The sequence below is a fragment of the Lithobates pipiens genome, unplaced genomic scaffold, assembly GCF_037356315.1.
Source record: "Lithobates pipiens isolate NorthernLeopardFrog02 unplaced genomic scaffold, aLitPip1_a1.2 Scaffold_22, whole genome shotgun sequence".
Taxonomy (NCBI): domain Eukaryota; kingdom Metazoa; phylum Chordata; class Amphibia; order Anura; family Ranidae; genus Lithobates; species Lithobates pipiens.
In genome coordinates this window covers 18,252,388-18,396,566 of record NW_027507784.1, presented here as the reverse complement: position 1 = coordinate 18,396,566, position 144,179 = coordinate 18,252,388, and the positions used below count along the sequence as shown (strand labels likewise).

Here is a 144,179-nt window from a genome sequence, read left to right as displayed (position 1 = left end):
ACTGCCACCCACTGGTTAACCCCTTCACTGCCAGTGTAATTTACACAGGAATCACTGCATTTGTATAGCAGTGATTGCTGTATAAATGACAATGGTCCCAAAAATGTGTCAAAAATGTCCGACGTGTCCGCCATAATGTCGCAGTCACAATAAAAAACGCTGATTGCCGCCATTACTAGTAAAAAAAAAATGATTAATAAAAATGCCATAAAACTAACCCCTTTTTTGTAAACGCTATAACTTTTGTGCAAACCAATCAATAATCGCTTATTGTGATTTTTTTTTACCAAAAATATGTAGAAGAATACGTATCGGCCTAAACTGAGGTAAAAAACTGTTTTTTTATATATTTTTGGGGGATATTTATTATAACAAAAAGTAAAAAAATAATGCGTTTTTTTCAAAATTGACGCTCTATTTTTGTTTATAGCGCAAAAAATAAAAACCGCAGAGGTGATCAAATACCACCAAAAGAAAGCTCTATTTGTGGGGAAAAAAGGACGTAAATTTTGTTTGGGAGCCACGTCACATGACCGCGCAATTGTCAGTTAAAGCAACGCAAAAAGTGGTCTGGTTTTCGGCCAGCAAAATGATGCGGGGCTGAAGTGGTTAATAAACCAACTGTTTTTGACCTGCACCATTGGAACATTCCCTTTTATTTCCCCATGCAGTATGGCTGGAGGAGAGTTGGTGTTATTATCGGTCAAGCAGCTCCCTTAAGTTCATTGGATATGGTGGAGCTCTTCCCAGCTGAGAAGAGACGCCATTGGATTTCTGGATCCTCATCTCCATTCGGGAGAATTATTCATCCGGATATTCACGCTTGTTTGATTCGGTGTTGTTGACATCCAGATCCACCTGTTCCGGTAAGAGTGTAAACCTCTTTTCACTTTAAGGATTCACCGGTTTTGGATTTATTTCCTATCGGGAGATCATCACTTCACTGTTGGACTTTTATGTATATAAGGAATTTTTTCATAGGACTGGTGCTATAGGATCACATTTCATCTGGTTCCGCCCTACATATACATTCATTGCACTTATTTGGACTTTAATATTTTGCTTTTAAACATTGTATGCACTAATACTTTTCAGGTATTTTCACTGCACTATTTGTCTTAGCGCTACATTTTTTTTTCACTACACTTTATCATATTGGCTCTTTGGTGATATGGTAAAAAAAAAAAATGTTGAGTTGTCTGTCATCTTTTTAGCAAGTTGTCTACAAAAAAAACAGACTTACCTCTCACTGTACAGCCGCGATAAGTTACTGCTGAAGTAGAAAGAGGCTCCATTGTAAGAGCAGATGAGGTAATAGCATCAGTGGAAGGAGTTTCCATTGTAAGAGGTGTGGGGTCATCAGATGCTGTAAGTGTAGAGCCAGTTATAATACTTGGGGTATCTGCAGTGGGATACAAAGTTGTGGAAGCAGTATCAGCAGGAATTGTTGTACCTAAATCTGATGCAGAAAGAGGTTCCATTGTAAGAGCTGAGGACGTAACAGCATTAGTGGAAGGAGTTTCCATGGTATGGGATGTGAGGATATCAGATGATGTAGGTGTAGAGTCAGTTATAAAATTTGGGATGTCCGTAATGGTATACAAAGTTGTAGAAGCAGTATCAGCAGGAATTGTACTTAAATCTGTTGTAGAAAGAGGCTCCATTTTAAAAGCTGAGGATGTAATAGCATTAGTGGAAGGAGTTTCCATGGTACGGGATGTGATGTTATCAGATGCCATAGGTGTAGAGTCAGTTATAAAATTTGGGATGTCCGTAGTGGTATACAAAGTTGTAGAAGCAGTATCAGCAGGAACTGTTGTACTTAAATCTGTTGTAGAAAGAGACTCCATTGTAAGAGCTGATGAGGTAACAGCATCAGTGGAAGGAGTTTCCATGGTAAGAGGTGTGGGGTTATCAGATGCTGTAGGTGCAGAGTCAGTTATAATACTTTGGATGTCCGTAGTGGGATACAAAGTTGTAGAAGCAGTATCAACAGGAACTTTTGTACTTAAATCTGTTGTAGAAAGGGGCTCCATTGTAAGAGCTGATGAGGTAGCAGCATTAGTGAAAGGAGTTTCCACTGTAAGAGGTGTGGGGTTATCAGATGCTGTAGGTGCAGAGTCAGTTATAATACTTTGGATGTCTGTAGTGGGATACAAAGTTGTAGAGACAGTGTCAGTGGAATATGTTGCACTTAAAGCTGTTGTAGAAAGAGGTTCCATTGTAAAAGCTGATGAGATAACAGCATCCGTAAAAGGAGTTTCCATGGTAAGAGATGTGGGGTTATCAGATGCCGTAGGTGCAGAGTCAGTTATAAAATTTGGGATGTCCGTAGTGGTATATAAAGTTGTAGAAGCAGTATCAACAGGAACTTTTGTACTTAAATCTGTTGTAGAAAGAGGCTCCATTGTAAGAGCTGATGAGGTAACAGCATTAGTGGAAGGAGTTTCCACTGTAAGAGGTGTGGGGTTATCAGATGCTGTAGGTGCAGAGTAAGTTATAATACTTTGCATGTCTGTAGTGGGATACAAAGTTGTAGAGGCACTGTCAGCGGAATCTGTTGCACTTAAAGCTGTTGTAGAAAGAGGTTTCATTGTAAAAGCTGATGAGGTAACAGCATTAGTGGAAAGATCTTTCATGGAAAGAGGTGTGGGGTTATCAGATGCCGTAGGTGTAAAGTCAATTATAAAAAGTGGGATGTCCGTAGTGGGATACAAAGTTGTAGAGGCAGTGTCAGCAGGAATTGTTGTACCTAAATCTGATGTAGAAAGAGGCTCCATTGTAAAAGCTGACAAAGTAACAGCATTAGTGGAAGAAGTTTCCATGGTAGGCGGTGTGGGGTTATCAGATGACGTAGGTGTAAAGTCAGTTATAATACTTGGGATGTCAGTAGTGGAATACAAAGTTGTAGAGGCAGTGTCAGCAGGAACTGTTGCACGTAAAGCTTTTGTAGAAAGAGACTCTGTTGTAGGAGCTGATAAGGTAACCGCATCGGTGGAAGGAACTTTCATGGTTAGAGCTGTGGGGTTATCAGATGTCGTAGGTTCAGAGTCAGTTAAATAACTTTGGATGTCTGTAGTGTTAAAAACAATGTCAGCAGGAACTCTCGTACTAAAAGTTGTTGTAGAAAGAGACACTGTTGTAAGAGCTGATGTAGTAACAGCATTAGTGGAAGGAGTTTCCATGGTAAGAGCTGTGGGGTTATCAGATGCTGTAGGCGTAAATTCAGTTGTGACATTCTGGTCACCCGTAGTGGGATACAAAGTCAAAGAATCAGTATCAGCAGGGATTGTTGTACTTAATGCTGTTGTAGAAAGGGACCCCACAGTAAGATTTGATGGTGTAGGGGTATTAGTAGAAGGAGTTTCCATGGTAAGAGCTGTAAGGTCTGTATTGGGATATGAAGACTCAGTGGTGGTATTAGCAGGAATTGTTGAAGGGGAGTTTGTCTGATTCTCTGAAATGACATTGTAAATCCAGTTAGTGTCACAATATATTAACTTTATTCAATAACAATTCAATATATTTATAGAAAAAATTATTTGCTTTGTAATTCAAAACAAAAGTTTTTTATTTTTTAAAGTTTACATTTCATGTAATTTTTTAAAAGCTTCTTTGTTCTCTTTTGTATTATTTTTTATTGTATAGTTATTGAGGCGAATGTACTCTTTTGTATTATTTTATATTGTATAGTTCTAGAGGAGAAGGTACTCTTTTGTTTTGTAGCTCTTACTATCTTCATTCATGTTGTGGAGATTTATGGTAACATCAAAGGGAAATCTCTTCAAACAAGACAGAGCTGACTATAAACACTTTATATCAGTGCTATGCTGAAAGGTTACATTGTCTCTCGGTTTTTTTATTACAGCCTGAGACCTCTTGCCCCTATGACAAGATTTCCTATATTTTATTTTTGGTGTCTCCAGGCACAGGAAGTGAGGTGAAATTATCCCAGAAGAGTCACCAACAGCAAACCTGAAAGACGTTTGAACGTTCTTCTAATTTGTCTTTTAACTTTCATTCAATAGAGCTAAAGCTAAAAAAATTTGCCCAAAGTTGGACTTTTGAAATGAGCTAGCTTATAAAATAATCCCCGTCCTTTGGAATCTTTAGTACTTACATTAATATGGCCAATAAAACGTATATAGAGTTTTTCCCCGTACACACGATCGGATTTCCCGACAACAAATGTTGGATGTGAGCTTGTTGGCTCAAAAGTCCGACCGTGTGTACGCTCCATCGGACATTTGTTGTCAGAATTTCTGCCAACAAATGTTGGCTAGCAGGTTCTCAAATTTTCCACCAACAAAACTTTGTTGTGGGAATTTCTGATCGTGTGTACACAAGTCCGTCGCACAAAAGTTCACGCATTCTCAGAAACAAGCAGAAGGAGCCGCACTGGCTATTGAACTTCCTTTTTCTCGGCTCGCCGTACGTCTTGCACGTAACCGCGTTCCCACATTTGTAATTGTTGGCCAACATTTGTGTGACCGCGTGTATGCAAGACAAGTTGCAGCCAACAACCCTCGAACAAAATTCCCATGGTTTTGTTATCGGAAAGTCCGATCGTGTGTACGGGGCATTACAAATTAATTATAAGTGAGCATATGAAGGATCTAATCAGAATTGTATTATTTGTCCTTATAATATTATTATTTGCACTGGTTTTGCATCATATTTTGGACATAAAAAGTCATTATGCTGCAACAGGTCGGCATGTTCCCGCGAATCGCCGTAGTTGTACATCGGCCCTTTAAACAGTTCTAGCAGTCACACGTTCACGCTGCACGGTGAGGGACACAATGCACTTGGCCGGCGGGCCGTAATGTCCACCAGCCATACGCGATCGCGGACATGAGAGCCAGAGCGGCTCTCGTGCCATTCTGTCAGGAGAGGAGGGACAGATCATCTGTTCCTACTAAGTAGGAACAGCGATATGTCTCCTCCTCCAGTCAGTCCCATCCCCATACAGTTAGGAGGGAACACATTCAACCCCTTGATCGCCCCCTGGTGTTAACCCCTTCCCTGCCAGTGACATTCATACAGTAATCAGTGGCTATTTTTAGCTCTGATCGCTGTATAAATGTCACTGGTCCCAAAAGTGCCCGATCTGTCCGACGCAATGTTGCAGTCCCACTAAAAATTGCAGATCCCCGCCATTACTAGTAAAACATTAATAAATAATAAAAATGCCATAAATCTATCCCCTATTTTGTAGACGCTATAACTTTTGCGCAAACCAATCAATATTAGACATGTGCATTTTGTTTAGTTGCGAATTTGAAATTCGGACAATTTTCATTATTCGGACATTCACATGCATCCGAAATACTGAATTACAATGCTAATGAATTCGGACGAAATTCGAATCGAATTCGAAAAAAAATTCAAATTATGAAAACAATTCGAATCGAATTTGAATAAAAATTTAAAAAATATAAATCGATTTCTAAAAAAGAATACAGTAAAATAGAATATAAAATAATAACAAAATAGAATGAAAATAAAAGAATAGTAAAGAACAGAATAGAATTTAATAGAATGTAATAAAATACAATAGAAGAATATAACCTTCTTCTGAAATTATAATTTCGAATAGCATAAATTTGAATTCAAGAATAGATTTGAAAATAACTCAAAACAATGGAAACTAAAATAATATATATTATATTTTATTATAGTCTATTCTTAGTCTATTATTTTCTATTATTTTCTATTCTAATATTTTCTATTCACATTTGATTCAAATTTTTATACTAAATTAGAATTTCAGAAGATGATTTTATATATGTATAATATGTAAATATATCTATAACCATCTTCAGAAATTCGAATTTCCTATAGAATGAATTAGAATAGAAAAGATTTGAATAGAAAAGAATAGACTAGAAAAACAATTGAACAGAATAGTATAAAATATTATTTTATTCTATTCCAATCACTGAGTCCAAGCCTTATTCTTCAAGGGGAAACTCTAACCCCAACCCTTAGCCTAACCCAAACCCCAACTTGTAGATTGTCCACTTGCCACGTCACCTGCCACAAGTTGTGTATTGTCTACTTGCCACGACACCTGCCACGAGTGCCACGTGACCTGCCACGAGTGCCACGTGACCGGCCACAAGTGCCACGTGACCTGCCATGAGTTGTGGATTGTCCACTTACCACGTCACCTGCCACAAGTTGTGGGGTTCCGAGCACAAAGTGACCCAGAGATATGGGCAATATGCCAAGTACTTTTCTGCAGCAGAGAATGACATTTTGGGGCCACGTATCTTGGGGCCACTTATAGCTAGAAACACCAAATTTGGTATACAAACAAAGTAGAACTAGCACTACAACACATTTGGGGTTTCTAGCACCAAGTAACCCCGAGGTACAGGGCCCCAAAATGAGAAGTTGATGTGACAGATGTATATAAGTAACTAACCATCTTCCAAAATTTCTAATTCGAATAGAAGAGATTAGAACAGAATAGAAAAAAATATAATTCAATAGAATGAAATAGAAAGAATATACAACCATCTTCTGAAATTCGAATTTCGAATAGATTAAATTTGAATTTCGAATAGAATGAATTCACATTTTTTAATTAATTCATTTTAAATTTGGATAGAAAAGATTATAATAAAATAGAGAATAGACTAGAAAAAACGTTAGAACAGAACAGAATAGAATATATTATATTTTATTCTGTTCTGTTCTATTGTTTTTCTAGTCTATTCTTTTATATTCTATTAAAATTGTTTCTATTAAAGTTTAAATCATTATATACTAAATGTGAATTTCGGATGATGGTTTTATATATATATATATATATATATATATATATTCAATTTTTTGCAGATCTACTGAAGACTATTAGTATCTATTTCAATTTCTCACCAGATCTCCTGCAGACAATTAGCATCTATTTCATTTTTTTTGCAGATCTCCTGCAGACTTTTAGCATCTATTTCATTTGTTTTTTGCAGATCTCCTGCAGACTATTATTATTTATTTCGTTTTCTCACCAGATCTCCTGCAGACTATTAGCATCTATTTATTTTTTAGCAGATCTCCTGTAGACTATAAACAGCCATTCACTTATTTTTTTTGCAGATCTCCTGCAGACTGTTAGAATCAATTTCATTTTTTTTTTGCAGATTACTATTTATTTCCATCAGATCTCCTGCAGTATATTAACATCTATTTCATTTTTTGCAGATCTCTTGCAGACTATTAGCATCTATTTTATTTTTATTTATTTTTTTGCATTAGAGCAGCCATTTCCTTTATTTCAGCAGATCTACTGCAGACTATTAGCATCTATTTCAGAAAATGTACTCTAGTTTGTAGACGCTATAACTTTTGCGCAAACCAAAAAATATACGCTTATTGACATTTTTTTTACTAAAGACATGTGGCTGAATAAATTTTGCCCTCAATGTATGACTAAAATTTAGTTTATTCGATTTTTCTTATAACAAAAAGAAGAAAATATCTTTTTTTTTTCAAAATTTTCGCTCTTTTTCCATTTATATCGCAAAAAATAAAAATCGCAGAGGCAATCAAATACCATCAAAAGATAGCTCTATTTGTGGGAAGAAAAGGACGCAAATTTCGTTTGGGTGCAATATTGCATGACCGCGCAATTACCAGTTAAAGCAGCGCAGTGCGAAATTGGAAAAAGACCTCTGGTCCTTAAGGTGTTTATTGGTCCGGGGCTGAAGTGGCTAAGTCTAGCTGCTATTTATTGCATGTCTCAGATCAGGGAGAGAGTGAAATTGCATGGGGGGGGGGGGAGACATTTTTTGCCCAGGGTCCCATCAATATTAAAGACGGCCCTGGACGGAGCAGTGCTGTTTGCAGCATGGCAGGTCAGCAGATCTTACTACTTACTAATCTGCATTTACACAGACTGTAAGCGCACGATCCCATTAGCAACCACAAACCTGCAGTCATTTTCTTAGGTATGGGTGAGATTAGCAGTTGTCAGGTTGCCAATCACATTCAATTAGGGTCGCCGCCTTTTCTTCAAGTCAAACCCCAACACTTTAGCGGCGCACAGCAATTTTTTTATAGTACAAACGATACATATATTTTGCGATCAAATAATATTTCTAAGCATATGAAGTTAATCACAAGAGTCCCCCTTTACATCAGAGTCCACAGTGTTCCCCCTTTACATATGAGATTTCCCATTCACTGTAAGGGGGGACTCTACAGACTCTGATGTAAGGGACTCTAACATAAGGGATGCTCTGGGAACCCTGATCTAAGGGGGAACACTGAATAACTCTGATGTACGGAGAGGACTCTGATGTAGTGGAGAACACTGTGGCCTCTGGTGTAAAGGGGAAATCTGATGTAAGGGGTGCTCTGAGAATCCTGATTTACTTTAGTCTACTCACTCAAAGGCAGGAGAGAGAAGGGGGGGGAGACAGTCACAGACAGGGATGGATGGTGAGCTCACTAACCCCTTGGCAGTCAGCGCCTCTCATCCAGATGTATCTGACGCATCTAGACTTCAAATTTCAGGCCCCAACTTTCCTTTACTGAGGCACAGCAAAGGGGATTGGAGTGTTTGTAGACAGGTGGGGGGGGGGGGGGGGGAGGAGGAGGAGTGTGTTTGTGCGGGGATTGTTAGTGCCGGCTTTGGGCAGTGTGAAAGAGAGTGTAATGCCCCATACACACGGTCAGATTTTACATTGGAAAATGTTCGATGGGAGCTTTTTGTTGGAAATTCCGACCATGTGTAGGCTCCATCAGACATTTTCCATCTGGATTTTTGACACACAAAATTTGAGATGAGGATCTTAAATTTTCTGACAATAAAAATCCGTTGTCGGAAATTCCGATGGTGTGTGCAGAATTCTGAAGCACAAAGTTCCACGCATTGCTTGGAATCAAGCAGAAGAGCCGCACTGGCTATTGAACTTAAATTTTCTCAGCTCATCGTACGTGTTGTACGTCACCGCGTTCTTGACGTTCGGAAATTCGGACAACATTGTGTGACCAAGTGTATGCAAGACAAGTTTGAGCTAACATCCGTCTGAAAAAATCCATGGATTTTGTTGTCGGAATGCCTAATCGTGTGTATGCTGCATAACAGATACTCTTAACTTACACAACTGCAGCCAGCAACTCTGCTGGAAAGCCATAGTCCAGTCTGAATAATGGGTCCGGGTTTCAGGTGGTCAGAAACCCAGATGCATGATTTGAAACCTGAACTGTCTGGGTGAATCCAGGACAAAGTGACAACCCTACATTCACTGGTGGAGCCCCCAATGGCTCCTCCTTCTGCCGGCAAAGCACTGCTGCTGCCATTTTGTTTACAACTGACTATGATACTGGAGTTCACTCTTTTTTGTCAATCTGATTGCTTCCTTTTTATGTCAGGATGGAGAGTGACAGGATTGGTGAACATATGTTGTCCGTTCCCTATATCTGGTGGCCTTGTCCTAAAAATTCAAAGCTACCGGAAAAACGATTATAAAATGGATAACAGAATCAAAAATGGACCTAGACCCAGCTTGTTCACCATGTTAACAATCTCTCGTATGGGAAATACAAGAAATCTCTGGTGAGACACCTACTAAACTCTGCAAAAAGTGCTCCTGCCACTAAAATGGAAAACTAGGCACACAACCTATGAAATGGAAGAAACCATCGCTATTAGCTGCTTCCCACCTGTCGGCCATCGTATGATGTCCTTGACTTTGTGCGGGTATATCTGAATGATGCCTGCAGGCAGCTACAGGCATCATTCAGATATCGTCTTTTTCAGTCGGTGTTCTGACAAAAAGTGTCCGCCTATCGAACAGTGTCCGGCCCGTACTGCTCAGGTGCAGCGCTTGCGCAGTACAGATGAGAAGGAGATTCCAAAAGTACCCGAAGAAGAATGACGCCTGCGCACTGAGTCCAGTTTGAAGCTGCACCATCCAAGTGGACATACGGTTGCTCATAGTAACAGGGCCCCCTCGAGGGCTCGCTTCGCTCACCATGCTTTGGGCACGGCCTCGCTTCGCTTGGCTCTTTTTTGTTCTAACTCGACTGTCCACTTGGATGGTGGGGGCTTGAACCTGGGCTCACTGCACAGGCGCTGTTTATCTTCGTAGATGTTCGGCTTCTCCTTGTCCCCCATTCTGCGCAAGCGCAGTAGAGGGTGGACACTATGTGATGGGGGACACTATCTGATACATCACCGGCGATTCCCTACACCATAAGAATGATCATAGCGGCTGGTCAGCCTCTTGATCTATCTTATGAGGGCAAGAGGGGATGTCCCCCCCCCCCCACCACCACCCTCCGGTGCTTCTACCGACTCGCCTCTGCCATCGTTGAGTCGGAGACAGGATCTGCTGGCTCCAGATGTTTACCATAGAGTTTTCCGGTGGACCAGTTGGTCGTCGGAGTCTCTATGATCTGTACGACCAGTTGGTCGCTGGAGTCTCTATGATCTCTATGACCAGTTGGTCGCTCTGAGTCTCTATGATCTCTATGACCAGTTGGTAGCCGGGGTCTCTATGATCTCTATGACCAGTTGGTCACCGGAGTCTCTATGATCTCTATGACCAGTTGGTCACCGGAGTCTCTATGATCTCTATGACCAGTTGGTCGCCGGAGTCTCTATGATCTCTATGACCAGTTGGTCGTCGGAGTCTCTATTATCTCTATGAACAGTTGGTCGCCGGAGTCGCTATGATCTCTATGACCAGTTGGTCGCAGGAGTCTCTATGATCTCTATGACCAGATGGTCGCCAGAGTCTCTATGATCTCTATGACCAGTTGGTCGCCGGAGACTCTATGATCCCTATGACCAGTTGGTCGCTGGAGTCTCTATGATCTCTATGACCAGATGGTCGCCGGAGTCTCTATGATCTCTATGACCAGTTGGTCGCCGGAGACTCTATGATCCCTATGACCAGTTGGTCGCTGGAGTCTCTATAATCCCTATGACCAGTTGGTCGCTGGAGTCTCTATGATCTCTATGACCAGTTGGTCGCCGGAGTCTCTATGATCACCATTGTGAAAAAAGTATGTGGCGCTACCTAAAAGAATAAATGCATAGAGATGCTATAATGAATAAACAATAATACACCTCTAAGAAATGTAATATTAAATTATAAATAAATAAATAGACCTCATAAATAAATCTATGCAAAGTATGTAAATCACAGTGAGCAAACAATACAATAAATGTGCAAAATAGCTACTGTGCAAAAAAAAGCATATAAAGTGCAACAATCCTCCGAATAAGTAATAAATGTGCAAATATCTGCTTGTGTAAATAAGCAAATAAAGTGCAAAACGAATCTTGAAATATGTCCGCATATCACAGCAATAAAGTGATCTTAATAAAAAAATACAATTCTGAATGTAAAATCCCAAAACGTGATAGTATTATTTTCAAAAGTTCAAATACATCCATACAGTGAAAGCTGAATGTGCAAAACTTCAAACAGTGACACTCCACCGATGATCCACACTGCAGTGCTCAAACTGGGCACCCCTATAAAAGGCCACTAAAGGCCATATGGCGCTGTATAGACAATGCCTGCAATCACAATCCTCCTTCACTCCTCGTATAGCCAGCCCGTCAGAAATACGTGTATCATCAGTATTATAAAGCTCATAAAGAAGAAGAAGAGGGGGGCTCCAATATGTAGTAATGATAAAATAAACTTTAATAAAATAAATCCACACTTACATTGAAACTACGAAACAAGCACGAGTAAACAAACGATTTTTCCGGTCTCGGCCGCGACCAGAAATGTGACGACAGTAACACCTCGCTCCTCCCTGACGCGTCGCGTCACGTTCACGTGACTTTTTCAAGTCAAGTTTGAAAAAGTCTTACATTAAATTTGCCGCCGTGTCATCGCATGCATGCCGGTCGGGACCTCCATGAGTCCGATCACGGGTCCCGTGGACTTGATCGCCGCAGGGATACCCGCGATTGTCTCACAGAGACGAAAGCACGGGGAGAAAGTAAAAAAGTAAACAAGCATCTCCCCCTTCTGCCTAGTGACAGTGTCACTGATCTCTGCTCCCTATGATCGGAGCAGAGATCAGTGATGTGTCACACACAGCCCCTCCCCCCCCACAGTTAAAAACACTCCCCAGGGCTCACTTAACCCCTACACTGCCACCTAGTGGTTAACCCCTTCACTGCCAGTGTCATTTACACAGGAATCAGTGCATTTGTATTTGCATTGCTGTATAAATGACAATGGTCCCAAAAATTGTGTCAAAAATGGCAGATCTGTCAGCCATAATGTCACAGTCATGATAAAAATCGCTGATCGCCGCCATTACTTGTAAAAAAAAAAATTAATAAAAATGCCATAAAACGATCCCCTATTTTGTAAACGCTATAACTTTTGCGCAAACCAATCAATAATTGCTTATTGTGATTTTTTTTTTACCAAAAATATGTAGAAGAATACGTATCGGCCTAAACTGAGTGAAAAAAAGTTGTTTTTATATTTTTTGGGGATATTTTTTATAGCAAAGAGGAAGAAATAATGCGTTTTTTTTTCAAAATTGTCACAGCTTTATTTGTTTGTAACGCAAAAAATAAAAACCGCAGAGGTGATCAAATACAACCAAAAGAAAGCTCTATTTGTGGGGAAAAAAAGGACGTAAATTTTGTTTGGTAGCCACGTCGCATGACAGCGCAATTGTCAATTAAAGCGACGCAGTGCCGAATCACAAAAAGTGCTCTGGTCTTTGGTCTGCAAAATGGTCCGGGGGTTAAGTGGTTAATTGATAAAGCTGAAGATTCTAAGTGCGCCAGTTTTAATAAATCCCCCCCCCCCCCACCACCACCAATGGTTTCCATGTGAACAGCATAGATAAAAAAAAAAAATCTTCAGTAGTACAATATTGTCCCACAACTACAGAGCAATAAGTAGTCACATAAAAAATTCATAGAAAATGGGACAATTATTGAATATATATTTTTTGTAATTCCCAGCTGACCATCCTTTCACCATCACCAGCACTCTGTTTTATTTGGCGGGGGGATCTCTGGGAATAAAGCAGAAAGAGATAGACATGTGCACTGCCCAAAAATGTGTTTGTTTTCATTTTATACAGTTTTTTTTTTCATTTTTCGGGACATTCGTTATGATCAAAAACCTGAAAATGAGAAAGAAAATTCAAGAATTTGAAAGAACGAATATTTGAAATAATAATTAACTAATAATAACTAACTATTCAATTATAGGTATTGGAATTTCCTTTCCAATTCGGCTGTTAGTGAACGTAACGAATACTAATTTATCTGAAGTAACAAATTATCCGAAGTAATGAATGCCGCATCTCAACAAATAGAATGGAATGAATTATTAATAATAATAATAATAATAATAATAATAATATTAATAATACTAATAATACTAATAATACTATTAATGCGTTTTCATTATAACCAGCCTCGTTTTGAGATTTTGGTGTTTACATTTTTTTTGCTAGAAAATTGCTGAGAACCCTCAAACATTATGTATTGCTTTTTTTTTTTTCTAACACCCTAGAGAATAAAATGGCGGTCATTGCAATACCTTTTTTAAACACCGTATTTGCGCATCTGTCTTACAAGCACACTCTTTTTGAGAAAAATTAACTTTTTTGAATAAAAAAAGAAAACAGCAGTAAAATTAGCCTGATTTTTTTTATATTGTAAAAGATAATGTTACGCCGAGTAAATTGATACCCAACATGTCACACTTCAAAATTGCGCCCGCTCGTGGAATGGCGACAAACATTTACCCTTAAAAATCTCCATAGGCGACGTTTAAAAAATTCTACAGGTAGCATGTTTTGCATTACAGAGGCGATACCTCACATGTGTGGTTTGAACACCGTTTTCATATGCAGGCGCTACTCACATATGTGTTCACTTCTGCGCGCGAGATTGGCGGGAGGGGGCACATTTATATTTTTTTATTTTTTTTTTTTTTTTTTACCTTTTATTTTTTATTTTTACACTGTTTAAATAAAAAAAATGTCACTTTTATTCCTATTATAAGGAATGTAAACATCCCTTGTAATAGAAAAAAAAAATGGCTGGTCCTCTTAAATATGAGATCTGGGGGGTCAAAAAGTCCTCACATCTCATATTTAGACTAAAATGCAATAAAAAAAATTGTAATTTAAAAAAAAACATTAAAAAAAATTGTCCCTTTAAGAGCGATGTCGCTTGACGTCGCTTCCGCCCAGCAATTGTATGGAGAGGGGTGGCCATCTTCCCCTCACTTGTCTCCGTACTGAGCCATCAAGAGGATGCAAATGCCTCCGCTGATGCTGACAGCTCCGGTAAGCAGCAGAAGGCACCAGATCGCGGCAGGGGGGCCCTCTCCCGGTACCAATAAAAGTGATCTCGCGGCGAATCTGCTACAGAGATTTTGAGGGGGACCCCCATGCCATTTTTTTTAATTTTTTTGGCGCGGGGTTCCCCTTAATATCCATACCAGACCTAAAGGGCCTGATATGGAATTTCGGGGGACCTCCACGTATTCTTTTTTCTTAATTTGTTTTCCTTAATGCTGACATGTAGGGCGGTACAGTGGTGTAGTGGTTAGCACTCTCACCTAGCAGTAAAAAAGGTCACTGGTTCAAATCCCAACCATCCCAACCATGACAACTACCTGCCTGGAGTTCTCATGTTCTCCCTGTGCCTGTGTGGGCTTCCTCCATGTACTCCGGTTTCCTCCCACACTCCAAAGACGTGCAGGTAGGTTAATTGGCTTCAGACCAAAAATGGCCCCAGTATGTGAATGGGGACCTTGGATTGTGGGCTTCTTGAGGGTAGGGACCAACGTGAGTGTGCAATGTACAGGGATAGGGACAATTGTAGACACTCACTCAGGTTGAACTGAATGGACTGGTGTGTTTATTCAACCTTACTATGTAACATGACCTGTGTGCAAATGCCTTAAAAAAAACCCATAGAGGTGTACCAGTGCAAAAAAAGTCAGATGGACTTAGAAATAAAACATGTTTCAAATCTGTCCGATGGACTCGGCTTTCTAGTGTGCAAACTGTTTGTCTGTATGCTGGTCTGACAGACCAAATACAATGCAAGGGCGGCTATTGAACTTCCTTTTTTATTCCCGTTTATGTCATCACGTTCAAAACTAAAGGACTTTCGAATGGACTTAGTACGGTCGTGTCTGCTCGTTCAGAAATTCCGTCGGACCTCCGCCGGGAAGACCGTTGGACCTAGTCCGTCGAAAAGTGCGGCCCTGTGTACGCAGCATTGAGGTGATCACACACTAGTAGAACTTTCTTTAATGTCTTTGTTATAAGAAAATTTGTTTGATTTTCTAATCATTATTGGGGGTCAATCCAACATTTTATTTTTTATGACTAGAAAATTCAAGAGCAGGATTGGGGATTTCTTTTTTATTTTTAATTAGCGAATGAACAAACACATTTCTAACAATGTATGTGGTTTTCATTCAGGAAAGTCCGATCCAAAATCACTTTTTAAAAGCAAATTAAGTATTTACAAATGACGTTCATCATGTCATCAAATATACTGGGAACTTTCATATAAAAAAAAACGTTCAAAAGTCTACTCGTGTATGGCCGGCTTTAATTGGGAGATTGTGGAATCCACTCACCTGTTGCTCCATGGGAAGCACACAGAAGGACCAGGAGGAAGAGGAGATACGATCGTTTTTCCATCCTGGAAATCTTTGTTGCCTATCACTCCTCCATGAGCAGAATTTGCTCCCGAAGCCGTCGGTTCACAGATAAGATTCGATCTTCACCACCTCCGTATTGTTCTGCCAAAGGGAAAATCTTCAAATTGCCTTGTTCACCGATTGCTGCTCTTTTTACTTTGCCTTCCCCCGTTCTTTGTTTTCAGGTTTCCTCATTCTTTATGGTTATCGCTCTACCAAAAGAATGTTGTCAATCCTGTTTGGAGGACGGTTGCTTAGATATCTTTGAATGCTCCATTAGACGTGAAGCAAGGTTTATTTACACATGATCTCAAATCTTTCCCCATCATTTATTCCAAGTAAACCAAATTATAGAACAAATTCTGTTATTTTTTCTACATAATGGTGTCATTGAAATGCCAACAGACCACAAGACAAAGAGTATTATCCATGTATTGTATCAATGTCTTTAGAAAGGCAGAGAAGAGCAACAATACTGATAAGAGGCACAGAGGAGCTCCGCTATGAGGAGAGATTAGAGGAACTGAATGTATTCTCTACTGAGAAGAGGAGATTAAGGGGGGATATAATCACCATGTATAAATACATAAGGGGGGGATGTGATCTCCATGTATAAATACATAAGGGGGATATGATTTCCATGTATAAATACATAAGGGGGATATGATTTCCATGTATAAATACATAAGGGGGGATATGATCTCCATGTATAAATACATAAGGGGGATATGATCTCCATGTAAATACATAAAGGGGGATATGATCACCATGTATAAATACATAAGGGGGGGTATGATCACCATGTATAAATACATAAAGGGGGATATGATCTTCATGATGATGATGATGATGCACAAGAAAGCCCGCAAACAGTTTGCTGAAGACAAGCAGACTAAGGACATGGATTACTGGAACCATGTCCTGTGGTCTGATGAGACCAAGATAAACGTATTTGGTTCAGATGGTGTCAAGCGTGTGTGGTGACAACCGGGTGAGGAGTACAAAGACAAGTGTGTCTTGTCTACAGTCAAGCATGGTGGTGGGAGTGTCATGGTCTGGGGCTGCATGAGTGCTTCCAGCACTGGGGAGCTACAGATCATTGAGGGAGCCATGAATGCCAACATGTACTGTGACATACTGAAGCAGAGCATGATCTCCTCCCTTCAGAGACTGGGCCGCAGGGCAGTATTCCAACATGATAACAACCCCAAACACACCTCCAAGACGACCACTGCCTTGCTAAAGAAGCTGAGGGTAAAGGTGATGGACTGGCCAAGCATGTCTCCACACCTAAACCCTATTGATCATCTGTGGGACATCCTCAATTGGAAGGTGGAGGAGCGCAAGATCTCCAATATCCACCAGCTCAGTGATGTCATCATGGAGGAGTGGAAGAGGACTCCAGTGGCAACATGTGAAGCTCTGGTGAACTCCACGCCGAAGAGGGTTAAGGCAGTGCTGGAAAATAATGGTGACCACACAAAATATTGACCCTTTGGGCCCAATTTGGACATTTTCACCGAGGGGTGTACTCACTTTTGTTGCCAGCGGTTTAGACATTAATGACTGTGTGTTGAGTTATTTTGAGGGGGCCGGAAATTTACACTGTTATACAAGCTGTACACTCACTACTTTTTATTTTTTTTCATGTCGTTCCTTTTTTTTAGCTTTCTTATTCTTTATTCCGTTTTCCTTCATACATACAAATCTTCATAATACACATCAACAACATAGTTAAAAGTAAAAGAAAAACATATGTCAATGTTACAAACATGTTATCTTACAATATTTCTTATCTTCTATATTCCGTGTTTCCTTACATATCAACCACTTTTAACCCTATACCCTCCCTCCTCCCCCTCCCTGCCCTAGAACCCTCCTTCCTCATTAACTTGTTATTCTACTGCAACTTTAATTACCTATTTTTCCAGTATGGTTCTAAATAGTTTACTCATGGCATAGTTTGGAGTCTACCTAGCCTTCCTTATTGTTTAATCCTGTCTCTCTCCTTCTCCTTCCTAATCAATAGGGTACCCCATTTCATTCACCCATGGGCTCCAAATTTTTTCAAACTCTCTGAGGTTCCCCCTTTTTACATATACTGTCTTCTCCTTCCATACTAATTCACTAATGACTTGAATCCATTCACTCACAAATGGGGCCCTCCCCGCCTGCTATCTCTGTGCTATAATTCTACGTGCTTGAAATAGGCAGCGTATAACTGCCACTGTAGTGCACTTTTGTTCTCCCGCCACCTTCCTATAACCCAACACACAAGGTATAAGGTCCATTTCCAATTTTGTCTCAAAGATTTTATTTATAGTTTCCACAACTCCCCTCCAATAGCGAAACAGCTTTGGGCATCGCCATACCATGTGTATGAGGTCTCCATATCCTTGACATCTAGGGCAACTAGCATCATCTCTCCTTCCAAATAGATATAGTCTCTTAGGTGTATAATCAAGAGGAAGGGTATGGCAGGGCTACGTGAATTTGTTGTGCCACATCCAAAAACACTAAATACTCAAAGAGAAATCCCCTGGGGGTGGATTTTTAATGCACGTACAAAATAGAACGGTACAAAAATTATTTTATTACTTAAAACAAACAAAAAAGGTATAGTATACAGTATACATCTAAAATATACATCTAATGCCGCGTACACACGATCAAACAATCCGGTGGAAAAGTCCGGCAAACTCAAGTCCGCCAAACAATCCCCCCGTGTGTAGCCTCCGGCATACTTTTTTGACCCGACATTCCGGCGGACTTAGAATTTCGGTTTGCACAACAATCTGCCCGCCGTACTCGCATTTCGGCGGACAATCCGGCCGTGTGTGTGCCAGTCCGCCGTACTTTTGAAATGAGCGGACTTTTCCCGCCTGGAGAAAAGTCCGCTCATTTCGAGCGGGTCTCCAGGTAGGCGGGGCCCGCGAAGGAGACGTCGCTGGCCCCGCCGCCTGGTATGGACTTAAAGGGGAACCCCAACGCCAAAAAAAAATCGGCGTGGGGGTCCCCCCCCAAGTCCACAACAGACACTTGTCCGAGCACGCTACCCGGCCGGCCAGGAAAGGGGGGCGAGCGAGCGCCCCCCCCCCTCCTGAGCCGTACCAGGCCGCGTGCCCTCAACATGGGGGGTGCCTTGGGGAAGGGGGGGCCGCGCGCCCCCCCCACCCCAAAGCACATTGTCCCCATGTTGATGAGGACAAGGGCCTCTTTCCGACAACCCTGGCCGTTGGTTGTCGGGGTCTGCGGGCGGGGGGCTTATCGAATCCGGGAGCCCCCTTTAATAAGGGGGCCCCCGGATACCGGCCCCCCACCCTATGTGAATGAGTATGGGCTACAATGTACCCCTACCCATTCACCTGTAAAATAAAAGTACAAAAAAAAACACAACACACGAGATAAAATACTTTATTGCACAGCTCCGGGGGTCTTCCGTCTTCGGGGGTCTTCTCGCCGGACTCCTCCGCTATCTTCTTGTAGCTCTTTTACTAGCGGAGGAGCCTGGCATTCTTCTTTGTCGCCGCGGCCTCTTCTTCCGACTTCGGGGGTCTTGTCCCCCTCTTCGGTTCTTCTGCCGGGCCACCGCGCCTTCTTCTAGCTCTTTTACAGGCGGTGGCCCGGTCTTCTGTCGCCGCTGCCTTCCGTTCTTCTTCTTCTTCTTCTCCAGGGGATGTTGACTCGACGATCTCTCCGGCCGCAATGCCAGGGACGCCCTGCGCTGCCACTTATATAGGGACAAGGGGCAGTGTCACATGGCTTTATGTCACATGGGTTGGTCACATGGGTTGATGTCACATGGGGACTGTGACATCGTAAGGGGGCGGGGTCACCATGTGACACCAACCCATGTGACATAAAGCCATGTGACACCGCCCCTTGTCCCTATATAAATGGCCGCGCAGCGCGTCCCTGGCATTGTGGTCGGAGAGAGCGTCGAGTCAACATCTCCAGGAGAAGAAGGAGAAGAAGAAGAAGAAGAAGAAGAAGAATGGAAGGCGGCAGCGGCGACAGAAGACCGGGCCACCGCCTGTAAAAGAGCTAGAAGAAGGCGCGGTGGCCCAGCAGAAGAACCGAAGAGGGGACAAGACCCCCGAAGTCGGAAGAAGAGGCCACATCGCTAGTAAAAGAGCTACAAGAAGATAGCGGAGGAGTCCGGCGAGAAGACCCCCGAAGACGGAAGACCCCCGGAGTTGTGCAATAAAGTATTTTATCTCGTGTGTTGTGTTTTTTTTTGTACTTTTATTTTTTACAGGTGAATGGGTAGGGGTACATTGTAGCCCATACTCATTCACATAGGGTGGGGGGCCGGTATCCGGGGGCCCCCTTATTAAGGGGGCTCCCGGATTACGATAAGCCCCCCGCCCGCAGACCCCGACAACCAACGGCCAGGGTTGTCAGGAAGAGGCCCTTGTCCTGATCAACATGGGGACAAGGTGCTTTGGGGTGGGGGGGCTGCGCGGCCCCCCCCTTCCCCAAGGCACCCCCCATGTTGAGGGCACGCGGCCTGGAACGGCTCAGGAGGGGGGGCGCTCGCTCGCCCCCCTTTCCTGGCCGGCCGGGTAGCGTGCTCGGACAAGGGTCTGTTGTGGACTTGGGGGGACCCCCACGCTGATTTTTTTCAGCGTTGGGGGTTCCCCTTTAAGTCCATACCAGGCGGCGGGGCCAGCGACGTCTCCTTCGCGGGCCCCGCCTACCTGGAGACGCGCTCAAAATGAGCAGACTTTCCTCCGCGTGTGTGGGCGAGTCCGTTCATTTCTAAAGTACAGCGGACTTAGTACGCCGTATTAGTCCGCTGAAAAAGTGCCGTGTGTGGGCAAGTAGCCCGTTCGAAAATTCCGACTGACAGTTTGGCGGACGTCCGCCAGACTAAGTACGTCGGACAGACGGCTACGTGTGTACGTGGCTTAAGGGTGTACATACACAACCAGTATTAATGATGTTATACAACACTTGATTATGCCATATAACCCATATGGAAAAAAATCACCCTACGCGTTTCGGAGCTTAACAAAGCATGTCCTTCTTCAGGGCTGTGAATACAGCATTTACATGGAATAATACTGGTAATAAAGGTGATAATATCCCAAAGGTATTGTTTGATAAAAATGAGTAATTACAGATGACCATGCATATATGAATGGCTCCGCCAGTGTTCAAGGCATATCCCAAAACTTGTCTGCATGGAGGCAAATAGTAGAAATGAAGAAAAATTATGCAGACCAAAGAAAAAGTCCAAGTGGACTGAAGCTTTAATAGTGCTTCACCCAGAAATGCTCTTTAACCACTTCCCGACCAGCGCACGACGATGTGCGTCGACAGAATGGCACGGGCAGGCATATTGGCGTACAGGTACGTCCAATATTCAATGCCGCCCTGCCATCGGAAGCGCGCCGGCGGCGGCGTGCTCACGCACTGGTCAGGACCCCCGTGAGTCTGGTCGCGGGACCCACGAACTCGATCCCCGCGGGCATCCCCGCGATCGTCTCACGGAGCGACCGAATGGAGGAAATGCCGTGTAAACAGCATTTCTCCATTCTGCCTAGCAGCTAGTGACGCTGATCTCTGCTCCATGTGATTGGAGCAGAGATCAGTGTTCACTAAATGAAAGCCCAACCCCCCCACAGTTAGTAACACACCCCTAGGAACACTTAACCCCTACACTGCCACCCACTGGTTAACCCCTTCACTGCCAGTGTCATTTACACAGGAATCACTGCATTTATATAGCAGTGATTACTGTATAAATGACAATGGTCCCAAAAATGTGTGAAAAATGTCCGATGGGTCCCCCACAATGTCGCAGTCACAATAAAAATCGCTGATCGCCGCCATTACTAGTAAAAAAAAAAAGAATAAAAAATTATTAATAAAAATGCTATAAAACTATCCCTATTTTGTAAACGCTATAACTTTTGCGCAAACCAATCAATAATCGCTTATTGTGATTTTTTTTTACCAAAAATATGTAGAAGAATACGTATCGGCCTAAACTGAGGGAAAAAAAATGTTTTTTTATATATTTTTGGGGGATATTTATTATAACAAAAAGTAAAAAATAATGTGTTTTTTTCAAAATTGTCGCTCTATTTTTGTTTATAGCGCAAAAAATAAAAACCGCAGGGGTGATCAAATACCACCAAAAGAAAGCTCTATTTGTGGGAAAAAAAAGGACGTCAATTTTGTTTGGGAGCCACGTCGCACGACCGCGCAATTGTCAGTTAAAGCGACACAGTGCCGAATCGCAAAAAGTGGTCTGGTCTTTGACCAGCAAAATGGTCCGGTCTGCAAGTGGTTAAAAAGCACAGTAGATAAGAGTGAAAAGCAGCCCGTCTGACTGGCGTCATGTGCTTTTTAAAGAGCATTTGTGGGTGAAGCACTATTGAAGCTTCAGCCCACTTGGACTTTTTCTTTGGTCTGCATAATTTTTCTTGTCTTTACCATACCCGTACGACATTTATACTATTTGCCTCCATGCAGACAAGTTTTGGGATATGCCTTGAACACTGGCGGAGCCATTCATATATGCATGGTCATCTGTAATTACTCGTATTTATCAAACAATACCTTTGGGATATTTTCACCTTTATTACCAGTATTATTCCATGTAAACGCTGTATTCACACCCTTGAAGAAGGACATGCTTTGTTAAGCTCCGAAACGCGTAGGGTGATTTTTTCCACACGGATTATATGGTATAATCAAGTGTTGTATAACATCATTAATACTGGTTGTGTATGTACACCCTTAGGCCGCGTACACACGCGGGGACTGTTCGCTCAACTTTGTCCGCTGAACAGGGTTTCGGCGGACAGTCCGCTCGTGTGTGGGCTTTCAGCGGACAGTTTCAGCGGACAGTCTGCTGAACAAAGTTTTTCGGAAATTCCGAAAAACTGTCCGCTGAAACTCTGTTTCAGCGAACAGTCCCCTTGTGTGTAGGCTTGTTCGTCAAACTAAGTTCCGCGCATGCTCAGAAAGGATTTACACGCCGAAGTTTGCATTGCAGTGTATAGGACATCGTATTTTTCGTCCTGTCGTACGTGCCGTTCACGTCATCGCGCACGGTTTCAGCGGACTGTTCGTTCGTCGTGTGTGGGCAAGTCCGTCCATGCTAATTTTGAGCGGACTGTCCGCTGAAACTGTTTGGCGGACAAAGTTGGGCGAACAGTCCCCGCGTGTGTACGCGGCCTTAGACGTATATTTTTAGATGTATACTGTATACTATACCTTTTTTGTTTGTTTTATGTAATAAAATAATTTTTGTACCGTTCTATTTTGTACGTGCCTTAAAAATCCACCCCCAGGGGATTTCTCTTTGAGTACTTAGGTGTATAATAAGCCCTATATACTAACATCAGATGCAATATTTTTTGTGAGGGAGAAACTGATATCATTGGCCCTAATTCCATTATTCTCCTCCACTGCTCATCTGATATTTCCCCTATATCAGTGATGGCAAACCTTGGCATTCCAGATGTTTTGGAACTACATTTCCCATGATGCTCAACTACACTGCAGAGTACATGAGCATCATGGGAAATGTAGTTCTAAAACATCTGGGGTGCCAAGGTTCGCCATCACTGCCCTATATCCTCTTCCCACCTCCTCTTTTGATTAGGGGGGTCAAAGGCCTTATTAGAACTATTGCATAACTGACTATATATTTCTGATATAGACCCTCTGGCCTTATCCATTGTAAATAGCTTCTGAAACAGAGGTGTTTTATCCCCCGCTGGCATATGTGCACCAAACTGGGCTGCCAGAGTGTGTCTCAACTGTAAATATCTATAAAATGATTGTTGTGGTATATCAAATTCCTTTTTTAGGTCCAAGAATGTTTTTAAAACTTTACCATCGTATAATTGGATCAGCCTAGTTATACCCTGCCTTTCCCAGGTTTTAACGTTCCCTATTGGTAGTAGTTCCTGTAAATTTTTATTATCCCACAAAGGTATGTATTCTGACAACCCTGTATATCCCATCAGTGTTTTTACCATTTTCCACACTTTACCCACCATACTAGTTATGGGGTTTTTGTACTGAAAGGAGTCTGCTTCTAATACCTAGGCCACCGTTTCATGCAGAACTCCTATCATCATTATCCCACCACTTGAGTTTCCTCCAGCTCCCGAGTCACAACCCACCAGATGCTGCAGCTGCACCGCCAGGCAATAACTCCTGGCGTGGGGCACCGCCAAGCCCCCTTTCTCTGTTGGTAATTGTAACGTCTGCAGCCGGATCCTAGCCCGACCCTTTTTACAGATCAGCTCCCGGAAAAGAGTTTCAAATTTTTTAAACAATTTTTTACATATCCATACCGGAGCATTATGTAAAACATTTAGCTGTTGAGGCATCCATATCATCTTAATCAAGCAACACCGGCCCATCACCGATAGGGGGAGCCGGCTCCAGACATCACACTTTCGCTTAAATTTATTCAATAGTGGTATTATATTTTTATTAATATACTGGTCGGGATCTGTAGTTAAGTATATACCAAGATATTATATTGTATCCACCACCTCCATTTGGGGAACCCCTAGCGCAACCGCAGCATCTAGGGGGTCGACCCGGAGCAGCTCTGACTTCCCCCAATTTATTACTAACCCCGTAAAACTTCCAAAATTTTCTACTAATTTGATTGCCCAAAAAGAGGAGAACATCGTCCACATATAAATCGATTTTTTCATGTCCTCCCCCCTTCCTTTGGAACCCTTTTATCCCCGGATTTGACCTAACTGCTGTTGCCAGTGGCTCCATAGCAAGTGCAAAGAGCAGAGGGGACGATGGGCATCCTTGCCTTGTCCCTCTGCTCATTTCTATCTTTTCAGAGTACTCATTGTTGACCCTTACCCTTGCACTAGGGGCATTATACATCATTTTAATCCATCCAATAAAAGAAGGCCCAAATCCGGATTTCTCCAGTACACACCATAAATGCTCCCACTCTAGGCTATCGAAAGCCTTAGTTACATACAGGGAAAGTATGGCTCTTGACCCGTGTTTTCTGATGGTGTCTAGATATTCAGAAATGCCCTTCTGATATTCATACTGGTGGATCTTCCCATGATAAAACCCATTTGGTCTGGGTGTACCAGTTTTGTAATAAATTTATTCAACCTATTTGATAATACGTTAGCTAAAATTTTGACATCCGAGCATAATAAAGATATCGGCCTATATGAGGCTACATCTAGTGGATCCTTTTCTTCCTTAGGAATCACGATGATGGTTGCTTCCATCATCAAGACGGGCATTTTCCCCTTCTCCACTGCACCCCTTAATGTCTTGTGCAGCTCTGAGAGCAAGATCTCTTCGTAATATTTATACGTCTCCACCAGGAGCCCATCTGGTCCCGGGGATTTTTGGTTAGCCATCCCAAGCACTGCCTGCTGTAATTCACCTAGGGTTATTGGGCATCCAATTGTTCTCTCTCCTCTTAGTCACCATCTCCGCTCTCTCCAGGAAACTGCCCATTTCTCCTTCCCCCCCCCCCCCCCTCCCGTGACCGATATAGTTCCCTATAAAAGGCTCCAAAGGTTTCCGCTATCTCCTCCCCACTTATGGACAATGCCCCATTCATGGTCCTAATCTTAGGGATGGCAGATGGGGGAGAGTTTGTTTTCACCAGCTGGGCCAACATTCTGCCCAGCCCATCCCCAAAGTAGCGCTGCTTATGAAATATTAATTTACTCTCTTCCCTTTTTATAATTGCTATCTTATACCCCTGCTGTTTATTTAACCATATGTTTTGTTTCTCTGGAGTTGGGACTTTTACATAATTATTTTCCGCCTCTATCAGTTCCTTCATAATACTTTCCTCCCAGATCCTAGATGTTCACTTAATTCTTGCTACCTGCTGGATCAAGATGCCCCTAAGAAAAGCCTTAAGGGCATCCCATGTTACACTGGTTGAGGCGGTGCCTGTATTAAACCCTATAAACTCTCGTAGTTTTGACAAGACCTCTTTGGCATCCTTTAATAGTTCGAACCAAAATGGGCTTATTTTCCATCCCCCTTGTGTTTTCTTCCTCCCCAGGCTTAGTGTCACCATCAACAGTGAATGGTCCGAGACCCCTCTAGGCATATACTGTATGCTATGTTCTTTACACTTTGTAACATTTCCGCGTTACCCAAGGCCAGATCTATTCTGGAGAGAGTGGAGAAAGATCCTGAAAAACAGGAATATTGCTTAACTCTCAAATTCCTCTCTCTCCACAAATCCATTAACCCTATCTCCTTCAAGAAGCAACTCAACCTGGTTGCTTCCATATTCCTAGATCACATTCTGGGGGGAAGCCTATCGATCTCTTCATCAAGGACTTCATTGAAGTCTCCCATTATTATAACCGGGACATCTTCCTTATCCCCCAAAAATTCCATAAATCTATACACAACCTCCATCTTAAACGGTGGCGGTATATATATATAGTTGCCAGAACACAGCATCTACCCTCCAAACCACAATACAGAAAAACATAGCGACCTAGTTCATCAATACTGACCTGCCTGCAGGAGAAACTCACCCCAGTTCTTATTATCACACTCACCCCCCTTGAATAGGAGGTATGAGTTGAATGATACTGATATTGATATTTCCTGTTTTTTAATTGCGATATAGATATTTTGGTTAAATGTGTCTCCTGCAGGCAGGCCAGTACAACATCAAGCCGCTCCAACATGGAAAAAACTGCCACTTTTGTAATTGGGCTGCCCAAACCCCTCACATTCCAAGAGCCAATATTAAGTATTTTAGCCTGCATCATCTATCTTAAGAAAAAAAAAAAAAAAAAAAAAGCAATAGGGGAGAAGAAGACATATACATATAGTATAAAGGCCCTACAAAAACAACTGTATTCAGAATACACCCATATGCTATTTACCTCCTTTTGATTTATTAAAATTCTATTTACTTGTAATTTAACCTTAACTTTAACCACTTCCTAACCAGCGCACGACGATGTACGTCGACAGAATGGCACGGGCAGGCATATTGGCGTACAGGTATGTCCAATATTCAATGCCGCCCTGCCATTGGGAGCGCGCCGCCGGCAGCGCGCTCCCGCGCTGGTCGGGACCCCCGTGAGTCTGGTCGCAGGACCCGCGGACTTGATCGCCGCGGGCATCCCCGCGATCGTCTCACGGAGCGGCCGAATGGAGGAAATGCCGAGTAAACAGCATTTCTCCATTCTGCCTAGCAACTAGTGAGGCTGATCTCTGCTCCATGTGATTGGAGCAGAGATCAGTGTTCACTAAATGAAAGCCCAACCCCCCACAGTTAGTAACACACCCCTAGGAACACTTAACCCCTACACTGCCACCCACTGGTTAACCCCTTCACTGCCAGTGTCATTTACACAGGAATCACTGCATTTATATAGCAGTGATTACTGTATAAATGACAATGGTCCCAAAAATGTGTGAAAAATGTCCGATGGGTCCCCCACAATGTCGCAGTCACAATAAAAATCGCTGATCGCCGCCATTACTAGTAAAAAAATAATAATAAAAAATTATTAATAAAAATGCTATAAAACTATCCCTATTTTGTAAACGCTATAACTTTTGCGCAAACCAATCAATAATCGCTTATTGTGATTTTTTTTACCAAAAATATGTAGAAGAATACGTATCGGTCTAAACTGAGGGAAAAAAATGTTTTTTTATATATTTTTGGGGGATATTTATTATAACAAAAAGTAAAAAATAATGCGTTTTTTTCAAAATTGTCGCTCTATTTTTGTTTATAGCGCAAAAAATAAAAACCGCAGGGGTGATCAAATACCACCAAAAGAAAGCTCTATTTGTGGGAAAAAAAGGACGTCAATTTTGTTTGGGAGCCACGTTGCACGACCGCGCAATTGTCAGTTAAAGCGACGCAGTGCCGAATCGCAAAAAGTGGTCTGGTCTTTGACCAGCAATTTGGTCCGGTCTGAAAGTTGTTAACCACTGTGTATATTTCCTTATCAAAGTGCTTACTGATATTTAAACTATTCTCTTGTGCATCAATCATGCATTGTTCAACTTTTACCTTCTTATGAGATTTTGCATGCAATTTCCCCTTCCACCTCTCCATGTACCCCCTTTTACCCCCCTCCCTCTTGTCCCACACCTCCCTCCACCTATCAAGGTGCTCCCTAGGGAGATTTAAGGTAACCGTATCATCCATACTCCTTCTCTCCACACTTCCAATCTTCTTTGTGCCTCCCCTGCTATCTCCCTGTGAGAAAAAAAATACTATTTATTTCTTCCCTTTCCCTTTTCTTCTTTTTTTGCCTCTTTTTTCCTTCCTTCCCCCTTCTACACACCCCTTTTCTCACTATTTTTATCCTTCTACTTTCTCCCCTTACCTCTCTTTCTCCCTTTCCCCCTCCTCCCCTTCCCCCTTCAACCCTCCCCCTCACTTCCTAGATTCCGTCTCCCTCCCCCTGGTTTCTCTTCAGGGTCTCCTTATTAGCTTCCATCCATAATGTTGCTCCGACTGGGGAGTCAAAAATCTGAGTCCTACCTGGTGCCGTCACACGTAGCCTTGCTGGATATAAAAGTGCATATGTTACTCTATATAACTGTAAAGTATGTTTAATTCCAAAAAATTCAGCCCTGCATCTCTGAAAATCAAGAGAATAGTCTGGGTAAAGTGAAATCTTCATGCCTTTGTAGGAAATGTTTCCTATCTCCCTCGCCTTACACATCAGTGTCACTTTATCATTGTAGTTTAAAAACTTGAACAGCATGGGTCTAGGATGGCCTTCAGGGGGCGGAGCTCTGAAAGGGACTCGATGAGCCCATTCTATCAAAAAAAAGGTGAAAAACTGTCTTTTCCAAAGAGTTCTACAAACCAAGCTTCCAAAAATTTTATAGGATATTATCTCTTCGGGATCTATTTTCTATTTCGTCCATTTTGGAGCCATAACTGTCCAATTGCTTTCTCATACTTTTAACCTCGTGTTGTAATGGGTATACATCATCTTCCAGCTGACTTATCCTTGTTTCCAACACTGTTGTTATTTCTACTGCTTTTTGGATATCCTGTCGGACCAATAATAGTTCCTCCTTCATCCCTTTTAATTGATCACATAGTTCTCCCAATGAGAATTTACATGCGTTTACAGCTTGTAAGACATCATTCAGTGTTGGGTCCTCCTCAACTGGGGGGGCTAATACTCAAGGCAGGTTCTAGATCACATTGAGTTACCCCATGACTTTTATTACTTGTATTCTTATGTCTAGTTGCTGTCATAACCATTGTGGGCAGTTGACCTTGACTTTTTCTATCTGCTGAGACACCCTGGTGTGCTTTTACTTGTGCCTGTGTCTGTTGCACCGGTTGACGTCCCTTTGTTGGAGTCTGACCAGGGGTATGAACATAGCGCTCTAATTTTGCCGCGGCTGCTGCTGCCGTCTGATTATTTTTTTCTTTAGATGAGCAGGGCTGTTGTGACCCCACATTGTCCTGTTGCACCTGTTCCTCTTCTCGCCGCCTCGACATATTGGCTCAAGGTTTTATAGAGAGGAATAGAAAAAGTTTTAATGGTTCCCTCCCAAACTCCAGGAGGGAGAGAGGAGGAAGTGGGGAAGGAGGAAACACAGAATATTACGTGCTAAAATTTACCAGGGAAAAAAGAAAAATAAATAACTAAATAAGAAAAAAAAAAAAGATATATAAAAACGTTCTATGTGATGAGGTTATCGGGGTTAGTAATAATTCAGTGCTGATAATTCCCGAAATGTTTAAATGAAGGTGCTGAGTGCTGGGTATTAAGAAAAGTATACAGCTGTATATAATTGTACAACAATTTGTAGCGATATTATTTATCTACACAAGTCTTTACAGGTCACTTGCTTCAAAAAACAGGAATAAGGCGCTGTATAATTCCAGTGCCAGCTGCCCCCCCCTTTTTTTTTTTATTCAAAATCTCTGCGGCATTCAGCTTAATGTGATATACAGTTTGGTATATGCAGTATACTGTATCTTTATTTCTCAATGTCCTTGAGACCAGCTTGTAACAAACAGTGGTAAATAGAGAAAAAAAAAAAGAGCTGACCTGTATGTCATTTATTCTGGGAGAATAGCCTGCCAAGCACAGCTGTCCCTCCTATGTGCGCGGTCCGAGCCGACTTCACCTTGCTGCCAGGTATAGGGAGGTATAGGGAGCAAAAATGCCAAGTGCACTCACCCTCCTGTCAGGTCCCCCACAAGCCCCAGGGAGATGTCCTTCTCGGCAGCACTCGTGTCCCCCAGACCTCAACGCTGGGTACCTGGTGCGCTCGCCACCTCGCGCTCACCACCTCACAATGTTCGGCGTTCAGCTCTTGCGCCGCCTTTGCAAACCTCAGAAAGCCTCTGTGATTCCCCGAAGGCTCTTCGGCAGCTCCCGATACCTCTCGGCCAGCCTCTACACCCACAGCACTCTCTCTGCTTCCTCCGCATCTTCGCTCAGCACATATCAGCGTGTCAGACACAGGGGGATAGCATGAAGACAGCCCGCTCACATCTCCTCACACACTCACATGCCACTCCTGCTCACATATGGCCACTCCCCCTCCACCCAAACGTGTTGTTTTAGTGAAGGGAGAGAACTTCTCACTACTTTACATTGTAGCAAAGTATAATTTCTTCAGTGTTTTCACATGAAAAGTAGGGATGAGCCGAACACCCCCCCCCCCCCCCCCGGTTCGGTTCGCACCAGAACTTTCGAACGGGCTGAAAATTTGTGCAAACTTTAGAACCCCATTGAAGTCTATGGGATTCGAACATTCGAAATAAAAAGTGCTAATTTAATGGCTAATATGCAAGATATTGTCCTAAAAAGGGTTTGGGGACCTGGCTCCTGCCCCAGGGGACATGGGTTAATGTTTTTAAAAACTGCCATTTTTTTCTGGAGCACTGATTTTAATGATGATTAAAGTGAAAAAAAGAGTGAAATATTCCTTTAAATATCGTGCCTGGGGGGTGTCTGTAGTATGCCTGTGAAGTGCCACGTGTTTCCCGTGTTTAGAACAGTCCCTGCACAAAATGACATTTAACGGAAAAAAGGTAATTTAAAACTGCTTGCGGTTTTAATGTAATATCTGGTTCCGGCAATATGGATGAAAATCATTGAGAAAAATGGCATTGGTAGCCCCCCCTGCCCATTACCAGCCCCTTTGGGTCTTGTACGGATATTAAGGGGAACCCCGTACCCATATTAAAAAAAGGAAAGGCGTGGGGCCCCCAGGCCCTATATACTCAGAACAGCAGTATACAGGCGGTGCAAACAAGACAGGGACAGTGTAGGTAACATGTTTGTAATTTTGAACTGGTACATTTTTAAAGTGTAGCTCCAGTCAAAAAATAAATTTTTAAGCTTTTTGGAAAACATAGGGAAGGGTTATCACCCCTGTATAATTTGTTTTGCTGTCCATCTTTTTTCATCTCTCTTCCTGTTGTCTCTTTCCGTTTGCAAGTAGGAGACGTTTGTAAGTTGGATGTTTGAAAGTAGGGGCCTGCCCTATATGCTCTGCAAAAATTTGCGCCTAAGGTGTCTTGGTAGGCGCTGGAGAGCCCTGCTGTGAACAATTATATCAAGAATTGTAATTACATGCCATTGTTGAACAGTGGTAGAAAAACAGGGCCTTTGGTGGTTGTGGTGGTGGTAGTGGTGCTGGTGCCACAACAATGAAAGTCCTCACACTAACTCTCGGTGGGTGCAGGAACGGGCCCTGCTGTGAAATATTATATCAAGAATTGTAAATACATGCCCCTGTTAAACAGGGGCTGAAAAATTGGGCCTTAGGCACTGCTTGCTGGTGCCACAACACTGCAACCTCTCCCAGATACTGTAGTTGGAGTGCAGGAATGAGCCCTGCTGCAAAGCATTACATCAAAATTGTATTATATGCCCCTGTTAAACAGGGGCTGAAAATTTGGGCCTATACACTGCAGCCTCTCCCATATACTCTAGCTGGAGTGCAGGAATGAGCCCTGCTGCAAAGCATTGCAAAAAAAAATTTTATTACACGCCCCTGTTAAACAGGGGCTGAAAAATTGGACCTTAGGCACTGGTGCTGGTGCCACGACACTGCAACCTCTCCCATATACTCTATTCGTAGTGCAGGAATGAGCCCTGCTGCAAAGCATTGCATCAAAAATTGTAATACACGCCCCTGTTAAACAGGGGCTGAAACATTGGGCCTTAGGCACTGGTGCTGGTGCCACGACACTGCAACCTCTCCCATATACTCTATTTGTAGTGCAGGAATGAGCCCTGCTGTAAAGCATTGCATCAAAAATTGTAATTACATGCCCCTGTTAAACAGGGGCAGAAAAATTGGGCCTTAGGCACTGGTGCTGGTGCCACGACACTGCAACCTCTCCCATATACTCTATTTGTAGTGCAGGAATGAGCCCTGCTGCAAAGCATTGCATCAAAAATTGTAATTACACGCCCCTGTTAAACAGGGGCTGAAAAATTGGGCTGGTGGCATCACCCAGAACCAAAAATGTTCTTCCAAGATATCAGCGGAGTAGGAAGAGGATAGACAGTCAACATAACAGGACAGTCACTCAGCATCAGCATAGGCAGTCTTGAAGCGATGTGATATTTCAAAGAAAATTATTCGGTTACATCAGCTTCAGGTGCTTGGTAGCTGGTGGTGATCCAAGACTGATTCATCTTTATGAAGGTCAGTCGATCAACCGAGTCGGTGGACAGGCGCACCCTGTGATCGGTTACAAAGCCATCAGCAGCACTGAAGGTGCGTTCCGAAAGAACACTGGATGCAGGACAGGCTAGTAGCTCAATTGCATACTGTGCAAGCTCTGGCCAGTAAGCCAGAGGATTTTCAGTGGGAAAGGTGTCCAAGTCTGACCTTACCCCTAGGTATTCCTGCACCATGTAAATCATACGCTGCCGATGGTTGCTGGAACCGATCATACCTTGGGGCTGCGGACTAAAAAATTGTCTGAACGCATCGGTCTGACGGCCACCTTCTCCACTGCTCCTTCTGACCGATGCCTCAGCAACACGTTGTCCAGGACCAGGAGTTTGTAACCTCCCAGTCTCTGGGAACGCGTTGCACATACCTTTCTGCAAGGCCTCCAGGAGATGTCTCATCCTCTGCTCCCTCTGTGATGGCAAGATAAGGTCCGCAACCTTACCCTTGTACCGTGGATCAAGGAGAGTGGCCAGCCAGTAATGGTCCCTCTCCTTGATCCGAAGAATACGAGGGTCCTTCCGCAGGCTTTGCAGGATCAGGGAGGCCATGCACCGTAAGTTATCTGATGCATTCGGTCCAGAGTCCCCTGGGTCACTAAGGACAACATGATCCGCAGCTACCTCCTCCCAGCCATGTACAAGTCCACGGGTTTCTTGGGACTGTAAATCATCCCTACAAGACTGCTGCTGTTGATGCTGAGTGCCAGGCTCCACCTCCATGCTGACACAATCATCCTCCTCCTTCTCCTCCTCCTCCTCTTCCTATGTGATGGGTGGGACAGCAGGAACACTGTCTGGATAAAGTGGGCCTTGAGGGGCAAGGAAGTGCTCCTCTTCCTGCCTCTGTTCTGCCTCAAGTGCCCTGTCCATTATTCCACGCAGCGTATGTTCCAACAGGTGGACAAGAGGTACAGTGTCACTAATGCATGCACTGCCACTGCTCACCATCCTAGTGGCCTCCTCAAATGAAGACAGGACAGTGCATGCATCCCTGATCATGCCCCACTGGCGTGGTGAGAAAAATCCGAGCTCTCCTGACCCTGTCCTGGTGCTGTAGTTGCACAGGTACTCATTGATGGCCCTCTGCTGCATGAGCAGCCGCTGCAGCATGGCCAATGTTGAGTTCCACCTGGTGGGCATGTCACATATAAGGCGGTTCTTGGGCAGGCTCAACTCCTTTTGGAGCTCAGCCAGCCGAGCACAGGCATTAAATGATCAGCGGAAATGCACACAGACTTTCCTGGCCTGCTTCAGGACATCCTGTAAGCCCGGGTACCTGCCCAAGAACCACTGCATGAGCCACACAGGGCACATGGGTCAGTTGTCCCTGTCGGAGGGCGGAGAGGAGCTTGGTGCCATTGTCGCAAACCACCAATCCTGGCTTAAGCTGGCGTGGCGTCAACCACCTCTCGGCCTGCCCCTGCAGAGCTGACAAAAATCTGCCCCAGTGTGGCTCCTGTCCCCCAAACAAACCAGCGCAAGCACGGAATGGCATTGTTTTGCCTGCGTACTTGCGTAGCCCCTGGAACGCCTACGGAGCACCGCTGGTTCCGAGGAAAGAGCACTGGAAGAGGCCATGGAGGAAGAAGAAGAGGAGGGGGTGGAGGAGAGAGGTGTGTCACAACCAGTAGTAGCACTTTGGAGGCGTGGTGGCGGAAAAACCTCCAACACTACTGCACCTTGTCCTGCATCCTTCCCAGCTGCCAGAAGAGTGACCCAATGGGCTGTGAAAGACAGGTAATGCCCCTGTCCATGCCTGCTGGACCACGAGTCAGTGGTAATATGCACCTTACCACTGACCGCCCTGTCCAGCGAGGCAAGGACATTGGCTTCCACATGCCGGTAGAGAGCTGGAATCGTCTTCCGTGAGAAAAAGTGGTGTTTGGGGACCTGCCACTAAGGATCCGCACATTGCACAAACTCATGAAAGGGGGCCGAGTCTACCAACTGAAAAGGTAGCAGTAGAAGTGCTAGCAATTTAGCCAAGCTAGCATTCAACCGCTGGGCATGTGGATGGCTGGGAGTGAACTTCTTTCTACGGTCCAGCAGCTGGGGCAGGGAAATTTGCCTCCTACAATCAGACGTGGGTGTACTTCTAGCAGAGTGCCCGCAAGTACTTGGCTGTGACACACCTAATTCTACACCTTCATTCCTCTCAGAGCAGGTTTCAGAGAGGACTGAAGGTCTAGTGGGGTTGGAGATCCCAGCTGCTGAGGAGCAAGGAGAGGTCCGCTTTGTTCTTTGGTGTGGATCTTTGAGGTACGCTTGCCAACGAGCTGCATGGCAGGTCAACATATGTCTGGTCAAGCATGTGGTGCCCAAGCGGCTGATGTTTTGGTCATGCGAGATACGCTTGAGACATATGTTGCAAAATAGCAGCGGTGCAATCTGATGCACTCGTCTCAAAAAAGGTCCACACCAAAGAACTTTTAGAATAACGCGCAGAGGCAGCGCCCAGCACAGGTGGAGCTCTGCGGTGTGATTCAGTCGGGGTGCTGCCCCTAAGCTGGCCCCCAGAGGGCATCCTGCCTCATTGGAGATGTGCCTCCTCCTCCTCTCTCCTACCAGGCTCTCGCGCATGAGCAGTATGACAGGCTCGCAGCGCCTTAAACTTCTCACGTCGCCATCACAACGGGCGTCGTCGTTGGAAGTGCCTGTCCTGTTGTGATGGCAACGAAGCCCTCGGCCCTGCCAACTGACTCCTGGGAAATGATGATACACATCTCCCGGGAGCAGTAGTGAGCGGAGGGGCCGAGGGAAGTGACGTCAGGAGCCATGGCGAGGAAGGGGAAGATTTGAAGGGACCACATAGCAACAGGGATTAAAAGGTAAGTAAAAAACAGTTGCACAGTAATGATTTTTTTTTATTTTTATGGGTGGAACTCCACTTTAACTCTAAAATCATGACCCATAGGGGCTTTTAAATTGTTGCCCTTGGGAAATTCAGGATGCCAATGTTTGTCGTAGTTTCACGGGCGAACACAATTTTAAAGCTAGACATGTTGTGTATCTATTTACTTGGTACAATATATATATATATATATATATATATATATATATATATATATATATATATATATATATAAAATATGTTTGGGGGTCTAGGTAATGTTTCAGGGCTAACATTATTTATTAAACGTGTACAATTTTTTTTTTTTTTAAAACATCTCTGCCAGTGAAAGGATTAAACTTCTCTTCCTTGTGTTTCAGACGTTATATCACATTCCTAAGAAGGAGGAGAATTCCTTGTATCCTTCTCTGGGTTTGTGGCATCAAAGTTCAACATCCATATATTTCCTTGTTCTTGAATGTTGAATGTTTAAGGTGATATTTATTTTAGTGACCATTCCAACATGGTGTACATTCCACAGTCTGATTTCCACAGTCTCAGTTTTCAAGATCACACTGAAGGATGGGAGCTCACATCAAGGACAGGAAGGTCTTGTAGAGCCACAAAGCACCTTGCCCTCAGGAAGTATAACCTCAAAGCTCCCAATTGTCCCTGATGTGGAGGGGCTGTCCCTGAATTGGAGCAATGTCCCTCTGTCCCTCTTTCCCCCTCATTTGTCCCTCATTTTGATCTGATCTATATAGTTGTATATAAAATACACTTTTTATCTTTCAAAAAGTGTTTCCCAGTGCTAAACCTTTCATCCAATTTCTAAATGGCTGCATTTGTAAATTTCAAAAGCCAATATAAAGGAATAATAATGGTAAAATAAAAGCCCTTGTGGATTTAATTAACCACGGCACTTACCGACCGGCTCATGTAATTATTCGTCGGCAGTTTGAAGAGGGATATCTCAGCAACGGCAGCAGCAGCTGCTGCCACAACCGAGGTATCCATCTTTAGAGCCAGCGGTTCTGCTTATGATAATGGTAGTCTCTGCGGCGGATTCACCGGCAGATCACCGTTATTGGCGGCGGGAGAGGTGTCACCCTCCTCCCGCCACTCTCCCACACCCTCCGCCGCTTACTGGAGCTATCGTAGCGGGGGAGGTGATTGGGACCTTTCCATATCTGTATATGGAGATGAGTGATGGAAAGATGGCCCCCACCTGTCTCCATACCATAGGAGGGTGGAAGTGACATCAAAACGTCACTTGCGCTCATACCTGTTAAAGGCACATTTTTCTGTTTCTATTTAAGAGGTCCTGTCATGTTTTTTTTCTATTACAAGGGATGTTTAAATTCCTTGTAATAGGAATAAAAGTGACACATTTTTTTTTTTAACCACTTGTCGACCAGCGCACGACGATGTACGTCGACAGAATGGCACGGGCAGGCAAATTGGCGTACATGTACGTCCCTTTAAATTTGCCGCCCTGCCATTGCTGGTCGGGACCCCCGTGAGTCCGGTCGCGGGACCCGCGGACTCGATCGCCACGGGCATCCCCGCGATCGTCTCACGGAGTGGCCAAATGGAGAAGTGCCGTTGTAAACAACATTTCTCCATTCTGCCTAGCAACTAGTGACGCTGATCTCTGCTCCATGTGATTGGAGCAGAGATCAGTGTTCACTAAATGAAAGCCCAACCCCCCCACAGTTAGTAACACGCCCCTAGGAACACTTAACCCCTACACTGCCACCCACTGGTTAACCCCTTCACTGCCAGTGTCATTTACACAGGAATCACTGCATTTATATAGCAGTGATTACTGTATAAATGACAATGGTCCCAAAAATGTGTCAAAAATGTCCGATGGGTCCCCCACAATGTCGCAGTCACAATAAAAATCGCTGATCGCCGCCATTACTAGTAAAAAATAAAAAATAAAAAATTATTAATAAAAATGCTATAAAACTATCCCTATTTTGTAAACGCTATAACTTTTGCGCAAACCAATCAATAATCGCTTATTGCGATTTTTTTTACCAAAAATATGTAGAAGAATACGCATCGGCCTAAACTGAGGGAAAAAAATGTTTTTTTATATAATTTTGGGGGATAGTTATTATAACAAAAAGTAAAAAATAATAATAATAATAATTTTTTTCGAAATTGTCGCTCTATTTTTGTTTATAGCGCAAAAAATAAAAACCGCAGGGGTGATCAAATACCACCAAAAGAAAGCTCTATTTGTGGAAAAAAAAGGATGTCAATTTTGTTTGGGAGCCACGTCGCACGACCGCGCAATTGTCAGTTAAAGCGACGCAGTGCCGAATCGCAAAAAGTGGTCTGGTCTTTGACCAGCAAATTGGTCCGGTCTGAAAGTGGTTAAACAGTGAAAAAATAAATAAAATGAATTAAAATAAATAAGAAAAAAAATGTAAAAAATTTACTAACTTTTTTAGTAATTTAATATTTTAGCAACATCCTTTTTTTAAATTGTATAATCTTTTTTTATTTAAGAATGATTTATGCATCATTCATTAAAAAATAAAAAATAAAAATGTGTCTGGAACTCCGCTTTAAAGAAAATATAATTTGTTAGTCTCAGAGGTGGGGTGGGCCTTATCCGGCAGGCGGCATAGGGCCCTGTGATTTCTAATATCATCCTTGCTTCCATATGCCCTTGGCTCAGGCATGTAGGCAGGAGGGTGTGCTTATCTGAAAAAGCCCCTCCTCCCATGGGTTGTATGGCATAATTTTGGCCTAGTCCTGAACCCAGGAAGTAGCTGAAGAGATGTTAAAAAAATTCAAAACAAGTAAATGTAAAAAAACCTTCTTATCTATTCATCGAGTCTTGCAGCATAAGGGTTACAAAAACATGTTGCTGATTGAGAGAGTTATATGGAAATAGATGTAGTTGGAAATAGGAAATATATGTAGTTGGAAACTGCATCAATGCCCTTCCCCCAAAAAAGTGATCAATACATAGAACCAAGTGGTATGTTGGGTGGTGGGTACTTTAATGGGCACAAAACCAGACACACACAATAATAATAATAATAATAATAATAAAAAAAAACTTAAAAAACTTTATTAGAGTGACAAATACAATATTACATCCAGGCCATCATTTTAATGAACTCAACATGGCAGATCTAGTTCAGAAAGATTTTTTTTTTTCTTTTCAGCTATGCAGAGTAAAGACAGTGTGGGAAACGTCCCCTTGGGGGTCATATAATATGTTTGCAACAGAAAAGTGCCTGCCCAAAGATGAATTTCAAAAATTGCTCTTCCTATAATTGCTAGCAATCATATAGTGAGCACAAGATGGCCCGAGATCAGAAAGTTAGAACCATGGTAACTCATGAGTAGAGAACCACCCCATCACACGGAGGATGGGGGGACCTAGCCAGATGACCTCAGAGATGCCATGAGGGGTGCTTTAACATGATTCCACTAAAGCCCAACCAGTGGCATGGCCACCCACCACCATCCAGAGGGAATGCAGCAGTTAACATGGTGGCAGTCGGCCATGCCTCGGGAAGGGCCTAAGTGGAATCATGTTAAATCACCCCTAATAGGATCTCTGTGTTAGTCTGAAAGGCCCATGAGAAATGCCATGGAGCCATCCCTGGAGTAGTCAGGAACCTGATCAGTAGTACTGAGATGGGACAAAGGAGGAGGAAATGGTGAAAAGAGGATTTTATTTAAAAAAAAAATGGCAATTATTTATGATACAAAGTGCACAGAGCAAACCAGTGCCACCAGTTAGGGTTTACAGTATATCTACTTTAAAGAAAAATCAACTTCAGCTTCTTCCTCGTGTGCACAGACCGATGTTCATTTATTCTACTATAAAGTAACACACAGGATAATAATCAGAATAATCAATAAAAGTCCAACAATTCCACCGATTATGAAAAACACCATCTATAAGGAAAAAAAAATACTTATTTTAGTTAAAAAAAAAAAAAGAAATAATATATATAACATTGTAAGTTTGTCGTTTATTATAATTCTGCCTGAGCCTCAGAGACATTGACCTCTATAGTCAGTATAGTTTGTAGTCAGAGTCTTGTGATACCCTAACTACCAAGACCTAAGGTGTGCCTTGGCCTTGGCCAGTGTAGTTGAGAATCATGGGAAATGTAGTTCCCAAACATCTGGGGTGCCAAGGTTCACCATCACTGGCCTAAATGGTCAGTACTCCTAAAAGAGGGCATATATGAATATGAACATGTACGATGTGTCTAAGCATATATGAAAGGTTTGAGGGAAACGGGTGGGTGGGAACCATGAAGACGAGCCAATGCACGATCAGAGGAGAAGAGGGTAAATATCTCTCAGACTCCTCCTACAAATACAGGCTGCCATCCAGCCAGCCTTCTCACTTGTAGTCAGAGTCTTCACTTGGAAATGAGATAACCCTAACTACCAAGACCTGAGGTGTGCCTTGGCCTAGCTGGTCAGTACACCTAAAAGAGGGCAAAAAAGGACACCAAACTAGGTGTGATGAGACTGATGAAGGGTAGGTAATAATCCATCTAGTAAAGTAGCGAGCACCCGAATGGTTTCAGTATAGGGATCCGGTATGTATCATCTATAACAGGAGGAATCCCAGTGTCCCATGAATTGATGATAAGAATGGACACCCTGTTTGTAACCCGCAAAACTTTCCAGATCCCAAACAAATGTCCTATACATGATTTGGATTAAGCCTAATTTCAGAGAAAACACAGACATGACAACGGACTGCTTGTAGTGAGAGGATACATGGGGGAAAAGGGAGCAAAGGCTGACCCCGAAGAACCCCTGCAAAATAATTGCAAAAAATATCGAACACTTCAAAACGGACACCAGTTAAGTAGCTCTGTAACATTCCCAGGAACCCCTGACCTGTCTGTCTGTTCTCAGTATAGGGAAGTTTGAGAGGGTGGACCGCAAAAATGGACAAACTGTCAGGAGTTTTCAGGGGTCTGAAGTGCTGGATGCCTGATAGATGCCTGATAGTGTTGGCGGATATGGCCAGTATGCTGTGGCAAAATGCATTGAAAGCCGGAGTCATGAACCTGAGAAAATCTTCCAACCCTTGGAATAAGCCTACAGAGTATTCCTGGATAAAGAACCATAACCAAGATCAATCACTTGTGTTCAGAGAGACTAACCATGACCAGCAGAAATCATTATTTGTGACATATCTGACCAGTTCTCCAGGCAACAGTATAGTGGACAGTATAGTGTAGTGGACAGTATAGTGGTCAGTGTAGTGAATAGTATAGTGGTCAGTGTAGTGGATAGTATAGTGGTCAGTGTAGTGGATAGTATAGTGGACAGTACTGTATAGTGGTCAGTGTAGTGGAGTGGTCAGTGTAGTGTAGTGGACAGTATAGTATAGTTGTCTGTGTAGTGGACAGTATAGTGTGGTAGACAGTATAGTGTGGTGGACAGTATAGTAGTCATTGTAGTGTGTAGTGGTCAGTAAAGGAATAGGTTGGTCAGTGTAGTGTTAAGTGTTGGAATCAGGTAGATTAGTGTAGTGATCAGTGAAGGAATCAGGTAGGAAAGTGTAGTGGTCAGTATAGGAATCAGGTAGGTCAGTGTTGGAATCAGGTTGGTCAGAACTATTGTATTGTTGGAAGGGAATGAACTTGGGGAGTGCTAAAAGTCTGCAGGTTAGGGGGCGCAAATGACTTGCCTTGTCCTGGGCACTGACAGCCCACGCAATGCCACTGGGTCCAAGACCTCTGCACTACATTTGTGGCAGTTCCAGAGGTCCAGGGTGAGAAGGTAGTGGTCTTTCCTCCCCAGCAAGAATCCATGCTCCTGGGAGACAGTACCAGAGACATGTCATCCCAGCAGCCAGATGAGGGTAAGGGAGGTGAAGCAGCCGGCTTCCCTTCCTAGCAGCAGATGGCACCCCAGAATGATGCCAGCGACCCAGCAGAAGGGCTAGCAACAGGGCAGAGTTCTGCAAGCCTCTGTCCTCAACTAACAAAAGATGTGGTCTCCATCTGTATACCCCCGGGATGCTGGGCAGTTGGCCCAGATCCCCAACAGCATGATGAAGTGAGCCCAGTCATCCTGTCTTCTCTCCAGTGGCTGAGAGGACTCCAGAGAGAAGGGCCAGTCCGCACTTCTCCCCAGTGGCAGATATGTTCTCTGAGAGAGGCAGAGGTTGTTGGGTGAGCAATGCTATGTTTGGGACAATTTATTTGGGGTACTGTGTGGATACTGGCATTGGGGGACTGGAACGACTGACTAACTTCAGAGTCAACCCGACTGGGGTCTCCTCCTATGTTAGTCTGCTGCCGAAAGGGGAGAGATGTGACGGGATTCACTTTGGGCGGGGGGGGGGGGGGTCCTTGGAACCCAGAATCCCTTGGGGAGGTTGTGAGACCCTTGTTCCAGCTCCCCATGCACCTCCTATGTCTAAGTCATCCTGTCTTTCTGAAAGGGGGAACAGGGTGACCGAGAAATCCAGTCTGATCTGTAGTAATCTGACTCACTGTACAACCACACTGGAATGCTGTATAAGTATATATATATATATATATATATATATACATACACTTATAACGTATATATATTGTAACATCGGGGGTTGTTTTAGCTTAAGGTTAGAGCTTACCAGTGAGCTGAGTCCACGCCAGATATGCCGTTTTAAGGACTTGTAGGTCCACTTTTATTAACCACTTTCAGACCGGACCATTTTGCTGGTCAATGACCAGAGGTCTTTTTACAATTTGGCACTGCGCTGCTTTAACTGGTAATTGCGCGGTCATGCAATGTTGTACCCAAACAAAATTTGCGTCCTTTTCTTCCCACAAATAGAGCTTTCTTTTGATGGTATTTGATTGCCTCTGCGATTTTTATTTTTTGCGATATAAACGTAAAAAGACCACAAATTTTGAAAAAAAATGATATTTTCTACTTTTTGTTATTAGAAAAATCCAATAAACTCAATTTTAGTCATACATTTAGGCCAAAATGTATTCAGCCACATGTCTTTGGTAAAAAAAAAGTCAATAATTGTATATTTATTGGTTTGCGCAAAAGTTGTCACATCTACAAACTAAGTTAAGTTTTCTGGAATTTACGCAGCTTTTAGTTTACGACTGCCTATCTCAATTCTTGAGGTGCTAAAATGGCAGGGCAGTACAAACCCCCCCCCCCAAATGACCCCATTTTGGAAAGTAGACCCCCTAAGGAAATTGATAAGTGGCATGTTGAGCCCATTGAATATTTTTTTTTTTTTGCCTCAAGCGATTGAATAATGACAAAAAAAAAATATTTTTTTTTTTTTTACACAAAGTTGTCACTAAATGATATATTGCTCACACATGCTATGGGTATATGTGAAATGACACCCCAAAATAAATTCTGCTGCTTCTCCTGAGTACGGGGATACCACATATGTGGGACTTTTTGGGAGCCTAGCCGCGTACGGGGCCCCGAAAGCCAAGCACCGCCTTCAGGCTTTCTAAGGGCGTAAATTTTTGAGTTCACTTCTCACTACCTATTACAGTTTTGAAGGCCATAAAATGCCAAGATGGCACAAAACCCCCACAAATGACCCCATTTTAGAAAGTAGACACCCCAAGCTATTTGCTGAGAGGCATGTTGAGTCCATGGAATATTTTATATTTTGCCACAAGTTGCGGGAAAATTACAAACTTTTTTTTTTTTTTTTTTTTTCACAAAGTTGTCACTAAATGATATATTGCTCACGCATGCCATGGGCATATGTGAAATGACACCCCAAAATAAATTCTGCTGCTTCTCCTGAGTACGGGGATACCACATATGTGGGATTTTTTGGGAGCCTAGCTGTGTACGGGGCCCCGAAAGCCAAGCACCGCCTTCAGGCTTTCTAAGGGCGTAAATTTTTGAGTTCACTTCTCACTACCTATTACAGTTTTGAAGGCCATAAAATGCCAAGATGGCACAAAACCCCCACAAATGACCCCATTTTAGAAAGTAGACACCCCAAGCTATTTGCTGAGAGGCATGTTGAGTCCATGGAATATTTTATATTTTGCCACAAGTTGCGGGAAAATTACAAACTTTTTTTTTTTTTTTTTTCACAAAGTTGTCACTAAATGATATATTGCTCACGCATGCCATGGGCATATGTGAAATGACACCCCAAAATAAATTCTGCTGCTTCTCCTGAGTACGGGGATACCACATATGTGGGACTTTTTGGGAGCCTAGCCGCGTACGGGGCCCTGAAAACCAAGCACCGCCTTCAGGCTTTCTAAGGGCGTTACAGTTTTGAAGGCCATAAAATGCCAAGATGGCACAAACCCCACCCCCCCAAATGACCCCATTTTGGAAAGTAGACACCCCTAAATTTAGGGGTACACTAGTGAGACTAGGTAATAAATGGCGGGTGCCCTGAAACTATAAAAAAATAACTAACCAACCAGCGTCACCTGTAACAGTTATATGGTGATCACTGGTGAAAGGGTTAACTAGGGGGCAATCAGGGGGCTTTATGCGGTAGTATATGGGGGTCCCTGGCGCTATAAAAAGCTGCGGCGAACCTAAATACCTACCTGCCTAACTAGCGTCACCTGTGACACTAATACAGCGATCAGAAAAACGATCGCTTATTAGGCTGGGTTCACACTGGAGCGATGCGGGAACGCCACGAATCCGCGGCGGGTTCCCGCATCGCATGCCTCCCGGCGGCAGTTCACACTGCCCTACGCGAACTGCTGGGAGTGTCAGTGAAATGTTAATGACACCCCCAGATCAGTTCGCATATCGCAGTGCGATCTGCAAACTTGGATCGCATGGTGTGAACACCCATGCGATCCGATTCTGCTGCGGACCAAAAAAAGGGTCCCGTGCGAGTTTGCGGCGGGTTGCGGCGGGTGCGACGCAAATTCAGCCATACTATCTGTATGGCTGAACTCAAATCGCACAGAGATCGGATGTGATTTGCACTGCAGTGCGGTGCGAATCACATCCGTTCTCATAAACCGCTGCAATGTGAACCCAGCCTTAGTGACACTGGCGACGGGGGGTGATCACGGGGTTAAACCTTTATTGGGGGGTTAGGGGGGTACCTTAGAACTAAAGGGGGCTAACCCTAACTGCCCTAACAGTTATTACAGTAACAAATGACACCCGCCGGGTGATCAGGGGGTTAAACCTTTATTAGGTAATAAATGGCGGGTGCCCTGAAACTATAAAAAAATAACTAACCAACCAGCGTCACCTGTAACAGTTATATGGTGATCACTGGTGAAAGGGTTAACTAGGGGGCAATCAGGGGGCTTTATGCGGTAGTATATGGGGGTCCCTGGCGCTATAAAAAGCTGTGGCGAACCTAAATACCTACCTGCCTAACTAGCGTCACCTGTGACACTAATACAGCGATCAGAAAAATGATCGCTTATTAGGCTGGGTTCACACTGGAGCGATGCGGGAGCGCCACGAATCCGCGGCGGGTTCCCGCATCGCATGCCTCCCGGCGGCTGTTCACACTGCCCTATGCGAACTGCTGGGAGTGTCAGTGAAATGTTAATGACACCCCCAGATCAGTTCGCATATCGCAGTGCGATCTGCAAACTCGGATCGCATGGTGTGAACACCCATGCGATCCGATTCTGCTGCGGGCCAAAAAAAGGGTCCCGTGCGAATTTGCGGCGGGTGCGGCGGGTGCGGCGGGTGCGATGCGAATTCAGCCATACTATCTGTATGGCTGAACTCGAATCGCACAGAGATCGGATGTGATTTGCACTGCAGTGCGGTGCGAATCACATTCGTTCTCATAAACCGCTGCAATGTGAACCCAGCCTTAGTGACACTGGCGACGGGGGGTGATCACGGGGTTAAACCTTTATTGGGGGGGTTGGGGGGTACATTAGAACTAAAGGGGGCTAACCCTAACTGCCCTAACAGTTATTACAGTCACAAATGACACCAATGCAAAAAAAAAATATGACATTGGTGTCACTGTGACTGGGGGGCAGGGGTAATTGGGGGGGTGATCGGGGGGGTGTGAGTGTGCCTGGCATGTTCTACTGTGTAGTGACGTGTTGGTGCAACTCACCGATCCTCTCTCCTCGGTGTCGGAACGAAAAATACCGACACGGAGGAGAGAATACATCACTTCCTCTCCTGTGTTTACATTACAGGAGAGGAAGTGATGTCACGAAGGATTTCTATTCGTCGGGAGCGATCGCGAGGGGGTGGCCATGAATGAATGGCCGCCCCCTCGCACGGGATCGCTCCCGAACGAATACCGACCGCCGCAGGCACCGGGCAGGGGCCCGATCAGGCCCCCGACCCGCGGGAAGGCAGGGACGTACATGTACGCCAATATGCCTGCCCGTGCCTTTCTGTCGACGTACATCGTCGTGCGGCGGTCGGGAAGTGGTTAAAGAAAGGAAATGTCCGATAACAGAAGAGTTGCCCACACAGGGGTTTCAGCTTTCCACAGCAACAATGTAAGTAAAACCAAAAATACCAAGCCACCTTGCTCTCAATAGCAGCATTGCTGCTCAGACTTATGCTTCAACCCTCTTGGCTCTATAACAGAGGTCCTGTACACCCAATACCTCAGCACTCTACAAGCTTCCTTTTTCAGCCCACAAGCTTGGACCCTCTGTCTGCTCTGACAGACTGACCCGCGCAGACATGCACACTTCTCCCTTGCTCGCCTGGACTCCTCGGGAGGGTGGGGCCCAGAACCATGGTCAGGTGTCTACAAATAGCCCAGCACACACCTGACCAGTCAGTATGCTGGTGAATCTCAAAACCTGGACCCAGGACTGGGGATTTAATCCCACCCAGATCGCCACGGGCTCTAGATCCCAAAACCGGGTTTTATTAAACAATGATGAAACTGAAAAGCCAGTTTCCTCCCAAATAAGCAAATAAACTGGAGCCCCTCAACCTGCCTGGTTAAGAATCCTCTGTCCAAACACTGGTGTTCTATTGTGTCTGTCTGCCTTGTGAGAAAAGTATATTATGGGATGTATGTCTATGTGGGGTGGGGGGGGGGTATTCCTCTGGTAGCCCCTTCCTGCTGATAAGACTGTTTACTGATGAGAAGTTTGAATACACCTGACCTGTGTGTCTATTGTTATTGGACAGTTTATCCCACTCTGAATGCAAAGGGAGGGGTTTTCCCTGAGTGTTACCTCTCTGTACATGTGTTTCAATAAACAGTTCATGTTCCGGCTTGCAACCAAACGAGTCCTGCCTTGTTCCTGGTTGTAATATGCGGCTAATATCTAATATCTATATTCAGACTGGAAGAAGCGGTATATGACGAAAGCACTCAAGCGGAGTGTGGGGGGTTTCATTACAGTGAACATCCCATAAAACAATCCAGTGTTTTTTTAAATGGAATAGGCAGTTTAAGGAGGGATTGGAAGACGTCCACAATGGCTCAAGAAGTGGGCAACCAAAACGTAAAGGACAGATGCAAATGTGGACAGAGTGCAAACCCTCATACATTCATACTGGTGTGTGTTTTGTTTTTGTTATTATCTCAAGGGAATAGTTCACTACGAGTTCATAGAACATGATACAATGGTCAACCAACATTGTTACTTGGAAATGTTGAAAAGGTTACGGAATCTGTTCAGAGGAAAAGACAGGAACTCTGGTCTAATAAATGGCTTCTCCGTGACTATGCTCCTACACAAACATTTGATCTACAGTCCATTCAGGGAATTACATTTTCACACCTCATGTATGTAAAGCGCTGCATACATTGTTGGTGCTCTATAATTACCTGTAATAAATAATGTGATTGACTGAGACTAGATCACTAACATGGAATGAAGGAAAACTTCTACAGCTCTTCATTAATATCTAACAGTAAACACAATGGATGTAAATGGGTCCATGCTTCAGGCTACAACTGTCTGTCTTCTTGTTGATTAGAGAGAATTTATTGGGGACCATTTACACTGGCGGTAGCCCTTGCTGCCCCTCTGGAAGATGATCCAGAGAGGACAGATGGAAGGTGTTATGTCTCCTTGCCACCTCCTTCAACCCTGGAAAGCCTGCACCACCCCTCAACAACCTTGTGCATTGCATGCTGTTGCGGTAAGACCCTATTTATTTGAATGGGTTGTACTAAGTGGTGGTACTGCCCTCCAAGTGTGGCAGGGGTTATAATGTTTGCCACGGCTGTCGTGCACTGTGGAGGTGACACGTTGCCTCTCAGTATCCTGTCAACTGCCCTCTTAAAAGTGGTCCACAATAGAACACTTTTCAAAGGGGCAGCAAGTGTAAATGTATACACCCTCCTCTTCCCAGACTGCATGTGTGAATGAGCTCTTACTGCCAATAGAAGTTTACTGAGGGACTATTGAAAGAGAGAAACTGTAAAGCTTAGTCCCTATTATACTATTAGAATTTACTGGATAGATAGATAGATAGATAGATAGATAGATAGATAGATAGATAGATAGATAGATAGATAGATAGATAGATAGATAGATAGATAGATAGATAGGATAGATAGAAATATAGAATAGATAGAGATAGAATAGATAGGCTACTCAATTGGGTTGAATAAGTGGAAGAGTAACATGAATTACCTTGTCACTAATATTTTTGCCGCAGGAAAACGATTGCTAATTTTTGAGAACAAAAAAAAACAACAAATTACCCGTTACAGATGTTCCATTTGTAAGGTAAGATTGTCTTCGGTATTATCTATGGTCTATGGCAGGGATCTGCAATTAGCGGACCTCCAGCTGTTGCAAAACTACAAGTCCCATCATGCCTCCACCTCTGAGTGTCATGCTTGTGGCTGTCAGAGTCTTGCTATGCCTCATGGGACTTGTAGTTCTGCAACAGCTGGAGGTCCGCTAATTGCATAACCCTGGTCTATGGATTGACACTCTCATTGGACTGCGGAGTATGGCTGATATTTGGGATGGAAACTAAAGTTTAAAATGGCTCTAAAAGGTCAAGGTTTTCTACCTTAATATTAAGGTAAAAAACTTTCTGGGTGTAGCTCCTCCCCCAGCCCCCCCCCCCTCCATACCTTATACCTGAACCCTATCTGGATCCAGCGATGTGTATGAGAGCAGCGGCGGTCCAAGGTCTCTCTCTCCTCATAGGCTCAAACAGCAACGTGAGCCATTAGCTCCCGCTGCTGTCAATCACAGCCAGTGAGCCAATGAGGAGAGAGCAGAGGGGCAGGGCTGAGCCATGCTAGTGTGTGAAAGGACACAGAGCCCGGCTTGGGAGCAAGCCTACTTGAGTGCCCTCATAGCAAGACATTTGCTTATGGGGGCACTCGGCAGGTAGGAGGAGCCATGACCACTGGCAAAAAAAAAGAAGATCGGTGCTGCTCTGTGCAAAATTATTACACAGAGCAGGCAAGAATAGCATGTTTGTTATTTAAAATAAAAATTCTTTAGAATCATTTTAAGCTTCTGGTTACCAACATAGATTTTGTGTAGAAACACACCGGTAGGACATTCAAACTAACTGCATGGGGATGTGTGTGACTGTGGGGGGAACATTAGAGTGTACATTTTTGTTTATTAAAAATCTTACAAACATAATAAAAACATATTTACATATATACAAAATAAATAAAAATATATAAACAAAAATAGCTTACATCAGCATAGCAAAAACATAACGAAAACGAAATATACCAACCTGAACAAAGCCACAACCTCCACCTAAACACCCCCTCAGGCCAAGAAACCATTACACATGTAACCCATGCATGCAGCCTTTTTTCAAAAATGCAATCTTATATAAAAATCTAGGGCGTGAAAGGACAGAAAGAAAGCCACACACCCAGAGACTGACAGCAGCTACAGAGACCGGACATTCCCCCACGCCTTTGTCCAGGCCCCCGGCCACCACCTGTCCTTCTCAAGACCCCGAATCTTCCCAACCTCAACCAGAATGTTGAGCACCACCATCTCGACAGGAAGGACCTTTTTCCAAATGGAAACCTGACACTGTGCATTCCATGTGAAGAAACGGTCTACTAAGCTAACTAGAAAAAGTGTCTCAAAATCAAAATCCCGATGTGTCTCAAAGGCCACATACAACCACTCTGCATAACTAAAGTGGGAAAGGAAAGGGATACGAAGGAGCCCCACCCAACGGCTTGTAGACTTCTATATTGAAGGGGCACTGAAGCAAGGAGTGGACATTGTCTCCTCCACCCCACCACATTTCACTCTTGAACAACCACAGTTCGCAGAGCAATGCTTCAGGCTGCTCTTTAGTCTGCCATGGAAGGAGCGCTAGGCCAAATTCCAAAACTCTAATGGGATTCTCTCTAGATTGAACAAATGCTGACCCTCCCTCATAACAGGGCCTGGGCAATCTTTCAAGGCCAGTAGCTTGCTAAAAGGCAGCTTCAACAACCCTCCTCTCCAGTTCCTTCCTAGGAAGAGACTTAATTTCCCCCGCCGTCACTCGCCACTGCCAAAGCATTTTCGGGGCAACATACGCTGGGAGCTCACCATGTCGGACCCTCATTTTTCCAGCTTAACAGAAAAGGCCTAAACCATAACAGTTGGAAGAAACAGCTGTAGATTCTAGAGAGACACTGGCAAAACACAGACAAAGCTGATGTACATAAATACCGGAATCAGGTAAGTTTTAATCAGGTCAATCCTTTCCCTGTAAGAGAGTTTGCAGTCCTTCCAGGTGGCAACCGTGGCATCGGCATCTTGTAGCCTGCTTTGCAAATTTGCGAGGCCATAATCGCCTGGACCAAATTTGATGCCTGAAATTTTAATTTACTGTCAGGGCTCTGGGAAGACGTATGGAAGCTCAAAGCCATCACCTTCCTCTCTCATTCAAAAAAACTTCACTTTTATCCCGATTGATCTTTGAGCCAGATGCCTCAGCATACTGTTCCATCACTGAGACCACCTCCTCCGCCTCCTCTGTCTCAGAGATGAAAACAGACACTTCATCAGCATAGGCCATGACCCTTAGAGGAGGCTCACCAGGAATGCCCAAAAGGACTCAGCACAACGGTCTGCTCTCTAACCTCTTCTGGCATCCATACACAGAGAGATATTCTTAACAAGCATTCCTTCACCAGCATTTTCCTGAACTGAAAAAGCCTGTCCTTCTATTGCACACACTGTAGCACTGGCGCCATCTTGATCAGACTTATATGAAACTTTTTCCACAACTTTCTCCCTTATAGGCTGATGGACGACATCCTCATCTGATGAGTCGGTGCCACTCATGAGAGAGTCTATTTCCATAATGGCCTGCAGTAATCTGCCATTTTCCTCAACCTCCTCCTGATATGACCCTGGGGAGGGAGGGGGTAGATACTGACTCAGACACAACAGATCTTGAGATAGGGGCAATACTGGGGCCACCATGTGAAGCCACTTCCTTACCCCATCCATATTGTTGCTGTTGCGCTGGCATCCACCCTCTGGCTGTACTCGCACAGGCACTCTCCTTCATCTGTTGGAATCTCTCCTCATTCTAATATTTATCTCTAAACACACTGCTGCTTTCCTTCAGAGAGGCGACCAGCTTTTCCTGCTTCTTCAATGCCTCCTCCAGAGACTTCAGCTTGGAGTCTTCCCTCCTGCTGCTCCCAGACTTAGTGTGCAGAGATTTCTTTTTCCTGAAATCTGCTTTCAGGACAGCAAGTTTATGTTCCTCCTTGGTAACATGACGAAGTATATTGACCACTCTATCCTGGATGCTGATAAGGTCTCTTCTTGCATGGGGACCGGCCTCAGTGCCTCTGGGGAGCCTCCACCTTCATCTTCCCCAACATGGTCTATGCTTGCCTGGCAAAAGCCTGCAGGACAGGGCCCAGGATTGCTGCTTCTCTCAGCTGAGATCCCAGCAGAGTGAGCCAACAGTACCCTGCAAAACAACACCATCTGATGGAGAAGCTCCTCAGGTGCAGAGACTGATGTGACTGGTACACCATTCTCTGTAAAGTGAGATTATGACATTACAATGTATGAAGATAGAAATCGGTTATCCCCTGATTTTTACTATATTTAGGCATTTATCACAATTCTATAGCTTTTTGTTAAAAGATCAGCAAATTGTCCCCTTACCCTGCGGCTTGGCGTCTTCTGTCTTTTATTGTGCATCTAAAAAAATAAATAAATAAACGATATATTTTAAACGTAACTGATACAAATATTAAAAATGTCAAATGTATTCAGTTTATTTGTTATTTGCTATTGTTCTCTTGTCAGTATTTTCATTCTTAGAAAAAGAAGCCTCATCCGGAAATATGGTCACAACACAGTTGTCACTTACCTGGCCATCGTCTTCGCGAATGGGGATGTGTGTCTATGAAACAAACACACACTTAAATATTTTTTTTTTTTTTTGTTCCAACAAATTTTATTGAGTATAATGGGTGATAACAGGAAACATAGAACATAAAATATAAAATAATCAACTGTTACAACTAGCATGGCACGTAAACATAAACATGCACAATAATGCGTAAGACAATGTGAAGTAATGTGGCATTAGCAGTGAAGTTATAAAACAGAAAGGCTATGTCTACGTGCGCATTGCACGGTCCCGCTATTGGGGAGCGTATGAGCAGGCATATGAGCGGGTTATTCGGCCCTGACCGGGCTTAGGGGGCAGGATCCGTCTGAAGGTGAAATGGGGGGGGAGGAGGGGGAATTGCCTTAATAAGGATGTGGAACATGACCAAGTGCCAGCGGTCGGGAGAGGGCCGGGGAGGGGAGGACAGAGGGGAAACGGGAATTGGGTAGGGGGGAGTTGAGGATCCGTCCACCGCTGTTCTCCATAAAAAGGATGTGACTCCTTAGTGTATGCGGGTCGTAGTGGTGGATACCCTAAGAAGAGGTTAAGACGTGAAACAGTGAGCAGTCCCAAAGTCGCATGATGATAATTGTCATACCGTCATAAGGGCAGGAAAGGTGCGGCTCTACATCTTTGTCAGAGGTTGACTAGGGGGTTCAAGAATTACTCGGTGTATTTTGCAGTCTTTCCAATGTGTTTGTAGTTGTGAAGTATTTCCAGCAGGCCCATTTAACGTTATATTTGTCGGGGGTGTCTCTAGATATGTGTATTAATTCTTCCATTTCTGATATTCTGTGCATCCTGTGGAGCCAGTCTTTAATAGAGGGGATTATTTGGGATTTCCAGTATATTGGTATACATTGTTTGGCTGCATTGATCATGTGGACTATGATGGTTTTACGATAGGAAGTTTGTGACAAAGTGGTATGGTGCAAGAGAAATTGAGCTGGGGTAAAAGGTAATTCATATGTTGTAATGTCTTTGATCAGTTTGTGTATAGATTGCCAGAAAGGTTGGAGTAAAGGGCAAGACCACCAGATGTAGAGCATCGTGCCTCTACTCTGAAGGCATCGCCAACAATTATCTGGCGTAGATGGGTTCCAACTGTGTAATCTATCCGGTGTTCGGTACCAATGTGACAGTATCTTGTATCCATTCTCCTGGGTGGATACATTTATGGAGCCTTTATGTATATTGAAAAAGATATTCTGCCAGTCATCCTCTGTGAGTGTGAGGTCCAGGTCTCTTTCCCATGTCGTGCAAAATTTGGAAGTTTTGGGGTTGTAGTCTTGGAACAGGAGCGTGTGCGTTTGGGAGACGAGATGGGATAAGGGCGTAGTCTCGGAGCATAGGGTCTCAAAGGGCGTCAAATGTCGGGAGCAGTCAGTTATTTTCTTTAACGAGTGTAAGTAGTGGGAGATCTGTTGGAACGTCCAGGGAGGGATAGGCTGTTTCTGCATGGTGTTAGCTATTTGGGTAGACGTTTGTGGGCGCCCCTTTTCGTAGAAATGTTTTAACAGGACTTGAGGGTGTGACCAGTGGTTTTGAAGAAAGGTATGGTGCATCCCCGGAGGAAAGTCGGGATTCATTCGCAGTGGTGTTAGTGGTCCTGGGACAGTCGATAGGGAAGATTGCGTGCAAAGTTTACGAAAACATCGTAGTGTTGGAAGTAGGAGTGGGTGTGCTTTGATTTCTGTTTGAGAGGGGGAGGATGGAATCCAAGGCAGGGATCCAAGTGGTAATGTCGTGAACGAGGATTCTAGAAGTACCCAATCTTTGTTATTCGCATGGACATTCCAATCTATGATTCTGGTCAGGTGTACTGCTGAGTAGTAATTGGGGAGGTCCGGGAGCCCTATTCCACCTAGGTGTTTGGGCCGGGATAGGAGAGTAAAGTTGATCCTGGGTCTGCGGGAGCCCCATAAGAATTTGGAACATAAGCTTCTATAAGAGCGGAAAAGGGCTTGGGGGAGATGTATCGGTATCGTTTGGAGGAGGTAAAGGATTCTCGGCAATATATTCATTTTCAGAATAGCGGCTTTACCGAACCAGGAGAAAGTAGGTTTGTCCCAACGTTTGAGATCGGAAGCAATTGTCTGTAGCAGGGATAGGTAATTCTTTGGATACAGATCCTGTAGGTTAGTCGTCAGTTTGATACCCAGGTATGTGATATGATCGTCTCGCCATTGGAAGGGAAAGTTGTTTTTACAGAGGGTGACATCGGCCGGGGGCAGGGAAATGTTGAGGGCATGGGACTTGGTGAAGTTTATTTTTAGATTGGAAAGCAGGTTGAATTTGCGGAATTCACTCAAGAGGACCGGGATTGTCGTGTGCGGTTGTGTTAGGAACAGTAGAATGTCGTCCGCGAAGGCGGCAAGTTTGTATTCTTTAGTGGCAGTGCGGATCCCTTTTATGTCAGGGTTCTGACGGAGACTGTTTAAAAAGGGTTCTAGGGTAAGTACAAAGAGAATAGGAGATAAGGGGCAGCCCTGCCTTGTCCCATTGCGTATGGGGAAGGCATTCGACAGGGTGTTGTTGACTCTGACCTGGGCAGTCGGATTTTGGTATAGAGCTTGGATGAAAGTTGTTAGTCTTGGACCGAGTCCAATGGTTTGTAGAACAGTGTGCATGTAATCCCAAGCTACCCTGTCGAATGCCTTCTCCGCATCTAGGGATAGGAAAAAACCCTTTTGTTTGGTTCTTGATGTGAGGTGGTGTATATTAATAGCTTTGATGGTGTTGTCTCTGGCTTCGCGGCCAGGGACAAACCCAACTTGATCTTTTGTAATTAATGCTGGTAAAAGGGGGAGAAGTCTGTTGGCTAGTACTTTTGCAAAGAGTTTAATGTCCACATTTAAAAGGGATATGGGTCGATAATTAGCAGCTTGCGTGTGATCTTTATCTTCTTTAGGAATGACAACGATGTGGGCTGTGAGCATTTCAGTGTCAGGGGTACTGGAGGCGTTCAGGGAGTTGAAAGCTTTCCTAAACGGGTTCTGGAGGATATCGGAGAAGGATTTGTAATATGCTGATGTAAGTCCATCCGGACCTGGGCTTTTGCAGGGTTTTGTTTGTTTGAGTGCCGTATCCCACTCCTGTTGTGAGATAGGGCCGTCTATGTCTCGTAGAAGTTCCGATGTCTGAATTTTAGGACAGTATTTGTGGAGGAAAGCTTCCATGTCACGGAGCCTGGTCTGGTTAGGGCAAGGAGGATCATGCGTTTCATTTATGTTGTATAATTTGGTATAAAATCTCTCAAATTCCTCAGCAATCTCTGTATTTTTCGTATAGATGGCCCCTAGGGGGGATCTTAGGGAATGCACTGTGTGTTTCGTTCGTTTGGAGTGAAGGGCTCTTGCCATGAGGCGACTGCTTTTATTTCCGAATTCATAGAATTGCTTTTGGGAGAGCATGTAATTTTTCCTGGTGGTTTTGCCCAGTTCTGTTTGTATTGACAATCTAACGTCCTGCAGCTCTTGGAGTGTTTGAGCGGCTAAAGTATGTTTATGAGCTGATTCCAAAGTTCTAAGTCTTTGGTATAATTGACGGAGGTGGAATTTTTTTTCCTTATTTTTCTGTGCGGATAGCGAGATCATTTTCCCTCTAATTACACATTTGTGGGCAGCCCACTGGGTCATAGGGGACGTCTCCGGGGTGTCATTTTCTCTAAAGTAGTCGGTTAGACAGGTCCTGATTTCTGATGTGTGTCTCGTGTCAGTGAGGAGAGTGGGGTCCAAGCGCCATATTCGAGTATGGGCTTGCTTTTCGGGGAGTGTCAGCGTTACCGTGATAGGGTGGTGGTCGGATAAAGTCATTGGTTCTATAGTCGCTGTGGTCAGGTAGGTGAGATCAGGTTGGGTTAGAAAAAGGTAGTCAAGACGGGAGTATCTGTTGTGGGGGTTGGAGAAAAAAGTAAAGTCCTTTTCGTTAGGGTGTAGGATGCGCCAAGTGTCATGTAGAAAGAGCTGTTGGAGGGACAGATTTATTTGACGTAGGGCTCTGTAAGGAAGATGGGAGGTACCTGCCGAGGTGTCTGTGAGAGGGTTTAAGGGGACATTGAAGTCTCCGCCTAGCAGTAACATGCCTGATTGAAATGCGAGTAGTTGATTGGAAACCTCTCGAAAAAAGGGTACTTGTGCTTTGTTGGGGCTGTACACATTAGCCAAAGTTATAGGCTTGCCGCACCATGAACCTTTGAGAAAGATGTATCTGCCGTGGTCGTCAGTCAGTGTGTCTGTAATTTGGATGGGAACATTTTTGGATAGAAGAATCGATACGCCTTTAGTCTTGGAGGCCGGCGTGGTTGCGTGGTAGCTATGCGGGAAATAGTCGTTGGACAGTCGTGGTGTGTTTTGGGAACTAAAGTGTGTCTCTTGTAATAATATAACATCAGCTTTCATGCTTTTCATGTGGGATAGAGTTTGTTTTCGTTTTTCCGGAGTATTCAGTCCTTTAATGTTTAGAGAGACAACTTTTAGAGTCGGATGGATGGAGGTAGTACAAGATGAGGTCATTGTAAGTGGTCAGGTTCACTGTCTAATAGGGAACCGTGTGGACGGAGAACAACGGAGGACAGATGGGAGGCCGGGGGGGTGGGTAAAGGTCAGGTGGAAGGTAGGGATGGAAGAGGAAGGAGGGAACGGGAGGATAGAACTGATGGGGCTTAAGGAGTTCCGGTCGTGTATGGGGGGATATACACGGCCCGGACGGTGGTATAACTACTGGGGTCGGAGTGACTTAGCGGTTCACACCCGACTGATATTAGTCCAGTGAGGGATCAGGGAAATCTCTTTCCTCTCGGTGAGTAGAGAGCAAAAAGAACCCTGTGAGTGAGGGTGGTAGGTGTCGAGGTCGGAGTTAGGTAGGATTTTAGATCCCTTGAGGTCAGGTTACCAATGAATGTATCTGGCCGTTCACCATAGAGTATGTAACGGGGAGGCAGGGTTAGAATTTTATTATTAGTTAGGTGAGAGAAGAGGGGGGGGAATATGGACTTAATGTGATGAAATAAAGGAGAGAGAGGGAGAGAGATAGAGGAGGTGAAGGCCCATATCTGAAAGTGTTTATGACTGAATCTGGAGCTCTAGGAGTGGTGGCAGAACGGACAGCTCTTCGGACCTTGTCAGTGGAGTGGGGGGGGGTCATAGAGCATTAAGGTGCCATGGTATATAAACTATTTTTCATAGAAGTGAGAGGGTAATGGTGCTGTCCTCTGAACGTAGGAATCGTGGGTGAGCCCCATTCGAACGAACTCAGGAGTAGCTACAAACAGAGGGATGCGATTAAGGTGGAACATCACATTACGAGCGTTTTCAGATACTTCTGTACCGGGTAGCTGAAAACGTGACATAACTAACTAATGCATTCCAGTCGGTATACCGTATCAGAGGAGCATCAGTACTACAGCGCTAGGTCTACGATTGTTTACTGCAAGAGTCAGCCAAACAAAACGTAACTCACTCAAGAGTGCTAAATGCTGAAAATATGTCGTGAAACATAGAACATAAAACATAAAACATATTAACTAAAGCATGGAAGAAATGTGGGCAACCGGTCTCTTCGTTGAGGTAGGGTAACCGTGGATTAGAGTTCCGCTCCCAGCAGGAGAGATCTCGAACTATCATATGGGGTCGGTGATCTCGACTTCGGATGTTGGAGTGTAAAAAAGGGGTCGTGTAGTGAGAGCCCGAACGGATGCGGGAACATACTTGGGATCATTAAGAAATCATTGGACGTGGGGGAGGAGACCGGTTGCCCAACATATAACAACTACTTGGTAACCAGTTCGTATTTAAGGATACTGAGACTTGCGTGTAGGTTGCAGTACCGTAGAGTGGAACGGGAACCATGTCAATGAGACGGCAGGCACTGTTCCGAGATGACCTACGATCGGCAGGTGCATGGTTTCCCGAGATCTGAGGCTTCGGATCAACATTCGGGATCAATGCTCATCGGAGGGTATGAGCCTCGGGGCAGACAAAGTCAGTTTTGCGGGGGGCTAGGAACATACCATATCGGTCCGGAAAAAGAGAGTGAGTGATTCTTGATAAGAGGGGCGAATTTACTCATCAGTTGTGATGGGGAGTTTGGGGTCCTGCAGTGTAAGGTCCAGAGTCTCGAAGTGTAGAAAGAGACATGTTGGTGGTAAGTTCGTGCGCATTACACGCCGGTACAGTACGATCGGTGATGAATTCAGGGGAGAATAAGATTAGTTGGAGACATCAGAGCAAACGATGAGCAATACAACGTATGCCAGAAAGTGGACAGTTCAAGCTGGTACCTTATTTGGAGGTGGGTGACGACGAGTTAAGATCTCCTTAGTCTCCTGTAGTCCGGAGACGCCGTGGGGCTGTGGTTCCGCAGGTTACCCGAAGGGCGTGGGGACGAAGGCGGCGGGTGTGATCTGCGACAGCGGCCAATGTGGAAGTTTCCTGCTTCAGCTATACCCTCCATAGATTCAGCTCTGTGCAACGTGGGTAAGCGAAAGTCACTGTACCAATCTGGAACATCAACTGGAGGTAGGTTGAGGGCAGTACAAAAATGATCCAAGTCCTCCGGTACTCGTAAGTTGACTGTGTGGCCATTAGCTGTAGCTGATAGGCAGAATGGATATTTCCAGCGGTATGTGATGGCCCTCGTACGAAGGACATCCAGAAGAGGCTTTAACTCTCTTCGTCTTTGGAGGGTGATAGACGACAGGTCTTGGAAGATTCTTATTTCCGTCCCGTGGTGTAGTATTCTTCCCCTGTTTCTCGCCTTTCTCATAACTTCTTCTTTTTCGATGAAATCTGTGAGGCAACAGATGACATCTCTCGGTGGATCCGTCTCTCTCCCTCTAGGGCGAAGAGCCCTGTGAATACGTTCGAAGGTGATCACCGTGTCCGGAGCTCTCTCTAGCAGGTCGTTAAAGATCGTCGTCACCGTTTGGGTCAGTTGCTGCGGTTCGATGGATTCAGGCAATCCTCTCACCCGTACATTGCGGCGGCGATCTCGATTGTCGAGATCCTCTAAGTGGCGGTTCACCTCCCTGAGGTGGATCGAATGTGATTCCGCGATTTGTTGAACTTGGCACAGCACTGTGTCATGGCGGGCCTGCACTTCTTCCACTTCCTCCATTCGTAGAGTTATGGCGCGAAAGTCCTCTCGGAGCTCAGAGATGGCCGCGGATAGTGTGTTTTTTATGTCCGCTGCAACCGCCCGCAAGTCCGCAATATTTAGGGCAGGAGGTGTCGGAGGATCCATGGCAGAAGCTTGGGGGCTGCGGCTTCGCGATCTGTGCGCGGGTCTGCTGGCTGGAGGGGCCTCGTGGATTGCGGCCTGTGGGTCCGGCGCCGCGCCTCTGGATCGGGCCCGAAATATTTCGGGTATGTTTTGGCTAAGCGGTGCGTCTTGGCTCCGGGGTGGACGGGAGCTTACCGGGGGGGTATTGTGTTGTGTGCTCCCCATGTTGTTAGTTAGATAGAGCGTCGTAACGGCTGTTGCTGGACCTCTGGGAACGGGAGGTGAAGATCAAGCGTCCATCTTCCTCAGGCACCAAGCCACGCCCCCCACACTTAAATATTAACATGCAGTCATAGAAATAGTGCAGCGTAAAATAAAACAGGATCAGGACATATTCATTAAAATCATTGCATCATTGAAGCACCACCGAAGCATCGCAGAAGCATCAAAAACACATAAAAAAAGCATGTTGAAGCAGGAGGCGCTTCAAAACAAGGCTTTGGTAAAGCTCTCTGAATGCTGTAACTAAATAAAATGGTTAGCTCACAGTCCTGTTTACACTTTGATTTTGCTTTGCTTCGGCTTTGCTTCAAAAATTATAACCCATGTCGCTTTAGTGGCTCTTCAAATCGTCTTGAAAGCCTCCATAGAAGTCTATAGCAAAGCTCGCTTGAAGCCCCACCGAAGCCCCATCTCACCCAAGCCTCACAGAAGCCCCTCCAAAGCCTCACCAAAGCCTCACCAAAGCCCCACTGAAACCCCATTGAAGCTCCACCAAAGCCTCATCGAAACCCCACCGAAGCCCCATCGAAGCTCCACCAAAGGCTCACCAAAGCCCCACTGAAACCCCATTGTAGCTCCACCAAAGCCTCATCGAAACCCCCACAAATACCCATCGAAGCTCCACCAAAGCCTCATCGAAACCCCACCGAAGCCTCATCGAAGCACCAAGCAAACGCAAGGTGTAAACAGGACTGTAAGCTGACCATTTTATTTAGTGACAGGGACTTTGATTGGCATTCAGAGAGCTTTAACAAAGCCTGGCCGAAGCCTTGTTTTGAAGCAGGTGTAAATGAGCCCTAAAAGTCATTGTTTATTTAAAGCAGAGCCCATATTTTCGGAACGCATTGTAGTATTTGGTTTTATTAAAAATATGTCATGGAGACAGTTTTATAAAGATTGTCAACTGTTAGGAGGTGTGCTTAGGTAAGCCTGGTCTTTAAATATGACCCTGATATTGATCATCTATATAAATTACTATACATGAGGAATAAATTGGGTTCATTCTTACCTCTTCACGGTTTGCTAGAACAAAGAAAGGGAAACACAGTTTGTAAGAAGATACAGGTATATGTTAATTAAAAAAAAAAAAGTATTCAGATACAATTATCATTTACTGGACTAATGCCGTGTACACACGAGCGGAATGTGAGACAGAAAAAGTCAGACGGGAGCTTTTCATCGTAAATTCCGATCGTGTGTGTGGGCCTCATCTGACTTTTTTTTCCCCAAAATTCTGATGGACCTAGAAATAGAACATGTTCTAAATACTTAAGACGGATCCAATTCCTATCGGGGTAACCACTCGCCTGTATGCTGTTCCGACGGACCAAAAAGGACGCATGCTCTGAAGCAAGTACGAGACGGAAGCTATTGGCTACTGGCTATTGAACTTCCTTTTTCTAGTCCCGTCGTACCTGTTGTACGTCATCGCGTTCTTAACGATTGGACTTTGGTGTGATCGTGTGTACACAAGACAGTTTCAGTGGAACTCCGTCAGAAAAACCTTCAGAGTTTATTCCGACGGAAAAACGGTCGTGTCTACAGAGCATTAGGCCGCGTACACACGAGAGGATTGTCCGTCCAACTTAGTCCGCTGAAACGTGTTTCAGCGGACAGTCCGCTCGTGTGTGGGCTTCAGCGGACTTTTTTAGCGGACAGTCTGGTGGACTAAGTCTTTCGGAATTTCCGTAATATTGTCCGTCCAACTTTGGTTTCAGCGGACAGTCCGCTCGTGAGTAGGCTAGTTGGACGGACTAAGTATGGCGCATGCTCAGAAAGGATTTACACGGCCGAAGGTTGCATTGCAGTGTATTGGACGTCGTATTTCTAGTCCCGTCGTACGTGCTGTACACGTCATCGCGCAAGCTTTCAGTGGACTGTCTGTTCATCGTGTGTGGTCAGGTCCGTTCATTCAAAAGTAGGACGGACTGTCTGTCGGATTGTCTGACGGACTTAGTTGGATGGACAATCCTCTCGTGTGTACGCGGCCTTAGTCTTCTGTAGCATGGTAAAAATTAAATTCCTATTGGATCCTGGAAAGAAATGGGAGGCCCCCAATGAGTGAGGGAAGCCAGCCTTCCTTTCAGGGTCAGTTTTCTGATGGGTGTGTACTGAAAGCATAAAACACAGATTGCCTGTATTAACCGAACCAGGCCAATCCATCACAAGTTCTGACACACGGGGGTTGACTTGCTAAGGGAAAGGAGGTTGTTCACTTTGCTAGGGAATTTTCACTTTGCAAGGGCAATTGCCCCAGTGCTTAGTGAATGAGGGGAAGCTCTTCTAACTTCCATTATCCAATTGTGTTCAAATATATTTTTTGCAGACTGAAACTTCACCACGTTCACTAAGCTCTGGGGACTATTCCCTTGTAAAATGCAACTTCCTTTGAAAAGTGAACAGCCTCTCACATAACCCATATGTGTAGTGGCAAAAAGGGTGGGCTTTAATGCCCACACCCCACACATATGTGTTTATGGGCAATAGAGGTTTCTGTACTGAGATCGCACTCAAAGTGCACTCCCAGAACAGAGATTGAGCTGCCAAAGACAGTTATCGATGTGTAGTAATGATCGGAAGTCGGCAGCATGACAGCCAATCACAGGGGTCACATGAGGATGCAAGCCTTTCTGTTTCCCGGGCCTAATAGCCCAGATAACAGGATGTCAGTGTGGGCGGGAAGAGGTTAATCAACCTCAGGCTATCTGGCACATATTCTCAAGCCATGACTTACCACACTAATGCCCTGTACACATAGTCAGACTTTCCAATGGAAAATGTGCGATCGGATCGTGTTGTCGGAAAACTCGATCGTGTGTGGGCTCCATCTGACTTTTTCCATCGGAATTTCTGACAGACAAAGTTTGAGAGCTGGATCAAAAATTTCCCAACAACAACATCAGATCTTGAGTAGACAAAGTGCTACGCATGCTTAGAATAAATTACGCGACAATAGCTATTGGCTACTGGCCTCTTTCTAGTCCCGTCGTACGTGTTCTACGTCACCTCGCTCTGAACGATCCGATTTTCCGACAACTTTGTGCAAGACAAGTTGGGGGCAAAATCCATCGTTGGGGCCAAAATCCATCGTTGGGGCAGCACAGTGGTGTAGTGGTTAGCACTCTCACCTAGCAGTAAGAAGGGTCGCTGGTTCAAATCCCAACTACGACACTACCTGCCTGGAGTTTGCATGTTCTCCCTGTGCCTGCGTGGGTTTCCTCCCACAATCCAAAGACATGCAGGTAGGTTAATTGGCTTCTGTCCAAAATTGGACCTAGTATATGAATGGGGACCTTGGATTGTGGGCTCCTTGAGGGTAGGGACCAACATGAGTGTGCAATGTATAGGGATAATTGTAGACGCTCACTCAGGTTGAACTGGATGGACTGGTGTCTTTATCCAACCTAACTAACTATGAAACTATGAGTGTACGGGGCATAATAAGTCCTAGGAATTGATTTGCTGAAGTTACATATGCTGTTCACTTTGCAAGGGTATTATTAGCACCCAATCATCTGCAAGGAAAATAAAAAATGGCATTTATTACTTGCACATAATTGGATGATGGAAGTCAGTAGAGCTTCATCTCATTTACTAAGCTCTATTCCCTTTAAAGTACTTCTTCCTTGCAAAGTGAACTGCCTATTTGCCTTTAGTAAATCAACCCACAGGTCTCCAGATTTCCCAAATGCAACATACAAACAAACATGAGATAACACTGACGCAACAGCAGGTCTATTTGTCTTCTTCCACTTCTAAATTGAGCAGGATTTACTAATCTCTCCAACAACCTTCACTATACAGTATGCAACCAGTCTATCCTAATCATCCCTAAATATGACAATACATGCTTGCAGCACTCAAGAGTTCTTTTGAAGTTGCAAAACTTCAAAAAATAGTTTCAAGAGATGAAACACTTTTGCGTCGCCTGGATTGCCATCTAGTGGTCAACGGTCAATTACTACTGTGGGTAAAAAGTGTTTCATCAGCAAATAGAAGCCAATAAACAGTAAATATGCCAAAATATACATTCAATTTGCCAAAGGTCTATATAGCACACCGTTACCTGGAATCCCATCACGTTGGTCCGAATGCGGGTTGATTAAACGTTGATTGCTACGTTCTGAAATTAAACAGGGAAAAACATTTAACGACTAATTGTATTGTGGAAAGAGAAGGTATTTGCATGAGAAGCCTCTGATAAAACCATTCATTCTCTGCCTTATGTTTAATAAGAATTATTTGGGAGCAGAGGCATCAGACTAAATCCAAATGGATTTAGCTTCACTGCCCTAAAATTATGAACAGTTAGCAGCTTCCTTCTAAGGCTTGGGTCAAGTGCTTTACTTTGTAACAGTCTTCTTTCTTGAGTTGACTGGAAAGCCTTATATGACCTCTATGTTTCCTCTGTAGAAGTAGATAAGGCCACTCCAAATGTCTCAGAAGAGGCCAACTTTCTATTTACTGTAGGTACCTGATCCTGCAGCCTGGGGGTGTTTAGATGTGGTATGGCTCATATTAGACCTAGTTTGGTATAGCAAGGTCTGAGATAATCTTCAGCCTTGGGACGAGAAAACAAATTGAAGATTTCAGGTTGGCCCATTTTGTCCCATATTATGGAAGCAAAAATCCACTGGAGATCACTGAGCCCATTCTCAAGACACATTTATTGGAAAAAGAGGAAAAATATCTACTGTCAGGGTGCTAACCAGAAGAGGAATGTGCAAAGGCCTGGAAAACTTGCCAATGTCCAACATCGCCAAGCTCATCTGCACAGTAATCGATGTAGACTTATTGTCTTCTGCTTCTCTCCTGACTCTGACCTTAGCTTGTTCCTATGGACTCTGCACTTGCTTGGTTCCTGTGCATGACCCCTGCTTGTTCCTGACTGTGTTTATGCTTAAGCTCCTGGCTGATTAACATGAATAACTCAGGTTCCTGGCTCCTGTCTTCTTTCCAGTTCTGCCAGTCAGATTTGTCTTCTCATCCAGAGTTCCACCTTGGTCCAGCTGCCATTCCAGCCTGGCTCTGTCTTCAGAAGGCTTTGTATTACAGCTGACTCGTCGGCAGCAACACTGACCCTTGTTTCTTTTGGGTCAGCACTTTCTGTCACCCTCCTATCATTCCGCACTTAGCCATCGGGGAAGACCTCTCATCAATGCCCAACAATGCTCATCTACACAGGAAAGCATGCAGATGTATTGTCTTCTTGGCTTCTCTACTGGCTCTGACCTTGACATGTTCCCATGGACTCTGCTCTTGCTTGCTTCCTGTGCACGACTCTGGTTCATTCCTGACTGTGCTTCTGCTTAAGCTCCTGTCTGAATACCACAACTGACCTGGGCTCAAGTTCCTGACTACATCTCCTGTCCAGTCCTGCCAGTCAGACCTGTCTTTCCCTCCAGAGTGCCACTCTGGTCCAGCTGCTATCCCAGCCCGGTTCTGTCTTCACAAGGCTTCCCATTACAGCTGACTCATCCAGCAACAACACAGCTGGCAAACCATGCTTCTTTGTGCTCATCACCTCCTGTCACCCTCCTATCACTCTGAACTTAGCCACAAGGGAAGTCCTCTCTTTACTTCAGCCTCCGACCAAGTAAGCAGGGCCATCTTTAAGGCAGGGCAAAAGGGGCAGCTGCCCTGGGCCTTGTCATTGTTTTGGGGCCCAAAGCAGCTGCCTCATACTTGCCAACTATCCCAGTTTAAATTCCCTCGTCCCTTGAAGTTTTAGTCCCTTGCTATGTCCTGATATCTCAGTGTGAAGCGCTGCTACTAATGGTGCCCAGCTCTGCCCTATTGTTGTGTACAGATGACTCACCTCCAGACCCTGTGTTTACATGTAAATACCCAGCATTCCTATGTAAATAGCAGCATTCATATGTAAATAGCTTCATCGGAAGGCATAGATATGAAAATAGAGGCGCCATTCAAATGGATATCATGCCCCCTGCAGTGAGCAGTATTACTGTACAGGAATCTCTAGCAACCAACCAACAAGCAGAAATCATGTAGTGTAACATCTAGCAACTAATCAGCGAGCCGTAATGTGTGCTGTAACCTCTAGCAACCAGTCAGTAAGTAAGGGGTAATGATATGCTGTAACCTGTAGCAAACAATTGCAATTGCTGCCTGATCTGATTCAGTAAACTGATTTTAAGTCTAGCTGCTATTTATTGTATGTCTCAGAGCAGCTGGAGAGCAAAATTGTGTTGGGGGGGGGCAATAAAACATTTGCCCAGGGTCCAATCATTATTAAAGACGACCCTGCAAGTAAGTGACAACCTCACAAGAGGTTATCTACCGGTATGTATTTTTTTTTCTATTGGTTGAGCTAAATAGCCTTGTGTCTGTTTTCTTTTTTTTTTCAACTGACTATGTAAGGAGTGGAACGTTCTAGATTTGCAATGAGTCACTACCATAACCAACTGAATCAACCTACACATGATCTATGAGTTAATCAACAATGTTTCACATGTGTATCTTTATCGTATTAGGCAGGTATATCCTACAACTTAATTCATTGTTGTCTACTGAAACACTTTGCCTTTAATTGTAATTAGTAATGGGATATTTCTCCAATGGGGGACAAGCAAAAGCCTAGATGTACGTTCATTTGCTCGGGGAAGGGTTAGAACTGTTGGCAATTTCTTTGAAGGTTCTCATTTATCCAGGTCATGATATACACAATATATCTAGTAGTGGTTACTTTCATTCAACTAGACAATATGTTGTGTTATTGTGGTGTTATGACATTTGGGACCGGTGTTATTTATTTGACTAGGTCTTCCTTAGTCACTTAAACCATCTACATCTGTCACATACTGTACATCCTGGTAAAGAAGGACTGGGTTATTCAAAAATAAAATTATGATATCACAACATTTCACACCTCATCAAGTTCTCAGACAATCTGCCTTGACACATTCTATGGTAATCAGATATTTTCTATCTTGAGAGCATTAATCCATGTATATTACCTGAGCTGTAGGCAAGGGAAGATCTAACATCGTCTAAATCTGAAAGATAAATTAAATATGCATGAGGCCATTTTAGTTCACAGATTCAAAGAGAATCAGCCGCTTCACAAAAATTAAGCTGGCCATATATTGACCAAAGTGTGTCTGGTCCAGCAAGGTCAAATTTTGATCCATATATGGGCTGGCTGGTTGTACGCAAGTCAATCTAGCAATTGACTTGTGTAGAACCCACCTGTCGGGTTTTTCATGAATGATTAGTGCAGCTGGCTATAGCTGGCAGCACTAATCATTGTGTTCTGCCAGCAGGGAAGGCTCCCAGTCGGCAGAACACAATGGCACTGTGGGAGGGATTCCCTCATCAACACTTATTGTCTTAATGGCGGAATTGAGCAACTTTCTTTCCCTCCACCTGTGTTGAAAAGAAAGAAAGTTGCATAAGTTATGGGCCGCCTTAGAGGTGGCCAGCTTCTGAAGTAGACTATTGAGAAATGCATCAAAGAATAAAACCACAACTGGAGAAAGTTAGTGCTGTGTTGGCATTTGTTTATGAAAGTAGCATATAGAGGAAAGGAAGAGGTCTGAAAGAAGAGTAAATGTATATTTTTTATTGAGTTTGCCAACTCTTTACAGCTATAACAGCTTTAACACTTCTGGGAAGGCCGTCCACAAGTTCCTCCACCCCAAACTCGCTTGTCCATGTCTTTATGGACCTTGCTTTGTGCACTGGTCCACATCATCTAGTGCAGGGGATTATGGTGCGGGGGTTGTTTTTCAGGGGTTGGGCTTGGCTCCTTAGTTCCGGTGAAGGGAACACTTAAGATGTCAGTATGCCAAGACATGTTGGACATTTTCATGCTGCCAACTTTGTGGGAACAGTTTGGGGATGGCCTCTTCCTCTTCCAACATGACTGCTCACCAGTGCACAAAGCAAGGTCCATAAAGACATGGATGAGCGAGTTTGGGGTGGAGGAACTTGACTGGACTGCACAGAGTCTTGACCTCAACCCAATAGAACACCTTTGGGATGAATTCAAGTGGAGACTGCAAGCCAGGCCTTCTTGTCCAACATCAGCTCCTGACCTCACAAATGCTCTTCTGGAAGGATGGTCAAACATTCCCATAGACACCCTCCTAAACCTTGTGGACGGCCTTCCCAGAAGAGTTGAAGCTTTTATAGTTGCAAAGGGTGGGCCAACTTAATATTGAACCCTACGGACTAAGACTGGGATGCCATTAAAGTTCATGTGTGTGTAAAGGCAGACGCCCCAATACTTTTGGTAATATAGGGCATATGCAGTGCCCAGGATTAAACTTCATCTCCTGGATGCTGCATATACAGTATGGTTACATGGTTGCAAAGGGGTTAAATCCTATATGTTTATAATAAAAATGTCTTTAGTAGTAATTTCCTCATTTATTCTATGTTAAATGTGCTCAACACACGATCCACAGACCTGTACCTTGTTGCCTATAGAAGTCAGACTTGGTGGTTACTGAACTTTTATATCCTGAAAGAAATAAGATATAGACAACAATGGCTACTGCAAGACACATACAGAATTCCTAAGTGCTTTAATCAGTAGGAGGTAATGGAAATTATTCATTGTCATGTGTAGAGATGAACAAAATAATTTTTGTAAAATAGATATTACACTGAGATGCGTGAACTTATATTACATTGTAAGAATGAACTTGTATTGTTGTTGGGCAAATTTTCCCAAAAAGAAAACACTCATACCCCGTACACACGAGCGGATTTTCCATCAAAAAAATCTTGGATGTTTTTTCCGACGGAATTCCGCTCAAGCTTGTCTTGCCTACACACGGGTCACACAAAAGTTCTTGGAACTTTCCACCATCAAGAACTCTGTGACGTACAACACTACGATGAGCCGAGAAAATTAAGTTCAATGCTTCCGAGCATGCGTTGAATTGTTTCCGAGCATGCGTAGGAATTTTGTGCGTCTCAATTGCCACAGACTATCGGAAATTTCCGATCGGAACTTTTTCCGACCGAAAAATTGAGAACCTGCTCTCAATCTTTTGCTGGCTGGAATTCGACCAGCAAAAGTCCGATGGAGCCTACACATGGTCGGAATTTCCGACCAAAAGCTCTCATCGGTCTTTTGCTCACTGAATTTCCGATTGCCGTGTGTGCGCGGCATCAGTTTCACTTGTTGAAGGCAGTTGAAAGTAGCTTCTGCAACTCTCAGGGTCCAATTAAGGCCCATTCCACCTTGAAGAGTTGCTAAAACACTTTCCATGTTGAATTAAATGCAACTCATCAAAATGGCAAAAATGTTGCCCTTATCTCCAGATTTTTTCAACATTTCAGTGAAATAAAGCCTGCTAATTCCAAGTAGGGATGCCCTAGCCGGTGTTTGGATCCTCCTAGTCATAACCCACATAAGTGAATCCACATGAAAGTTGTCACTGTACCGGCCAAACATAAACTGCTGAGGCATTTCCTGCCCAGTAGCTGCACATAAGCAACACGAAAAATGTCCCTGGCTACAGATGATTGGCCCAGTACACTGACAACTGCTAGGCATGCTCACGTGGATTAGGACTAGGACTTCAGGCTCATCCCTAATCCCTAGTCATGTGATCCTGATGATTGGATGTATTATGCCAGACCAGCCTTTTTTAATCAGGGTACCCAGGCACCCTTGGGTGTCTTGAGGTTTCTTCAGGGGTGCCTTGGCAAAAATGCCTAAATATTGCCCCAAAATAGTATACAAGCCAGTGGGCGGAGGAAACCTGCCTTTACTTACACAAAGCCACAGGTTTTTATTGTACACCATTGCGACCTTCTAGCTGACAAACTCCTAACGACCAATGACATCATCAGTTGATAAGGAGGATGTCAGCTGCCTGCATATCACCCTTGTTCTACTCCCGTGCCTCTCTCCATCAGCTTTGGGGTCTCATTAGCTAAATGATGAAAAAAAAATTAGGAGAAGAGAAACATTAGAATACTGGAAGAATAAATCGCCTCTAACATTTGGTGTCCTACGTGGATGAAATGGATATTTTGATGATAGGCAACTCCTATCCTCATATTGATTAGTGGTTCCAAATTAAAGCGGAGGTCCACCCTAAAATGGACCTCCGCTCATCGGAATCCCCCCCCCCTCCGGCGCCACAATCGGCACCTTTCAGGGGGGAGGGGGGTGCAGTTACCTGGATAATCCAGGTAACTGCACCCACTTCCGGGCTAGCTCTCTGCGGAACGGGGCGTACGTTACGCCCCCGTTCCGCAAGCGCCCGCCCCCTTCAGCAAGTGCCCCGCTGCCTGCTGGGAAACACACAGCTCCCAGAGGCAGCGGGGACCGTCCGGATTGCGCCGCGCGGCTCCTGATTCCTGATTCCCATACCCAAGATGGCGGCGGGACCCGGCAGCCGAGCGAGCGATCGGCTTCGGGTGCCGACATCGCGGGCGCGCTGGACAGGTAAGTGTCACTATTTAAAAGTCAGCAGCTGCAGTATTTGTAGCTGCTGGCTTTTAAAAAAAAAAAAAAAAACGTGGAGTCCCGGTGGACTCCCGCTTTAATAACTACTGCAGTAGGGAACAGACACAAAAGATACGCTCAGCATCTTTCCAAATAACTGTTCTCCTTTATTATGACGCATTTGAAGGTTTTTATACACATGATTACGTAGGTATCACATTAATATTACAATTGTACCTTTATGGTAACAAGGGGCGTTACATAGGCAGGCTTATTCTAATCAGAACTCAAAAGAATGCAAAACATGTACTGAAAACATTGTTAGTGCCGTGTGCACAGTGAGGGCATTATGCAATACATATAAAATAGAATACAATTATATACAGAACCTACAAATTTCCATTACAGTCTCCTCTCTTTTGATCAGTATTTTGATCACTAACCATACCTGCTATCACCTTTAACCTGTAGCCTCCACACACTTAGGTGGAGGTAGTCCTGGCCAAATGTTGCTGCATTATATAAAACTATGAGGGCTTGTTTACACTTGCTTCAAAACTTTGGCTTCGGACAGGCTTTGTTAAAGCTCTCTGAACGCCAGTCAAAGCTCCTGTCACTAAGTCCTGTTTTCACCTGCTTTTGCTTGGTGCTTCGATGAGGTTTCAATGAGGTTTCGGCGGGGCTTTGGTGGAGCTTCCGTAAGGCTTCGGTGGGGCTTTCGATGAGGCTTCGGTGGGGCTTCAGTTGAGGTTTCTTGGGGCTTCAGTTGAACTTTGCCATAGACTTCTATGGAGGCTTTGAAGACGCTTTGAACCACCACTGAAGATACATGGGGTATCATTTTTGAAGCGAAGCCAAAGCAAATCAAAGCAAAGCAAAAGCAAGGTGCAAACAGGACTGTAAGGTAACCATTTTATTTAGTGACAGGGGCTTTGACTGGCATTCAGAGAGCTTTAACAAAGCGAGTCCGAAGCCTTGTTGAAGCCGAAGCAAGTGTAAATGAGTCCTCAGAATAGTTTTTACATTTTAGACAAGACTGTCCATGATTTTGGATGGTGCCTTAAGATTGTTTATCATTTTAAAGGGTGCCTTGACTGAAAAAAAGGTTGAGAAACACTGTGCAAGACAACCAAGACAGAGTCATTTTCTGATTTGAAATCATGCAAATAAACAATTATTTTTTTTTTTTTAGGATAAGAGAAAAAACTGTATTATGAATAGGGATGAGCCGAACACCCCCCAGTTCGGTTCATACGTGAACACCGCTTAAGTCTATGGGACACGAACATGAAAAAAATCAAAAGTGCTCATTGTAAAGGCTTATATGCAAGTTATTTTCGTAAAAGTGTTTGGGGGCCCGGGTCCTGCCGCAGGGAATATGTATTAATGCAATTTTTTTTTATAAAACTGCAGTTTTTTGAGGAGCAGTGATTTGCGACGTAATGCCAGGTTGCGTGCACAGATAAGGGTCTGGTATGGATTTAGGGGGGCCCCCACGCAATTTAAAAAAAAAAAACTGGCTTGGGGTTCCCCTTGGTCACTTGTTTATGTCACCAGGTGGCCCGGCCCTCAGCTGTATAACAGCTGCCAATGCAGAAAGCCTGCAGTCAGAGGGGCCTCCCAGGGAGGAGGAGCTTTTCCCATTTTTCTTTTTCTCAGGTAGTCGAATGCTGTGATCGAAGATGAATGGACAGCGCAAGACACTTTTTTTTTTTTAATACTTGTCCCAAACTGTCTCCTGTCATTTTTACCATTTTGACACTTTTTTTGGTGAATGTGTAGGGGTACAATGTACCCGATACCCATTCACATGTGGGGGGGCAGGATCCGGGTGTCTCCTTGTTTAAAGTGGAAGTAAACCCATGGATTTAAATAGTTAAAAAAAAAGGCATGCTGGGAATGCTAACTGCACATTGGCTGTGCTCTCAGCCAAACTATCAAACCATCCAATGGCTGGTGTCATAACAAATCACATGTGCAGCACCATAGCAGTTGAACATTAAACAGAGGCAAAGATGGCAGCTTCCTTGGCTGAAAACGATAGGGGAGTTTACTTCCACTTTAGGGGGGCTTCCAGATTCCGATAAGCTACCTGCCTGCAAAACCCCATAATCACTGGGCATCAACATGGGGACAAGGTACTTTGGGGGGACCCCAAAGCCCCCTCCCTACATTAAGGGGGAGGGGCCTGGTATGGTTCAGGAGTACGGTTCCCCCCCTTTTCCTGCAGCCTGCCAGGTTGCGTGCACAGTTAAGGGTCTGGTATGGATTTTAGGGGGGCCCCCCACGCAATTAAAAAAAAAATGGCTTGGGGTTCCCCTTAAAAATCCATACCAGACGCAAAGGGCCTGGTAATGGACTGGAGGGGGGACCCATGTAATTTATTTTCAATGATTTTTATCTATATTGCCGGGATCTGACAATACATTACAGCCGCAAGCAGGTTTAAATTATTTTTTTTCCTTTACAAAAGTCATTTTGTTGCTCTCATTCATAAAACTATGTACGGCTGCTATGTAAGCAACCTTACAGAGTGCGGAGCGTGGGCTCGGCCCCCTGAGCCATGATTGGCCAAAGGCACCCTGCCTTTGGCCAATCATGGTTCTCACAGCAGAGCGCACTGTGATTGGCCAAAGCATGCAGGTCAGGTGCATGCTCTGGACAATCAGCAGTCGTCAATGCACTGCGATCTCCCAGTGCAGTGATGGTCTCGCCGTTCATTATGCCGTGTTCTACGGGCGCTCAAATTTCACGCGAACTCCTCATAATGTTCGGTATTTGGCGAGTGGGCGAACACACGATGGTCGAGTCGAAATTACGTTTGGCTCGAACGTCGGGCTCATCCCCAATTATGAACACTTTGATCACCAAATCTGGTTGGGACCAAGTAAAAAACTGTTTCTCTTAACCTAATTTGGTAAGTTTCGAAACTCTAGTTAGACTGTTCGGCTAAACCTTCGTTATATTATCCCCATTAGAAGATGCAACTTTATCTTTTCATCTCTGTAACACTATTACAGTTCTTCTGTTATCTCACCTTCACTTCGTGTATCAGAGTCAGAGGAGGAGTCATTCCGTGGTCCGGGGGCTATATAGGGGAGGTTCGGTTTTCTACGTTCTGCGTATTAAATCATAAAACAGTAAACTTCGATTTACTCTTATGCCACCTACACACAACCGTACTTTCTGGCAGAAAAGGTCTGACGGAATCATTCCGTCGGATATTACGATCATGTGTGGGCTTCATCTGACTTTTTTCTTCAAAAATTCTGACGGACCTAGAAATAGAACATGTTTCAAATCTGCCTAGAGGCGATTCAGTTCGCATTGTGCGCTATATAAGTATTTCATTCATTCATTCATTCATTCAATTATTTCTATTGGGAAAACCGTTCGTCTGTATGCTGGTCCGATGGACCAAATACTACGCAAGGGCAGCCATTGGCTACTGGCTATTGTACTTCCTTTTCTAGTGCCGTTGTACGTCATCACGTTCAAAACGAACGGACTTTGGTCCATTTGTGTGTGGGCAAGTCGGGAAGACCGTCAGACCTTTTCTGCCTAAAAGCCCAGTCGTGTGTGTACGCGGCATCAGATGTACAACGAACATTGAGTGTTTTCACTTCTCCAGGAATGCCATCATCCCTTAAAATCAATGTATCAAGAAACAATATATGTGGATTGGGATTTCACAGGCATCCGGACTATTCATTTATAAAAATACAGTTTTTATTGTCAAATATAACACATCTATTACAAATGTTGAAGAGACATGTTAAAATGATCAGCAACAGCTTGGGTATAGTATTCTCATATTACAACACATTTTGAGATATTCTCTTCTTCAAGGAAGCAAGATACAGAAGAACCCAAAGAATCACTGAACATTTATGATAAAAAACTTATCACACTAGGGCAGTGATGGCGAACCTTGGCACCCCAGATGTTTTGGAACTACATTTCCCATGATGCTCAAGCACTCTGCAGTGTAGCTGAGCATCATGGGAAATGTAGTTCCAAAACATCTGGGGTGCCAAGGTTTGCCATCACTGCACTAGGGGAACGCCCACCCACTAACATGCAGCAGGCCCAGGGATATCTTGCTTGACAGGATCACAGGCGCCACTCTTAGCAGACATGGGTGTCCGCAAGAGGGGGCAAGTGTCCCCTCCCCCGCAATCAGGGATCGGATCGGCACTTACTGTTACATTCAGCAGCAGTGCCATTAATTCACATGTGTGTCCCTGGCCCCAGGTACCTTCATTCCGGGACAATACAGTGTGCCAGAATGAAATAGAAGACACACAACACCCTACTAACTGATTTCCTGAAGTTTGGCACTGGCTGCTAGGGCCGCCCAGCCTGGCGTCTAGCAACCAGTGACGTCAGAATCAGAGTCTTAGTGAGGCTGCAGTGCAGAGTGCACCTATTGGTGCACGCTGCACTGCGTCCTGAGACTGTCTAACTCTCTCTACCCACCTCCTCCTTCTCCAGCCATGGAGCCCAGTGACTTGCAGGCAGCAGGGCAGGGAGGGACTGAGCTTATTCAGTCGCCGCCCACCTCTTTCTCCAGCGCCCTGCAGCCACCCTAGTCCCCCACTCACAGCCTGGTGGCATCAATTAGACTGGCTCAAAGATCCATCCGATTCCATGGCTGCCCATGCCCACAGTGGCGGTACCTGACTACTCCTGCCCATGGCCTGCCCAACTGTTGAGGGACCCTGGACCACCACCACTTCACAACACCATTCCGGGATATCATTATTAGTAGGTGAGGACAAGTCAGGGCCGGACACTCTGACCGGGGACAGGACAGTAATAATTGAAGCTGACAAGTGAAGTGGGGCCGGGGGACTCTGTCTCTGACCATCTCCTGTACTATGTCTGCAGTCTCTGATCATCTCCTGTACCATGTCCACAGTTTCTGACCATCTCCTGTACCATGTCCACAGTTTCTGACCAGCTCCTGTACTATGTCCACAGCCTCTGACCATCTCCTGTACCATGTCCACAGTTTCTTGTCTCTGACCATCTCCTGTACCATGTCCACAGCCTCTGACCATCTCCTATACTATGTCTGCAGTCTCTGACCATCTCCTGTACCATGTCTGCAGTCTCTGACCATCTCCTGTACTACATCTGCAGTCTCTGACCATCTCCTGTACCATGTCCACAGTTTCTGACCATCTTCTGTACTATGTCCTCAGCCTCTGACCATCTCCTGTACCATGTCCACAGCCTCTGACCATCTCCTGTAGTATGTCTGCAGTCTCTGACCATCTCCTATAGTATGTCTGCAGTCTCTGACCATCTTCTGTAGTATGCCCGCAGTCTCTGACCAATCTCTGAGATTTATGGTGACCAGATGATCACCAGTCATCTCTATGACTGTCGGAGGCCCGTTATGACGTCACGTCCGTGCTACGCTTGTAAACAAATCCGCGATCACGGCTGGAAAGCATGGGATTGTGATTTTTTTTGTTTGATCTGATGCTTTCCAGCCTGGAGGAGAGATGTAGGGTCCGGCATCTCTCCATAAAGAGTACCTGTCACACACCATTCCTATTACAAGGGATATTTACATTCCTTGTAATAGGAATAAAGTGGATCAAAAAAAATAAAAAATCAAGAGAAACTGTAAAAATAAAAGTAAAATAAGCAATAAAACAAAGAAAAAACCCTCTAAAGCGCCACTAGCTCGCACACAGAAGCGAGCGCACGTGTAAGTCCCGCCCACATATGTAAACGCAGTTCAAACCACACATGTGAGGTATCTCCGCGTGCGTTACAGCAAGAGTAATAATTCTAGCACTAGATCTCTTCTGTAACTCTAAACTGGTAACCTATAAAAAAATGTTCAAGCGTCGCCTATGGAGATTTTTAAGTCCCGAAGTTTGACATGACAAGACATGTTGGGTATCTATTTACTCGGCGGAACTTTCACATTATACACAAAAATTGGGCTAAATTTACTGTTTTGTTATTTTATAATTCATGAAACTGTTTTTTTTTTTTTTAAGCGTTTAAAAAATTGTTGCGCAAATACCGTGCGACATAAAAATTTGCAATGACCACCATTTTATTCTCTAGGGTGTCTGCTAAAAAAAAACAAAAAAAAAACAAAAACATTATATATATATATATATATATATATATATATATATATATATATATATATATATATATATATATATAATGTTTGGGGGTTCTTAGTAATTTTCTAGCAAGCAAAATTATGATTTTTACATGTAGGAGAGGAGTGCCAGAATAGGCCCGGTATGGAAGTGGTTATAAACATTGAATTACAACATGGCTTGCGACGCAATTGTATACGCTATATTATTATTTTTTTTTCTTTATTTGATTATTTATTTATTTTTTTTACATGAAAGTAGAGTTACCCTTTAAGATAAAACTTATACTTCCTAAGGCATACCTGGACTGACACCCACAGCCTCCTCCATGACGCTCCGTATTATTTTGATTTTGGTCTGTATGGAATCGTAAGCATCCTGCATTCTCTGTGAAATGGGAGCTGAACTCATTCTCAGATCTGGACCGGTCAGATTTGCTGAATGCTTCTCTAACTCGCTGATGAGGATCAACTTCTCTGCACATTCCTCAATGAGCGGCTGTTCTTGCAATATTCTCCTCATGTTACCATCACTGCTGTCATCCAGATCATCCAACAACACAATCACATTTTTTCCTTAATAGGGTGACAACATCACAAGTTAACACAAATAAATGTGTGTAGATACTGAAAGCAACACTGTTAATAATCATAATAATAATAATTATCAGGGACTTTTTTCAGCGGGAACATGGAGGAAAGCAGTTTCGGCACCTCCAGGACTGAATGTATTATATAGCAAGGAGTGCGCTGGAGGGTTTATTGATGCTGGCTGCTGAGGGATCTATTGTCGCTGGTTGCCAGGAAGAGTCTGGTTGGAGGCCAAGGTGCTGAGAGGGCTCCCCTTGTGGCTGAGTGCAGTGCAACCCTGAAGTTGAAACAGGGAATGCGGTGCCCAGAGAAGCACGGTTTGCCAGTGGCCGTGGTTGAAGGCTCGATCGCTGTTGGATGACCGGAACAAGGGAGATGCTCTCTATGGCAGGTGTGCTTGTGGAGAGCCAGCAGTGGCAGGTGGTTGGGTGATCCAGAAGGACTATCACAAGCCAGGCTGGGTGTCATAAACAGCAAGATCAGTCAATAGCAGGTTTGGGATTCAGGCAGTAATACTGTAACAAGCCGGGGTCGGTAATTGGTAAGACAGGAAGAAGCAGAGTTGGTGAGCCAAGCCCGGATCAAGTAGTGGAGCAGGCATTAACAGGAAGTCCAGAATCAGAACACAGGAGCACAAGGAACACGGGGGGAGCTGACAATAATCCAGCAACTTAGGGACCTTAGCAGCAGGTTTATATAGGCCAGGAGGCGCAATTGAGTATCTGCGTTAGCGTTAGCATCGTCGCTCATCTGCTTACACCAATATGCATGGGAGCGCACCTGATGCGGCCACAATGGGTGTTGGTAAGATTGCCAGTTCTTTGGCCATTTCCCTGACACTGGTGTGGATCTATTTTTGAGGGGGTCTTTTGTTGCTGGGTAGATCTATTGTTACTGGCGGGGGGGGGGGGGGGGTTATGTTGTTGGGAAGGATCTACTGTTGAGGGAGAGGTCTATTGCTGCTGTAGGATCTATTAATGCTGGCTACTAGGAGATCTGTTGTTGTTGGTGGGAGTCTATTGCTGCTGGAGTGGTAATTTATTGCGGGGTGGGGGGGGTGTCCTGTCAGGGAAGGCAGATCCGTAGTGCAGTTGGAGGCTCATGGTGTGCATGCAGAAGTTGGCGCAAGTGCATGCGCAGTCGCGCATTAATCTGCACGCTTGCCACGAATACTGGCGCCAGGTGGGCTATTTAAACAGGGCTTCCGCATGGACTCATTGTTGTTTTAAAAAGGGGATCAACTCCAGAGATAAAACGATAATTCTCCCGCTCTACAAGACTCTGGTCCGGCCGCACCTGGAGTATACTGTCCAGTTCTGGGCACCAGTCCTCAGGAAGGATGTACTGGAAATGGAGCGACTACAAAGAAGGGTAACAAAGCTAATAAAGGGTCTGGAGGATGTTAGTTATGAGGAAAGGTTGTGAGCACTGAACTTATTCTCTCTGGAGAAGAGACACTTGAGAGGGGATATGATTTCAATTTACAAATCCCGTACTGGTGACCTCACAATAGGGATAAAACTTTTTCGTGGAAGGGAGTTTAAAAAGACACGTGTCCACTCATTAAAATTAGAAGAAACAAGGTTTAACCTTAGACTATGTAGAGGGTTCTTTACTGTAAGAACGGCAAGGATGTGAAATTCTCTTCCACAGGCGGTGGTCTCAGTGGGGGAGCATCGATAATTTCAAGAAACTATTAGATAAGCACCTAAACGACCACAACATACAGGGATATACAATGTAATACTGACATATAATCACACACATAGGTTGGACTTGATGGACGTGTGTCTTTTTTCAACCTCACCTACTATGTAACTATGTAACCTACTAATCCAATTTCTAAATTGCTGCATGTGTAAATTTCAAAAGACAATATAAAATAATAATAAAAGTAAAAAGAAAGCACTTGTGGGTTTGCCTAATCATTTTTTGTAGAAGTCTCCTTTAAGGGGGCGTGGCAGGGGTAGTGTGTCCTATTCTTATGTACCTTTTGCTAATAGGTGTCCCTCATTCTCATCTCAAAAAGTTGGGAGGTGTGACCTCGGTTAGTCTCTGTTTTGCTACCTACCTCTGCTCCTGGTGGATCCACCATGTTTGACCCCTGGCCTGGCTTTCACTATCGTCTCCTGTGTTCACTACTGCCAAGTACTACTGAGGTCCTCTAAGCCCTTGTACACACAGTTGGAGATTCCGACAACCAAATCCGTTGGAGTAATTCCGACGGAATTATTCCGGAAGAGGTCCAGGAAGTGATATTGCATACACACGGTCGGACAAAGTTGTCGGAAAATCCTGTACATAACGTGATGACGTTATTTCGTTACGACGGGACTACGTTCAGGCTAGTAGCCAATAGCTTTGGCCTAGGAATTTGATCTGAGCATGCGTGGCACTTTGTCTGGCGGAGTAGGCTACACATGATCGCAGTATGTCCGATAGGAGCATTTTGTCGGAAAATTTTACTGGCAAGTTGGAAAAGTCCGATGGAGACTACACACAGTCGGAATATCCGACAAAACGGTCCGATGGGACACATTTCGTCGGAATCTCCGACCGTGTGTACAAGGGCAAAGACACTCCTGCCTAGCTGTGTATCCTGCTGCTTCCAGTATACATAAGCTGACCATCGGTCCTACTCTTCAGAACCCGTCCGGCAATCTGTGCTTCTTTGGGCACTGCGCCTTCTGTACCATCTTCAGGGGTGTACTGCACTTATCCGCAAGGGGAGCCCTCTCTGCATTTCAGCCTCCGACCATTTACGTGACACCTTGCGTCTTCCATTCTCATTTCTCAAAGCCATCATCATCATCATATATTATAATATTTAGTAAGGCCAACAAATCTTTAGGTTTAAATCTGCATATTTTCTCCTTGACACAGGCCACACCTACTAGACTCAGAATAGAGACGTGAAGTTATATTGGAAACATCATAAGGGAAAAGGGGCAAGGGAAAGATTTGGGACTTTATATGAAGCACGCAGTTTCAATAAACATTATTTATCCACCTTTATCCCCAGTCCTACACAGATGGATGACGGTCCATCCTTGGCGGGGTTCTTGCCTGGGTCGCCTTTTTCTACACGCCCCCTCAGTTCCCGTTACCGATGGCTCCTCCCCCTGTCCAGCGTTTGGCCGTGCCTTTTACACACAGCAGACCTGTTTGTCAGTACTACTATGCATGGCAGGACTTAGGGTGGTGGGGGCCCCTGGGCTTGAGTCTCCTTCGGCCCTACCTTCTATACGTTACCATATTTATTGGCGTATAACACGCGCCAGTGTATAACACGCACCCCCAGTTTAGGAGGAGCATTTAAGGAAAAAAAGTACATTTAAATGCCCATCAATGCAGCCTTATCAGTGTCCATCTGCAGCCTTGCCCATCCATCTGCAGCCTTGCCAGTGTCATTTTCAGCCTTGTCAGTGTAGCCTTGTCATTTACAGCCTTGCCCCAGTGTCATTTGCAGCCTTGTCATTGTAGTCCTGAAGTTTAAAAATGGTGCAGCCAAGATACAGAGTCCTGTGTCCTCTCGGTCTCTCTCGGGTCCTCTCGGCAGCTTACGGCAGCTCTTGGGTCCTATCGCAGTCCCAAGCGGAGGCGAGAGTACTCGGCTCAGCTCACAGTCATGCTCAATCCCTGTGTTATGTCCATCATAGGGGGGGACTGGGCGGGACTGGGCGTAACTGTGAGCGGAGCCGAGTACACTCGGCTATGTATCTCAGTGGGGATCGTGGGGCCCCCTATTGGGAGGAGCCCATGGGCTTGAGCCAAGTCAAGCCCAATGGTAAGTCCAGCCCTGCTACTATGAGACTGGCCCCACCCTACAGCTGTTTACCATTTCTTCTGCTATATGTCAATTATTGGACAATTATATATATCATTCCAGATTGTTACCACGTGCTCGCTCCTGATGAGTGGTAATACAAAACCACGAAATGCGTCAAGCTATTTGAAGCCGTGTCTGGACTTTTATGAGTTATTTAAAGCCGTATCTGGATGTAACATTATATTTATATATTTTTTTATATTTAATCTTGTGGTATAGGATTGAGATACCTTAACCAGGGTCTCTTTCCTAATAATTTATGGCAGACCAGCAAGTTTGGAGTTCTTTATCAGCTTTGTAAATGCTGTTTGATATGTAAATGACTAATATGTATGTGTATATAGATGAATTTATGGGTTTTATTACCACTATTAAAACTTGCTTCTATTTTATTAATTATGGCCCTACTGTATTATAATAACTAGAACTACATTATTATCATTGATAGTAGGTTTTCTCTGAGATTGTGTACTGCATATATGCTCAGGCGTATTCCAGATTTTATCCAGAGGTTACAGTACCACTATCATTTATTTATGTTGTTTTATCGAATATGGTTCCAATGTACGTATTTAACCACTTTCAGCCCCGGACCATTTTGCTGGTCAAAGACCAGACCACTTTTTGCGATTCGGCACTGCGTCACTTTAACTGACAATTGCGTGGCTCCCAAACAAAATTGACGTCCTTTTTTCCCCACAAATAGAGCTTTCTTTTGGTGGTATTTGATCACCTCTGCGGTTTTTATTTTTTGCGCTATAAACAAAAATAGAGCGACAATTTTGAAAAAAAAAAAACATTATTTTTTACTTTTTGTTATAATAAATATCCCCCAAAAATATATAAAAAAACATTTTTTTTCCCTCAGTTTAGGCCGATACGTATTCTTCTACATATTTTTGGTAAAAAAAAATCGCAATAAGCGATTATTAATTGGTTTGCGCAAAAGTTATAGCGTTTACAAAATAGGGGATAGTTTTATGGCAATTTTATTAATATATTTTTTTTACTAGTAATGGCGGCGATCAGCGATTTTTATTGTGACTGCAACATTATGGCGGACACATCGGACATTTTTGACACATTTTTGGGACCATTGTCATTTATACAGCAATCAGTGCTCTACAAATGCATTAATTCCTGTGTAAATGACACTGACAGTGAAGGGGTTAACCAGTGGGTGGCAGTGCAGGGGTTAAGTGTTCCTAGGGGTGTGTTACTAACTCTTGGGGGGCTGGGCTTTCATTTAGTGAACACTGATCTCTGCTCCAATCACATGGCGCAGAGATCAGCGTCACTTGTTGCTAGGCAGAACGGTGAGATGCTGTTTACAACGGCATCTCTCCGTTCAGCCGCCCCGTGAGACGATCGCGGGTATGCCCGCAGCGATCGAGTCCGCGGGACCCGCGACCGGACTCACGGGGGTCCCAACCAGCACGCGAGCGCACCGCCGCCAGCGCGCTCACGATGGCAGGGCGGCATTAGAGATTGGACGTACCTTTACGCCAATATGCCTGCCCATGCCATTCTGCTGACGTACATCGATTTGTGCCGGTCGGGAACCGGTTAAGCAATTATACTATTGATAGTTGGTTATCCCTGGAGACTGCGTGCTTCATATAAAGTCCCAAATCTTTCCCTTGCCCCTTTTCCCTTATGATGTTTCCAATAGATAGGGATGGAGCTACATGACCTAAATGGTCTTTACCTCATATAAAGTCCCAAACAGATACTCTGCCTTTAAAATGAAGTTATATTGATGTTCTCTCACCCAACTGAGATTTCAGGTCCCCCAACTCTTCATCGTAGAGAGAATCTGTGATGTTGGCAATGTTCAGGCGGCCTCTCTTCTTGGTGTGATACAAGATGGCGAATGTGCAATCAGTCAAATCATCAGTGAAGGATCGGAAGTTATTAGTGATGTATGTGCCTGAAACACTTCCCACCAAGCTTTGAAACATGGCTGACTGAAGCACACTAAGCAGCCATTTGTAATTTTCTTTTCCATCCCTTGAGAAGATCCTAACTTTGAGTTTTTGAACGGTCATCTTCTTTCTTGTTTCTTGCAACAAAAAAAAAATGTAAAAAAAAATTATTATAGGTATTTATTTAGTGCCAACAAATTACAGCTTAATCCCCCCTCAAGGAGCTTACAATCTAAAGCCCCTAGCTCACATTAAAATTTAGACAGAAGCCGTTTCGTGCATTTCCCTGGAGGGGTAGAGGAGCGTTGGGCCGGATGCCCCACCGGGCAGGGTCCAAGAGCTCTCTCGCTCCACAGTGAGCACCCATAGGGGTGGAGTGATGATCTCAGGGACCTGCTTATGCTCGACATCCTTGCCGAGGTTCATTGATTAACTACTTTAAGCTCTTGTACACACGGTCAGACATTCCGATGGAAAATGTCCGATCGGACCGTGTTGTTGGATAATCCGACCGTGTGTGGGCTCCATCGGACTGTTTCCATCGGAATATCTGATCGACAAAGTTTTAGAGCTGGGCTATGAAATTTTCCGACAACATGATCCGATCAGACTTTGTCCGATTGTGTGTAGAGAATTCCAATCGGACAAAGTGCCACGCATGCTCAGATCAAATTCCTAGACCAAAGCTATTGGCTACTAGCCTGAACGTAGTCCCGTCGTAATGAAATAACATCATCACATTACGTACGATCGGATTTTCCGACAACTTTGTCCAACCGTGTGTATGCAACACAAGTTTTGGACAAAATCCGTCAGACGAAATCCGACGGATTTTGTTGTCGGAATGTCCGACCGTGTGTACAAGAGCTTAGAGTTGTCCATTCTTAGGGACCACCATGCGACAAAGTTTTTTTTTTTTTTTTTTTTTCCGTTATCACCCTGGTTTAAGTCCCTCCTTGACCTACTATAATTACCCCTTTGTGGGATGCACTGATGTACATTAGCGCAGAGAAAATACTATTTCTATGACTCCGGTGAGTGTGCACCTTAATTTGGTTGTTGTCACACTCCAAACGTTATCCCGAAGCTTTATTTTATTTTATATTATATATATATATATATATATATATATATATATATATATATATATATATATATATATATATATATATATATATATATATATATATATATATATATATGATCATTGGTGCAGTACTGCAATTACTTTGTTTCATATCTATAGGAATAGACAACTAGACAATTTTATCCTCATAACTACATACGATAGTTTGACACTCTTTTCTTGTTTCTTCCTTTCTCCTTTTCCCCTTTTTTCCTCTTTACATGGGGGATTTAGAGGTCCTGTCCTCACACGGCTACATTTGGACATCCTTTGTGGGGGACTTGGACTTGGCTGCAATTATAAGGCTTATCGGATCACCCGGCGACCCAGAGACCAGAGAGGGGTTACCCGTCCGCATTTCATGTACAGTGGTTTTTTTTTGTAAAAAATAATTTGGACACTGGAACACCCATATTATGTATGGTTGGTGTATATCAGTGATTCTCAACCAGGGTTCAGTGGAACCCTAGGGTTCCTCCAGAGGTTGTAGGGGTTCCCTCAGCATTGGGCAATTTCTGCCTCTCAGATAAGTTCCCACTGACACCATTGATCTTTTTAGCCATTTGTAAGGAGGTAATTCTTCCCAATGACCACAAGTGTAAGGAGCAGTCTTCCCACTAACCATCATACTAATGTATCATGAGTTTTAGATTTCTAATTTTTAGCAGGGGGTTCCTCGAGACCAGAGAACTATTTCAAGGGTTCCTCTGTGTTGAAAAGATTGAGAAAGCCTGGTGTATATGTTCTTAAATTATAGTGGATACAACCAGATGATGTATCATAGAATGTTTCCATTAGTACAGCATATACATGTAATTCAATTTTATGTTTTATGCTCTATGTTAATCACACACACCCCTGAGGAAGAGAAAGCAACATAAGCGAAAAGTTTTGAAACGCGTTGGGTATATATAACTGCCGCAGTGTTGTACAGTGCAGCGGAACAAGTGTGATGTGCATCAGATACGCGAACAAATAATATGTACAATGTGTTTTGTTCCAGTCTCCTGTAAACATTTATATATAGGATTGTATACTTTTTTACTTTAACCACTTTCAGACCGGATCATTTTGCTGGCTTAAGACCAGAGCACTTTTTGCGATTCAGCACTGCGTCGCTTTAACTGACAATTGCGTGGTCGTGCAACATGGCTCCCAAAGAAAATTGACGTCCTTTTTTTTCCCTCAAATAGAGCTTTTTTTGGTGGTATTTGATCACCTCTGCGGTTTTTATTTTTTGCACTATAAACAAAAATAGAGCGATAATTTTGAAAAAAACGCATATTTTTTACTTTTTGTTATAATAAATAGTCCACAAAAATATATAAAAAAAAATGTTTTCCCTCAGTTTAGGCCGATACGTATTCTTCTACATATTTTTGGTAAAAAAAAATCGCAATAAGCGATTATTGATTGGTTTGCGCAAAAGTTATAGCGTTTACAAAATAGGGGATAGTTTTATGGCATTTTTATTAATAATTTTTTTTTTACTAGTAATGGTGGCGATCAGCGATTTTTATTGTGACTGTGACATTATGGAGGACACATCGGACATTTTTGACATATTTTTGGGACCATTGTCATTTATACAGCAATCAGTGCTATATAAATGCAGTGATTCCTGTGTAAATGACACTGGCAGTGAAGGGGGTTAACCAGTGGGTGGCAGTGTAGGGGTTAAGTGTGTCCTAGGGCTGTGTTACTAACTTTTGGGGGCTGGAATTTCTTTTAGTGAACACTGATCTCTGCTCCAATCACATGGAGCAGAGATCAGCATCACTTGTTGCTAGGCAGAACAGGGAGATGCTGTTTACAACGGCATCTCCCAGTTCAGCCGCCCCGTGAGACGATCGCGGCCCTAGCACCTCCACTGTAGATGACTTCTGTGTTTACAGGTGATAGTGGTAGTAGGCAGAGAGTTGGAGCCAGAGGTGGTGGAACTGAGTTCCACCAAGTTCCAGCTGAAAAAAAAAAAAAAGCCCTGACCCTAAGTAACGCCCATTCATGATGCTGAGTCTCTATGATTGAAAAGAACTGAAATCCAATGAATGAAAGGTGTGGTCAGAGACAGCCAGACTGGGGAGGATTCTGGATGTCCTCCAGCCAGGAAACGAGGGGGGCTCTACCTGACTTGCTGCAGATTCGAATGCACATAGTGAGAAGCTCACATTGTACAGTGAAATCAGAGTAAGCCCTTGTACACACGGGTCGGAGATTCTGACAACCAAATCCGTTGGATTTTGTCCGACGGATTTTGTCTGAAACTGTTGCATACACACGGTCGGACAAAGTTGGCAGAAAATCCGACCGTTCAGAACGTGATGACGTTATTTCGTTAGGACGGGACTACGTTCAGGCTAGTACCCAATAGCTTTGGTCTAGGAATTTGATCTGAGCATGCGTGGCACTTTGTCCGATCGGAATTCTCTACACACAATCGGACAAAGTCCGATCGGAGCATGTTGTCGGAAAATTTTATAGCCCAGCTGGAAAATTTGGTCCGTCGGATAATTCGATGGAAACAGTCCGATGGAGCCCACATACACGGCCGGATTATCCTCCAACACGGTCCTATCGGACATTGTCCATCGGAATATCCGACCGTGTGTACAAGGGCTTAGACATTTCAGTAGAGTAGCTGGTATAACTTTGCAAGACTGTACAACTGTATAAAATTGGGGGTGGGGGGGCAGATTTAGGCAACCCATCATATCCCAGTGAAGACCATGAGTGGTTATTGAGAACAGCTCCTTTGTTTGCTTTGAGTTGACCTTTCTCTACCATTCTGCATCATGTTCCCTGTAAAAACATGTTACTGACAGGTAACGTAAACTAAAGATTTTGGTGAAAAAGAAATGGTTGTAGACAAGTAGAAATCATCATGCAAAAAAATAAAAATAAATAAATAAATAAATAATCATTTCCAGAGGGCTTTACATTGCACACATACTTTTCTGGGGTTTTTTTTTTGTTTTTTTTTTACCTTCCTCTGGATCAACTGTGGGTATAGGATCGTGTATATGGGATTGTATGATTTTTATTTATTTATTTATTTATTTTTATGGTTGAACTAGATGGACTTGTGTCTTTTTTTTCAACCTGATTAACTATGTAACTTTAATCCTTTGGATGGCAACCAGCATGATTAAAGGATTTAATTAAGATTAAGGAGAATTGAAACAAAATTAATTTAACCCGTAATATTTGTTTCAAACTCATCAGTCTCAGGGCTACCATAACCCCCCCCCCGTAACTTCTCCCTTCATCCCACCCATATAGAATGTTACCTTGTCCTCCTCTCTGGTGTGTGTCTCGGTGAGATTCAGCAAATGTGATCTTTGATCTCATCTCTTACACACCCGGCATTACAGGAAGAGAAACTAAACTATTCCTCCATCGAGGTGTGGCGAGACCGAAGCTTATCTACTTTTATGATACCCATTTACATACTTTGTAATAAAGAATTTATTACAGAAACTAAAGTCAATTTCTGTACCTTTATTATTGCCGTGCTACAAAATGTGGTGTGATATACAGTGGTGTGAAAAAGTGTTTGCCCCCTTCCTCATTTCCTGTTCCTTTGCATGTTTGTCACACTTAAGTGTTTCGGAACATCAAACCAATTTAAACAATAGTCAAGGACAACACAAGTAAACACAAAATGCAATTTGTAAATGAAGGTGTTTATTATTAAAGGTGAAAAAAAATCCAAACCATCATGGCCCTGTGTGAAAAAGTGATTGCCCCCTAAACCTAATAACTGGTTGGGCCACCCTTAGCAGCAACAACTGCAATCAAGCGTTTGCGATAACGTGCAATGAGGCTTTTACAGCGTCCTGGAGGAATTTTGGCCCACTCATCTTTGCAGAATTGTCCTAATTCAGTTACATTAGAGGGTTTTCGAGCATGAACGGCCTTTTTAAGGTCATACCACAACATCTCAATAGGATTCAGGTCAGGACTTTGGCTAGGCCACTCCAAAGTCTTCATTTTGTTTTTCTTCAGCCATTCGGTGGTGGACTTGCTGGTGTGTTTAGGATCATTGTCCTGCTGCAGAACCCAAGTTGGTTTCAGCTTGAGTACACGAACAGATGGTCGGACATTCTCCTTCAGGATCTCTTAGTAGACAGCAGAATTCATAGTTCCTTTTATCACGGCAAGTCTTCCAGGTCCTGAAGCAGCAAAACAGCCCCAGACCATCACACTACCACCACCATATTTTACTGTTGGTATAATGTTCTTTTTATGAAATGCAGTGTTCCTTCTACGCCAGATATACTTGGACACACACCTTCCAAAGAGTTCCACTTTTGTCTCATCGGTCCACAGAATGTTGTCCCAAAAGTCTTGGGGATCATCAAGATGTGTTGTGGAGAAATTGAGACGAGCTTTGATGTTCTTTTTGCTCAGCAGTGGTTTTCTCCTTGGAACTCTGCCATGCAGGCCATTTTTGCCCAGTCTTTTCCTGATGGTGGAGGCATGAACGCTGACCTTAACTGAGGCAAGTGAGGCCTGCAGTTCCTTGGACGTTGTTGTGGGGTCTTTTGTGACCTCTTGGATGAGTCGTCGCTGCGCTCTTGGGGTAATTTTGGGCGGCCGGCCACTCCTGGGAAGGTTCACCACTGTTCCATGTCTTCGCCATTTGTGGATAATGGCTCTCACTGTGGTTCGCTGGATTCCCAAAGCTTTGGAAATGGCTTTATAACCTTTTCCAGACTGATAGATCTCAATTACTTTCTTTCTCAATTGTTCCTGAATTTCTTTGGGTCTCGGCATGATGTGTAGCTTTTAAGGATCTTCTGGTGGACCTTACTGTGTCAAGCAGCTCCTATTTAAGTGATGCCTTGATTGTGAACAGGTGTGGCAATAATCAGGCCTGGGTGTGGCTAGAGAAATTGAACTCAGGTGTGGACAACCACAGTTATAGTATGTTTTAACAAGGGGGGCAATCACTTTTTCACACAGGGCCATGATGGTTTGGATTTTTTTTCACCTTTAATAATAAACACCTTCATTTACAAATTGCATTTTGTGTTTACTTGTGTTGTCCTTGACTATTGTTTAAATTGGTTTGATGTTCCGAAACACTTAAGTGTGACAAACATGCAAAGGAACAGGAAATGAGGAAGGGGGCAAACACTTTTTCACACCACTGTAATGACACTTAAAGTGGAACTTCAGTAAATTATTTTCAACTTCCCACCTATTAAATCTTCTGCCCTTGTTGTTGTTTTAACTTTGGACAGCAAAACATTTTTTTTTTCCTCTGCCAGTAAATACCCTTCTACAGCCCACTTCCTGTTTCATGTCTGGTTATTAGCCTAGGCTTATGACATTCTGCACAGCTCGCTCTCTCTCTCTCTCTCTCTCTCTCTCTGGTGGATTTTGCCAGGAAGGGAGGGGAGAGATGAGTCATAAGAGGGCCAATGAGAGCTGCAGAGCTGGAGGTGTAAATCCAGGAAGTGAACAGGCAGCAGCTTCAGCTGCCCACAGTTAAAATGGCTGCAGCCAGACTCAGTGGAGGGAGATTTCCGCAGCATATTTGGCAAGTAAAGAATCACAGTATATATAAAATAATATCCAAAGTGGTTGGAGGGAAGCTTCGGAATGGCAAAGATGTTTTTATTGCAAATTATGTGAGCAGACTGCAATTCCTCTTTAACCACTTCATATTTATTTATTTCAGTTACTTATATAGTGCCATAAATGTACGCAGGAACTTACAATTCAAGGTCCCTAACTCACATTCATATACTAGGGAGAAATTAGACAGGATCCAATTAACCTACCTGCATGTCTTTGGAGTGTGGGAGGAAACCGGAGTACCTGGAGGAAGCCCACGCAAGCACAGGGAGAACATGCAAACTCCAGGCAGGTAGTGTCATGGTTGGGATTTGAACCAGCGACCCGTCTTACTGCTAGGTGAGGGTGCTAACCACTACACCACTGTGCCGCCCGATATCCTGCCCATGTACATATGACATCTGCAGGAGGGATCTCCCATCCTGGGCGGATGTCATATGATGTCCTGGGCTTCCCGGCCATCTAAGGGGGTGCGCGCCCCCGCTGCATCACTCGTGAGCCAATGCGCGCTCTCCAGTGCCCGCGATGTCTGCTGGGCACCCGCGATTGCACGTTAACCGAGAAGGACCATGGATATGTGTGTGTAAACACATACATCCACGTCCTGTCAGGCGAGAGGAGACTGATTGTGTGTTCCCAGTACAGAGGAACACCGATCGGTCTCCTCCCCTTGTGAGTCACTGCCCCCTACAGTTAGAATCACTCCCTAGGCCGCACTGTTAACCCCTTCCCTGCCAGTGACATTTATACAGTAATCAATGCATTTGTATAGCACTGATCGCTGTATAAATGTGAAAGGTCCCAAAATGGTGTCAAAACTGTGTGATGTGTAGGCCGCAATGTCAGAGTCACATTACTAGTAAAAAAAAGAAATAATACAAATGGCATAAAACTATCCTCTATTTTGTAGATGCTATAACTTTTGCACAAACCAATAAATATACGCTTATTGCATTTTTTTTTTTACCAAAAATATGTAGAAGAATACATATTGGCCTAAAACCGAGGAAGAAATTTAAAAAAAATGGCATATTATATTTTTTATATATATATTTTTATAGCAAAAAGTAAAAAATATTGCCGGAGACCATCTGGTCACCAGTATTCTCTATAGTGAACTGGTGGATTCCTTCTTCAGCTCGCCAATCGAATGGGCGAGCCGGTAGAAGCATCAGAGGGTGGCAGGAGAGGAGGGGGGGGGGGGGCGTTCTCTCCCGCTGCCTGTAAGAACAATCAAGTGGCTGAACAGTCGCAATGATTGTTCTTATGGGGAAGGGAATTGCTGGCTGAAAAGATTAATACCAGTATGAAGACTGTAGGTGCAGGCTTCAGCCCAGTATAACCACTGAAACAGGGGGGACGTCCATGTACGCCCTCCCGGTGGGAAGTGGATAATAATAATAATCTGTTTATCTATTAATTTATAATAAAGTAGGTTTAGAGCCTTTTACAAATGTGCATTACTATGTGTCCCCTTTAGGGAGCGTCTCTTCACTTCTTAGCCCTTGTACACACGGGTCGGACATTCCGACAACCAAATCCGTCGGATTTTGGCCGACGGATTTTGTCCGAAACTGTTGCATACACACAAAGTTGTCGGAAAATCCGATCGTTCAGAATGTGATGACGCTATTTCGTTACGATGGGACTACGTTCAGGCTAGTAGCCAATAGCTTTGGTGTAGGAATTTGATCTGAGCATGCGTGGCACTTTGTCCGATCGGAATTCTCTACAAACGATTGGATCATGTTGTCGGAAAATTTTATAGCCCGGCTCTAAAACTTTGTCCTTCGGATATTCAGACGGAAACAGTCCGATGGAGCCCACACGCGGTCAGATTATCCGGCAACACGGTCCGATCGGACATTTTCCATTGGAATGTCCGATCGTGTGTACAAGGGCTTAGGGTACTGATCAATGACTCACTGTAGGTGTCACAGATAGAAGTATACAGTATATACCCAACTAACGTTCTAAACCATTAAAGTCTTTGAAATAAAATAATTTCCCTCATTTCTTCCATTGTTGGTACCACGTTTTAGGCCAACAATAAATGGACAATCTTCCCTACATGAACAGAAACATGAAAGAGGTTTTTTTTGTTTTTTGTTTTTTTATAGCAACCATTCAATAGAAAAGAAAATTATTTCTGCAGAAATTCCTCTTGGAATAAATTAGACAACAATTACATCATTACATTTAAATATAGTAAAATAGCTTTTGTTTAATAAAAGCAAAAATGTCTTTTGCTTTCTCTAGTTTAGTGAGGGAATAATTGTTGGGAACGTTGGACCTTCACCCAATGGATTTGATGCTGTTTTATTATAATAATATCACATTAAACAAAGCAAAACATTAAAAACTGTTAATGTAGATCCAGATTTCATTAATACTACTATTTATAACATGTTCTTGTTTTTCTATATATCATTTAACCCCTTAAACCCCCCCCCCCCCCGGACCATTTTCCAGCTAAAGGACCAAGCCCCTTTTGGGATTCGGCACTGCATCGCTTTAACTGACAATTGCGCGGTTGTGCGACGTGGCTCCCAAACAAAATTGATGTCCTTTTTTTTCCCCACAAATAGAGCTTTCTTTTGGTGGTATTTGATCACCTCTGCGGTTTTTATTTGTTGCGCTATATACAAAAAAAAGAGCGTCAGTTTTGAAAAAAAACACATTTTTTTTTACATTTTGCTATAATAAATATCCCCCAAAAATATATAAAAAAACATTTTTTTTTTCACAGTTTAGGCCGATATGTATTCTTCTACATATTTTTTGGTAAAAAAAAAATCACAATGAGCGATTATTCATTGGTTTGTGCAAAGGTTATAGCGTCTACAAAATAGGGGATAGTTTTATGGCATTTTTATTAATTTTTTTTTTTTTACTAGTAATGGCGGAGATCAGCGATTTTTATTGTGATTGCGACATTATGGCGGACACGTCGGCCAATTTTGACACATTTTTGGGACCATTGGCATTAATACAGCAATCAGTGCAATTAAAAATGCACTGATTACTGTAAAAATGTTACTGGCAGTAAAAGGGGTTAACCACTAGGGGGCAGTGTAGGGGTTAAGTGCGTGTGTGTGTTTTTTTAACTGTAGGGGGCGTGGCTTGGCATCTGACATCACTGATCGTCTTTCCCTATAACAGGGAACAGCCTCAGTAGGAAGCACAGGGAGAGGTTTGTTTACACAGGCCTCTCCCCGTTTCTTCAGCTCTGTGACCCGATCACGGGACACCAGCGGCGATCGGGTCCGTGGGTCCTGCGGCCACGGTCAAGGAGCTCAAGACCGTGTCGTGAATGAGCCGCCGGCGGCGCGCTTGCAACCCACGGCTGGGCACTTAAAGGGCAACGTACCTGTACGTGATTGTGAGGCGGTTAAGTGATCGATATTTCCTTGTTTGTTTGTTTTCTATGTAGTAGTTTGAATGATTTTAACAATTCTGTTTATATAAAACTTTACATGATCAGAGAAAAGGTATATGGTTTGTTCATTTACCATTGCAAAGTTTTTACCTATCCTTGACTCCGAAATACTCTATCCATAGATCGCTTACAGATTTTGATCAGCTGTGTATATCTTTAGAACCACCAACACATAATATAACATAATATAATATACTCTTTTTTTTTTTTTTTTATCAATGACTTTCAATGAGTGTTCTCTGTATTACGTGATCCGACAATTCATTCGTGATTTTAAATGACTTTTTTTCCTGCATAAATGACACTTTGTGCAGGGACAGTTCTAAGCACGGGAAACATGCTCCCCTTCACAGGCATACTATAGACACCCCCCAGGTATGAAATTTAAAGGAATATTACACTTTTATTGTTCCACTTTAATCATTATTAAAATCACTTCTCCTGAAAAAACAGCCGTTTTTAAAACTTTTTTTTTTTGCATTGATCCATGTCCCCTGGGGCAGGACCCGGGTCCCCAAACACTTTTTAGGACAGTAACTTGTATATTATCCTTTAAAATGAGCACTTTAGATTGTGAACATTGGAGTCCCATAGACTTTAATAGGGTTCTAAAGTTCACACGAAGTTTAGGTCTGTTCGCAGGTTCTGGTGCGAACCGAACGGGGGGGGGGGGGGGCTGTTCGGCTCATCCTTACTCAAGAGGTATGATATCACCCATCTACACCCAAATTTCAATTAATCCCGGTCTAGGCAAACCACCTTACGCCCGAAAATGGGAAGAGGACTTGGGACCATCTTTGGATATGCTGAATGGTCTAAAATCTGGTTTGCAACTAAATCGTTTCAAGAAACTATTAGATAAGCACCTAAACGACGGCAACATACAGGGATATACAATGTAATACTGACATATAATCACACACATAGGTTGGATTTGATGGACTTGAGTCTTGTTTCAACCTCACCTACTATGTAACTATGTAAGAGTCTGAGGCTCTAATTGGCTTTAAAAAGGGAGGGCTCGGGGCGCAGGGCACTGTAAGGGTGAGAGAGGAGTAGAGGATTTGTACTAGGAGGGGGATTTTTTTGGGGGGCGACTGGATTTGTGCTGGGGGCATACGGGATATGAGAGGATTTGAGCTGGGAGAGTTGGAGGATTTGCACTGGGAAGGCATTTTCAGTAGGGGGATTTGTAGTGGGAGGAGGGGGAATTTATGCTTAAGAGGTAAGCATGCAAATTAGTACCTGATTTTTTTGAGGGGGGGGCATTTTTGTTGACACATAATGCTCATACATCTTGGAGGGGTGCAATTTGGCATGCTCACCCTGGGCTCTTGTCCTGATATTGATGGGGACCCCCACAGATATCTACCCCATACATGAATACATTCAATCCTGGGAATTTGCAGATATGATTACACCACACTTTGTGGCCTGATTTTAGTCATTATTGTTTGATGCACAAACTGGAGTGTAACTGAACAGAACAATTTTCAATTATACTTTTAAAAAGCCACAAACAAAATGTATAGAACTATACATTCAGTACCCAGGGCCGCTGAATGGGGGGGACCCCCACCCCTGTTGTACGGGGGCCTGAGCATGCGGGGGGGGGCACCCACTCTTTTCCTTCAGCAGATAAAAACTGCTCTGCTCCCCTCTCCCTGTGCCAGCTATTACCTGCTAAGAAAAAGACATTTGTCCTTCACTAATCCCCCTCGTCTCAGCACTGGTTATTTCTGTTATTTCTGCTCCTGAGTTTATCTCTCTAACTAGCGTATTTATCTGAGTATAACACACATTTTCCTCTTATGAAAATAGGGGGCAAATCACGGATGCATGTTATACGTTGAAGGGGACGAGCGCCGCCGAGCACCACCGAGCGCTGCCGGAATTTACAGAGCCGTCATCTCCTGTATAATCAGCTCTCACTCTGCTCTGATGTCACAGACACAGTCCCACTTCCGCCATTGGTACTGGACCAGTGTTCTGTCAATCACAGGAGCTGGTCCAATGCCGATGGTGGAGGCGGGACTGTGTGTGTGACTGCCGACTGAGAGACGAGTAAACAGGAGATGATGGCTCAGTGATTTCCTGCACAATTTTACTACAAGTGAGATGGTGGGGCTGCAGATAGGCATCAGGCTGCATTGATGGGAGATGGGCGCAGATTAGGCTTTAGATGGGCACAGATGAGGCTGCATTGAGGCTGCAGATGGGCACAGATCATGCAGCATTGATCCTGCAGATGGGCACCGATCGATCAGGCTGCATTGAGGCTGCAGATGGGCACAGATCAGGCTGCATGGATGGGAGATGGGGGTCAGATCAGGCTGCATTGAGGCTGCAGATGGGCACATATCAGGCTGCATTGAGGCTGCAGATGGGCACAGATCAGGCTGCATTGATGGGATATGGGCGCAGATCAGGCTGCAGATGGGCGCAGAACAGGCTGCACTGAGGAGGCAAATGGGCACTAATCAGGCTGCATTGAGGCTGCAGATGGGTACAAATCAGGCTGCACTGAGGGGGCAGATGGGCATGTATCAGGCTGCAATGAGGCTACAGATGGGCACATATCAGCCTGCACTGAGGCTGCAGATGGGCACAGATCAGGCTGCATTGAGGCTGCAGATGGGCACAGATCAGGCTGCATTGAGGCTGCATATGGGCACATATCAGGCTGCATTGAGGCTGCAGATGGGCACAGATCAGGCTGCATTGATGATATATGGGCACAGATCAGGCTGCACTGAGGCGGCAGATGGGCACATATCAGGGTGCAATGAGGCTACAGATGGACACATATCAGGCTGCACTGAGGCTGCAGATGGGCACAGATCAGGCTGCATTAAGGATGCAGATGAGCATTAATCAGGCTGAATTGAGTCTGCAGATGGGCACAGATCAGGCTGCATTGAGGCTGCAGATGGGCACAGATCAGGCTGCATTGAGGCTGCAGATGGGCACTAATCAGGCTGCACTGAGGCTGCAGATGAGCACTAATCAGGCTGCATTGAGGCTGCATTGATGGACACAGATCAGGCTGCATCGAGGCTGCAGATGGGCACAGATCAGGCTGCATTGATGATATATGGGCACAGATCAGGCTGCACTGAGGCGGCAGATGGGCACATATCAGTCTGCAATGAGGCTACAGATGTGCACATATCAGGGTGCAATGAGGCTACAGATGGACACATATCAGGCTGCACTGAGGCTGCAGATGGGCACAGATCAGACTGCATTGAGGCTGCAGATGGGCACAGATCAGGCTGCATTGAGGCTGCAGATGGGCACAGATCAGGCTGCATTAAGGCTGCAGATGAGCATTAATCAGGCTGAATTGAGTCTGCAGATGGACACAGATCAGGCTGCATTGAGGCTGCAGACGGGCACAGATCAGGCTGCATTGAGGCTGCAGATGGGCACTAATCAGGCTGCATTGAGGCTGCATTGATGGGCACTAATCAGGCTGCACTGAGGCTGCAGATGAGCACTAATCAGGCTGCATTGAGGCTGCATTGATGGACACAGATCAGGCTGCATCGAGGCTGCAGATGGGCACAGATCAGGCTGCATTGAGGCTGCAGATGGGCACAGATCAGGCTGCATTAAGGATGCAGATGAGCATTAATCAGGCTGAATTGAGTCTGCAGATGGGCACAGATCAGGCTGCATTGAGGCTGCAGATGGGCATAGATCAGGCTGCATTAGGGCTGCAGATGGGCACTAATCAGGCTGCTTTGTGGCTGCATTGATGGACACTAATCAGGCTGCACTGAGGCTGCAGATGAGCACTAATCAGGCTGCATTGAGGCTGCATTGATGGACACAGATCAGGCTGCATCGAGGCTGCAGATGGGCACAGATCAGGCTGCATTGATGATATATGGGCACAGATCAGGCTGCACTGAGGCGGCAGATGGGCACATATCAGTCTGCAATGAGGCTACAGATGGGCACATATCAGGGTGCAATGAGGCTACAGATGGACACATATCAGGCTGCACTGAGGCTGCAGATGGGCACAGATCAGACTGCATTGAGGCTGCAGATGGGCACAGATCAGGCTGCACTGAGGGTGCAGATGGGCACAGATCAGGCTGCATTAAGGCTGCAGATGAGCATTAATCAGGCTGAATTGAGTCTGCAGATGGACACAGATCAGGCTGCATTGAGGCTGCAGATGGGCACAGATCAGGCTGCATTGAGGCTGCAGATGGGCACTAATCAGGCTGCATTGAGGCTGCATTGATGGGCACTAATCAGGCTGCACTGAGGCGGTAGATGGGCACATATCAGTCTGCAATGAGGCTACAGATGGGCACATATCAGGGTGCAATGAGGCTACAGATGGACACATATCAGGCTGCACTGAGGCTGCAGATGGGCACAGATCAGACTGCATTGAGGCTGCAGATGGGCACAGATCAGGCTGCACTGAGGGTGCAGATGGGCACAGATCAGGCTGCATTAAGGCTGCAGATGAGCATTAATCAGGCTGAATTGAGTCTGCAGATGGACACAGATCAGGCTGCATTGAGGCTGCAGATGGGCACAGATCAGGCTGCATTGAGGCTGCAGATGGGCACTAATCAGGCTGCATTGAGGCTGCATTGATGGGCACTAATCAGGCTGCACTGAGGCTGCAGATGAGCACTAATCAGGCTGCATTGATGGACACAGATCAGGCTGCATTGAGGCTGCAGATGGGCACAGATCAGGCTGTATTGATGGACATTGACCATTATTTTGCTTCAAAGTGGTTTATTTAAAAAAAAACGTTCTTCCTGAAAATTCCCTCTTAAATTGAAGGTGCGTCTTATAAGCCGATAAATATGGTACTTTGTTTCTCTCCCTTCTGTCTCCCTGATCCTGCTTGTATATATTTTTCATCTCATCTTCATTTTTATTTATTAACTTTATTAATTAAAGGAGTTATATTTGTGTCTGCTGATATTTTTATTGTATTTTTAGCGAAATATAGCTTTAAGATTTTCTTTGGGGGGAGGCTGTCAAGTAGTCTGCAGAGGGCCCCAAAATTTCTATCAGCAGCCCTGTCACTACTAAATCATCCGCTTTTATCCCATTATGGTACAATTAAATTCTTGAGGAATTTTGTAATATGCAGACTTCTGTTCACTAGATACATTGTAGAGTTAAACATTTACAACAGATAAATAGTGACTAAATAAAGTGGTTGTAAAAAAAATACACCTAATACACCAAAATATAGCATGTGCCTTCTAAGCCCTTGTACACGCGGTCGGACATTCCGACAACAAAATCCATCAGATTTTGTCTGATAGATTTTGTCCAAAACTTGTGTTGCATACACACGGTCGGACAAAGTTGTCGGAAAATCTGATCGTTCAGAACACAATGACATTATTTCTTTACGACGGGACTACGTTCAAGCTAGTAGCCAATAGCTTTGGTCTAGGAATTTGATCTGAGCATGCGTGGCACTTTGTCCGATCGGAATTCTCTACACATGATCGGACAAAGTCCGATCGGATCATGTTGTCGGAAAGTTTTAAAGCCCAGCTCTAAAACTTGGTCCGTCGGATATTCTGATGGAAACAGTCTGATGGAGCCCACACATGGTCGGATTATCCGACAACACGGTCCGATTGGACATTTTCCATCGGAATGTCCGACCGTGTGTACAAGGGCTAAGTGACATTGCTCCAAGTTTGAAGCCTCTTCATTCCCCCATAGTCAGTCTATCACAGTGGTGATGAGAGGTTTCAGAGACATCATTTAATCCACATGTCTCAAATACAAGGCCTGTGGTACAAATCTCTGCCTGCCCGGCACTCACACTGGGGACAAGGGAGTTGCAGGTACAAGTTCGCCCACCTCTGGATCTTGCCCTCCGCTCCCCGCTCACCACTGCCATGGAAGGCTTCTGTGTTCACAAGGACAGTTTTCTTTTTGACGGTTCTCATGGATCCCTGCCAGTCCTGCACTCACCCCAGGGATAAGGGAGATGCAGGTGCAGGTGCAGTGTCAGATGTGGCATCACATGGTAAGTTCTGCCACCTCTGGCTCTTGTCCTCCACTCCCCCTATCACTTGTATCCACAGAAACCTTCTGTGTTTCCAAGGACAGCTTTCCTCTTGGTGGCTCCCACAGATCCCAGCCTGCCTTGCACTCACCCTGGGGACAAGGCAGATGCAGGTACAGTGTGGGATGGGGCATCACGTGGTGAGCTGCACTGTAATCCCCATGTGTGCTCAGGTGCAGAGATGTGACCAATGATGTCCCTGCAAGTGAGAGAGAGAGAGGCAGAACCACGTACACTGCTGGGAGCTACTAGTGTCAGGCCAAGTAGGTGAGATGCATAGAAGATTTTTTGGGGGGGGGCATGAGGGCTGTTGAGGAATATGTGTGCAGAGCTAGGGGATGGCAGAGAGTGGTGCAGAGGTCCGAGCCAAGGAGGGGTGGAAGTAGGATGTGGGCAGCCTGTGAAAGAGAACTGAACCCTGTACACTGTGCAAAGCACATCCCTAAACTCTGCACTCTGTAAGTAGCTCACTGCTGAAACCTGCATTCTGTACACAGCGCACCCCTGAAATATGCACTCTTTACATAGCACACCACCGAACTCTGCACTCTGTGCATAGGGCACCTCTGAAACTGCACTCTGTACACAGTGCACCCCTGAAATATGCACTCTGTACATAACACACCGCTGAACTCTGTACTCTGTGCGTAGGGCACTCCTGAACCCAACACTCTGTACATAGGGCACCCCTGAACCCTACACTCTGTACATAGGGCACCCCTGAACCCTACACTCTGTACATAGGGCACCCCTGAACCCTACACTCTGTACATAGGGCACCCTTGAACCCTGCACTCGGTACGTGGCTCATCCCTGAACCCTACACTCTGTACATAGGGCACCCCTGAACCCTACACTCTGTACATAGGGCACGCCTGAACCCTACACTCTGTACATAGGGCACCCCTGAACCCTACACTCTGTACATAGGGCACCCCAGAACCCTACACTCTGTACATAGGGCACCCCTGAACCCTACACTCTGTACATAGGGCACCCTTGAACCCTGCACTCGGTACATGGCTCATCCCTGAACCCTACACTCTGTACATAGGGCACCCCTGAACCCTACACTCTGTACATAGGGCACCCCTGAACCCTGCACTCGGTACGTCCAAAAATTCATATATGAAACAGATGGATAAATTGTGTGCATTCGATGTAGCCTACGCGTTACGGAGTCTTATTATACTCCTTCTTCAGGGATAATTCGTTATGCACGTTTGTTTTTGAAAAAGCAATCTAAAAATAGAAGAAGAGACACATGTATACACATTACCCCTCCCCCTCTGTATTGGTAATGTGTATACATGGGTCTCTTCTTCTATTTTTTACTGAGTATACTGAGCCTGTACTGGTCACATGATATCCTCCAGTGTATATGCTCAACAATAATATTTATCTTCACTGATGGAACAATGTCCCTGCTTTTGCCCTGTCACTTTCTTACTACCACCATACACATCTGTTCCTGCAACATGGAAACCTTGCTCAACTCACTTCATATGTCCCTGTCAGCTCAATAATATCTCCTATGGATGTATCTCTCTCATCCTGCAATTGTAAACTCCGGTCTCTCTCTTTTGTGAGATACTGTATATAAACAGTATATATATATGCAGGGGCGTAACTATAGGGGGTGCAGCAGTCACGACCACAACTGGGCCCTGTGATGCAGGGGGCCCATGCAGCCCCCTCTACATATGGCCGGAAGCAGAATAGGCAGCTAGGGGTACCAGTGCACCATGCACACGGGTGGCTGGAGGTGGAGGGTGACTAGCAGAGCTCCATGCTCGACTATCGCACTGGCTGCTCTTTAGTTGTGCATTCCCCGCATGACCTGTGTCCTCGGCCGGCTCCTCAGAGTAACCCTCTCTTGCTCCATGCATTGCCACTCAGTCCGATGTCTATTCTCCCCAGCCAGAGTCCCACCCCCCTCCCCCGAGTCCGGCCCACACTGCACTGCATACTTCTCCTGGGTAAACAGACTTTGAGCACACAGATGCAGTGCAGCCCTATGAGAGCCCCCCGGAGGACACTGCAGGCTTGTCTGCCAGCCCCCCTCCTCCCCCGTCATACACAGATGATGAAAGGTCTTTCTGGGAGATATGCTGATCGCCCGTCCAGCACACTGGATGGAGCCCAGGCCAACATGGATAAGTGCGCGGCTTGCAGCTTGGTCATGGTGAGTGAGAGGACCCCATCCCCCACACAATATTACATACCCCCTCCATCTCCCCCTGGAGACAGGGAACCCTTCTCACTTGGGGAAAGGGACCCCTTCTCACCTGGGGTCAGTAACTTCATCTGCCCTGGAGAAAATTACCTCATCTCTTCTGGGGACGGGGACCCCATCCTGCCTACGGACAGTCCCCCAATGGGGCACCTAAAAATGTAAAAAAAAAACAAAAAAAAAAAACTACTGATACCAGTGGTGGGACTACAGGGCTCACAAAGGTCATACCTGTGACCACGCCCTGGAGTTCCACCGTCGGAGGGAAGGGCCCTGACTGGGGTTCAGGGGGGCCCTTCATGGTTTCTTGCATCGGGGCCCTGAAGGTTCTAGTTATGCCACTATATATATATATATATATATAAACAGGGTCAAGTCCTTGGGAAAAAAGTGTGGAACTCCCACCCAAGATCCACTCGCCCACCAAAAATAAATAAAAAATTATACGCTCATATGCACGAACACCTTAAAAGTGGCATTTTTCATCCAATTTTCATATTGTGTGTATGAAGCTTAACTGTTAGTACATAAAAAAAAAAAAAAACAATCCTCAATAAACATAAATCTGGTAATTCTCTGAATAATCAGCATTCATTCAATTGTGCTTCCATGCAAATGTGAACATCATGTTCTGATCTTTATTGGGGAATAGTGATGGACGAACGTTTCGCCCGGCGGTCGTTTCGCGGCGAATTTCGGTCGTTCGCGGTCCGCACGTTCGCTCGCCTTTTCCCGTCGTTCGCCCCGGCGGACTTACGTGTTTAATGTGTAAAAGAACTTTGACCTGTGATGACACGTCTATCATGGGGTGCAGGACAGCCAATTGAGACATGACAGCACATGGACACTTGGACTTTCCCCCTAACCTATAAATACACCCGATCCGGTGGCCATTTTACATTCTTTCTTCTGTTACTATAGGGAAAGGTTGCTGTGTGGAGTAGGGAGAGATAAAACGCTAGCTATTTGGTACACAAAAGTTCTTTTCAGGACTGGTATAGGTGTTAGGTGTATATAGGTTTGCTGTGCTACTGATTCTTGCAGCAGCCTGAGTGTCTTTTGTCAGTTTAGAGAAAGGGAAAGGACGGTGTGTGCTACAGGGACAGCCAAATTAGTCTTTCATCATCATCATCATCATCATCATCATTAGCTGTTACTATCAGGTCCACAAAAGAGCTGTTCCAGTAACCACTAATCGTTCCAGTCTACTGTTTTTTGCCACTTTGTATAGGGACAGGAAGGAAGCAGTGTTGTCAGGCAGTGAGGGTCAGTTTAAAGACTTGCTGTTACTATTAGTTCCACAAAGGTTCTTTTCAGGACTGGTATCAGTGGTACGGTAATAGGCTTGTACACGTATAATATTCTTTCTTCCAAATATAGAAAGAATATTAGACTTGACTGCTGCCCTTCTGCTGCAGTCTGCTAATCATTCACAACTCACTTGTTCCACAAAGCTCTTTATCAGGACTGGTAACTTGGTCTGTCTATCGGTCCACAATAGATAGGGTTGAGGTGCACCACTGCTGACCTCTGCCCTATACTGCAGCAGTCCTTCATCGGTATAGGGACTGACGTACAGTCTGCTAATCACTGACACACAACCTGCTTGGTCCACAAAAGTTCTTATAAGGACTGGTAACTTGGTATAGGGTGCTACGGTACATAGGCTTGAGTGCGGTACAGTCTGCTGTTCTGTAAGGACCGCTATCGGTCCACAATAGATAGGGTTGAGGTGCACTACTGCTGACTGCTGCCCTATACTGCAGCACTTCCTTGTCCCAAAAAAGCACACCGTACTATATGCCCCTACCCTCCTCTTTGAAGAGGTTGAGCGGTGTCATATTTCTACTGGGGCTGTTTATGATATCCCTGTGCTGTGCTGACTTCCTACTGGGGCTGCTCACGGTGCTGCTGTCAGTGCTGTATATCACGGTGCTGATGTCAGTGCTGTATATCACGGTGCTGATGTCAGTGCTGTATGTCACGCTTCTGATGTCAGTGCTGTATGTCACGGTGCTGCTGTCAGTGCTGTATGTCACGGTGCTGCTGTCAGTGCTGTATATCACGGTGCTGATGTCAGTGCTGTATATCACGGTGCTGATGTCAGTGCTGTATGTCCCGCTTCTGATGTCAGTGCTGTATGTCACGGTGCTGCTGTCAGTGCTGTATGTCACGGGGCTGCTGTCAGTGCTGTATGTCACGGTGCTGCTGTCAGTGCTGTATATCACAGTGCTGATGTCAGTGCGGTATATCACAGTGCTGATGTCAGTGCTGTATGTCCCGCTTCTGATGTCAGTGCTGTATGTCACGGTGCTGCTGTCAGTGCTGTATGTCACAGTGCTGCTGTCAGTGCTGTATATCACAGTGCTGTATATCACGGTGCTGATGTCAGTGCTGTATGTCACGCTTCTGATGTCAGTGCTGTATGTCACGGTGCTGCTGTCAGTGCTGTATGTTACGGTGCTGCTGCCAATGCTGTATGTCACGGTGCTGATGTCAGTGCTTAATGTCACGCTTCTGATGTCAGTACTCTCTATCACGGTGTTGCTGTCAATGCTGTATGTCACGGTGCTGGTGTTAATGCTTTATGTCACGCTGCTGATGTCAGTGCTCTGTATCACGGTGCTGCTGTCAGTGCTGTATATCACGGTGCTGGTGTGAGTGATTTATGTCACGCTGCTGATGTCAGTGCTCTCTATCACGGTGTTGCTGTCAATGCTGTATGTCACGGTGCTGGTGTTAATGCTGTATGTCACGCTGCTGATGTCAGTGCTCTCTATCACGGTGCTGTTGTCAGATGACTCTATCACGGTGCAGGTGTCATTGCTGTATGTCACGCTGCTGGTGATCATCTCCTGCACCCCCTTCTTTGCCTACCCTGGTCCCTGACCTTCCCTCTCCTCCATTGCCTTCATGCGTTCCACAGTCCTGAATTGTCAGAACAATTTCCCAAATAAAAAAATAATGCTTGTAGTTATCGATCCCAAATTCACCTCATACATGTATTATGTCATTGGCCATGTGGTGGGACTACGTTTTCCCTCCTAATAATTACCACGTGGCCGCAAATTCGACATGAAGGGTTTGCAAAGTTCGCCTCCCATTGAAGTCAATGGGGCCCACGGCGAACGTTCGGTTTTGCGAACGTTTGGGTCCGTTCGCGTTTCGCGTCCGCGAAACGTCCCGTCGGAAGTTCGTCCATCACTATTGGGGAATGTTATTTTGTATATAGAGTGTTTATGTGGTGAGTTTACACTTTTCATTGTACAGAGTTTGGATAACACAGGCACAACGGAAAGGTCATAAATGAACTGCACATTATCTGGACAGAATGCTTGGGGAGATAGTGATGTGTTCCTGCTTAGGAGATGTATGTTAGCTTGGGAGGGCTGCAAACTCTGCAGGGGCTCCAACACACAATCGCTGCTATTCCAACCTAAGCTTTTCCACATAAACTTCCCTCCTGGCATTAAACTTTGCCAGGTATTGTGCTCAGCTTACCACCCCAAACTGATGTTCCTCCCTCAGCTCACCTCTCCCCCTGCATGTCCTGTGAGCAGAATAGCTGTGCTCCTCCTCTGGGTTCTCTCATCATATGGCACTGAAGATAGAGGAGGGGGGGATTCAGCGGGACACACAAAGCAAGTATGCAGGAGACTGGGGGGGAGGATGAGGAGACAGAAAATCATGGCCGGGAGGAGCGCATCACGAGAGGTCTGACTAAATACAATCTCTTAGCAGCAGGGACCTGATTTACCCGTGAGATAGCTGTGATTGACAGGTAGATCGAAGAGGAAGCTGTCATGGGGTCCCCTACTGGCAATGCCTGAATGGTCAGGTGTGTGGCACTTACTATTACGAGCTGTGTCAGCGGCTGCTGGTGTAGCACCTACCACACAGCTCACATACTTTAAAGTCTTGCAGGACGCGGTTTCTAACGGGAACTGAGTTCCTGTTGTGGAAAAAGTACAGGAACTCTGTTCCCGCAGGACTTGAGGCCTGTATATATATATATATATAGGGCTCAAGTCCATTATGAGTCTCTTGAGCATGTAATTTTTTCCACAAGTTTTTGGAAAATGTGGAAAGAAAATGAAAACACATTTTTTAAACAAATAGCATGTACATAGCAAAAATTACACCCCAAAATACATTCTGCTACTCCTCCTGAGTATAGCGATACCACATGTGTGAGACTTTTACGCAGCCTGGCCACATGCAGAGGCCCAACATCCAAGTAGCACCATCAGGTGTTCTAGGAGCATAAATTACATATCTAATTTCCTGACTACCGATCACACTTTTGAAGGCCCTGGAGCCCCAGGACAACGCTCACAAAATGACCCAATTTTGGAAAGCAAACACCCAACAAATAAAAACGGTAAGTTAGATATTAACCACTTGCCACCCGCCATACAGCAATATAACATCAGCAAAGTGGTTGCGATATCCTGACCAGATGTTGCATGACTTCGCCAGGATATCTAGGCCTCTGCGCCCCCCCCCCAATCTGACACACCGCAATACCGATCTAGGTAAAGAATATCTGACAGAGACTCTTTACCATGTGATAATCCCTGTCCAATCACAGCTGATCACAATGTAAACGGGAAGAGCCGTTGATTGGCTTTTCCTCACTCGCGTCTGTCAGACGTAAGTAGAGGAGAGCCGATTGGCTGCTCCACTGACGGGGGGGTCTGTGCTGATTGATTATCAGAGCAGCCCCCCCCCAAGGATGCCCACCAGGGATGCCACCAGAACCACCAGGGATGCCCACCACTAGTCACCACCAGTTGGGTCACCCTAGACCACCAGGGATGCCAATCAGAGCCCACAATGGATGCCAATCAGTGCCCACAATGCATGCCAATGAGTTTCCACAATGGGCATCGCTGATTGGCAGGCATTATTGTTTGGCACTGATTGGCATCCATCAGTACCATCCATTAGTGTACATCAGTGCCACCTATCAGTGCCCATCCATGCCCATCCGTGTCACCTATCAGTGCCCATCAATGCCACCTATCAGTGCCCATCTGTGCTGCCTATCAGTGCCCATCAGTGCCACCTATGTGTACCCATTCAGTGCTGCATATCAGTGCCCCCTATCAGTGCCCACCAGTGCCGCCTATCAGTGCCGCATATTAGTGCCCATCAGTGCCACCTCATCGATGCCCATCAGTGCTGCCTTATCAGTGCCCGTCAGTGAAGCCCCATCAGTGCCCATCAGTGAATGAGAAAATGTTTTTATTTACAAAGTTTGGTAACAGAAGCAAAAAAAAAAGTTTTATTTCAGAATTTTCGGTCTTTTTTTTTATTTGTTTATCAGAAAATTTAAATCCCAGATGTGTTCAAATACCACCAAAAGAAAGCTCTATTTGTGGGAACAAAATGATAAAAATTTAGTTTGGGTACAGTGTAGTATGACCGCGCAATTGTCGACAGCGCTGAAAGCTGAAAATTGGTCTGGGCAGGAAGGTGTATAAGTGCCTGGTATTGAAGTGGTTAATACGCAGGCATGTACTGGCCATTGGGACTACAGGGAGTTTCCCGGTGGGCCGATGGCTCAGTGGGCCGGTTTCAGTGACAAAGTAATGGCTGCGTGGCTTGCCCCTCAACTTCACGTAGTGATGTGAGAAAGATGAGAAAAATACAGAGGAGAATTATGCACACACGACCGGACTTTGCAACATCAAAAGTCTGACAGAATGATTCCGGCAGACTATTCGATCGTGTGTGGGCTGCAGCGGACTTTTGATTTGCAAAAGTCTGACAGACTTTAGAAATGGAACATGTTTCAAATTTTCCCGCCAGAACTCCGCCGGATCCAGTTCCTACCGAGAAATCCGCTCGTGTGTATGCTAGTCCGACGGACTAAAACCGACGTGAGGGCAGCTATTGGCTACTGGCTATGAACTTCCTTATTCTAGTCCGGTCGTACGTCATCACGATCGAATCCATCGGACTTTGGTGTGATTGTGTGTGGCCAAGTCCGTTCATTCGGAAAGTCCGTCAGAACTCCGTCGAAAGTCTGTCGGACCTAAGTCCGGTCGTGTGTACGCGGCATAAGTGAAATAATAAAAGAGGTTAGTGAGGACGCCTTATGTTATGCTACTTATGTTTTTTTGCACAATTACGTATGGTTTTATATACTGTTTTTGTGTTTGTTTGCAAAATTAAAGTGGGCTGGTCTGGATGAAGTCCAGGGCCAAATTTTTGTCCCAGTCCAGCCCTGTTAATACATGCAGTTGTGAGATTAGCAGTAACGTTGTGCGGTTCTCCTTAAATGCCAGTTCATGATATGTAGTCCATCCTAGATAGCATTTTCTTAACGGCTCCTTTCAGTTCGCTATTTCTCAGGCTGTATATAATTGGATTTAATAGAGGGGTGAGAACCGTGTAAAATACAGACAGCAATCTGCTTGCCAGAAAATCTTTCGTTTTGGGGAGAACGTAGTTTAAAAGAGCACTCCCGTAAAATATGAAGACCACCGTGAGGTGGGAACTGCAGGTGGAGTAAGCTTTCTGTCTTCCTTCCTTCACTTTTATTCTCAGGATGGTTTTAAAAATGTAGATATATGAAAGAAAAGTAATGAAAAATCCAGTGATCCCAAAACTTACAGAGTCAAAATATAAAATGACGTAATTGAGGGATGTGTCAGAAGATGACAGCTGAATCAGCTGATATAATTCACAGAACAACCCTGGGATGATGGTGGGGTAAGGGATGTCCAGTCTTACCGCGCAAAGTGTGTGCAACAAGGAACAGGCAAATCTGAAGACCCAGAAGATGAACGCCCCTTGAAAACACAGATGATTGCTTATCATGGTTGTATAATGCAAAGGGTGACAGATGGCAACATAGTGATCGTAGGACATCATCACAAGTATAAAGGACTCGGTGCCGACAAACCAGGTGAAGAAGAAGACCTGGGTGATACAAGTTGGGTATGAAATCTCTCTGTTTCCGGTAACTATGTCAAAAGATAAATGAGATGTGGAGATGGTGGAATCAAAGATGTCTAAAGCCGAGAGGTTTCCAAGGAAATAGTACATGGGGGTGTGTAGATGGTAGTACAAGACCACCAAGAAAATGATGAGGAGATTCCCAAACAGTGTGGCCACATAGATGAGGAGGATCAGCAGAAATACCAGGATCTGAGAATCTGTGAAGTCTGACAGGCCAAGCAAAATTAATTCAGACTGAGAAGTTTGATTTCCCATCAGAACCAAATAATTCACTAGGAGAGGGAGGGATAACGTGAGGGTTCAGGAAGACTTTGTACTGGAGAAGACATTATTGACTAGCCTGTAAAAGGCTCATGCACACCAAGACATTAAAAGCAAAAACATATACAATATTCAACACTTCTTCTCTGTTTTATTCGTATACCCATTATAGAGAAGAACATTTTTGTATGCCCATAATAGGCCTGTTTATCTGGCAATACTTTTTTCATATCTTAGAATAACAGAGTTAGCTCCTGTACACACAGTCGGAGATTTCCACAACCAAATCCGTCGGATTTTGCCCGTCGGATTTTGTCCATCAGATCTTGTCCGAAACTGTTGCATACACACGGTCGGACAAAGTTGGCGAAAAATCCGATCTTTCAGAACGTGATGACGTAATTTCGTTATGATGGGACTACATTCAGGCTAGTAGCCAATAGCTTTGATGTAGGAATTTGATCTGAGCATGCGTGGCACTTGGTCCGATCAAAATTCTCTACACATGATCGGAGTATGTCCGACCGGCCCAGTTGGTCGGGAAATATTTTCAACATGTTGGAAAATTGGGTCCGACGGATATTCCGATGCATACCACACACAGTCGGATTATCCAACGACACGGGCCGATAGGACACATTCCGACGGATTCTCCGACCGTGTGTACAAGGGCTAATACATACTGTACACTGGGTTTATTCGGAAAAAAATAGTCTTTTGACAATATAGTTGTGCAAAGATAGTATTTTCTTTCAATACTTGCCACTTGTATAACTTATACAGTGGCAAGGTGGCACTGGGTACATGATCTGACACTTCTGGGGCATGCATGCATGGTGCTACCATGCTACCGACGCGTTTCACTTCAAACCCCCCCCCGAGCTTAGTCATGTGGAATCCTAGCAACCTAATACCCATCTCTTTATTCCCTTTTGCCTCCAAACTCCTTAAACGTCTATTTTACAACCGGCTGAACGACCACCTCATCAGTGTCCACCAGCACACCCGCTGATTGTTAGACAGAGAGCCAGAGCGCCTATTGCCCTTCTGTCAGTAAGGAAGGAATGGATCCTGTGTTCCTGCAAAGCAAGGGACGTGGATCCATGCCTGCCCCTAGTAAAAGCACTTCTCACGCATTACACAAACCCACTAGCTAGGCACGATGTTAACCATTTGATTGTCCCTGATGTTTAATCTCTTTCCAGCCACTTTCATTAGTACAGGGACAGTGTATATTTTTAGCACTGATCACTGTATTAGTGTCACTGGTCTCCAAAAAGTGTAAAAAGTGTTCGGTTAGTGTCCGATTGTCCACCACAATATTGAAGTCCTGCTATAATTTGCTGCCATTACTAGTATATATATATATATATATATATATATGGGGGACGGAAAGTATTCAGACCCCCCTTACAATTTTCACTCTTTGTTATATTGCAGCCATTTGCTAAAATCATTTAAGTTCATTTTTTTTCCTCATTAATGTACACACAGCACCCCATTTTGACAGAAAAAAACACAGAATTGTTGACATTTTTGCAGATTCATTAAAAAAGAAAACTGAAATATCACATGGTCCTAAGTATTCAGACCCTTTGCTAGAAACACCCTTTTGATCTAATACAGCCATGAGTCTTTTTGGGAAAGATGCAACAAGTTTTTCACACCTGGATTTGGGGATCCTCTCCAGTTCTGTCAGGTTGGATGGTAAACGTTGGTGGACGGCCATTTTTAGGTCTCTCCAGAGATGCTCAATTGGGTTTAAGTCCGGGCTCTGGCTGGGCCATTCAAGAACAGTCGCGGAGTTGTTGTGAAGCCACCTCTTTATTATTTTAGCTCTGTGCTTAGGGTCATTGTCTTGTTGGAAGGTAAACCTTCTGCCCAGTCTGAGGTCCTGAGCACTCTGGAGAAGGTTTTCGTCCAGGATGTCCCTGTACTTGGTCGCATTCATCTTTCCTGTGATTGCAACCAGTCGTCCTGTCCCTGCAGCTGAAAAACACCCCCATAGCATGATGCTGCCACCACCATGCTTCACTGTTGTTTTCTCCACAAATACCACATAGAATTAAGGCCAAAAAGTTCTATCTTGGTCTCATCAGACCAGAGAATCTTATTTCTCACTATCTTGGAGTCCTTCAGGTGTTTTTTTTAGAAAACTCCATGCGGCTTTCATGTGTCTTGCACTGCGGAGAGACTTCCATCGGGCCACTCTGCCATAGGGCCCGACTGGTGGAGGGCTGCAGTTTTGGTTGACTTTCTACAACTTTCTCCCATCTCCCGACTGCATCAAAACTACAGAGGTGATCAAACACCACCAAAAGAAAGCTCTATTTGTGGCAAAATTTTATTTCGGTACAGTGTTGCACAACCATGCAATTATCAGTTAAAGTAACGCAGTGCCAAATCACAAAAAAACTGGCCTGGTCATTAAGTTTGGTAAATCTTCCAGAGGTCAAGTGGTTAAAATCTATAAACATAAATATTTTTTATGCCTTTTTATTTTTCTTTTTTTAAGGTGTTTTACTATAAATTTAAACATGCATTTTATTCTATATTTTGACCCATGTAAAAGTAGACTAAATTGATAGTTCTGCTACAAAACATGGGTAAGTTCTTTGCAATTGAAAACAAGGTGTATTGGTGTGACTTTTATTGTTATGCAACAGTAAAAAAAAGTAAAAACAAAAAAGGAATGAAAATTAAAAAAGGTAAATATTAATGATCAAAAAATATAAATAAAAAATCAACAGAAAAAAAAATATATATATGGGGAGAATGGGCTGAATCCCTGTCAACTCTCTACTTCGTCCTCCATTACCTCAGCCTACTAACTTACTCACTGCACATTACTCACAGAGCATTACTTTGCCCAGGGGCCCATGATGCTATTAAGACGGCCCCGCGGTCAACCTCTGGCTCTACCCCACACTCTTTAAAGTGGAGCTCCACTCTAAAGTAAATGTTTTGATCATTTGTCTCCTCCCACTGATGCCATATTTGCCACCTTTTGGGGGGGTGCGGATATCAGGGTAACTTTTTGACAGATACCCTGACCCACTTCTGGGAGACCGGGCCATGGCAAATTATGTCAACAGTTCGGTTCCCTCCTCCTTCTTCCCCCGCCACCAGGCCAGTAGGAGAGCGCAGCAGTGCCTCGCGCATGCGCAGTATGGACCCGGTGTGAAACCATAATGGTGGCAATGGTGGCGGCATCAGATGGTGCGGTGCGGTGCGGCCATCGGCTTAAAAGCCTGCAGTATGTGTAGCTGCTAGCTTTTAATTTTTGCAGGGGTGGGCGGACCTCCACTTAACCTTATATCTTCAATCTTCCCCAACCCTCTAAAACATGCACTAGTCACTCCCATAACAAAAAGGACCTCACCGGACCCCACCAAACCTGACAACCTGTGACCTGGGAAATGTATGTGTGCTGCTCAGGCTCGATAGAGAGGGGGTATGTAGCATTGGCAGCTGCTGCTAAAGTGATGGCAGGAGATGGAACCCATCCTGGGAAGGGAAGGAGGGTAGCCCCTGGAAGCCACACATCTATGGTGTCTTGCAGAGATAAGTGGAGTGGCAACCTCAGCCTGGACAATGACCAGGCCAAGCCCCAAATGTAATTTACTCCACTGCCAGAGCTTAGACATGGGGAATCCTAAGAACCCGATACCCAACTTCTTACTCCCTTTCACCTCCAAACGCCTTGAATGTCTAGACTGCAACCCGCTATGCTACCAACTCATTGAGAATAACCGTCTTGAAACCCTTCATTCTGGATTTAACCCACAGCACTCCACTGAAACTGCTCTCCTAAAACAACTTACTAACAGCTAAAACAAATGTTCACTATTCTGTACTCTTATGCTGCGTACACACGATCGGAATTCTGGCCAGAAAAAAGACCGATGAGAGCTTTTCATCGGAAAATGTGACCGTGTGTATGCTCCATCGGAATTTATCTGTCCGAATTTCCGCCAGCCAAAAATTGATAGCATGTTCTCAATTTTCCCGATGGAAAAACTTTCTATTGGTAATTCCGATCGTGTGTATGCAATTCCGACACGCCAAAAATCACGCATGCTCAGATTCAACTACAAGACAGAAGCTATTGGCTACTGGCTATTGAACTTCCTTTTTCTAGTCACGTCGTACGTGTTGTACGTCACCGCGTTATAAATGATCGGAATTTGATGTGACCGTGTGTAGGCAAGACAGCTTGAGCCGAATTCCGTCGGAATTCCGTTGGGAAAACCATCAGAGATTTTTCCGTCAAGAATTCCGATCGTGTGTATGCGGCATTACTCTTGGACCTCTCCGCTGCTTTTGATACAGTTGACCCACCTTTACTCCTCAAAAAACGAATTTGCTTGGTCTCCCTGGCTGTGCTCTCCATTGATTCAAATCTTACTTGTTTCACTGCACCTTCAGTGTCACTTACAACTCTACTTCCTCTTCCTCTTCTCCAACTCCTTTTACCATTGGGGTCCCCCAAGGTTCTGTTCTTGGACCTCTCCAATTCTCAATCTACACCTCCTCTCTGGGTCAGCTGTTAACCACCCATGGCTTCCACTACCATTTCTATGCTTATGCAACCCACCTCTATTTCTCTACCCCTCAGCTCACCCCATCAGTCTCCTGACACATCACTGATTAACTAACACATATATCAGCCTGGATGTCACATCCCTTCCTCAAACTGAATCTATCTAAAGCCAAGTGATCTGCGCATGTGCTGTGTTGATGTCACACCAGCTGATCAACATATCAGCTGGTGTGACGTTTGGTACTATGCATGCGCAGACCCATCTGAGGCATTTTTCACTGAGGGGCAGTATTCCATGGAGCACTGCACACACACACTCCTTTTAGTGAGTATATTTAACCTTTTTATTCTTATTAACCACTTGCTGACTGTTCTGGGAGGCCATCATATGACAACCTCCTGTTGCAGGAGGCGGGTGGCATGCTCTGTGATCAGACACTGCTGATCACAAATTGATGTAAAGAGTCAATCAGTAGCTCTTTTCCACATGATCACTAAATGTGATACTCAAGCGCTGGTGTGGTAAAAATTTGCCATGAAAATGTCACGTGACCTGTGATGCAACGCATCAGAGGGAGGAGCCAGTGATGTCAGACATATGTGTTCGCATACATGGAGAGGCTGTGAGGAGGAGTGAGCCCGACTATTTGCCGTGATTTTATGCTTGCACAGGACCGGGTGTTTGTGATGCCGCGTACACACGAGCGGACTGTATGGCGTACTTAGTCCGTCGAAACACATTTCAGCGGACAATCTGCTCGTGTGTGGGCTTCAGCGGACTTTTTCAGCGTGCAGTCCGGCGTACTAAGTATTTCGTTTTTTTCTAAATTCTGTCCGTCGTACTTTGGTTTCAGCGGACAGTACGGTCGTCAGTATGCTAGTTCGACGGACTAAGTATGGCGCATGCCCAGGAAGGATTTACACGGCGGAAGGGTGCTTTGCTGTGTCTTGGACTTCCTATTTATAGTCCCGTCGTACGTGCTGTACACGTCATCGCACAAGCTTTCGACGGACTGTTTGTGCATCCGTGTGTGGTCAAGTCCGTTCAGTGGAAAGTACGACGGACTGTCCGTCGGATTGTATGACGAACTAAGTATGCCATACAGTCCGCTCGTGTGTACGCGGCATGAGTGTATCGCTGTGTTTATACGAAGTCTATCTTCTCATTTGCAGTAGTACGCTATTGTCTGTTTCTTTCTTTCCATTTATGTTAACTGGGAGTCAAGGAGAAAGGATCAAGAGAAACAGAGTACACCCTGAGAAGTGGGACATTATTGAAACTGGATCTGACAGTTCTGTTTATCCGCAGGGTGCTTTGGAACATTTATATGGGACTGAGTTATATATGTATATATATTATACATATCTCTGTGGTTTCATATCCTATGTGTGACTTCTGATCGCAGTTTTAGTTTTTAGTTATAGGAGGCTCAACCTATAACATTTGGTTTACTATATATTTCCATCAGATGCAGGTGATTGATGAGTATCAATCTTTTTAATTTTTATACACACGCAATTTGTGACACAGGAATTTTGTATGGTACATAAAGAGGAAGTAAACCCTGATGGGTTTACTTCCTCTTTGATTCCCTGCAAAGGTAAAGCATAATGGACTACTATGCATCGCATCGCATAGTAGTCCATTATGTGTCACTTACCTGACACAGGAGCCAGCGAAGTCACCGCTGCCCCCTGTAGTTCCGAGTGTCCATCTTCTTGGTGGTTCTCCGTGGGTCTCGCTGCTCTGGCACTGTGATTAGCCGGAGCAGCAATGACGTCACTCCCGCGCATGCGGCTTACCCAGTGCGCCTGCGCGCTGCTCTCTACGGCGGTGGCTGTCTTCAGGTAAATATCTCCTAAACCGTATAGGTTTAGGAGATATTTCTTGGACCTACAGGTAAGCCTTAATCTAGGCTTATCTGTAGGTCAAAGTGGTTTGTAAGGGTTTACAACCACTTGTGGTTGTAAACCCTTACAACCCACTTTGACCTACAGGTAAGCCTAGATTAAGGCTTACCTGTAGGTCCAAGAAATATCTCCTAAACCTACACGGTTTAGGAGATACTTACTAAAATACAGCGACAGCTTTCTACAGCACATGCGCCATAGACAGCGGCATGCAGGCGCACTGAGCGCGGCACCGTCAACGACGAAGATGCCGCGCGTGTTGGCTCCCATGTGCATGCGAGGGAGTGACGTCATCGTGGCTTCGCCGAATGACATCGGCGGAGCAGCGAGACCCCACGAGAAGATGGATGCGCCGGACTACAGGGGACAGCGGTGACATCGCTGGCTCCTGTGTCAGGTAAGTGACACATAATGGACTACTATGCGATGCGATGCGATGCATAGTAGTCCATTATGCTTTGCCTTTGCAGGGAATGAAAGAGGAAGTAAACTCATCAGGGTTTACTTCGTCTTTAAGGTATTGTGTTACTTAGTAACTTTTACCCACATTTATGTATAAGAGCACTGTGTTTTTCATATTGATATTAGCGCACTAATCATATTTGTTAAATTGTTACCACATGATCAGCTGTGTGTCCAATCATAGATGATCACAGATTAAAATAGAAGCTGACAGCATGAGGAGAGGAGAAGAGAGACGATAACCGCTTCTCTAAAAGGTATGTGTACTGATAATCAGGGCACTGTTTATCAGTTCAGTCCCAACAATGCCCACCAGTGCTGCCAAACTGTGCAACCAGTGCTACCAATCAGTGCCCACCAGTGCTGCCAATAAGTGCCTATCAGTGCTGCCAATCAGTGCCCATCAGTGTCACCAATCAGTGTGCCACTGCCTAACAGTTTCCATCAGTGCCACCTATCAGTGCACTCATCAGTGCCCACCAGTGCCTCCCCATCAGTGTCCATCGGCGCCGTATTGTAAAAAAATTAAATAAGACAAACGGAAATAAAACAAAACAAAAAACCTTAAGCCTAAACCAACTATACAGTACAAATAAAGAATGTTACAATGTCAATTATGTATTTAATAAACCATAACAGTGACGTGTAAATTGTTATCATATCTCTAAAATACACAAACATGTATCAATATATCACAAAAATAAATGTAAATCAAAATCAGAGTTCAATCCCCTAGGAATAAGGGGATCTAAGCAATGGATCCATTCTACTTCTAGTTCTTTTACTTGATATTGTAACATTCTTTATTTGTATAGTTGATTTAGGTTTAGGTCCCTTTCACATGTGCGGATCCGTATTGAGCCCTCCCGCTTGCTCAGGGGGGATCGCTCCGTTGATCCCCGCTGAGCCGGCGGATGACAAGTCCGTCACTGGACCTGTCAGATCTCCGCTCTCCTCTTTGGGGGGATCGGATGATTACGGACCGCCTGTACATTTTCATCCGATCCGCCGGACAGATGGAAAATAGGGTTTCCATCCACATGGATTTTGCGGGGCAGATCGGGGCAGATCAGGCCATGTCACCGCTGACATCAGTCGTTCCATAGAGATGTATGGAGAGACCGTCAAGGTCTGCTGAAAAAACTGACAGGCTGATCGGTCCGCAGTTGTAAAAGGGCCCTAAAGGTTTTTTGTTTTATTTCATTTTGTCTTATTTTACTTTTTTTTTTTACAATAGGATCAGCAAAGGTTAATTTCCTCCCCTTGGAATGGGGAGTGATTGGCATTGGTCTGCTATCTTTCTAATACCCACTAATAATCATGTGTTATGGATATGAGATAATTACTTCAGTGGTTCTTCCTTCAATTAATTGTTTCGTTAATTGATATGTATATATATATAAAGATATATAAAGAGATATGAATTGATAACGGGTACATTGTGCCCCTACCATTTCACAAAAAAGTGTCAAAAATAGTAAAAAAGACAGGAGGCACTTTGGGACAAGTCATTTATTAAAAGATATTAAGTTAAAAGATAAAAAAATAAAAATGTCCCGCGATGTAGATCCATCTCACGCCGCCCCAGCCAAAAAAAAAGAACAAAAAATCCGCTCCATGGGAGGCTCCTGCAGAGTGACGATTCTTTCTCGGTGACAGCTGTTATATAGCTGAGGGCGGTGCCACCTGGTGACATAAATGGGTGACCCCCCCCGGCGCCCGTTACCAATTCACATAGGGGGGGAGGCCAGGATCTGGGGGTCCCCTTGTTAAAGGGGGCTTCCAGATTCCGATAAGCCCCCCACCTGCAGACCCTCGCAACCACTGGGCAAGGGTTGTGGGGATGAAGCCCCTGTCCCCATGTTGAGGGCATGTGTCCTGGTAAGGTTCAGGAGGAGTGGCGCTCTCTCGCCCCCCCCTCTTTTCCTGTAGCCTGCCAGGTTGCATGCTCAGATAAGGGTCTGGTATGGATTTTGGGGGGGACCTTACGCCATTTCTTTTTATTTTATTTTGGCGCAGGCTTCCTCTTAAAATCCATACCAGACCTAAAGGGTCTGGTATAGATTTTGGGGGGCCCCTACGCCATTTTTTTTATTTGGAGCAGGGTCCCCCTTAATATCCATACCAGACCTGAAGGGCCTGGTAATGGACTGGGGGGGGGGGGGTGGGCACATGCTGTTTTTCTCAATGAGTTTTATCTATATTGCCGGGAGTCGGGACCCGACAATTCATTACTGCCACAATCAGCTTTAAATGACATTTTTTCCTTTAGAAATGTCATTTTGCTGTGGTATTGTTCTAAACACAGGAATACTGTACTACTTTACAGGCATACTATAGACACCCCCAGGCACCATATTTAAAGGAATATTTCATTTTTTTTGTTTCACTTTAAGCATTATTAGAAAAAGAACACTGCTCCTGAAAAAAAAAACCTGACATTTTTAAAACTTTTCTTACATTGATACATGTCCCCTGGGGCAGGACCTGGGTCCCCAAGCACTTTTTATGGCAATAAATTGCATATAAGCCTTTAGAAATAGCACTTTTTGTTTTTTAATGTTAATGCCCCATAGACATTAACGGTGTTCCACAGCTTTTGAATTTGCCGTGAACACCGCATAATGTTCAACTTGAACTTACATTCAGGTCGATTGTCGGACTCCTCCCTACACATCACCCTCAACACAACGTCCCCACTGTGAATCATGGTGGTGGCAGCATCATGTTGTGGAGATGCTTTTCTTCAGCAGGGACAGGGAAGCTGATCAGATGGATGGAGCCAAATACAGGGCAATCTTAGAAAAAAACCTGTTGGAGTCTGCAAAAGACTTGAGACCGGGGCGGTGGTTCACCTTCCAGCAGGGCAACGACCCGAAGCATACAGCCGGAGCTACAATGGAATGGTTTTGATCAAAGCATATTCATGTGTTAGAATGGCCCAATCAAAGTTCAGACCTAAATCCAATTTAGAATCTGTGGCAAGATTTCAAAATTGCTGTTCACAGACGCTCTCCATCCAATCTGACAGAGCTTGAGATATTTTGTAAAGAAGAATGGCCAGAAATGTCATTTTATATATATGCAAAGCTGGTAGAGACACCCCCAAAAAGACTTATGCCCCCTACACACGAGCGGATTTTCCCTCGGATGAAACTAGGATGGCTTTTCCGACGGAATTACGCTCAAGCTTGGCTTGCACACACACACGGTTACACAAAAGTTCTCGGAACTTTGGTCCGTCAAGAACGCAGTGACGTACAACACTACGGCAAACCGAGAAAATTAAGTTCTATGCTTTCAAGCATGCGTTGAATTGTACCCGAGCATGCGTAGGCATTTTGCTCGTCTGAATTTGTACAGACGATTGGAATTTCCGATCTGAACTTTTTCCGACCGAAAAATTGAGAACCTGCTCTCAATCTTTTGCTGCCCGAAATTCCGCCAGCAAAATTCCGACCGAAAAATTAAGAACACGCTCTCAATCTTTTGCTGCCCGAAATTCCGCCAGCAAAATTCCGACCGAAAAATTAAGAACACGCTCTCAATCTTTTGCTGCCCGAAATTCCGCCAGCAGAAGTCCGACCGAAAAAAATTAAGAACATGCTCTCAATCTTTTGCTGCCTGAAATTCCACCAGCAAAAGTCCGATTGAGCACACACACACGGTCGCATTTTCTGACCAAAATCTCTCATCGGACTTTTGCTGGCGGAATTTCCGACCGTGTGTATGGGGCATTACAGCTGTAATTGCAGCAAAATGGGGTTCTACAAGGTATTGACTCGGGGGGGGGGGGGGGGGACTATACAAATGCACGTCACACTTTTCACATATTTATTTGTAAAAAGAAATGTATCATTTTCCTTCAACTTCACAATTATGTGGCACTTTGTGTTGGCCCAATAAAATACATTTACGTTGTTGGTTGTAACATGACAAAATGTGAAAAATTTCAAGGGGTATGAATACTTTTTTCACGGCACTGTATTGTCCTATTTTTGCAGGTGTAGGACCTTATGGACCTACCATCGGATCTATGATTAGTTTATAGAAATATTCATATGAGTTTTAGTGTAAGAACATTTCAACCAACGACTCTGGATCTTCAACAAAACATTGTACTAATTCAGAATTATTTGCCTTTTAAATTTCCACCAGGAAATCTTTCCATCGTGTAACGTTTTATCTGTAAAATGCTAAGAAGGAAAAGCAGCAATTATCAGGGGAGTGTCAGTGTAAAGCTGTGTATGATTGCTTTTATGACTCGTATAGTAAAAAAAATTGAACTCCAGAACAAAGTACAGGGCATCTTTTCTGAGAGATACACAGAATGAATTCATCAGATTTTCGGAATTATTTTTCACTGCCCCAAACGAATGTAGGAGCAGAGCAGAATATACCAGGAAAGTGTGACATGTTGTAACCACTCACCTGTATATTTAGAATCCCTTATTGATAAAGCATGGGGTCTGTGTATGGGAATACAGGGGATGGGGATGAAGAATATCCAGCATTACATCATTGTATAATTGTCAGGAAGGGTCGATAACCTTGCAGAAGAATATTTCACGTATAAAACATCAAACACCTTCCTGGTTTAGACAGATAAAATGTGTCTTGTAGATGTCTTGTTATCAGACCTGGTATTAGTCGGGTTCCTTCAGCCTTATAGAGGAGATCGGAGTGTAGGGGACAGGTGACACACAGGTTCTCCCCCCACCCTGCGCCGTCTCACTCTGTATATAAAAGCATTCAACATCCCCCTGAGATCTCCAGCCATATCCCTCCCGTGTCTCATTACACTGCCAAGATCTCACCTTGGCCTCCTTACCCAAGAGGATTCATAATATCTTTGTGTTTCTTTGTTCTGTTACAAACTTATCAGAAAGTTCATCTCAAGTTTGCTACAACTGATAAGTGAAGAATCCAAACTTCTACTGGACACCTGTGTAAATCACGGTCTTTATCCATTTTTGTGTTAAAGACATTTGCTTTGAAGTACACCTTAGGCTTGTGAAATTCGTTTCGTAACGATCGAAATTCGGACGAATTTTGCATCTTTCGGACATGCGGATGCATCCAAATGTCCGAATAAAAAAATAACGAATAACAACGAATACGAAAGAAATATAACGAATGAATTCGACATGATTCGGTAATTCTTTAAAGATCTAATGAAACAAAAGGTCAACTCAAAGTAAATTTTATAGTCCAATCAGCTAATTAATTTTGTGCCGGATGTTGGATTACTGGCAAAGTGCATTCCTGAGAAGTGAGTGAGAAGGGTGTTGTATTGTATTTGAGCCGAGGAGAAGAGACGTTGTCATTGTGTGTGTTAAAAGATTCAATAAACAAACGACTTTCCAAACTACGAATCATTATCACGAATGTCTATACATACATAAATGGCGAATTTCAACGAATACGAACGAATGAATTAGATACTCTACGAATAATAACGAATTATCCGAAAACGTATTAACATGACGAATATAACAGAATTATGTATTTTACGAATGACAACGAACCAAAACTAAACACAATTTTCCGTTGTGCACAAGTCTAGTACACCTTTCATGGGAGTAGTATGAAGGATGTGTTCAATGGGGTTGAGATTCCTTCCCACCAAACTGGTGAAACCATTTTTTTTTTTGGAGCTGGCTTTGTACATAGGGGCACAGTCATTCTGGAACAGAAAAGGGTTTTCCCCAAACTGGTACCAAAGTTAGGAGAGCACAATTGCCTAAAATGTCTAGGTATTTCTGTAGCAGTGACAGGGCCCTTTACTGAAAACACCGGAACACCACCATTTCACCATACAGTGTCCAGAATACAAGAACTTTTCTGCCATATCAGCATGCATTCTTTTTCTTTTACATTTAAAACAGAACTCTATGGTTCTGAATTTCTAAGCACCCAAGCAACACCCACTAACAGACAATGTAAATGAAGATCGCATGATCCACTGTGTTCTTTCCTCATTCCGGCAAGCCAGACCTGATGGGAAAAGATTAATGACTTCTGTAGATCACAGGGACTTACCACCTATTGAGACTTTTTAGCCCTTGTACACACGGTCCGACATTCCGACGGAAAATATCCAATCGGACCGTGTTGTCAGATAATCCGACCATGTGTGGGCTCCATCCGACTGTTTCCGTCGGAATATTCAACCGACAAAGTTTTAGCCCTTGTACACACGGTCAGAGATTCCGACGGAATGTGTCCTATCGGACCGTTTTGTCGGATATTCCGACTGTGTGTGATCTCCATCGGACTGTTTCCGTCGGAATATCCGATGAACCAACTTTTCCAACTTGCCGGTAAAATTTTCAGACAAAATTCTCCTATCGGACATACTCCGATCATGTGTAGCCTACTCCGACGGACAAAGTGCCACGCATGCTCAGATCAAATTCCTAGACCAAAGCTATTGGCTACTAGCCTGAACGTAGTCCCATCCTAGCGAAATAACGTCATCACGTTATGTACAATCGGATTTTCCGACAACTTAGTCCGACCGTGTGTATGCAACATCACTTCCGGACCTCTTCTGGAATTAATCCGTCGAAATTACTGATTTGGTTGTCGGAATCTCTGCCCGTGTGTACAAGGGCTTAGAGCTGGGCTATAAAATTTCCCGACAACATGATCCGATCAGACTTTGTCCAATCATGTGTAGAGAATTCCGATCGGACAAAGTGCCACGCATGCTTAGATCAAATTCCTAGACCAAAGCTATTGGCTACTAGCCTGAACGTAGTCCCGTCATAACAAAAAAACGTCATCACGTTATGAACGATCGGATTTTCCGACAACTTTGTCCGACCGTGTGTATGCAACACCAGTTTCGGACAAAATCTGTCAGACAAAATCCGACGGATTTTGTTGTCGAAATGTCCGACCAATCATGGCTCATTGTTTATAGACCCACCCCACACTATAAAAAAGTTCCTTCCCAGAAGAGCCGTTTGCAGTGTGATATTGGAGTGGAGATAGTTAGAACAGGGCTCTGTTCATTGCTACTAATGAGTTAGTGTGCTATAGTGTGCTAATGTGATTCTGTTGTGAGTGTAGAGTGCCATTTTAGTGTGCATAGAGTGCAGCTTATAGTGCAGCATCAGTGTAGTGCATCCATGCAGTTTTACTGTAGTTTCAGAGTAGTGTGTCAAGGCAGTTTTACTGAAGTATATTGAAGTGTGTCAGTGCAGTTTTACTGCAGTATATTGAAGTGTATCAGTGCAGTTTTACTGTAGTATATTGTAGTTTGTCAGTGGCATGTGTCTGTGTAGTGCAGAGTTTTACACCACATTACATAACATTTAGTGCTGTATACAGTGCTGTATACCGTCCCTATTTTTTGGTTGTGTGTGTTTTGTTTTTTTTTAAACCCTTACAACACACTTTTTGCTACAGGTAAGCCTATAATAAGGCTTACCTGTAGCTACCCTGGATATCTCCTAAACCTGAACGGTTTTGGAGATATTCCCTGCATTTGCATGTGCCGACGTAATCGGCACATGCACACTGAAGCAAACTGAAGCAAACATACATGTCCTTGCTTGAGTGAGTGCGCCATTACCGGTGGTTCCCACGCGCATGTGCGGGAGTGACGTCATCGTGGCTCTGGCCAATCACAGCGCCGGAGCCCGCGATACCCAGAAGTAACTCCGGTAGTGATGTCGGCTGCCGGAGCGGTGTACGAGGGCAGCTGCAGGGGCTTCGATCTCAGGTAATTCATAATGAGCTAGTATGTTATGCATACCAGCTCATTATGTCTTTTTCTTGCAGGGTTTTTTTTTTGTCCTAGAGTTTACAACCCCTTTAAAATGCACCAAATTCCACTTTCCATTGATTTAAGTGCATCCAATTACACATTTCCCAAACTCTATTACATTGCGGTAATAAGCCCCCCCTCCATCATGTCTGGGAGGCCAACACGGGGAGGTAGATGTTCCCATGCCTGTGACGGGGCCAGAAGCATATGTATCCACAGGCCAGTGGATGTGGTCCGTCCTCAGACAGGGTACCTCTTTCTCTATTTAGTGATGGACTGAATTTCTAAACCATCCTCATCCTCCTCATCCTCTATCAACCAAGCATAGACTAGTGTGCAGTTCACCCTAAGCTGCCAGAGTGGAGCCGCCCAACTGCCCAGACTTCATAGGGAGCAGTGGTAAGATTGTTTGGGACTTGGTGTCACCCTTATTCCAAAAGGGATACCATTTATACATTTATACATGGACAATTTTTACACAACATGCCACTTTTTAGATACCTCTTTCAATAAGGAATTGGTGCACGTGGCACCATGCAATCTGAGTGCTGGGGCTTCCCCCAACGGCTTGTAAATACCCAACTTAGATGGGGGAGAAAGTGTATTTGAGGTGCAATAAATTGCTTGCAGTGAGGTGGAAGGAAATACAGAACATTTTCCTTCTGTCTTCCGTTCACGCAGATACAACTGGCCAAACTGTAACAGCGACTGGCGTTGTTGAGAAGCCAATCTGTGTCCACAAATACAACCTTAAAATGGGAGGGGTAGACTTCAAAGACCAGATGATGGGGCCATACTTAATTGCCTATAAGCAAAACGCTGGTACAAAAAAGTGTCTGTATACTTATTCTAATTGGCTCTGTTCAATGTACAGTATTATACAAAGCGTCAGGAAGAAGTGGATCCTTCCTAAAATTACAGGAAGAGATCATCACAGCCCTTTTCTATTTAGAAGGTGCTATGGCCCAATTTCCCAATCCAGATATAGTGAGCTGGCTGCATGAGAGGCATTTTCCAGATGTCCTACCTTGTACCCCTACCCAAAGAGCACCCCAAAGAAGATGTTATATCTGTAGAAAACGCAGACATAGGCGTGACACCAAATATTTCTGTCCCTTCTGTCCTGGCCAACCTGGTCTTTGCATCGGGGACTGTTTCCATTGGTAACACACCTTAGTGGAGTATTAGTATAGGGTACAGCATGGCACAGTCTATAGCACACTTTCAAACAGGGTCTTTAAAGATGATAGATGGCTATCGCATTTTGGGAGACCCTAGCCTGGAATGTTCAAAGTTTGTTTACAGTTACAAAAAAGTGTAAAAAAAAGTAAATAAATATAAAAAAATCTATTTTATTCTGTGGGTGCTTTGCGTTAAAAAATATATATACTGTTTGGGGGGTCAAGGTAATTTTATAGCAAAAAAAATAAAAAATTACTACTTTACGTGGTTAGAAGAGTGGATGATGTGTGGCATAAGTGTTTAATGTTGGGCATAACATGCCAGAACAGTTCAAACACCCCCCAAATGACCAATTTTTGGAAAGTAGACACCCCAAGCTATTTTATTAGAGGCATGTTGAGTCCATGGAATATCTAATGTTTTGCCACAAATTTGGCAAAAATTACCAGTTTTTAAATATTTGTTTACACATATTTGTCATTTAAATGATATATTGCTCTAGCATGCCACGGTATATGTGAAATTATGCCCAAAAATATATTCTACTCCTTCCTTCTCCTGAGTACGGGGATACCACATGTGTGGGACTTTTTGGGAGCCTAGCCGCGTACAGGCCCCCGAAAACCAAGCACCACCTCCAGGCTTTCTAAAGGCGTAAATCACTTCCTCACTAACTATCACAGTTTGGAGGCCATGAAATGCAGAGCACAACCCCTGCCCAAGTAACATCTTTTTGTAGAGTAGACACCCCAAGCTATTTGCTGAAAGGCATGGTGAGTATTTTGCAGATCACACCTTTTGTCATAAGGTTTTGAAAATTGAAAAAAGAAAACAAATGATAGCTACAAAATACTCACCATGCCTCTTAGCCAGGGGTCTCAAACTGGTGGCCCTCCAGCTGTTGTGAAACTACAAGTCCCATGGGGCATTGCGAGGCTGACAGTTACAAGTATGACTTCCACAGACAGAGGCATGATGGGACTTGTAGTTTCCCAACAGCTGGAGGGCCACCAGCTTGAGACTCCTGCTCTTAGCAAATACCTTGAGGTGTATACTTTCCAAAAAGGGGTAATGGGGGGGGTTTGCGCCATCTTGGCATTTCATGGCCTCCAAAACTGTGATAGGTGCACGTTTCTATGGCACACGTTCACATCTATGCGTTTTTCAGACTGTGCATTTTTGAAGAGGGCCAGGGACTTTTTTCCAGCAGCAGATTGTATTTTGCGTGTAATAGCCTTCAACTGACTCACACCAAAAATGCAAGTGTTCCCCTAGTGCCACCAGGGATGCCACCCAGGGCCACCAGGTATGCCCACCCAGGACACCAGGGTTGCCAAATCAGTGCCCATTGTAGATGCCAATCAGTGCCCAGCAAAAAACCTGCCAGTGCCTCCCCATCAGTGCTGCAAATCAGAGGCATCTATCAGTGCCACCCATCAGTGCCACCTATCAGTGGCCATCAGTGGCCATCAGTGCTGCCTATCAGTGCCGCCCATCAGTGCCCATGAGCATCACCTATCAGTGCCAATCAGTGCTGCCTATCGATGCCCATCCGTGCTGCATATCAGAGCCACCTAACAGTGTCCATCAGTGTCACCTTCCTGTGCCTATCAGTGCTGCATATCAATGCATCATTAGTGCCCATCAGTGCCACCTCACCAGTGCCCATCAGTGACACCTTATCAGTGCCCATCAGTGCAGCCTCATCAGTGCCCATCAGTGAAGAAGAAAAAATGACTTATTTACAAAATTTTATAACAAAAAATGAAAAATGTTTAGTTTCAAAAATGTTGGTCTTTTTTTATTTATTTAGTAAAAAAAAAAAAAAAAAAAAAAAAAAAAACAGTGGTGATAAAATACCACCAAAAGAAAGCTCTATTTGTGGGAAGAATATGCTAAAATTGTTGTTTGGGTACAGTATAGCATGATCATGCAATTGTCCTTCAAAGTGTGAAAGCGCTGAAAGCTGAAAATTGGTCTGGGCAGGAAGGGGGTTGTGCCCTGGTGTTGCAGTGGTTAGACTCCTAGAACTGACAACAGGGCTTGAAGGCTCCTGCATCACTACTGGATTTGGCAGCGTCACCTGGCTCCACTCCACGCGGATCATCGCGATCAGGTGTCTGCTGTCCTCATGAGTTATGTGACAGCATGACAAATATCTATTTACTCATTGAGACATAACATTTTATATTTGACTAAAAATTGGGTATTATATTCTGTTATATTCTGTTTGTGTGCAATAAAATTAATTAATCTGTATTTTTTCCAAAAAATTTGCATTTGAAAAAAAATGCTGCACAAATACTCTGTGACATAAAAAAAAAAATTGCAATTCCACCAAGTAATATTTTTTTTTCGTTTATAGTCCCGACGTACGTGTTTGACGTCACCTCGTTCAGAACGATCGGATTTTCCGACAACTTTGTGCGACCGTTTGTATGCAACACAAGTTTCAGACAAAATCCGTCGGAAAAAATCCAACGGATTTTGTGGTCGGAATGTCCAACCCGTGTGTACAGGGCATTAACAGTGTTGTTCTTTCCATGAGAGTTCATGTCATAGAGCCTATTCTACATGAAGTTTCCTGAAGAGCTCCTTTCACTGATCACTGATTCTCAAAGCCCTATGAAACCGGGTTTGATCAAAGATTGTATGGCTCAGAGCAGTGGCAAACAAAGTCTTAAACCCCATACACACTATCAGATTATCTGCTGAGTTTTTCCTTCAGATTTGCCAAAACCATGTAGTAGAAGGGCCTGCCTGATTGCATTCACATTGAAACTCCTAAGGTTTGTCCTCATATTATACGGTTTTGGTAAATCTGAAGGAAAAGCTCAGCAGATAATCTGATAGTGTGTATGGGGCTTTACTTTGGAAGTTTGCAATCAGGGTGTCCAAGCTGAGGTGTCCTCCCACACACCAATCGACAAACAGTCATCGAATAAAGGAAGCATCCGGCAACTCCATAACATCAAGTTTATTTATTTTCAAGCCTTCACAGTGAGTACAGTCAGCAGCAGACTAGCTTCGGCAATAAGCCTTGTTCACAAACTCCTTTCAAACCGGGTGTAGGGATGGGGGAAGGGGGGGTGAGGGCTGTGTAAACCACAGAAAATAGTTGAAGTGAGAAATCCTATAAGGGTTGAAAGATGTGTTGTTTTCACAAAGAGCTTTATTCATTAGCATTATCAGCAGTACAGTATAAGCCAGCCATTCTCAACCAGGGTTCCATGGAACCCTGGGGTTCCTCCAGAGGTTGCTAGGGGTTCCTTGAGCTGTGGCTGATGAACCACCTATTTGATGATGCCTACAGAGTTCAAGGCTCAGAACCACTAAGCCCCTGTAAACACGGTCGGAGATTCTGCCAACCAAATCCGTCGGATTTTGTCCGTCAGATTTAGTCTGATGGATTGTGTCCGAAACTGTTGCATACACACGGTCAGACTAAGTTGTCGAAAAATCCGATCTTTCGGAACGTGATGACGTAATTTCGTTACGATGGGACTAGATTCAGGCTAGTAGCCAATAGCTTTGATGTAGGAATTTGATCTGAGCATGCGTGGCACTTGGTCCGATCAAAATTCTCTACACATGATCGGATTACGTCCGACCGGCCCAGTTGGTCGGGAAATATTTCCAACATGTTGGAAAATTGGCTCCGACGGAGATTCGGATGGAATCAGTCTGACCACACACAGTTGGATTATCTGACTACACTGTCCGATAAGACGCATTCCGACGGATTCTCCGACCGTGTGTACGCGGCATTAGAAAAGCCAGCAGCATGACACCAAATATCTTTTTAGCTGTCTTTAACTACTTCCCACCCGGCCAATGTACATATACGGCCGGGTGGGAGCCGCCTCCTTCTGACTGAATGTTCAGGAATGTTCTTCAGAAGGAGGGGGATCGCGCGCGCGTGTGCCCGCGCAGCCCCGTGATCCCGATGCCCGGACACGGCGCATCTCGGATCGGCAGGAGGGCTCTGTGATTGACCCTCCTGATCACATGACGGCCGTGTCCAATCACAGCCGTCAAGTGATCAAAACAAACAGCCGGTTGCTAGGCAATCGGCTCTCCTCTCCTCACACGGAAGTCATCGCTGAGGAGAGGAGAGCAGATCGCTGCAGCCGGCTGGTGATCAGTGAGTATGAGCTGTTTTTACAGCTTTTTACTAACTGATCACCAGTCTAGTGTAAACCCACAGTGTAAACACACATGTCCCCAAAACACACATGTCCCCACACATGTCCCCAAAACACACATGTCCCCACAACCTACATGTCCCCAAATAATAAAAAGACATGTCCCCAAATAAAAAAACACCTGTCTCCCACATATGTCCCACTAAAATCACATGTCCCAGTGATTATCTGCACACATATGTATGTGATCACCTGCACACATCTGTACATGATCATTTGCGTACATATTTCCGTTATCACACAAACCAATTATTATACACTTAACGGAATTTTTTTTACCAAAGACATGTAGCAGAATACATTTTGGCTTAAATTTATGACAAAATTCGATTTTATTGGATTTATTTTAAAATAGAAAAAATAAAATATTGTTTTTTTTCCAAATTTCCGCTTTTTTTGCGCTTATATCGCAAAAAATAAAAAACGGAGTCGTGAATAAATACCACCAAAATAAATCTCTATTTGTGCGAACAAAATGATAAAAATTTCATTTGGGTACAGTGTAGCATGACCGCGCAATTGTCATTGAAAGTGCAAGAGCGATGAAAGCTGAAAATTGGGCTGGGAAGGAAGGGGGCGAAAGTGCCCTGTATTGTAGTGGTTAAGGGTGGCATTCTGAACACCACTTTAAGGGGGACATTCTTCCTATTTGACCACCAATATAAGGAGAATTGTTCCTATTGAGCCATGATGATTTGGTTTTAGGTAGGGTTCCTCAAGACATGAAAATTATTTTTGGGGTTCCTCTACGGTTAAAAGGTTGAGAAAGCCTTGTATAAGCATTAGGTCAATATTGTCTCACATTCATTTGACATTTTGTTCCATATGCTTTTCTAGATATAGTTTTCCGAAGAGCTCCTTTCAGTTCATTGTTTCTCAGGCTGTATATAACCGGGTTTAGGAGAGGGGTGAGAACTGTGTAAAATACAGACAGCAATCTGCCTGCCAGAAAATCCATTGTTTTGGGGAGGAAGTAGTTGAAAAGAGCAGTTCCGTAAAATATGAAGACCACAGTGAGGTGGGAACTGCAGGTGGAGTAAGCTTTCCGCCTTCCTTCCTTCAATTTGATTTTCAGGATAGTTTTGAATATATAGACATATGAAAGGAAATTAATGAAAAAGCCAGGAACTGCAAAACATACAGCTTGCAAATATAAAAGTAAGTAATTGAGGAAAGTGTCAGAAGATGACAGTTGCATCAGCTGAAATAATTCACAGAAGAAGCCTGGGATGGTGGTGTGGTCTGGGAAGGCGAGTCTGAGGGCACAAATTGTGTGCACCAAACAACAGACAAAGCTGAAGACCCAGAAACAGAATGTCATCTGAACACACAAGTGAATGCTCATCATGGTTGTATAATGTAAAGGATGACAGATGGCAACATAGCGATCATAGGACATCAACTCAAGTATAAAGGATTCAGTGGTTAAAAACCAGGAGAAAAAGAAGACCTGGGAGATACAAGTCGGGTATGAAATCAGTCTGTTTCCAGTAAAGATATCAAAAAACAAATGAGATGTGGAAATGGAGGAATTGAAGATGTCTAAAACTGAGAGGTTTCCCAGGAAAATGTACATGGGGGTGTGCAGGTGGGAGTCTGAGACCACCAGGAAAATGATGAGGAGGTTCCCAGCGAGTGTGGACACATAGATGAGGAGGATCAGCAGGAATACCGGGATCTGAGAATCCGTGAGGTCTGACAAACCAAGCAAAATGAATTCAGACCGAGAAGTTTGATTTCCCATCAGAACCAAATAATTCACTAAGAGAGGGAAAGATAATGTGAGGGTTCAGGAAGACTTTGCATTTTATGCCGCGTACACACGGTCGAATTGTATGACGTACTTAGTCCGTCATACAATCCGGCGGACAATCCGGCGTACTTTCTACCGAACGGACTTGGCCACACACGGATACACAAACAGTCCACTGAAAGCTTGCGCGATGACGTACAGCACGTACAACGGGACTAGAAATAGGAAGTCCAAGACACAGCAAAGCACCCTTTGGGCTCCTTCTGCTGACTTTGCGTTAGTGGAAGTTTGGTTAGAGACGATTCGCGCTTTTCAGACTTCAGCTTAATTCGTCCGTTTTTGTTTTTTTAATTTATTCTCGAATTGGAATATTAATCATAAGATGAGGATGAATAAAGACATTTGTGATAACTCTGTGTGAATATAAGCAGCAAAGCAACTTCACTTTTCTTGCATTATGAAGAAGAAAAGAATGTGCTATATTAAAAAAACACAAAATTAGCAGCATGACGAATATGCAGCTTCAATACGAACACTAGTTTTACAAGACAGAGCGCTTCCGCCCTGTAAATCCTTTCTGGGCATGCGTCATTCTTAGTCCGTTGGACTAGCATACTGACGACCGTATTGTCCGCTGAAACCAAAGTACGACGGAAAGATTTTTGTGCAAACCGAAATTCTTAGTACTCCGGACTGCACGCTGAAAAAGTCAGCTGAAGCCCACACACGAGCGGATTGTCCGTTGAAATGTGTTTCAATGGACTAAGTACGTCATACGATTCGACCGTGTGTACGCGGCATTAGAAGACCCTGTTCACTAGACTGCAAAGGCTCCCTCACGCCAAGATATCCAAAACAAACAAATATATATTTCATTATTTTGCCATTTTAAATTAGTTTTAATATCCTACACATCATTTTACAAAAGCATTAAATATTGTTCTTCATGATCAGCCACCACTGAAACCAAGTTATCTAACAATGCGAGTCTGTAACTACTGTTGCTGAAATGTTATCCAATCAGGCAGTTGCATCTGCAATTAATGTGTTTTGTAGCTCGATTTTTCTTTAATAAACTTTAAATGATAAAAAAAAAAAATATTGTTCTTCACTAAAAATAAAGAATTTAAATGAAATTAAATATTTAAACATTTGTGAACTCTGGGGCTGTTTGCTCCCACATACAAACGACAGTTTTTATATTTTAAACACTTTAAGATAATTACATTCTGTTTTTCCTTTAATAGCATAATGGATAACCAAATTAAATAAGCTTTAGAGAATTAAAGTGGAAGTAAACTCCCCTATCGTTTTCAGCCAAGGAAGCTGCCATCTTTGCCTCTGTTTAATCTTCAACTGCTATGGTACTGCACATGTGATTCGTTATGACACCAGCCATTGGATGGCTTGATAGTTTGGATGAGAGCACAGCCAATGTGCAGTAAGCATTCCCGGCATGCCTTTTTTTTTTAACTGCTTAAATCCATGGGTTTACTTCCACTTTAAAGAACTATCGGCACAGCTACACGACCAATATTCTCATTTCCAGGACATATGGCTTTCGGGGATATCCTTTATGAAAAACCCTAGACCTTTCTTCAACTTTTTTTTTTTTTTCTACATTCCAGCCCCCCCTATGTACGAATATTGCATTAATGTACTTATTTAGCAAAAAACAAAACAGCTTTCTATTAATTCTATACAGGCTTACATCACTGTCTTCATAGCTGTTTAAAAACACTGTTTGATTACTTCTGCCTTACTTCCTAGACAGACTTTAGGTCACGGCACGGGAAGGAGTTGACCAGCTCATCTGATTAGCACACACCCTTCATCATCTACCTTCAGCTGGTCAACTCCTTCCTGTATCGTGACCAAAAGTCTGTCCAGGAGCCTTTAAAACTCCTATTTCAATTTATAGTATTGGACATCTTGTCGACAGGCCCGTGTTGTTTTTTTTCTTTTTCCCCTTTTCTTTTTCTTTTCCTTGTCTTTCTCTACATGTAGCCATGGTTTTCAAAGCTTAATTTTTTAACGTACAATTGCAATCCTATATTAAAATGTCTTATGGCAATCTATGTTAAGATCCATAGGTATATCAATAAATATATATTAAAGGCACCTATGAGCTCTACTGTATATTTCCATGTTGTTAATTGTATTTCTTTTTTTTTTTCCTTTTGTAAGTTTCTACAAATTTCTATGATGAACATTTCAATAAAAATATATTATATAAAAAAAAAAAAAAAAAATTCATATGTGAACAAACCCAACGGTAAATAATGAGAAAACAGTTCTTATATGTTTAAGTTCATACAATGGGCAGATAGAGCACAGTGCCTAATACAAGTGCGTGTTTCATAATCATGTTCAAGTGGTACCATGATAACATCATACAGTATGATCATTCTGTAATAGTTGGGACTATTTATAAAATGGCATTATATACGCTAAATATATTTGAAAGGTCCTTAAAAAAATATATTTTACTTATTATTTTTTTTATTTTATTAAATGACACATTATAAAATATTATAAAATATTATACACACATTATACAATATTATAAAAATTATACATTTGTAATAGGTGGAACTATTTATAAAATGGCATTATATATGCTAAATATACTTGAAAGGTCCTTAAAAATATATTTTACTTATTATTATGTATTTTGTTTTATAACACATTATTATTATTATTATTATTATTATTATTATTATTATTATTATTATTATTATTATTATCATCATCATCAGTATTATTATTATTATTATTAATAATATTATTATTATTAAACGTTTATATAGCTTTGACATATACTGATGTGTTATACAAAGGACACTGAGTCAATGACACCAGTCTGCGCACCAGATGTCCCACCAAAGTCATGCACTATTATTATTATTATTACATTTATAAAGCTCTAACATTTTCTGCAGTGTTGTACAGAGAACACTGAGCCAGCCACATCAGTCTCGATATACATTAAGGCCCCTTTCACTCAGGCAGACTGTTTGTTTCATCAGTTCAGTCATGTTTTTTTCAAAGCAAAAATGGATGACATTTACAAAAAATTTTCATCAGTTTATCATCCATTTTTCATCTGTTTTTTTCATGTTTTTTTTTTATCAGTTTTTTTTTTATCCATTTTTTTTAATTCACCAACTAGAGTCCTTCACCACTTGAATACTGGAGCCATTTTTTCATGCAAAAACAACAGACCATTTATTTGCTTAAATCAGTTTTTCGTCCTATTCAATTTTTTAAGAGAAGAAAAATAGAGCTTTGATGCGTTCCAAAAAAACAGACGTAGATAGAAGTAAGTAAATGGATGTAAATGGATGATCGTCCGTTTACATCTATTATTCCATAGAGATGCTAAAATGTCCATCAATGGATGGATGAAAAACAGATAAACAGTCTGCATGTGTGAAAGGGGCCTTACTCTCTTTCTTTTGTGAGTGCATTTTTTATTTATAAATAAGAAAATAAGGATGCATTCATGGATTTTTTTTCCATTATTTATTGCTAGATACATTGTCATTTGATGTAGTTTTTTTTTTTTTTTTTTATGACAACATAATTGTATGGAAAAAGCAAAAAACAAAACAAAAAGATATGTAGAGATAGAGATCTGAGTTGTTGGTTAATATAAATAACGCTGATAATTATTATATTATGCTGGGTTTAGTAGCTACGAACAATTGGAAAAACAGTGTACAAAGTCCACACCTCCCAACTTTCTGAGATGGAAATGAGGGACATCTATCAGCAAAAGTATACAGGCATAGGACACACCCTTTGCCACACCCCTTAAAGGAGAATTGTACAAAAAAAAAATAAGGTTGGTTAAACCCACAAGTGCTTTTTTTACAAATGCAGCAATTTAGAAATCAGATGAAAAGTTCTTTAATGACATTATTTCTTTAATAAAATATTAAATGGGATATTTGATATGGGACATTCAACAAGACATTGTATCAATTATGTATTCTTTTATTTTTTTACATTTCCACCATAAAATCTTTCCATTATGCAAAGCATTAGTATGTAAAGGTCTAATGATAGTAAAAGTCTAATGATCAAGGGGGGTGTCAGTGTAAAGCTGGGTGTGAACATCTCATCATTACAGGGCCCTTTTCTGAGAAATAGACAGACTGAATTTATCATATTTTTGGAATCATAGCTGAATATACCAGGAAAGTGTGATAATGCACATTGTAAACACTCACCTATCTATTCAGAATCCCTTACTGGTGATGTATATGGTCTGTGTATGGGAATAAAGGGGATATATAGGAGGGATATTCAGCATTACAATGCTGTATAATTATTAGGAATGATTGATCACTTTATAGAACAATATTTCATGTATAAAACAGTCAACACCTTCCTGTTATAGACAGAGAAAATGCATCCATTAGAGGTCTTGTTATCAGATCTGGTGTTGGTCGGGTTCCTTCATCCAGTTCTATAGAGGAGATCGGAGTGTTGGGTAGAGAGGACACACAGGTTCTCTCCCCACCCTGCACCATCTTACTGTATATAAAAGCATTCAGGATCTCCCTGAGATCTCCATCCATATACCTCCTGTGTCCCATTACACTGCTGAGATCTCACTGGGGCCTCATGACACAAGACAATCCAAAAATATATTTTTATTTCTTTCTTTCATGGCAAAATTTGTAGAAAGGTCTTCTTTTTTTTAATCAAATCCTTTTCATTATTTTATATGAAAACAACATTGAGACAATACAGACAAAACCACAAAAATAGAGATCACACCAAACCAAACCCCCCATAGAAATAAATATATATATATATATATATATATATATATATATATATATATATATATATATATATATATAAATAATTATCATTGATTTATATATATATATATATATATATTATTATTATTGATTTATAAAGCACCAACAGTTTACGCAGCGCTTTACAATGTATAGGGGGGACAACACAATTACCGTACAATACAAAAGGTACAGGAGGGCTCGGCTCATAGAGCTTACATTCTAAAGGGTGGGGGGTGGTGATACAAAAGGTAATAGCTGCAGAGAATGATTTGATGGGAGCGGCTCGGGGACAGTTAGGTGGGTGTGGGATAGGCTTCCCTGAATAAATTAGTTTTCAGGGAACTCTTAAAGGTGGACAGGGTAGGGGCTGAGCGGACAGACTAGGGCAGGGAGTTCCAGAGGATGGGAGATGCTCTGGAGAAGTCTTGAAGGTGAGCATGAGAGGAGGTAACAAGGGAGCTAGAAAGCAGGAGGTCCTGGGAGGAGCGGAGGGGACGATTTGGGTGATATCTGCAGATGAGGTTGGTGATGTAGCTGGGGGCGATGTTGTGGATGGCTTTGTATGTTATGGTTAGCATTTTGAATTTTACAAGGTGGGGTAGGTGAAGCCAGTGAAGGGATTGGCAGAGAGGGGCAGCAGTCGTGGAACGATTAGTGAGGTGTATTAGTCTAGCAGCAGCATTCATAATAGACTGAAGGGGGGATATATATATATATATATATATATATATATATATATATATATATATATATATATAAACCCCAGACCACGCCCCTTCAACAACCACCCACGGAGTATATATAACACACACACAAAAAAAAAAGAATGACAATATCCAGTATTACAAAGTACACAGTACCCATTGGTACCTAAGTCATATATTTAAGCCATCTAGACCAGATAACAGTAAACTTATTCAGGGATTTCCTTAGGGAATGTGTATGCTTTTCAAAAAGAATGATCCTATTGAGATCAACAATCCAATCTGACACAGGCGGTGGATGTGGAGAGGTCCACTTAAGAGCAATCTGTCTACAGGTAACAAAAAGTGCACGCCTTATAGTATTACCAATAGGGGAGGTATAGATAGAGGTATCAAGGTAACCCAATATACATATAAGCGGTTCAAATGGAATATTAATATCCAACACCCTATTTAAGGTACCAATCACCTCCACCCAGTGTCTTTGAAGTTTTGGACATCAGCACAAAAGATGTATTAATGTACCTGTGTTACCGCATCTAGCACAGGCTGGCTCAGATTTCAGTCCAATTGCACAGAGAAACTGCGGAGTTCTATAGACCCTATGGAGAATAAAAATCTGGGTCAGTCTAAGTGATGGAGAAAGAGACACCCTAGACGGGGACCGGAGGACATCGTCCCAAATCTCCTCAGAGATGGGACCAATATTCTTCTCCCAGCCAGCCTGAGAACGCATGGGGAAGTTCAATAGAAACCCATCTGACAATACCCTATAAGTAACTGAGGTAAGACTCTTTGTTGACCCTGCCTGTACTATTTTATCTAAGACAGGGATAGAGGGGAAAAATATCTTCTTAAAAGGTCTTCTTGAATTTAATGGTATTAACTTCTTGAATTTCCTGTTATTGGTAAATTAAAAAAACGTAAAACCCATTTGACCAGGAATGCTAGAAAATCAAGGTCTACATTCATTTTGTGATAAATAAATCTTCCGTGGAGTGCGCCTGTCATAAGAGAAGTATGTAGGATGTGTTCATTTGGGTTAAAGTCAGAGCTCTGGGCAGGACAATAATGTTTTTCCACACTAAACTAGTCAAACCATGTCTTTTTGGAGCTAGCTAAAACACATTAGAGTGTATTATCTGTGAGACAACAGCCACATGTATTATTAATAGGCTAGACAATTTGTCAGCAGGTAGGTTAATCTGCAACATAAGAGGGAGAGACAATTCAAGATTGTTCTTGAAATAGAAATGAGAGTGAATTATCTGAGAGACCGTAGCCACAAATATTGTACAGTGGCAGGACAGTGAAGCTCCAGATGGCAGTATACACCGGTAACCATCCCCAAGTCAGGCGATCGGAGCCTCACTATACCCATGGAAAATCTCTGATTATTTGGACATGATCAGGATAGCTTATTCTGTTGAAAAACAGGAGAAAATAAAGGAAAGAACTAATGCAGCCATCACATCTAAGAATTGGAGTCTGCAGCTGCAGAAATTGGGGGGGGGGGGGGGGGGGTGACTCTTAAAGACATATTTAATTTCTCTGCTTCCTTTCTTTCTATTATTCCCCCTGTCTGGTATTGCAGGCAGTATCCAGTCAGAGTGTATACCCACATCTTAGAGTGCCTGTTGGTTTGTTCCCACTATGCCCTGCTGAGTGGCTCCTGTCCTTATTGGAAGAATTTCTGAGGCATCAGAGAACAACCACTCCCTGCAGAGGGCTTAACCTGCCGGTGCTTATGACCACGCTCTAGAGGGAGTCCACTTGTTCAGGTAAGGGTTCCCACTCCTAGAGTGGGATCTTCTCTTCAGCTTGGGTTCTCTTCTTCCTCCTCCCCTCTCTTCCCCTGTTGGTGAAGGTGGATAACCCTTGGAACTTTTTACCTCAATTCAATGGATTCCTCCTTTTTTCATTCATCTCATTACTTCAACTGACTCTTTTTGATTTTATATACTTTGTATTTTCTTTATTTAATTATCAATTTTGGGCTTCTATCATCTAGTATCAAGTTTTTTTTACATGTATACATGTATTTAGTGTTGCTGAATTGAGTTGAGTTGAGAGGAATCTAAATATAGCGCGGTCTTACCCTAAAGGGTCTCGACGCGCAAAGCAAAGATCCTGGAAAGAAAGGGCACAGGGACCAGAAGCAGCACAGAGTGGCAGAAGGGTAAAAAAAAAAGAGACTACGCAGGAACTGCCTCCGTGAAAAGCCAAGTCTTCAATAACCTGCGAAAGACCAGAATAGTGGGGGCCTCCTGGAGCTCAACAGGGAGGCTATTCCATAGTACGGCACCCTGGTGGGAGAAGGCCCGACCACCACGCCAGGTCTTCTTAGGCACTGAAATGTAGAGGAGATCTCTGTTGGTAGATCTGAGTGATCTGACAAGAGCTTGTTTATGAAAACGAGAGCAGAGATAGCTTGGGGCCAGGCCTCTCATAATCTTAAACATAATACACCCTACCTTAAAGAAGGTGCGATAGTGGACCGGCAGCCAATGCAAGGTGCAGAAGACAGGGGTGAAATGATCCCTCAACAGGACATCCATGAGAATAATTCTTGAATGCTTTGAGAATTTTTGAATTTTTGAATGCTCACTGTTTATTTATCTATCAGCACTGTATGTCACTTAATTTGTGATTTCTCCTATTTAGCGCAACTTATATCTTTTTTATTATTTACTTGTACCATAGAGATATTTGATGTTTTTTTTGCAGCAATTCTTATATTGCTCTATAGCGTGGTATTAACTTTTTTTTTTATCACTTATCACTTCTCTATATTAATGGAAATGGCCTGAGTTGCTCCAGGAAATGTCAGAATCCCATCTGAGTTTTTATTTTTTTTATTTGTATTTTAATATGTATTTAGTTTTACATTTTTGCCCTATATTTTTAGTGCTGCTGCAGTGGGTGGGTTGCACACAGCAGAGGCCAAGTACATCTTCAGCCCCTCTGCTTTGCCAGCATTTTCTTTCTCCTCTTATGCATCCAGCATCCAGTTAAATTGTTCTTATATTTGTTTATTGCATAATAGTTGAGGACGTACTGGAGGCTTATCTGTAGGTGGGAAACCTTGTACAAAGCAGCAGAAAGGCAGGCAGCAGAAAATGGAGGGGGGGGATCCTACATCCAGGGGTATGGTCCAGCAAAAATTTAATGTAGAATCCAACCCAAATCAGGACTGTCCGAAAAACAAAAATAAATGTAGGGTGAGAGGCAGCACCTCAATGGGACTTATCAGCATTAAATGGCTTGCACGTTTCCTTAGTCTTCACTTTTCTCATCCCACACTGCACAATTTTCTCCCGATTAAACCTTCATGGCATCCATGGCCTCTAATGGCAGGGAAGAAAGTCTCGCTAAGGATTTCAAAGGCTTAGGATATGCCATGCGGGAAAGATGGTTTTGTCCAGGCTGAGGAGGGTCCAGTGAAGGCTTGAGCCTCTGCAGAATACTCCCAGACCCACCCCTCCATATTCAACAGCATCTTTCCCAAGGCAGATATCTCTCCCACAGCTTATGGAGTGGAATAAAAATAACTCACATGCTTAGCATAAGGCAAGCTTGGCAAAACTGCTGGCTTTGCAGCTTCTCCCTTTCCAGCTTGTGAAATCACCTCTATGTAAGTTTATGTGCCGTGCTACACTAGAGTGGCAGGTGGCCGGCTCTTAGGGATTGGCCGAATGAACGGTTTGCACCAGAACTTTTGAACCGCGAAAGTTCGGACTCGAATAACGAATCCCATTAAATTCAATGGGACCCGAACGTCCAAAATCAAAAGTGCCCACTTTGAAGGCTTATATGCAATTAATTGGGCATACAATGGTTATAGGGGTTTGTGTCCTGCTCTGGTTGACATGTATCAATAAAAAAAAGTTGTGAAAACTTTGTTTTTAAATGAGCAGAGATTTTTTTTATTTTTAAAGTGAAAGCATGAAAATGAAAAATTCCTTTCAAAATAGTACCTGGTGGGTCTCCTTATGCCGCGTACACACAATCAGACTTATATAGCATCCTCTGGGACTGTGACATCACAATGGGTGGGGACATCACCCGGTGATGTCCCTATATAAGTCGCTACACACGGCGTCCCTGTCATTGCGGCCAGAGAGTGCTTCGAGTCAACATCTCAAGGAAGAAGAACAAGAAGAAGAACAAGAAGAGAAGGCGGCGGTGGCGGCGGCGGCGGCAGAAGACCGGGCCACTGCTAGTAAAAGAGCTGGAAGAAGTAGCGAAGGCCCAGCAAGAAGAACTGAAGAGGGGGGCAAGACCCCTGAAGTCGCAAGAAGAGGCAGCGGCGACAGAAGACCGGGCCACCGCTAGTAAAAGAGCTAAAGGAAGAAAGTGGAGGCCCGGCAAGAAGAACCGAAGAAGGGGGCAAGACCCCCGAAGATGGGGACAAGATCCCCGGAGTCAGAAGAAGACCCCCGGGCGGCGACAAAGAAGAAATCCAGGGCTCCTCCGCTAGTAAAAGAGCTAGCAGAAGATAGCGGAGGAGTCCGGCGAGAAAACCCCCCAAGATGGAAGAAGACCCCCGGAGCTGTGCAATAAATTATTTTAAACCGTTGTGTTGTGTTTTTTTAAAAAATTTTTTACCAGGTGAATGGGTAGGGTTACATTGTGCCCCATATTCATTCACATAGGGCGGGGGGCCAGTATCTGGGGGCCCCCTTATTAAAGGGGGCTCCCGGATTCCGATAAGCCTCCTCCCAACGGCCAGGGTTGTCGGGAGGAGGCCCTTGTCCTCATCAACATGGGGACAAGGTGCTTTGGGGTGGGGGGGCTGCAGGCTCATCCCCACCCCCTTTCCTGACCGGCCGGGTTGCGTGCTCGGATAAGGGTCTTGTATGGACCTTGGGGGGACCCCCACACAGTTTTTTCGGCGTAGGGCTTGCCCTTTAAGTCCATACCAGGTGACGGGGCCAGCGACGATTTGGTGTCTCTACGCCCTTGTACACACGGTCGGAGATTCCGACGGAATGTGTCCTATCAGACCATTTTGTCAGATATTCCGACTGTGTGTGGTCTGCATCGGACTGTTTCCGTTGGAATATCCGACGGACCAAGTTTTTCAACTAGCTGGTAAAATTTTCCGGCAAAATGCTCCTATCGGACATACTCTGATCATGTGTAGCCTACTCCGACGGACAAAGTGCCACGCATGCTCAGATCAAATTCCTAGACCAAAGCTATTGGCTACTAGCCTGAACGTAGTACCGTTATGTACAATTGTATTTTCAGACAATTTAGTCTGACCTTGTGTATGCAACATCACTTCCGGACCTCTTCCGGAATAATCCGTCAGAATTACTTTGGTTATCGGAATCTCTGACCGTGTGCACAAGGGCTACCAAGAGTCGGTCATACACTGAGAGGTTTTATCTAAAACATCTGACCCTTTGGATCCCTGATAAGTTTCAAATAATACATTTATCATGTATAAAAAAAAAGGATATACTCCAGAGATAGATCGACAACCCTACCACTTTATAAAACTATGGTTTGGCCACATCTGGAGTATTCTGTCCAGTTCTGGTCACCAGTCCTCAGAAGGGATGTGCTGGAACTGGAGAGAGTCTGAAGAATGGCAAAAACTTTATAAGGGGATTGGAGGACCTAAATTATGTTGAATGACTGCAAACACTAAATGTATCCTCACAGGGGTGTGCAGTGTACAGCAGGGTAGGGTGCTCAGGGGTGCGCAGTCTATAGGGTGCAGCAATCAGGGGTGCACAGTGTACAGGGGTAAACAGTTTACAGAGCTAAGGGGTCAGCAGTGTACCACCTACCACCCCCACATCCTTGACTGGATTGGCATCTCAAATCTCCCCTTTTCCCCCATCCACTTTAAATCCTCTTCTCCCCAACCCCAAGTGTACAAATGCCACCAAAAAATCCTCAGCACTCCTTGGAGTAGAAAGGACAGAGCTAGCACCAGAGCCCTGTGTACATGGGCTCACTGGGGTATGCCCAGGCCCACTCGGCACACCCTGTATGCACGCCTATGAATGCAATGATTATACATATAAAATAGGTATAGTAGGTGTATGACATATATTGGGATATAGGATAAAGCACTGTTCAATCATGCTTTAGATAATTTTATGAGCTATCAAAACTGAAACAGCAGGCTTCCAAAGCCCTCTTTTTTTTAGAGGTCCACCGAATGGAAATTTTGGTGCTGAAACCAAAAATGCAGAATGCACTTGGCCGAAAACCGGAAACCAGTTTTTAAAAAAATATTTACATTTTTATATAGAATTGTTTAATTAATATCATCAATTTACGTGAATATGAATTGTTTGCCAATCATTATTGGCACCTTTAGCGCAAGAAAAGCTCAAGAAAAATGTATCCCTTTAACCACTTGACCACTGGGCACTTAAACACCCTTAATAACCAGACCAATTTTCAGCTTTCGGTGCTCTCACATTTTGAATGACAATTACTCAGTCATGCAACACTGGACCTATATGAAATTTTTGTCCTTTTTTTCACACAAATGGAGCTTTCTTTTGGTGGTATTTAATCACCGCTGGGTTTTTTATTTTTTGTGCTATAAAAGAAAAAATACAGAAAATTCTGTAAAAAAATGAATTTTTCTTCATTTCTGTTATAAAATTTAGCAGATTAGTAATTTTTTCTTCATAAATTTTGGCCAAAATTTATACCACTACATATCTTTGGTAAAAATAAGTACAAATTGGTGGATATTATTTGGTCTTTGTGAAAGTTATAGAGTCCACAAGCTATGGTGCCAATATCTGAAAATTGATCACACCTGAAGTACTGACGGCCTATTTCAATTCTTGAGAACCTAACATGCCAGAAAAGTACAAATACCCCCCAAATGACCCCTTTTTGGAAAGAAGACATTCCAAGGTATTTAGTAAGATGCATGATGAGTTTTTTTGAAGTTGTCATTTTTTCCCACAATTCTTTGCAAAATCAAGATTTTTTTTACTTTTTTTTTTTTTTCACAAAATTGTCATATTATCAGTTTATTTCTCACACAGCATATGCATACCACAAATTACACCCCAAAACACATTCTGCTATTACTCCCGTGTACGGCGATACCACATGTGTGAGACTTTTACACAGTGTGGCCACATACAGAGGCCCAACATGCAGGGAGCGCCATCAGGCGTTCTGGAGCACCCAGGACAATTCTGACATTTCTCTCCTACATGTAAAAATCATCATTTATTTGCTAGAAAATTACATCGAATCCCAAAACATTATATATGTTTTTTTAGCAAACACCCTGGAGAATACAATGGTGGTCGTTGCAACTTTTTATCTCGCACGGTATTTGCGCAGCAATTTTTCGAATGCTTTTTTTTGGAAAAAAAACTGTTTTGTGCTTAAAAAAAAAAAAAACACAGTAAAGTTAGCCCAATTTTTGCATAATGTGAAAGATGAAGTTACACCGAGTAAATCGATACCTAACATGTCACTCTTCAAAATTGCACAGGCTCGTGGAATGGCGCCAAACGTCGCTACTTAAAAATCCCCATAGGCGACGATTTAATTTTTTTTTTACTGGTTATATGTTTTGAGTTACAGAGGAGGTCTAGGGCTAGAATTATTGCTCTCGCTCCAACGTACGCAGCGATACCTCACATGTGTGGTTTGAACACCGTTTTCATATGTGGGCCGGACTTACGTATGCGTTCGCTTCTGCATGCGAGCACATGGGGACAGGGGCGCTTTAAAAAAAAAAAAAAATGTATTGTTCATTTTACTTTATTTATTTTAGTTTGACATTTTTTTCCCCAAAAATAAATTTTTTGATCACTTTTATTCCTATTACAAGGAATGTAAACATCCCTTGTAATAGGAATATGGCACCGGAGGGAGGCGGGAGGGGGGGGTGTCTATGGCTGGGTATTGCAGGGTATCACCGACTATGGCTGGGTATGGCTGGGTATATCAGAGTATGGCTGGGTATCGCAGAGTATGGCGTTGCAGAGTATGGCGTTGCAGAGTATGGCGTTGCAGAGTATGGCAGGATATTGGAGGGTGTTGCAGAGCATTGCAGAGTGTTGCACGGTATTGGCGGGTGTTGCAGAGCATTGCATAGTGTTGCAGGGTATTGGTGGGTGTTGCAGAGCATTGCTGAGTGTTGCAGAGCATTGCAGAGTGTTGCAGGGTATTGGCGGGTGTTGCAGAGCGTTGCAGAGTGTTGCAGGGTATTGGCGGGCGTTGCAGAGTGTTGCAGGGTATTGGCGGGTGTTGCAGAGCATTGCAGAGTGTTGCAGAGCGTTGCAGGGTATTGCAGAGCGTTGCAGACTATTGCAGAGCGTTGCAGACTATTGCAGACTATGGCAGACTATTGCAGACTAATGGCAGGGTATTGCAGAGTTTTTGCAGGGAATTGAGGGGTTAATTTTCGGTGAGCAGCGATGTGGGCACTGCAGATGCAGCCCACATCGCTGCTGACACCGATCTCCTCCCCCTCCGCTGTTCCGATCGGTACAGAGAGGGGGAGGGAGGAACCGGCGTCATAACATGACGCCGGTTTGTTTACAAGTGATCACTCCGTCATTTGACGGAGCGATCACGTGGTAAACGGCCGCGACGAGCGACCGTTTACCGTGATCCGTGATGCGCCGGGTCCTGTGGACCCGGCGGTCATGGATGCTCTCGAGTGCGCGCCCCAGGGGGCGCGCGAGAGCGGAATTCTGGGAGGACGTCATATGACGGCCTCCCACAGTTAAGAAACCGCCCTAAAGCCGTCATTCGGCTATAGGGCGGTTATTAAGTGGTTCAATTCTATGTATGTCTTTACACTGGCCAGTGTTATGTTTTGGATGCAGTTTTTGAGCCACATAACCTAATAAAAACCTCATAAGCACTGCATGGTAAAATCGGCCCAAAATTGCGGTAAAACCATGGCAAATCACGGTAAAATTGTGGTGCGTTTTTGGTGCCATTATCAGCACCATGCCTGAATTTCCAATAACACAATTTTTGACCGAAATTGACAAAATGTTTTGGCAGCCGAAATTTTAGTGTATCTCTAGCTTTTTTTTGTTCAATAATCTTTTTCTTCAGTTTTTTTACTGGCACAGATTTTTTTTCTTGTCCTTTTTTACAGTACATGTAATACACTTTAGTTCAATTCTCTGTTGATGCAGCTTACCAATAAATATTTTCTTGTTGGTATAGATATCAAGATATAAAGGCTAGTCAATTTCACAAATTTTTTTATTTGAATAT

At 43.8% G+C, this 144,179-nt stretch overlaps 4 protein-coding genes across 9 annotated transcripts in view; all 4 read right to left on the bottom strand.

Moving 5' to 3' along the window:
• Nucleotides 1–15,894, bottom strand: part of LOC143925618 (uncharacterized) — a 198,252-nt gene extending 182,358 nt beyond the window's left edge. Inside the window, exons 1-2 of the mRNA XM_077450089.1 lie at nt 15,612–15,894; nt 1,244–3,457 (exon numbers count right to left, since the gene is read on the bottom strand). Of these exons, the coding sequence (XP_077306215.1) occupies nt 1,244–3,457; nt 15,612–15,675 (2,278 nt within the window). The 5' untranslated portion in view covers nt 15,676–15,894. The remainder of the gene's footprint in view (nt 1–1,243; nt 3,458–15,611) is intronic.
• Nucleotides 15,895–38,276: 22,382 nt separating this feature from the next.
• On the bottom strand, nt 38,277–86,449 carry LOC143923363 (uncharacterized). Of its 6 annotated transcripts, none has more exons than XM_077446981.1 (12): nt 86,318–86,449; nt 81,751–82,041; nt 75,863–76,135; nt 72,464–72,544; nt 67,429–67,482; nt 65,975–66,013; nt 63,064–63,120; nt 60,007–60,020; nt 51,471–51,503; nt 51,263–51,298; nt 47,777–47,812; nt 38,277–39,137 (listed from the first exon to the last, which is right to left on the bottom strand). In XM_077446981.1, exons 1-12 carry the CDS (start codon nt 86,376–86,378, stop codon nt 39,060–39,062), a joined length of 1,053 nt encoding a protein of 350 aa, XP_077303107.1. In that variant the 5' UTR covers nt 86,379–86,449; the 3' UTR covers nt 38,277–39,059. The 6 variants fall into 6 exon arrangements, with proteins under 6 accessions (XP_077303107.1, XP_077303108.1, XP_077303110.1 ...); XM_077446982.1 differs by having other exon boundaries at nt 67,435–67,482; XM_077446984.1 differs by lacking the exon at nt 47,777–47,812.
• Nucleotides 86,450–106,079: 19,630 nt separating this feature from the next.
• Nucleotides 106,080–119,210, bottom strand: LOC143925368 (olfactory receptor 5V1-like). The gene is made up of 2 exons (XM_077449936.1): nt 118,936–119,210; nt 106,080–107,599 (listed from the first exon to the last, which is right to left on the bottom strand). The coding sequence occupies exon 2, from the start codon at nt 107,580–107,582 to the stop codon at nt 106,653–106,655; it is 930 nt and encodes a 309-aa protein (XP_077306062.1). The 5' UTR covers nt 107,583–107,599; nt 118,936–119,210; the 3' UTR covers nt 106,080–106,652.
• An 8,907-nt stretch (nt 119,211–128,117) lies between these two features.
• LOC143925367 (olfactory receptor 1M1-like) lies at nt 128,118–129,494 on the bottom strand. The gene has a single exon (XM_077449935.1). The coding sequence runs from the start codon at nt 129,410–129,412 to the stop codon at nt 128,456–128,458; it is 957 nt and encodes a 318-aa protein (XP_077306061.1). The 5' UTR covers nt 129,413–129,494; the 3' UTR covers nt 128,118–128,455.
• Between the last annotated feature and the right edge of the window lie 14,685 nt (nt 129,495–144,179).

Bases quoted from the DNA above. Each gene is read 5' to 3' on its own strand.
- LOC143923363 (XM_077446981.1), bottom strand. From the start codon at position 86,378: ATGAGATCAAAGATCACATTTGCTGAATCTCACCGAGACACACACCAG. The intron at 76,136-81,750 runs GTGAGAGAACAT...CACCCTATTAAG, and splicing joins GGACCTGAAATCTCAGTTGG to GAAAAAATGTGATTGTGTTG. The intron at 63,121-65,974 runs GTAATATACATG...GTTTAATTTCAG, and splicing joins TTCCCTTGCCTACAGCTCAG to AACGTAGCAATCAACGTTTA.
- LOC143925368 (XM_077449936.1), bottom strand. From the start codon at position 107,582: ATGGGAAATCAAACTTCTCAGTCTGAATTAATTTTGCTTGGCCTGTCA.
- LOC143925367 (XM_077449935.1), bottom strand. From the start codon at position 129,412: ATGGGAAATCAAACTTCTCGGTCTGAATTCATTTTGCTTGGTTTGTCA.